The sequence below is a fragment of the Pseudopodoces humilis genome, chromosome 21, assembly GCF_049639895.1.
Source record: "Pseudopodoces humilis isolate 2021_Gansu_Grassland_sample_001 chromosome 21, ASM4963989v1, whole genome shotgun sequence".
NCBI classification, from domain to species: domain Eukaryota; kingdom Metazoa; phylum Chordata; class Aves; order Passeriformes; family Paridae; genus Pseudopodoces; species Pseudopodoces humilis.
Genome location: NC_142220.1, coordinates 11,435,599 through 11,578,941, shown reverse-complemented (window position 1 = coordinate 11,578,941; position 143,343 = coordinate 11,435,599). Strand labels below are relative to the sequence as shown.

The 143,343-nt window shown below is 42.7% G+C and overlaps 1 protein-coding gene across 3 annotated transcripts; it reads left to right on the top strand.

The window, feature by feature from the left end:
- The first annotated feature begins 25,776 nt into the window (after positions 1-25,776).
- On the top strand, positions 25,777-138,239 carry COX10 (cytochrome c oxidase assembly factor heme A:farnesyltransferase COX10). Of its 3 annotated transcripts, none has more exons than XM_014259691.2 (7): positions 25,777-25,897; positions 27,035-27,159; positions 28,697-28,943; positions 36,332-36,456; positions 96,009-96,079; positions 122,252-122,484; positions 135,958-138,239. In XM_014259691.2, the coding sequence occupies exons 1-7, from the start codon at positions 25,855-25,857 to the stop codon at positions 136,398-136,400; spliced, it is 1,287 nt and encodes a 428-aa protein (XP_014115166.1). In that variant the 5' UTR covers positions 25,777-25,854; the 3' UTR covers positions 136,401-138,239. The 3 variants fall into 3 exon arrangements, with proteins under 3 accessions (XP_014115166.1, XP_005531016.1, XP_087921608.1); XM_005530959.3 differs by having other exon boundaries at positions 28,619-28,943; XM_088065482.1 differs by lacking the exon at positions 25,777-25,897 and adding an exon at positions 26,069-26,206 and having other exon boundaries at positions 28,619-28,943.
- Positions 138,240-143,343: the final 5,104 nt, after the last annotated feature.

Genomic DNA, 143,343 nt, shown 5'->3' with positions numbered 1-143,343 from the left:
GAAGGAAGGAAGGAAGGAAGGAAGGAAGGAAGGAAGGAAGGAAGGAAGGAAGGAAGGAAGGAAGGAAGGAAGTAGCGGAAGGAAGTGGCGGAAGGAAGTGGCGGAAGGAAGTGGCGGAAGGAAGTGGCGGAAGGAAGTGGCGGAAGGAAGTGGCGGAAGGAAGGAAGGAAGGAAGGAAGGAAGGAAGGAAGGAAGGAAGTGGCGGAAGGAAGTGGCGGAAGGAAGTGGCGGAAGGAAGTGGCGGAAGGAAGTGGCGGAAGGAAGGAAGGAAGGAAGGAAGTGGCGGAAGGAAGGAAGGAAGGAAGGAAGGAAGGAAGGAAGGAAGGAAGGAAGGAAGGAAGGAAGGAAGGAAGGAAGGAAGGAAGGAAGGAAGGAAGTGGCGGAAGGAAGGAAGGAAGGAAGGAAGGAAGTGGCGGAAGGAAGGAAGGAAGGAAGGAAGGAAGTGGCGGAAGGAAGTGGCGGAAGGAAGGAAGGAAGGAAGGAAGGAAGGAAGGAAGGAAGGAAGTGGCGGAAGGAAGGAAGGAAGTGGCGGAAGGAAGGAAGGAAGGAAGGAAGGAAGTGGCGGAAGGAAGGAAGGAAGGAAGGAAGGAAGGAAGGAAGGAAGGAAGGAAGTGGCGGAAGGAAGTGGCGGAAGGAAGGAAGGAAGTGGCGGAAGGAAGTGGCGGAAGGAAGTGGCGGAAGGAAGTGGCGGAAGGAAGTGGCGGAAGGAAGGAAGGAAGGAAGTGGCGGAAGGAAGTGGCGGAAGGAAGTGGCGGAAGGAAGTGGCGGAAGGAAGTGGCGGAAGGAAGTGGCGGAAGGAAGGAAGGAAGGAAGTGGCGGAAGGAAGGAAGGAAGTGGCGGAAGGAAGGAAGGAAGGAAGGAAGGAAGGAAGGAAGGAAGGAAGGAAGGAAGGAAGGAAGGAAGGAAGTGGCGGAAGGAAGGAAGGAAGTGGCGGAAGGAAGGAAGGAAGGAAGGAAGGAAGGAAGGAAGGAAGGAAGGAAGGAAGGAAGGAAGGAAGGAAGGAAGGAAGGAAGGAAGGAAGGAAGGAAGGAAGGAAGGAAGGAAGGAAGGAAGGAAGGAAGGAAGGAAGTGGCGGAAGGAAGGAAGGAAGTGGCGGAAGGAAGGAAGGAAGGAAGGAAGGAAGTGGCGGAAGGAAGTGGCGGAAGGAAGGAAGGAAGGAAGGAAGGAAGGAAGTGGCGGAAGGAAGTGGCGGAAGGAAGGAAGGAAGTGGCGGAAGGAAGTGGCGGAAGGAAGTGGCGGAAGGAAGTGGCGGAAGGAAGTGGCGGAAGGAAGTGGCGGAAGGAAGGAAGGAAGGAAGTGGCGGAAGGAAGTGGCGGAAGGAAGTGGCGGAAGGAAGTGGCGGAAGGAAGTGGCGGAAGGAAGTGGCGGAAGGAAGGAAGGAAGGAAGTGGCGGAAGGAAGGAAGGAAGGAAGGAAGGAAGGAAGGAAGGAAGGAAGGAAGGAAGGAAGGAAGGAAGGAAGGAAGGAAGGAAGTGGCGGAAGGAAGGAAGGAAGGAAGGAAGGAAGGAAGGAAGGAAGGAAGGAAGGAAGGAAGGAAGGAAGGAAGGAAGGAAGGAAGGAAGGAAGGAAGGAAGGAAGGAAGGAAGGAAGGAAGGAAGGAAGGAAGGAAGGAAGGAAGTGGCGGAAGGAAGGAAGTGGCGGAAGGAAGTGGCGGAAGGAAGGAAGTGGCGGAAGGAAGTGGCGGAAGGAAGTGGCGGAAGGAAGTGGCGGAAGGAAGTGGCGGAAGGAAGGAAGGAAGTGGCGGAAGGAAGGAAGGAAGTGGCGGAAGGAAGTGGCGGAAGGAAGTGGCGGAAGGAAGTGGCGGAAGGAAGGAAGGAAGGAAGTGGCGGAAGGAAGGAAGGAAGGAAGGAAGGAAGGAAGTGGCGGAAGGAAGTGGCGGAAGGAAGTGGCGGAAGGAAGGAAGGAAGTGGCGGAAGGAAGGAAGGAAGGAAGGAAGGAAGTGGCGGAAGGAAGGAAGGAAGTGGCGGAAGGAAGGAAGTGGCGGAAGGAAGGAAGGAAGTGGCGGAAGGAAGGAAGTGGCGGAAGGAAGGAAGGAAGGAAGGAAGGAAGGAAGGAAGGAAGGAAGGAAGGAAGGAAGGAAGGAAGGAAGGAAGGAAGGAAGGAAGGAAGGAAGGAAGGAAGGAAGGAAGGAAGGAAGGAAGGAAGGAAGGAAGGAAGGAAGGAAGGAAGTGGCGGAAGTGGCGGAAGGAAGGAAGGAAGGAAGTGGCGGAAGGAAGGAAGGAAGGAAGGAAGTGGCGGAAGGAAGGAAGGAAGGAAGGAAGTGGCGGAAGGAAGGAAGTGGCGGAAGGAAGGAAGTGGCGGAAGGAAGGAAGGAAGTGGCGGAAGGAAGGAAGTGGCGGAAGGAAGGAAGTGGCGGAAGGAAGGAAGGAAGGAAGGAAGGAAGGAAGGAAGGAAGGAAGGAAGGAAGTGGCGGAAGGAAGGAAGGAAGGAAGGAAGGAAGGAAGGAAGGAAGGAAGGAAGGAAGGAAGGAAGGAAGGAAGGAAGGAAGGAAGGAAGTGGCGGAAGGAAGTGGCGGAAGGAAGGAAGGAAGTGGCGGAAGGAAGGAAGGAAGGAAGTGGCGGAAGGAAGGAAGTGGCGGAAGGAAGTGGCGGAAGGAAGGAAGGAAGGAAGGAAGGAAGGAAGGAAGGAAGGAAGGAAGGAAGGAAGGAAGGAAGGAAGGAAGGAAGGAAGGAAGGAAGGAAGTGGCGGAAGGAAGTGGCGGAAGGAAGTGGCGGAAGGAAGTGGCGGAAGGAAGTGGCGGAAGGAAGTGGCGGAAGGAAGGAAGGAAGTGGCGGAAGGAAGTGGCGGAAGGAAGGAAGTGGCGGAAGGAAGGAAGGAAGTGGCGGAAGGAAGGAAGGAAGGAAGGAAGGAAGGAAGGAAGGAAGGAAGGAAGGAAGTGGCGGAAGGAAGGAAGGAAGGAAGGAAGGAAGGAAGGAAGGAAGTGGCGGAAGGAAGTGGCGGAAGGAAGTGGCGGAAGGAAGGAAGGAAGTGGCGGAAGGAAGTGGCGGAAGGAAGGAAGTGGCGGAAGGAAGGAAGGAAGGAAGGAAGTGGCGGAAGGAAGGAAGGAAGTGGCGGAAGGAAGGAAGGAAGGAAGGAAGGAAGTGGCGGAAGGAAGGAAGGAAGGAAGGAAGGAAGGAAGGAAGGAAGTGGCGGAAGGAAGTGGCGGAAGTGGCGGAAGGAAGTGGCGGAAGGAAGTGGCGGAAGGAAGTGGCGGAAGGAAGTGGCGGAAGGAAGTGGCGGAAGGAAGTGGCGGAAGGAAGTGGCGGAAGGAAGGAAGGAAGGAAGTGGCGGAAGGAAGTGGCGGAAGGAAGTGGCGGAAGGAAGTGGCGGAAGGAAGTGGCGGAAGGAAGTGGCGGAAGGAAGGAAGGAAGGAAGGAAGGAAGGAAGGAAGGAAGGAAGGAAGGAAGGAAGGAAGGAAGGAAGGAAGGAAGGAAGGAAGGAAGGAAGGAAGGAAGGAAGTGGCGGAAGGAAGGAAGGAAGTGGCGGAAGGAAGGAAGGAAGGAAGGAAGGAAGGAAGGAAGGAAGGAAGGAAGGAAGGAAGGAAGGAAGGAAGGAAGGAAGGAAGGAAGGAAGGAAGGAAGGAAGGAAGGAAGGAAGGAAGTGGCGGAAGGTAGTGATGGAAGGAAGTGGCGGAAGGAAGGAAGTGGCGGAAGGAAGTGGCGGAAGGAAGTGGCGGAAGGAAGTGGCGGAAGGAAGTGGCGGAAGGAAGGAAGGAAGGAAGTGGCGGAAGGAAGGAAGGAAGTGGCGGAAGGAAGGAAGGAAGTGGCGGAAGGAAGTGGCGGAAGGAAGTGGCGGAAGGAAGGAAGGAAGGAAGGAAGGAAGGAAGGAAGGAAGGAAGGAAGGAAGTGGCGGAAGGAAGGAAGGAAGGAAGGAAGTGGCGGAAGGAAGTGGCGGAAGGAAGGAAGGAAGTGGCGGAAGGAAGGAAGGAAGGAAGGAAGGAAGTGGCGGAAGGAAGGAAGGAAGTGGCGGAAGGAAGGAAGTGGCGGAAGGAAGGAAGGAAGTGGCGGAAGGAAGGAAGGAAGTGGCGGAAGGAAGGAAGGAAGGAAGGAAGGAAGGAAGGAAGGAAGGAAGGAAGGAAGGAAGTGGCGGAAGGAAGGAAGGAAGGAAGGAAGGAAGGAAGGAAGGAAGGAAGTGGCGGAAGTGGCGGAAGGAAGGAAGGAAGGATGTGGCGGAAGGAAGGAAGGAAGGAAGGAAGTGGCGGAAGGAAGGAAGGAAGGAAGGAAGTGGCGGAAGGAAGGAAGTGGCGGAAGGAAGGAAGTGGCGGAAGGAAGGAAGGAAGTGGCGGAAGGAAGGAAGTGGCGGAAGGAAGGAAGTGGCGGAAGGAAGGAAGGAAGGAAGGAAGGAAGGAAGGAAGGAAGGAAGGAAGGAAGGAAGGAAGGAAGGAAGGAAGGAAGGAAGGAAGGAAGGAAGGAAGGAAGGAAGGAAGGAAGGAAGGAAGGAAGGAAGGAAGTGGCGGAAGGAAGGAAGGAAGGAAGGAAGGAAGGAAGGAAGGAAGGAAGTGGCGGAAGGAAGGAAGGAAGGAAGGAAGGAAGTGGCGGAAGGAAGGAAGTGGCGGAAGGAAGTGGCGGAAGGAAGTGGCGGAAGGAAGGAAGGAAGTGGCGGAAGGGAGGAAGGAAGGAAGTGGCGGAAGGAAGGAAGTGGCGGAAGGAAGGGAGGAAGGAAGGAAGGAAGGAAGGAAGGAAGGAAGGAAGGAAGGAAGGAAGGAAGGAAGGAAGGAAGGAAGGAAGGAAGGAAGGAAGGAAGGAAGGAAGGAAGGAAGTGGCGGAAGGAAGGAAGTGGCGGAAGGAAGGAAGGAAGGAAGGAAGGAAGTGGCGGAAGGAAGGAAGGAAGGAAGGAAGGAAGGAAGGAAGGAAGGAAGGAAGGAAGGAAGGAAGGAAGGAAGGAAGGAAGGAAGTGGCGGAAGGAAGGAAGGAAGTGGCGGAAGGAAGGAAGGAAGTGGCGGAAGGAAGGAAGGAAGTGGCGGAAGGAAGGAAGGAAGGAAGGAAGGAAGGAAGGAAGGAAGGAAGGAAGGAAGGAAGTGGCGGAAGGAAGGAAGTGGCGGAAGGAAGGAAGTGTCGGAAGGAAGGAAGGAAGGAAGGAAGGAAGGAAGGAAGGAAGGAAGGAAGGAAGGAAGGAAGGAAGGAAGGAAGGAAGGAAGGAAGTGGCGGAAGGAAGGAAGGAAGGAAGTGGCGGAAGGAAGGAAGGAAGGAAGTGGCGGAAGGAAGGAAGGAAGGAAGTGGCGGAAGGAAGGAAGGAAGGAAGGAAGTGGCGGAAGGAAGGAAGGAAGTGGCGGAAGGAAGTGGCGGAAGGAAGTGGCGGAAGGAAGGAAGTGGCGGAAGGAAGTGGCGGAAGGAAGTGGCGGAAGGAAGTGGCGGAAGGAAGGAAGGAAGTGGCGGAAGGAAGGAAGTGGCGGAAGGAAGGAAGTGGCGGAAGGAAGGAAGGAAGGAAGGAAGGAAGGAAGGAAGGAAGGAAGGAAGGAAGGAAGGAAGGAAGGAAGGAAGGAAGGAAGGAAGGAAGGAAGTGGCGGAAGGAAGGAAGGAAGGAAGGAAGGAAGGAAGTGGCGGAAGGAAGTGGCGGAAGGAAGGAAGGAAGTGGCGGAAGGAAGTGGCGGAAGGAAGTGGCGGAAGGAAGTGGCGGAAGGAAGTGGCGGAAGGAAGTGGCGGAAGGAAGGAAGGAAGGAAGTGGCGGAAGGAAGTGGCGGAAGGAAGTGGCGGAAGGAAGTGGCGGAAGGAAGTGGCGGAAGGAAGTGGCGGAAGGAAGGAAGGAAGGAAGGAAGTGGCGGAAGGAAGGAAGGAAGTGGCGGAAGGAAGGAAGGAAGTGGCGGAAGGAAGGAAGGAAGTGGCGGAAGGAAGGAAGGAAGTGGCGGAAGGAAGGAAGGAAGGAAGGAAGGAAGGAAGGAAGGAAGGAAGGAAGGAAGTGGCGGAAGGAAGGAAGTGGCGGAAGGAAGGAAGGAAGGAAGGAAGGAAGGAAGGAAGGAAGGAAGGAAGGAAGGAAGGAAGGAAGGAAGGAAGGAAGTGGCGGAAGGAAGTGGCGGAAGGAAGTGGCGGAAGGAAGGAAGGAAGGAAGGAAGTGGCGGAAGGAAGGAAGTGGCGGAAGGAAGGAAGTGGCGGAAGGAAGGAAGTGGCGGAAGGAAGTGGCGGAAGGAAGTGGCGGAAGGAAGTGGCGGAAGGAAGGAAGGAAGGAAGGAAGTGGCGGAAGGAAGGAAGTGGCGGAAGGAAGGAAGTGGCGGAAGGAAGGAAGTGGCGGAAGGAAGTGGCGGAAGGAAGTGGCGGAAGGAAGTGGCGGAAGGAAGGAAGGAAGTGGCGGAAGGAAGGAAGGAAGGAAGGAAGGAAGGAAGGAAGGAAGGAAGGAAGGAAGGAAGGAAGGAAGGAAGGAAGGAAGGAAGGAAGGAAGGAAGGAAGGAAGGAAGGAAGGAAGGAAGGAAGGAAGGAAGGAAGGAAGGAAGGAAGGAAGGAAGGAAGTGGCGGAAGGAAGGAAGGAAGGAAGGAAGGAAGGAAGGAAGTGGCGGAAGGAAGTGGCGGAAGGAAGTGGCGGAAGGAAGGAAGGAAGGAAGGAAGGAAGTGGCGGAAGGAAGGAAGTGGCGGAAGGAAGGAAGGAAGGAAGGAAGTGGCGGAAGGAAGGAAGTGGCGGAAGGAAGGAAGTGGCGGAAGGAAGGAAGTGGCGGAAGGAAGTGGCGGAAGGAAGTGGCGGAAGGAAGGAAGGAAGGAAGGAAGGAAGGAAGGAAGGAAGGAAGGAAGGAAGGAAGGAAGGAAGGAAGGAAGGAAGGAAGGAAGGAAGGAAGGAAGGAAGGAAGGAAGGAAGGAAGGAAGGAAGGAAGGAAGGAAGGAAGGAAGTGGCGGAAGGAAGTGGCGGAAGGAAGTGGCGGAAGGAAGTGGCGGAAGGAAGGAAGGAAGGAAGTGGCGGAAGGAAGTGGCGGAAGGAAGTGGCGGAAGGAAGTGGCGGAAGGAAGTGGCGGAAGGAAGGAAGGAAGGAAGGAAGTGGCGGAAGGAAGGAAGGAAGTGGCGGAAGGAAGGAAGGAAGTGGCGGAAGGAAGGAAGGAAGTGGCGGAAGGAAGGAAGGAAGGAAGGAAGGAAGGAAGGAAGGAAGGAAGGAAGTGGCGGAAGGAAGGAAGGAAGGAAGGAAGTGGCGGAAGGAAGGAAGTGGCGGAAGGAAGGAAGGAAGGAAGGAAGGAAGGAAGGAAGGAAGTGGCGGAAGGAAGTGGCGGAAGGAAGTGGCGGAAGGAAGGAAGGAAGGAAGGAAGTGGCGGAAGGAAGGAAGTGGCGGCAGGAAGGAAGTGGCGGAAGGAAGGAAGGAAGTGGCGGAAGGAAGTGGCGGAAGGAAGTGGCGGAAGGAAGGAAGGAAGTGGCGGAAGGAAGTGGCGGAAGGAAGTGGCGGAAGGAAGTGGCGGAAGGAAGGAAGGAAGGAAGGAAGGAAGGAAGGAAGGAAGGAAGGAAGGAAGGAAGGAAGGAAGGAAGGAAGGAAGGAAGGAAGGAAGGAAGGAAGGAAGGAAGGAAGGAAGGAAGTGGCGGAAGGAAGTGGCGGAAGGAAGGAAGGAAGGAAGGAAGGAAGGAAGGAAGGAAGGAAGGAAGGAAGGAAGGAAGGAAGGAAGGAAGGAAGGAAGGAAGGAAGGAAGGAAGGAAGGAAGTGGCGGAAGGAAGTGGCGGAAGGAAGGAAGGAAGTGGCGGAAGGAAGGAAGGAAGGAAGGAAGTGGCGGAAGGAAGGAAGGAAGTGGCGGAAGGAAGTGGCGGAAGGAAGGAAGGAAGTGGCGGAAGGAAGGAAGGAAGGAAGGAAGGAAGGAAGGAAGGAAGGAAGGAAGGAAGGAAGGAAGGAAGGAAGGAAGGAAGGAAGGAAGGAAGGAAGGAAGGAAGGAAGGAAGTGGCGGAAGGAAGTGGCGGAAGGAAGGAAGTGGCGGAAGGAAGGAAGGAAGGAAGGAAGGAAGGAAGGAAGGAAGGAAGGAAGGAAGGAAGGAAGGAAGGAAGGAAGGAAGGAAGGAAGGAAGGAAGGAAGGAAGGAAGGAAGGAAGTGGCGGAAGGAAGTGGCGGAAGGAAGTGGCGGAAGGAAGTGGCGGAAGGAAGGAAGTGGCGGAAGGAAGTGGCGGAAGGAAGTGGCGGAAGGAAGTGGCGGAAGGAAGTGGCGGAAGGAAGGAAGGAAGGAAGGAAGGAAGGAAGGAAGGAAGGAAGGAAGGAAGGAAGGAAGGAAGGAAGGAAGGAAGGAAGGAAGGAAGGAAGGAAGGAAGGAAGGAAGGAAGGAAGGAAGGAAGGAAGGAAGGAAGGAAGTGGCGGAAGGAAGGAAGGAAGTGGCGGAAGGAAGGAAGGAAGTGGCGGAAGGAAGGAAGGAAGGAAGGAAGGAAGGAAGGAAGGAAGGAAGGAAGGAAGGAAGGAAGGAAGGAAGGAAGGAAGGAAGGAAGGAAGGAAGTGGCGGAAGGAAGGAAGGAAGGAAGGAAGGAAGGAAGGAAGGAAGGAAGGAAGGAAGGAAGGAAGGAAGGAAGGAAGGAAGGAAGGAAGGAAGGAAGGAAGGAAGGAAGGAAGGAAGGAAGAAGTGGCGGAAGGAAGGAAGTGGCGGAACGAAGTGGCGGAAGGAAGGAAGTTGCGGAAGGAAGTGGCGGAAGGAAGTGGCGGAAGGAAGTGGCGGAAGGAAGTGGCGGAAGGAAGTGGCGGAAGGAAGTGGCGGAAGGAAGGAAGGAAGTGGCGGAAGGAAGGAAGGAAGTGGCGGAAGGAAGGAAGGAAGTGGCGGAAGGAAGTGGCGGAAGGAAGGAAGGAAGGAAGTGGCGGAAGGAAGGAAGGAAGTGGCGGAAGGAAGGAAGGAAGGAAGGAAGGAAGGAAGGAAGGAAGGAAGGAAGGAAGGAAGGAAGGAAGGAAGGAAGGAAGGAAGGAAGGAAAGAAGGAAGGAAGGAAGGAAGGAAGGAAGGAAGGAAGGAAGGAAGGAAGGAAGTGGCGGAAGGAAGGAAGGAAGTGGCGGAAGGAAGGAAGTGGCGGAAGGAAGGAAGGAAGGAAGGAAGGAAGGAAGGAAGGAAGGAAGGAAGGAAGGAAGGAAGGAAGGAAGTGGCGGAAGGAAGGAAGTGGCGGAAGGAAGGAAGGAAGGAAGGAAGGAAGGAAGGAAGGAAGGAAGGAAGGAAGTGGCGGAAGGAAGTGGCGGAAGGAAGTGGCGGAAGGAAGGAAGGAAGGAAGGAAGTGGCGGAAGGAAGGAAGTGGCGGAAGGAAGGAAGTGGCGGAAGGAAGGAAGTGGCGGAAGGAAGTGGCGGAAGGAAGTGGCGGAAGGAAGTGGCGGAAGGAAGGAAGGAAGGAAGGAAGGAAGTGGCGGAAGGAAGGAAGTGGCGGAAGGAAGGAAGTGGCGGAAGGAAGGAAGTGGCGGAAGGAAGTGGCGGAAGGAAGTGGCGGAAGGAAGTGGCGGAAGGAAGGAAGGAAGTGGCGGAAGGAAGGAAGGAAGGAAGGAAGGAAGGAAGGAAGGAAGGAAGGAAGGAAGGAAGGAAGGAAGGAAGGAAGGAAGGAAGGAAGGAAGGAAGGAAGGAAGGAAGGAAGGAAGGAAGGAAGGAAGGAAGGAAGGAAGGAAGGAAGGAAGGAAGTGGCGGAAGGAAGGAAGGAAGGAAGGAAGGAAGGAAGGAAGTGGCGGAAGGAAGTGGCGGAAGGAAGTGGCGGAAGGAAGGAAGTGGCGGAAGGAAGGAAGTGGCGGAAGGAAGGAAGTGGCGGAAGGAAGGAAGGAAGGAAGGAAGTGGCGGAAGGAAGTGGCGGAAGGAAGTGGCGGAAGGAAGTGGCGGAAGGAAGTGGCGGAAGGAAGGAAGGAAGGAAGGAAGGAAGGAAGGAAGGAAGGAAGGAAGGAAGGAAGGAAGGAAGGAAGGAAGGAAGGAAGGAAGGAAGGAAGGAAGGAAGGAAGGAAGGAAGGAAGGAAGGAAGGAAGGAAGGAAGGAAGTGGCGGAAGGAAGTGGCGGAAGGAAGTGGCGGAAGGAAGGAAGGAAGGAAGTGGCGGAAGGAAGTGGCGGAAGGAAGTGGCGGAAGGAAGTGGCGGAAGGAAGGAAGGAAGGAAGGAAGTGGCGGAAGGAAGGAAGGAAGTGGCGGAAGGAAGGAAGGAAGTGGCGGAAGGAAGGAAGGAAGGAAGGAAGGAAGGAAGGAAGGAAGGAAGTGGCGGAAGGAAGGAAGGAAGGAAGGAAGTGGCGGAAGGAAGGAAGTGGCGGAAGGAAGGAAGGAAGGAAGGAAGGAAGGAAGGAAGGAAGGAAGGAAGGAAGGAAGGAAGGAAGTGGCGGAAGGAAGTGGCGGAAGGAAGTGGCGGAAGGAAGGAAGGAAGGAAGGAAGTGGCGGAAGGAAGGAAGTGGCGGAAGGAAGGAAGTGGCGGAAGGAAGGAAGGAAGTGGCGGAAGGAAGTGGCGGAAGGAAGTGGCGGAAGGAAGGAAGGAAGTGGCGGAAGGAAGTGGCGGAAGGAAGTGGCGGAAGGAAGTGGCGGAAGGAAGTGGCGGAAGGAAGTGGCGGAAGGAAGGAAGGAAGGAAGGAAGGAAGGAAGGAAGGAAGGAAGGAAGGAAGGAAGGAAGGAAGGAAGGAAGGAAGGAAGTGGCGGAAGGAAGTGGCGGAAGGAAGGAAGGAAGGAAGGAAGGAAGGAAGGAAGGAAGGAAGGAAGGAAGGAAGGAAGGAAGGAAGGAAGGAAGGAAGGAAGGAAGGAAGGAAGGAAGGAAGGAAGGAAGGAAGGAAGGAAGGAAGGAAGGAAGGAAGGAAGGAAGGAAGGAAGGAAGGAAGGAAGGAAGGAAGGAAGGAAGGAAGGAAGTGGCGGAAGGAAGTGGCGGAAGGAAGGAAGGAAGTGGCGGAAGGAAGGAAGGAAGGAAGTGGCGGAAGGAAGGAAGGAAGTGGCGGAAGGAAGGAAGGAAGGAAGGAAGGAAGGAAGGAAGGAAGGAAGGAAGGAAGGAAGGAAGGAAGGAAGGAAGGAAGGAAGGAAGGAAGGAAGGAAGGAAGGAAGTGGCGGAAGGAAGTGGCGGAAGGAAGTGGCGGAAGGAAGGAAGTGGCGGAAGGAAGGAAGTGGCGGAAGGAAGTGGCGGAAGGAAGTGGCGGAAGGAAGTGGCGGAAGGAAGGAAGGAAGGAAGGAAGGAAGGAAGGAAGGAAGGAAGGAAGGAAGGAAGGAAGGAAGGAAGGAAGGAAGGAAGGAAGGAAGGAAGGAAGGAAGGAAGGAAGGAAGGAAGGAAGGAAGGAAGGAAGGAAGGAAGGAAGTGGCGGAAGGAAGGAAGGAAGTGGCGGAAGGAAGGAAGGAAGGAAGGAAGGAAGGAAGGAAGGAAGGAAGGAAGGAAGGAAGGAAGGAAGGAAGGAAGGAAGGAAGGAAGGAAGGAAGGAAGGAAGGAAGGAAGGAAGGAAGGAAGGAAGGAAGTGGCGGAAGGAAGGAAGGAAGGAAGGAAGGAAGGAAGTGGCGGAAGGAAGTGGCGGAAGGAAGTGGCGGAAGGAAGGAAGGAAGGAAGGAAGGAAGTGGCGGAAGGAAGGAAGTGGCGGAAGGAAGTGGCGGAAGGAAGGAAGTGGCGGAAGGAAGGAAGTGGCGGAAGGAAGGAAGTGGCGGAAGGAAGGAAGTGGCGGAAGGAAGTGGCGGAAGGAAGTGGCGGAAGGAAGGAAGGAAGGAAGGAAGGAAGGAAGGAAGGAAGGAAGGAAGGAAGGAAGGAAGGAAGGAAGGAAGGAAGGAAGGAAGGAAGGAAGGAAGTGGCGGAAGGAAGGAAGGAAGGAAGGAAGGAAGGAAGGAAGGAAGGAAGGAAGGAAGGAAGGAAGGAAGGAAGGAAGGAAGGAAGGAAGGAAGGAAGGAAGGAAGGAAGGAAGGAAGGAAGGGGGGGAAGGAAGGAAGGAAGTGGCGGAAGGAAGGAAGGAAGTGGCGGAAGGAAGGGGCGGAAGGAAGTGGCGGAAGGAAGTGGCGGAAGGAAGTGGCGGAAGGAAGTGGCGGAAGGAAGTGGCGGAAGGAAGGAAGGAAGTGGCGGAAGGAAGGAAGGAAGTGGCGGAAGGAAGGAAGGAAGTGGCGGAAGGAAGTGGCGGAAGGAAGGAAGGAAGGAAGTGGCGGAAGGAAGGAAGGAAGGAAGGAAGGAAGGAAGGAAGGAAGGAAGGAAGGAAGGAAGGAAGGAAGGAAGGAAGGAAGGAAGGAAGGAAGGAAGGAAGGAAGGAAGGAAGGAAGGAAGGAAGGAAGGAAGGAAGGAAGGAAGGAAGGAAGGAAGTGGCGGAAGGAAGGAAGGAAGTGGCGGAAGGAAGGAAGTGGCGGAAGGAAGGAAGGAAGGAAGGAAGGAAGGAAGGAAGGAAGGAAGGAAGGAAGGAAGGAAGGAAGGAAGGAAGGAAGTGGTGGAAGGAAGGAAGGAAGGAAGGAAGGAAGTGGCGGAAGGTAGGAAGGAAGGAAGGAAGGAAGGAAGGAAGGAAGGAAGGAAGGAAGGAAGGAAGGAAGGAAGGAAGGAAGGAAGGAAGGAAGGAAGGAAGGAAGGAAGGGAGGGAGCTAGGGAGGGAGGGAGGACAATACATTTGACCTACCTTCTGGGAGAGAAACTCCTGGTAGTCATTACAAGTGTACTGTGGAAGTACCAACACACTAATTTTAATGGATGTGTCTGAAACTAATTCTTTCCAGGAGCCAACATTCTTCTCTCCATCAACCCACACCTGAAGGAACAGAGAATGGAGGTTGTCTGCCACAGCAAAAGTCCTTTGTTTCCTTGGTTATCTGAGGAGAGAGGAGAGGCATAAGTGTAAAGTAATTTATCAGACCTGCAGGAAAACAAAGTTCATCAGGATTTCCTCCCAGTTGCAAAGACAGCAGCAATATATTCAAGCACAGTTAAATGATACAGTCATTTTGTCACTTAGGTCGTGGTTCTGGAAAACATCTTGGAAAAGTATTTCAGTATATGCTGATACTTAAACCTGGGTGTGAACCCCATGCGGAGTAGTGAAACTAAAGCATCTGCTTTACACATAAGCATGGATCCACTCAAGTGCTGTCCTTATTAGGGATGGTGTTTAAGTGGCTCCTTGAGCTAGAGCCTCCAGGTTTGAAAAGGCTCTCCTATTCTTTGTGTGCAATGCAGAGAGAGCAAAGTGAATACTCGCTTGTTATCTATAGCACTGACCAGAACCACCTCAAGTGCCAGGGCAGCAGACATACAAAGGAAAATTGACTCTGATCATCCCTGGGGTCATTTAATTAAAACACACATTTCAGTGGAGCCAAGTGTTCAGTGCAGCCAAGTGCTTTTCAACTCCCATGGTGTCAAAACAATTAGCAGATCACAGCAGCACTGATTCACTAGTGCTCCAAGAAAAGCATCTGGCTAACATATGGAAATTTAACACAAGAACCGAATAACCTCCTCCTCTCACCATCAGCTGCCTGCGGGAAAGCACAGTTCAGATGATTCACAGGACAGGTTATGCAATTCAACCTTCTGAAAAGACATCACTGCAGAATTCCAATTACATATTTATATCACAAACCTGCTTTCCATGCATTACTCCTGTTAGAATTCAGAGAATATAAAATAACCTGAGTTAGAAGGAACCCAAGAGGATCATCAAATCAAATTTATTTAGCAAGTTGGAGTTTTTGATTTAGATTAGATATTTGGAAAAAATTCTCCCCTGTGAGGGAGCCCTGGCACAGGTTTCCCAGAGAAGCAGGAAAGTGGTTCCCAGAGAAGTGGTTGCCCCATCCCCTGGAAGTGCTCAAGGCCAGGTTGGATGGGACTTGGACCAACCTGGAATAGTGGAATGTCCATGCCAGGGGTTGGAATGAGATGATTCTTAAGGTCTCTTCCAACCCAAGACATTGTGTGATATTTCTAAATCCAAGACCTTCTGTCCACTTGCTATTGGTTACATCCCTATCCCACTTTGACAATTCCAGAAAGTATAATTTGTTACTAAAGCAATCAGTACTCTTGCTGGCTAGTGAATGAGATCATGCCTGTCAGATTGGAAAAACACTATAACACAATGAGCCTGACCATTTAAAAGGCACAGGCCGGGAAGCAGTCTCTGTGTGGATGGCAGGTAGCTTTGAGATAGTTATGCATCTGGCATTGTCATATGGAAACAGAAAAAAATGGGAATGTGGATGGTGCTTAATGTTTTTTGAGGCTCTTTCATTAGGGAGGTCTACAACTCTGATGGTAGGATGGTCAGTGTGTTTCTAGTTAATGTGCTTGTCCCCTTCAATGGAACTGCCATGGGTTCAGCAAGGAGATCCAAGGACGTGAGTGCTATTACACATGGTAGTTACCACAGAGTTCCCTGTGTTTCCAGAAAAAGGTGTCAGATGGGGTAAACAGCAGCACCAAATACACACTGTATAGTTCCGCGAATACTATGAAAAGCAAAAGGTATTTAATCTACTTTGGTGTAGTGTATATTTCTTCTGATGCTCAAATTATGTTCTAGCATGGGTGGAGCAAACTGTGCACACCTTGCATCAACTGCTGGGTGACTTGCTATGTTCTTCCCACCTCTAAAGGGGATGAAAGGCTGCAAGTGACCTTCAGCATCTCCCAAAAAGGGACTTGAGAAGGCCAACCAGAGAGCAGATATTGTCAGATACATCCTAAAAAGCTGAGATGCTTGTCCATCAGGAATAGGACACAGATAGATTTTCAGCTGGTAATAAAAGTCCCATTCAGTCAGAAATGGATTTCATTACTCAAATGCATTTTTAACATAGCTTCAGACCTGGCTGAAAATGTTCCTTCTTATTTTATTATTGGCATATATTAACACAGATATTAGTTATGTTAATTCAACCTCAGTGGTATTTTCACTGACTCCTAACAGATAACTCTTGTGTGTACCACATAGCAAATATGACGAGAAGGAATTTGACACAAACGACCCTTCCTTTGGAATCAATGTGGGATCCAAAACAAACCTCTGGTGATCCCAGCATCACTGCCCAAGGAACCAGGCATCCTACAAATAAATACTGAATTGCAAGTCTGTGGCTAGTTGTGAATAAATCTGCTTCACTGGAAGTGGAAGAGAAAGCAGAATTCAAAGTTTCTACTGAATTGGTGGCCAAATGCCAATGCCATTCACTTTAGGGTAGTATAAAATCATTCATCTGACAGACTGACCCTCTAGGCTGGGAAAGTAAAGCCATATAACTCAAAGTCTTGCAACAGTGTTCTATGCCCTGTTAAATGGCAGCCATCTTTCTCCACAGGCTCTTCACTCATGCAGAGAGCACACAGGACCTCAGCAACACTTCCAGAATGCTGCTGCTATTCAGTGTTGTTGGTGGGTTGTATTTCCAAACCTCTTTTCTGTGTACTTCCTAGAGCTCCTCACTGATAGTCCTCAAGCTTTCTTGCGCACTTTCACCATTTACATATTTTGCTTCACTCAGATGCTTTTCAGACTGCTTTGGGTTTGGGTTTTTTGCTTCCTCCTCTCCCACACCATGCCCTGCCTCACAGCAGCATCATGTACCCATTAGCTGCAGCTCACCAACAGCAAATAAACTAGGTCATAAAACATACATGGGGAGGAAAGTCATTACAAGATCATAGGCCAAAACATTTCAGATCTGGATTTTTTTTTTTTTTTTTTAAAAGCCAGACATGCAAGCACTGCAGTTCTATCTTTGCATATAATTGCTATTTTGTCCCCTCCATTATCCCTGTGGTAGGACATCTGTTGTCTTACTACTAACTGTCTTCCTACGACTTTGGCATCTCCCAAGAGCATCCTGCATCATGCAGATATTGCTGTCTCTGGTATCCTCTGTGACCCTTTAGTGCTCCCTGAGTTTTGCACCAATCACTGGCACAAATCTGTCCTATTTCAAGACCTTTGTATGACTCATTCATCATCAGTGCAATAAAGTGATAACTTAGAGATGGTGCATGGTGTGCTGGAAAAAATATTGACATTGCAATTGGGACACTTACCTACATACGGGCACTGGCTCGGGTACACACAGTCTTGTAGGACCCAGGTGAATCATTTAATCTTTCCCTTCACATAAATTTGTTAGGATATGAACGCTACATGTGTTCCTGAAGAGTCACTGAAGGGAAAGTGAGCTTGGGTTTTGCCAGTGCTCGTCATCAGGCCCTTTGCTACTTAGGCCTTCCTCTCCAAACTCCAAATAAAAATACTTGCATTATTTTCTTTTGTCTAAATTGTCCATTTAACATCAACATGGATGGACTTTTCAAGCCTTGGTACAGTACCTTGCCCAAAGTGCCATGTAGGGCTATTGAGTCAACTTTGACATGAGCAACACTGTTTTCTTCCACATCAACTTCTGTGCAGCCACCTTACATATGTGTGAGGCATGAACTTGGGAGAAGAATTGATATTTCCATGTTAGAGATCAGAAAATTTGGGGTGCTGGAAGGGATTTCCCCTACATCAGCCATGAGGTGCCTGTGGCCATCGGAAATAGGACCAGAATCATTTATAAGATCACAAAATATTTCTTTACTGGGAGGGATGGTCAAACTCTGGAACAGACTTCCCAGACAGCTGGTTGATGTGCCAGGCCTGTGAATGTTTAAGAGGCATTTGGATAATGCCGTTAATAATACTCTTTAACTTTTGGCCAACTCTGAATGTTCAGGCAGTTGGATTTGATGAACACTGAATGTCTCTTCCAGCTGAAGCAGTTCAGTTCTGTTCTATTCTATTCTATTCTATTCTATTCTATTCTATTCTATTCTATTCTATTCTATTCTATTCTATTCTATTCTATTCTATTCTATTCTATCCACCCTTTTTTATTTCCTCATCTCCAAATCCTCCTTCCATCTTGTGCAGCTGTGCCAGACAGTCCCAGTGTTATGTTATCATGGCAGCAGAGTGTTGGTTTATCTCTCATAAACCCTTTCAACTGATTTTTAGTTTTCCCTCTGAGCTGCTTTCTTTGAGGTCTGCTCTTGCCTTATCAAATATTTAATTCCTACAGTGCTTTTCCCTCAAAATGTCTTGAACTGCTTCAGAGGGTACTCTAGGGTGACAAAGGAGCCAGGTCTGCTTTTTGGAGGAGCTGGTGCCCACAGGTGAGTGACAGCAGTACTGTGCAGTGTCCCAGTACTCCCACATTTGCAGCTCTGTGGTAGCACATTGTTGGTCCCTGCAAGACAGGCACAGGGATGGTTAGGCACAAATCTCTCCCGAGCCTCTTGGGATCTACACTTGAACAAGGATCCTATCTTCCTTCCATCCGTCTCCCATGCCAGGCCCTTCCGCCTTTGTTGATGTCCTGTCACATGCCTCACATGCCCAGAGAATCCATTTCTATGCAGATCTCTGGGCTTGCTGTTCTGATTTCTACCTTTACAGATGAAGGTTTTGCTGTAAATTTTTTGTGGGCACCAGGTCAGATGCATTCCTAACAGAAGGTGCCTGTTCCTGATCTGTCTTTAAGGCTCCTCTGTGCTCTGCCTGTATTTAGGTCTTTGCTGTTTTCCAGAAGTGCAAATGTTACTGTGTTGGATCAGAGTGGAATCTGTCTAACCCTAGAATCCTGTCTGTCACTGAAGGCTTTGGAGTTGTAAGAAACCCCCAAATCAATATTTATAGGCCAGCAACTCCCATCCCCCCAGTTTTGCCCACAATAAGAACACATTCAGTGGCTCTGTCCCACTGCACTGCTATTTTTGGTCTGCAGTTTTCACCGGCTCTAGTTCAATTTTAAATTCTGATCCTTGGATACTACAGATGCAGTACTTCTCTTTGAAAAGATTTACTACTAATCTCTCTGGTGTCTGTGACAAAGGACAGTTTCTCAGCATTGCCTCAAATGTTAAAATATTAATGAGGGAAGAGTTTAGTATCTGGCAACTGACGTCTGCTAGCACTGGAGATGGACTTAATGATCTCTGTGCTGTTGCTACTGCAAAATGAATATCTTGCATGGGAGAGATTGGACAGACCTGGCGCCTTTAGTAAAATATGGCCTCTATTTCTACAGATGTATTTAAAGTAATTTTAATCCTTTAATGTTTTATGAAATAGCAAAGCTATTTAGAAAGCTATTTAGAATGGTCTCTAAGCGCTGTGGTAGGGTTTTTCTTGACCCAGCTCCCATTTGTAATGTGCTCACTCTTTATATCATGTTTATATATATACATACGTAATTTTTTTCTACCCAGATGACTTTTTGAAATGAATGGCCGTAAAGGGTGCATGGTTGACAGCACAACACACCAAGAGTTTGGAAATGAGCTGCCTGCGGGAACCTTAAATCTCAACTTATGAGCTGAAACAAGCAGTCTGGTTTTCCTGTACTCTTGGCATCAGTGATCCCACCGAGCCCCATCTCTTCCAGGTGTCACCTTGTATCAGGACACAGCCACACTGGGCACAGACATCTTTGAAGAGAGACTGGCCACCACCAGACAGTGCTGGGTGACCACTCTGAGCTTAGTCAGTACCCAGAATTGTCCACAGGAGAGCCTAAGGCCTTGCATGAATATCTGTACTGGTTTCCCTGGTTAGGGATGAAGACAAAGCTGCTGTTATTGAAAATTCTGAACACTCCATCTATTTGTACCCAGCGCTCAAAAGGGGGAAGGCAAGGCAAGATAAACTCTAGGTTCCTTCTGTCATCTCCCTTCTGACCTTACAGTCAAGACATGCTTTTGGCAGCACTGGGCTTTCACTGATTCTGCTACAGTGTAATATGCCAATAAGGTGGGATCCTGCCCCTTGGGGAACACTAGTAACCTGTTCTTGAACAGAATATAAAGATTTCAGCCACTCACATAGAAAATTATGGCTCTGAAATGTCTCAACAAGCAAATATGGGTCTGGAGCAGAGAAGCTGCTGAAAGCAGGTGGCTGGTGAAAGCAACAGTGAAGCCTGCCTTGCCACAGGCATGATCAGCTCCAGATGAACCACCTCCTTATCCATAGATCTCCATCATCTTCAGGCTGTGGCAGGAGAGCAGAGAGAGTGCTGGTAAGAAGGATTCTTACCTAAGTTGTCTGAGCTTACTGCAGGGAGATCCTGGCTTTTTCATTCAAGGGTTTTCCTTGTCACAGCTGGGGTCTTGGTACAGTTTTCAACTGCAGAAGTGGAAAGTCCCATGCTTTCACTGGATGGGAATAGGATGGGAAGGCATTTCCCTAGCCTAGCAGGATTAAGGATAGGAGAGGTAAGAGTGAGATCCTGACCCAGGAGATGGTTTGACCTCTCCCTTGAGGAGGCAAGGGCTGTGTCGTCCCCACAGTGCAGTGTCCTTCATGGACACACTGGGCTCAGCTCCATGGGCTGGCCTCAGTGACAAAACAGACTGTGTAGTTCCACTGTGTATCACAAGGGGCTGCCTGTCCTCAGCCCTGAATTAAAACCCTCCTCATCCCTCTGCCCACGCAATACTGGGCCAGGTGGACATCTGTGAATAACTGATCTTTTAGTTAATGAGTAATTCTTAAAAAAGCCCTATGGAAGCTCTGTGGTTTCAGCTGTGTTCCCAGAATTCAAGCCTTTCTTCTTTGAAAAGAAATATAATGTGCCTGAAAACCTACGTGAAGGATGGGGAATCTCCCATTTCCCTGCAGCAGTTTGGGAATGTGGGAGATGAAGTTCAGTTCCCACAACTGCCTTGTTACAATTTCAGCTCTTTTCTTCCACAAAAGAACTCAAACAAACAGACCATTTATACATGTTCAGGCAAAGTCCATCCACCCAATCAGTGGTACCAGTTTCACTTAGTGCAAACTATTTACCTGGTCATTGAGACAAGGGCCAAAAGGAGGAGACTGACCCTGTGGGTCTCATGTTTTGGACTGCCCTGGGAGGCGGTTACACAGCATGTGTTTTCCCTGGCACACAGGACACATGAGCTAGGGCTGCTCACATCCCTTGTGATCAGTCGCAACCCCCAAGGTGCTGGTAAACCAATTCTCTTGTTTCCCACACTCCTTTGAAGCTGGATTTGCATTTCACTTGCTTTTGTTACAGTGCCTAAAATGGGCTTTTTTTTTTCCTACAGGAAGGTGAATGGATCATTGCACAGCCATGCATTTTTGATGGATTGGCTGAGAAGAGCAAACTATAAACTCAGGCTTTGGTTGCCTCCAGCCAGGCGCTTGGTTTTGAGTGCTGGGAGTTGGAGCTGTGCCTGCACGTAGTTGTACGGGCACATGGAGCACTGGGTTTCAGTCCTAGAAAGAAGCGAGGTTCTTTCGTGAATTGCACGTGAATTGATCAAATCTTCAGTCTTTTCCCCCAAAAGAAGCATAGAATCACAGAATAGCTTGGGTTGGAAGGGAAAATCTCATTCCAAACCCTCTGTCATGTACCGTCCACTAGCCCAGGTTGCTCCAAGCCCTATCTAACCTGGCCTTGGGACACTTTCAGGGATAGGGCAGTCACAGCCCCTCTGGGCAACCTGTGTCAGGACCTCACCACCCTCCCAGGGAAGAACTTCTTCCTAATATACATTTAAATTTATCCTCTCTTAGTTTAAAACTGTTCCACTTTGCCCTATCACTAAAGCACAAGTAACATACAATCTGCAAACACAGATGACTTTTTAAAAAGAGCAGCTCCCACCAGTATCACCACTCTTGTTTTTATAGCTTGTTGCAACATCTTAGGATAAGTATATATATATATTTATTTGCAGGTGAACTTATAGAGACCTGCTTTATGTAGGCACAGCCTCGGTCTTTCAGGCCAGTAGTGGCACAATCTGTGTGTTGCAAACACCATGGCAGTGGGTTAGCAGCTCTCCTCATAAAACAAGCTCAAAGTCTTTCCCTGTTGCTATGTTTTTACTTTCCCCATTCAGAAGGTAATGAAACCAAAGGTGACCTGCATGGGGAAACTTTTAATTAAACTACTAATATAGAGTCGAGTCATTTCTGCTGGAGGTTTAAGTAGTCTGTGGGAAAAGCGATGAGTTGTGGGAGAAGAAGTCAGCGTTTGTCTTCAGCCCTGGAATTTGTCCATTCATCAGTTGTTGCCTAGCAAGGCAGACACCCTGGTTCAGGAGCAGCACGGTGGCCAAGCTCAGGCCACTCGGTCCAAACCCGCACACAAGCATCAATGTGATGGATGGCAGAAATGGCGTTTATTGCTGGAGAATTTGACACTTTATAACCTAGGTTCACAGTGTTACTCCCATCTGCTTTCATCACAGCTAGGTGCTATTGGCTAATTACAGGGGTCATTACCATACACTGTAGAGGAGGGGGGTGACTATCTTTCCGTTACATCCCGATATCTTCCGAGCCACCGGGCCCTAGCTTCTACAATCAGTCATCCCAGGACTTGTAGATGATCCAATTGCATACAAACAACATTGGCCATTCCTCGCTAGAAATCAGTTGTAAAAAGTTCTTTAAAAGAACATTCATTCATCTTGTTTGTCCCCCCTCCAACCCTCCCTTTGCCATGGATTTTCATCACCCCTAGTGAGAATTTCAGGGGAAATTGTTTTGGAATGCCTATTTTCCAGGGGAGGCATTTTTTTTTTTTTTTTTTTTCTGTTAGAAATTCTGTTCAGTCTTTTTAAAAATGAGTATCTAAAGTCAGGCTCCCAAACTCACAGCCTAACTTGCAAGTTGAACAAGAATATCAAAGGACCTCAGGAAGTCCAAATATCACCCAGTTCCTGATGTGCATTGCCATGAAATCTGGAGTTCCCTGTTTTCATTACTCCGGCTTAGCCTCGATAATGCAATAAACCATTGATAAATGGCTCCAGCCAGATTTCCTGAATTTTCTTTGTCACATTGAATCCACTGCAGAGACAGTACATCAGGTTACCACCTGGGTTTGGTGCTGTTTTACTTTATCTTCCTTATGCGGGTATAAATGGATCCATCAACCCTAAGGAACTACAGGGTTTATTTGCAGAGAAATCTTTCACATACCTTCTCATCCCTGTGCAAAAAAGCCCTGTGATGGGCTTTTTACTGGTGGCTTTTCCCCATTGCAGCTCTACTGACCTCAGAAGAAGTGTCTTCTAATTTACATTATGGAGATCAGACCCAGCCTAAATTCACTGGCATTTTATGCCCCTATTCATCCGAGGAGACATGAATCCTCCTTGTACATGAGGACCTCAGAGAGCCAGATACTCCTCACATCAGGGGTTTGCATGTTCCTGGAGGTGCTGGCAAGGAGCACTTTCTGAGACTTCTGAATTCATATCTCTTTTATATTGGGCTGCAATGGAAGCTTTCCTAACACTTTGTATGTGTCCTGGGGTGACTTTATGATACCAGTATCCCAAATCGCCTGGTTTATGTTATATATTAAGTTCTGCATTTTTAAGACTGGATCTGAGAGTGAAGGGGGTGAAGAAGAAGCATGCAGTTTATGTTGAAAGAAAACATCACTTCCCCACATCCTGCTCCTGGACTGTGGTGTCTGCAGCACAGACAGACTGCAGGACAGAGCTTCTCTTTAGCTTTTAGTTAGTTTTAGCTAGCTGAGGCAGAGGAGTTCCCTGGACTTCTTTTCCCTTTTTTCTTGGATCTGTGCAAACCTGCTCTGGACTGAAAAACACCCAGACAAACCCTGGGAACTCACGCCTGTGGCCCACCGGGGCCTGGGCCTTGGCACTATCCAGCACCAGAGGGACTGATAAGAACTTGAGCAGGCTGAGGTACACCACATGAAAAGGACTTTTCTTCTGGGATTTGACATCCCATCGAACAGTGAGAGGTTTTACATTACAGTCCGCAACCTCGGGATCTCGTCCAGGGAAGCAGTAGGATTCTGGGGACCAGCATCAAACACCAACAAGACGGGCTCCCGGTTCATGAAACCATTTATTCAGCACGAGAACAAACTCAGGTCCAGAACAGAGAGAGCTCTGAACAGAGGCACAGCAGGGGTTTTTGAGGGACAGAACCCCCGAGGGTCTACACCTTTGAGGGTGGAGTTCAGGGTCAGGGACCAGTAGAAGCACACCAAGGGAGAGCCCCCCAGGGACTCAAACCCTATCAGAGCACCTGGGCCGTCCTTCACAAGGGGTTTGGGATGAGACAATGTAACTCTTTGCCTCCACTGAGGCCGCTGCCACAGTTTTATTGTTTTATATTATTCAATTTCTGTTAAATAAACAGTTTTTTCCACTTCTCTCCAAAGAAATCTTTTTTCCCGAACCAGTTGCGGGGAGGGATTGTTTGTATTTTGCTTTCCTGCGGGAACCCCATTTAGAGGTTCTCTCCCAAATTTGCCCTAAACCAGGACAGTATGGAAGTAGGAGCCATCTTCATCCCAGCCCACTCTACAGTGGGGAAACAGGGAGTGGTCCCTTTCTGCCACATAGCACAAGAGTTTTCCAGCCAGAAGGCAGGACTCTTTATCTTTCTCCCATAGAAGCATCACCATAAAAAATTCTCACTCACAGAGGCATGGAAGAAATCAAATGTCATACACAGTTACTGTCTCCCTGTGCTCCTGGCCATGGGCCTTCATGTGGGGATGTGCCGTGTGAGACTCTGAGCACTGCAGAGGCACTTACCTGTTGCTGGGAGGTACTGAACTGTTATTTACCATTCTTTGTTCCTGTTCATATTCAAAAACCTCACAGCATTATTTTGTTAAATGAGTAGTTGCTGCTCCTCAAAGAGAATATTTAATTTTCTATAGCAAGCGTGTGCTTCTAACACACCCAGCCCATCTGGTCACACACTCACATGCTTAAACCCATTTTAACTCAGCTAAGAAACAACATCCTATTTCTTCTGCAGAAGGTACTGATACTCTCTGGCTTTAGATTGCAACTTATCTTTGCACAGTAAAGAGAAATTCAGCAACTATCAATCTTCTACTGGGATTTCTGAGCAGTCACAGGACACCTTGGCCTAATAGAAGGTCATCATGCTAAAAGGCCACTTGATTAGGAAGGGACAAAACAATTCAACAGGATGAGAACTGGATCCAGAAGAGGAATCCAAAACTTCAGCAAGCTGAAACCTTCCTGGTATTTCAGAAATTCACAAAGCAGAAACAAAAGGCTGGGTCTGCCACCAGGGCTGGCAGAGGGGGAGCAGAGGCAGCTTGTGACCTGCGGTACCTGCACATGAGATGAAGGGCTCTGCAAGCCCCTCTGTGGCCTGGGCCAACTCACCTAAGGAGGATTAACAAAAGCAATGCCATGAACTCAGCTCTGCGTGGGAGGTCAGTCTTTAGTGATTATTTTGAACTCCCCCACAAACTTCTTGCTTTACCTTGGTATATTGGGAAAAAGGTATTTATCTTCTGGCTCATTTGTAGCTGTAAATACTTTGGGACAGGGAGACTTTGTCTCCTACTGTGTCTGATCCATGCACATCAGATCTGGGCCACCATGAGGTCTGTAAGGACTGAACTAAATTACAGGGTGGCTAATTAATACTAAATGACTGCAATGGTTACAGTTCTGTGGTAGAAGCATAGGAGAATTAAATTTTAGACAGGTGGTTTGGGGATTCTGGTGAACACTGTGTGCTGGGAAGGATAAACTTTTCAAAACAAAGCCGAGTCATGATCCAGAAGAAAGTAGGACAGATGCAGAGCTTGTTTAGTCCATGCAAAGATGCAAAGCCTTGCTAGTCCAAATCTTTGCAAGGGGAAGGGGCTACACTTGCAGTAGTCATTCCATTCCCATCCTTAGGGAAATTTTTTATGTGGAAATAGGAAAATACAATAGCTGAGGAGCAACAAAAAAAAAGAGATGGTGGGGAAGTTGGATACAGCACAGTTTTTTGGCAAGGAGAAGGAATGGATGCTGAAGCAAGCATGTGTCTTGCCAAGGAGGGGAGGTTTTCAAGAAGATGGCAAGGGCAATTGGATGAGTGACTGCTCCTTGAGGCATGAGGAAAGTTTTTAGAAATAGATCACTGTCCCCTGTTCCTGTACCCCAAAATGACACTTTGGTTCTTCTCTCAGGGTCACTGATTGGTTTGCTGAGCGCGAAACTGCTCTGGCACTTATTCTGTAGGAACAATCTTACCTGCATCTCCACCCAAGAACTGTTGTTCTTTGCCATAGCAACTTTTTATAATAAAAGTCCTTTAGTCCTAAGTTCAGTATTTTTAACTTTTTGTTTCATTGTTTCTCCATGGAAAAGGTGTGATGACCACATAGAGTGCATAAAGGTAATTTACATTTACGTCTCAGTGTTGATGATACATCTCATGTTTTGGTCTTACACAACTGATCTTGTTTTTACATCCAAATGTTCTGCCTCATTATGTGGAGTGCTGTACCCAGTCCTGGGCTCCTCAACAGAAAACAAACTACTGAGGAGGCCACAAAGATGATCTAGAGCATCTGTGTATGAGGAAAGAGTGTCAGAGCTGAGCCTCTTTAGTTTGTGAAAGAGTGAGGGGGGAATCTCATTGATGCATATAAATATCTCCAAGGATGCCAAGAGGATGGTGCTAGACTCCTCTCAGTGGTGCCTAGTGACAGGACAAGGAGCAACAGGCATGAACCAAAACGCATGAAATTCACCTCAACATGAGTAAGAACTTCCCATGGAGGGTGGCCAGAGCACTGGAGCAGCTGCCCAGGGAGGGTGTGGAGTCTCCCTCTCTGGAGACAATCCAATCCCACCTGGATGTGTTCCTGCTTCACCTGCTCTGGGTGATCCCTGCCTTGGCAGCTGGGGTTGGATCTGGTGATCTCCAGAGATCTCTTCCAACACAAACGATTCTGTGATTCTGTTATTTTAGGTCGTTTATTTTGTACTGGTAGAGAGGCGAACCTTTTGACTCTTTCCACGCTGCTTTTATATATTAGCCTGGGGAATTTCAAACTTCGGTATAAAAAACTTTCACTAGCTCAGAACACGGCCACCGCGGACAGGCCAGCAGCCCTGGCAGAGCTCCAGGGTGGAGTCAACACGACCGCCCCTCCCGTCGGGACAACCCCGTACCGGCCGCTCCGCCTCCGCGGTAGCGCCGACCCGGAAAGCGTTTGGAGGTCGCGCCGGGAAGATGGCGGCGCCCAGGCGATGAGAGGAGAGCGGCGCAGCAGCCGCGGCCATGAGCGCTGCCCGCCGCTGCTGCCCGCCGCGGGCGCTTGCAGGTACGGCGGAGCCGTAGGGCGAGAGGGCCGGTGTACTGGCAGAGCCGGGGCGGCCCGGCTCTGTGGAGCTGTCCCCGGAACCTGCACGGCCATGCGTGTGCGGGGCGTCCCCCTGTGCCACACTGCGAGGTGTGTCCTCCACACGTGTTTGACTTTGCTGTTGTCCTATGGCAGCTGCTTCCTCTCAGTGCTGCTTTGGCAAGATAATCTTGTCGATAGTATATATAGTAGTGAGATAATACTACATTCTACCATACTCCATCACCAAGGCTGCCTGAGCTCAAGCAGCGTTTGGACAATGCTTTCAAGGTTAGGGTGGTATTGTTGGGGTGTCCTGTGAAGGGCCGGGAATTTAATTCGATGATCCTTGCGGGTCTTCTCCCGCTCAAGATATTCTGTGTAAACGCGTCTTTCTGGAGCTCAGGAATTTGGAAGAAACACCCAAAATTCTTGAGACAGTTTTGGGTCCCTCGGGATAAGAAAGAAAAGGAGGGGTTGGAATGTGTACAGGGAAAGGAACGGAGCTGGGGAAGAGTCTGGAGCACCAGAAGCAGCTGAGGGAGCTGGAGGGCCTCACCCTGAAGAAAAGGAGGCTCAGAGGAACTTCCCGTTCTCCACAATTCCCTTACAGGAGGGTGCAGCCAGGTGGGGGTCAGGCTCTGCTCCCAGGGAACAAGGTTCAGGTTAAGAGGAAGTGGCCACAAGATGTGCCAGGGGAGGTTTATATTGGATGTAAGGCAAAATTTCTTCACTGAAGGGGTGGTCAGGCACTGTCACAAGCTGCCCAGGGCAGTGATAGAGTCACCATCCATGTAAGGGTTTAAAAAACAGTTGGATATAGTACTTAGGGACATGGTTCAGTGGTGGAGCTAGCAGTGCTTGGTTAATATTCAGAATTTATCTTAAAGGTATTTTCCATCTTTAATGATTCCATGATTGTACACTGTCAGGTCTCTCACCTGGCGCAGCAGACATTTTCCCTCACCTGACCCTGATTCCCATTTGTTGGGATCTGTTGTTGGGAGCTGTGTCACAGCTGACAACAGGCACTGTAGTCTTAAGTAGGAGTGAACTCGGTGGCAGAGAAGAAACTGGAATCTATTGCTATATTTTTTTCTTGTTTTCCTTTATAAACAGGATTCTTTGTTTGGCGTCTGAGGAACACTGGCATACCGCAGATAGCGTGCCGGTTTGTGCACCTTCATCATGTGGCCAATGACAGGTTGATTACCTTTCAGTACTTTAACTTTCTGAAACGAATGGTAAGTCAAGGAGTGAATTTATCCCGTGTTTCTTGTTCATCCCATATGATGAGTCAAAATGGAGGTTATAAAGGAGTTGATAAAAGTAATGCTTTTCTTATCAGTGAATCTCAGGTAAATCTAAGCATCTCCATTTCTCACTAAATCAGAGTTAAAGCACTTGGTATCATAAAACGTCTGAGGCTGGAGGAAGCTTTCTCCAGTGCCTTGTGCTGCAAAGTCTCCTTTGCTTGACAGGAGGCTTCTGTGCCCTTGAAATAGGCCACTCATCTCCTGTTGAGAGACATGACATAAAATTATTTTTAAGTCATTATTTATAAAAATGCTAATAAAGTCACAACTTGGCTAGCAGTTGTACAAGTGGTAGATGGAACTCACTTGTGAAGGTGGTGTATTCTGAGTTAATCAGTTTGAGTCAGAATTCCTCAGCTCATTAAGTTAATGGGTTACATTTACAGTGTGCTGTTAGTTTTAGGTATTAAAAGAACTGTTATTGGCATTCAAACCCTTGAAATTGCATCTTCTTCTTTGACCAGTTATATCATATGTAAGTGGATAGTAGTATTTTTTTTTAATTGTGCTGCTGATTTGAAATGTATTCACATTGCTTATTCAGAATTGCAGACCACCTTTCCTCATTGTAATTATTACTGTGTACTTGAAATCAGGATTGGTTGAAAGTTCTGTCTTTCTGTGCTTCTGGTGCTTGAAATATATAGAATATTTCAGGGAAGGATATATGAGGAAGACTCTAAATACTCTTTTTCTTATTCTGTGTTTATTATGTGAGATCTAGAAGAGAGCAAATAACTCTCCTAATTTGTTGTTCAATATATGTTCCTTTCAAATTTTTTGTCTAATTTGAAAAAAAAAGTTTGGCATAAATAATAATAGACTAATGTGGGAGATGATTTTATATCATAGGTGATAGATTGTATTTTTTGGCATATTTTTAATTTTTTTGTTTCTTAAATACGCATAAGTTTAGTACTTATATTTGGAAACTGAAGTTGTATGGGTATTTGTATATTCCTCTGTTTAAAGGTGATTTTTATTTGATCAAAGGTAGGACTCCGTGATCTTGGAGGCCATTCCAACCTTTATTATTCTGTGGAATGGATTAGTTGTAAGTCAAGTTGTATTACCTGGTGGTTTTGAATATGACCAGAGTTTGTTGTTGTAGCTATGGGGGAGGAAGTAAACTTACTCAAATGCAATTCTCCAAGCTTATGTAAACATTGTTGATTCAGCTGTGAATTGTAAAGCTGATTTTGTCATATCTAAGCCAACTTCAGAAACCTTTCTGTGTGTGAAATAAGTGTCTGAAATTCAAACTCAGGTGTGTCATGGAAGTAATTCTCCTAACAAGAATAAAATAGCAATAATATTGTTGGTGTTAATGAAGTGAAATGGACAAATATATTTATCTATTGGTTTTAACATTTCTCATTATATTTAGTATGTAACACAGTGCAACAAAGACCTCAGCCAGCGAGCCAAACCCAAGTCCGATTCAATTGTGTCTCCTTTTCATGAGCTTCAGCAATTGGATCAGGAAAAAAAGGTTGTGCACAAAATAAGCCCAGTTTCACCTGTTCATCAGTCATGGTCTGAGACATCAAGCAGAAATGAGTTGAGAGAAGTGAAATCAGCTGCAGAAACTGAAGACTCAGTCATACCAGTGGGAGGTGAATCCAAAGAAGACAGACGATGGAAAGAAATGAAGCTACGGCTGGATGATTTGCCAGGAATTTTGGCACGCTTGTCCAAAATCAAGCTTACAGGTATTACTGGTAATTTTTTCTCATTTCTCTGCATTCTGCTTGATAGCAGAATTCTTTGGGATCTTACTGGTATGGTTTAGGTTTGCATGTGATTATTCCTACTTTACTGATGCTAAATTGGATAAATTTCATCAAGTATGTGCTAGGAAAATTGTTTATAGCACTATTTAATAGTTTTCCCATTAAATTTGTTCAAAAACAATGAGAGGAGCTTGTATCCTGCTGTCAGCTAGTTTCTGGGAAATAAATAAGTGTTAGTAGACAGACTACAGTGAAACTGGGCAAGGAAGTGAATTTATGAATAATATGTTCAATATTTGAAGTTGTCTTGCTTAAGTTTACCAGTGTTCTGTCTTACATGCCTTTCAATGTAGTACTGCTGGTTGTGAATTTAGCACTGCAAGTCCCAACATAAGATAATCCAAATCGTTTCCTGTATTAGAAAAGAAAATGTTTGAGTCTGACCAATTAAATTTTACAAAAGAAGATCTGATTTACTTTTCAGTCAGTGATAGTGTCTCTTCAGCCCAGCAATTTGTTAAGCAACTGCCTTGCAGCCTTAACTATGTTTTGTCTTGTTCCATTAGTAATACTTAACAACTATAAATTACTCCTTCGCCTATAGGAACAGCTATTAATTACCCCTTTGCCAATAGGTAGTGCTATCTATACTTTTATTTCTGAGGAAGCTCTAATGATTTGGCCAAAGCCTTACATCTTGCCTATGATATTAAGTCCAAGAACAGAAATGTAATTTCCTAAGTCCTTGCCTGGGTGCTCTCCAGTGGGTCAAGTTGACTCCTGATAACAAGACTGTTCTTTGCCATAAAAATTTGTTACAATGAATTTCCTGAAAGCAGTTTACTTTAAAAAACTTTTTTGTCTTGCAGTATATAAGTTTTCATAATTTGTTTTTCTGTGGAAAAATCTTGCTGTATGTGTAGAGTGTATAATGGTAATTTACATTTTCATCTCAGTGTTGATGATACATCTTGTGTTTCGGATTTGGCACAATTGATCTTGTTTGCACATCCAAATATTCTTCCTCATTATTTTTAGAAAGCCTGAGGGCATTTACTTTGTTCCGGTAAAGAGTTTGATGAGATGGAAATATGTGTTTTGATATTATACTATGTCACTAATATATTAGACTTGGAAATTTCCAACTCAGGTTATATAAGGCTCTCATACCACATTCAGCAATTATCAGGATTATTTGCAGCAACTTTGTGGTACATACAGCTTCAATTATTACCTCATCTTTCTTTCTGCATTATACAGGTTTTGCCTTTTTCTCCCCCATGCTGTTCAGTTTTAGTAATGCTTTGCTTCTGTTGGGCTCACCATGGGTAACTTGAAAGTGCTGTGTTAACAATTAGCTCTTTTGGCATATTTTCATTGAGGTGATTTTATTGAAGTGTCTGTTATGTGAAATTGAATGCTGTGCTAGCTGTTGAAGTAGAACTAAATTAAAAAAATGCACTAGATCCAGAAATGAAAACTTACAATGCTATGATTAAGGGATCAGAGAGAGAGAAAATTGGCTATTGTTGAAAACACTTGAAATATCTTTTTTATGTATGCTGATGGGTAAGCTCAGTGCTCGTATCATATCTCAGTGCTACTGGTGCTCCTCAAAATGGGCGTTTCAACAACCTCAGCAAGATGTGAGACTGTCATTTGCAAGATGAACTATTTCATGTGATACTTTTTTATGTGGCCTCAGAGTTGCTGCAAAACTCTTCAACAGTTCCTGGAAACCTCTTTTAACTAGTCAAGCACCACTCTGGATTTAAAATAATGTATAGAAGGCAAACATTAAGGACTTTCATTCCCTTCAGGACTGTTGTTTTTTGAGAGTGACTTTTGAGGTGTAAGCTTAACTGTTAATTTCTGAACAGCAGTACAATTTTTAATCCACCTTGCAAGCCTGTAGGGAAAGGGACTGTGATTTTAGTTTGTCTCTGCTGTGCCTGGAAGAGTTCTTGATCCAAGGTAAGCGTGGTAAACTTTACCTATTGAGAAGGTATAGAGAGATGGAGAAAGAAACTTTACCTCTTTTCTTGCTGTGATCTTTGGTGTGTAGATTTTTTAGAAGTGGAAAGTGTAAAAGTAAGTTGGATGACGAGGACTTTGTAGGAGAGGAGTTCTATTGTTGGTCTTCATTTGTCATAGGATAGTGTAGGAGATAAGCAGGAATAATACTGTGTGCAATATGTGGAGCAAGGAAAAATTTTTCCAACTTGTGTAGTCATTTAGACAAATTATATATTCTGTGAAGACTGTGATGTTGTAGTTCTTTGATTTTATTTTTTTAAAGAAGAATAAATTCTCTGAGGTCAGTTTTTAAGTTGCAAATGTCATACAACTCCATTCCTTTCGCCCATGAAGTTCTGATAGATCTCATATCATGTGTGGGTTTTTTGGCAGACGCTTTGTTTATACTTTTAGAAATAACAAAAAAAGCAACTCTGCATGATGCTAAAATTGGACTTCCTTATGCACTGTTCTTTTCCTGCTGCTGCTGGAAAGAGATTTTTTGTTTGTAGTATGAACTGTACTTCACCTTGAAAAGGAAATGAGTTTTGCTATTTCCATACCCTCCTGCTTCATGTAAACTGCAGCTTTTGTGACTCTGCCATTAGAAGCTCTGTCTTAAATTAAAAAAAAATAAAAAATAATAGATTTTTGTTTATATTCTTTTGCCATAGAAAATAATTAGGGAACTTTTAATTAAATGTCACATAATCTACATTTTTGGGTTCAATTTCCATCCATTCCCATCTCTGTGGTGTTTTATGTTGGCTGCTCTCTGAACAGCTGTATCCTACCATCCAGGCACTTGGAAAGCTAAAACATCTTGTCTGATAGGTTGTCAGAATTATAAATGCATAGTTTTCAACTTGATCCTAAAGTTGATGTGTAACTGAAAATAGGAGAGAGACAAGGGAAAGTATGGGAATAGGACAAAATTCTAGTGATTTCTAATGTGCACACACATTAGGAATTTCAGGTTGTCTTGTCTTCATAAATTTATCTTCAAGTTTAGATTTAAGTAATGTTTTCTCCAGGGATTACTGATGAAAACTCAGATGAACTATATGTAAAATGACAGGAAAACCAAAATTCAATTTTTAGTTTGGGCAAACTGATGATAGTATGATATGAATAATGCTGAGTGTTCCCTTAGATAATGCTCTAGGGTTTGTGAACATTTCCTTGTTGTTGCTCCTGTAGCATGTTGGTCTTTCTGTGAGAACAAGCAGCTAAATTGGAACAGGCTGTCCCATCCCTGGAAGTGTTCAAGGCCAGGTTTGACAGGGCTTGGAGCAACCTGGGGTAGTGGAAGGTGTCCCTGCCCATGGCAGGGGGTTGGAAATGGATTATCTTCAATGTCCCTTGCAACCCAAACAGTTCAGTGATTCTGTGATTCTGTCATGTTCAGCACCCTGTGTCTTTAAGAAGAGACGGAGCATGGCACTCAGTGCTCTAGTCCAGTTGACAAGGTGGTGATCAGTTAAAGATTGGACTTGATGATATTGGAGGTCTTTTTCAACCTCCTTGAATCTGTGAGTGCATAGCACCTGTCTGAGAAGTGGATCAACGTGGTGGACAAATATGCTAATTTCTGAGCATTTTCAGCTTTGAAGACTAAACCAGATTTTTTTTTCATATGTCTTGTTATAAGAAAATAATTCTGTTGTGTGTACTAGGAAACAGCTGGAATTTGTTGGATGTATTGCTTCCATATAGATTTTTGTCTGGAATAATGATCCTCTAGCACATACGTGCTGAACTTGAAATCAGAAGCCTGAGATGCTTGTGAACATTCCTGCTTTATCTCTTGTCTGTTGTGTATTGGTGACATGAAGATGATGAAGATCCACTTTTTCATAATGACTCTTGACTCTTACCAAACTGCAACAATGACTAGATAAGGGGCCTATGTTGTGCTTATAGGCTGAAAATCTGGTAACAGCTGCCATAGTAAAAAAATGCATTTGCTTTAGTGGAGTTCCCATATGTTCCTGTTGATTCTGGAATAATAGCATTTATCCTTTAAAAGATAACTTAAATATAGCCAGAGACTTTGACAAAGATTTATTGGTTGTTATTGTTCTGATTATTGCTAGTCTACGTTTATTAACAGTTCTGAATATATTTCATGTACTTGTCAGAGTAGTTCTTCTTTTGTGATTATTAAACCAAGTAACTATTATCAAAGAAGCTAAAGCTGAATAGTGGTAGCTTTCTGGTATGTGGTTTTCCATGCTGCAAGAAAAATAATTGAAAGAAAAATTTTTTTAAATTTTTATCAAGGTATTTTAAAATTGATGGTAAGAAGAGGTTATCTGCTCTGTTTGTAATATTGCACTTGAATTTTGCGTGATTTGATGCAGACTTGTTTCAAATCATTGTCCCAAATTTAAGTTTGCTTCAGTAGCTTGGCCTTTATTAGTGTGCAGGTTATAATCTATATCACAACTTTGATCTGCCCGAACAAACTTGGGTTTACAAAGGACATGTTGGTCAGGTGAGTAGCACTAAATACTGCTGCTGCAGTTGGCTTTCCAGAAACCAAAGTGTGAAAACTCGGGAAGAAATAATTCTTCAGCTTTTGGAAAACTACTTGCCTTTAAGGGCTGTGTAAACTTTTGCAGTAAAACAGTGAAATCGTTTCTTGAAAGAAAGGTACAAATGCATTTGCTTTTCTCCTTCCTTATGTACTGATATATCACCAGTGCAGGGTCTAGAGCAGGACTGATTTGCTTTAGCTTTCTGTGCTTTTATTTTGGCTTGGCTACTTTTTAACAGTAGGTAAACAAAATATGGCATAGTGATTCACATGCTGTAAATACAAAGGATTTATAAAGGCAGAGCACATGGTGATGAAGTGGAAAAAGAATGTAAAGAACGCACTAAACTTTTGGACTGTATTTTTATTCCAGAAACATTATAATTCACTCTTTGTCACCAATCCATTAGCATTTTCTTTTTCATCTACATTGACGTGGGAGACAAATGTCCCCTGTTAATTCTTGTTAAAACAAAATTGTTTTTCAGTAAAAGACTGAAAATAAGACTTAGGCTGAGATCATAATTTTAAATCTTGGCTTCTTTTTGAAGAACGTGTATAATGCCAGCTCCCATCAACAAGTCTTAAAAGAATCAATTCCATCTATTATGCAATAAGGTGATGTTAATTTGGCCCCTAATGCACTAAACTAACAGGGATTAAAAAACAGAGTCAATGTCCTCATTCCCTTGATGTGATCTCAATTAAATACACTTTTCTCCATGAGGGAAGTTGAAGAGTAAATTATTGCTTCGACAGTAAAAGAAAATGAGCTTCCCAATCCAAAGGGAGCATTTTCCTATTTACTGCTAATGCGTTGTATTGGAATATGTGGGTGATGAGGGAAGCAGGGGGATGCCTGGTGTGCAAACCCTGCCCAAACAGGAAAAAATACCTGCTTTTGTGGGATATGAGGGAGAATGTACTGCAGCCTTTTTAAATGAGATCCTGATAAGTCATGCTGAAATGACTGGCTAAAATTAATCTAGAGAAATCAGTGGGAACTTTAATTAATGCTGTAACTGTGCATTGTTAGAATTTCTTTTGGGTCAGGGTAGTGGTAATGTTACACTGACCTAAACTGTTACTGGCACTGTTTGCCAATTCATTCCACCTTTCTTCTTCAGTAAATGAGTTGGTGTTTTCCCATAATAAATTGGTGTAAAGTGCTCTGTAAGATAAGTTTTAATTAAATTCTTGTCTAGAAAGTGAGCATGTGATTTATTATGAAAAAAAAAAAATGAATGTAATCACTCTTGGAAATGCAGATGCTGCTGTTCACTGTCATTTTCAGTGCACTTTTAAAACCTTCTCAGTTATGCAAATGCATTTCGTGTTTTCTTGTGCATTCCTAAGGAGAATTCAGGAGTTTGGAAACTAACACGGTGTTGTATTTGTATCATAAATAAGATCTGGTCTTTCAGAATGATCAGTACCTTCATGTTCATTTGTCTGGGGAGGCAGCAGAATCTGTGGTTCTTAAAGAGCTGCTCAGAAGGGTGACATTCTGTCATAGATTCACTGTATTGTAAAAGCAGCCTGTGAATCCGTAACAGGCTAAATAATTAATACCTATTGTAATATGCATGTTATTATAATATTATTCAGCCATCAATGGATCTTAATACATAGAGAAAAGTTTTGATGAGCAGCAAGTTTTCTCCATTGTGTTTTCAGGATTAAATCCTCAGATTCTTACGTAGGCACAGTTCTTGAATTGAGCACTTTGCATGTGCATCCTTACTGGCAGGTCTCTGGCATGATATTTTGTTTTTCATCTCAAGTAGTGCAGCTTAATAGATGATCCAGGTATTTTCAGTCAGCAAAGATTATTTATTTTCATTTAATTTCAAACCAAAAGGAGACTTTGTAGGAATCAGGAAGATAAGAACATTTTGATGCTTTGATTTAAGGGTGCGGAGGTCTGAAACATGTAACTACATCAGAATATAATTTAAATACTTACTGTTTAATAGCTAAAAATTTCAGATTGTAAGGCTCAGGGTCATGAGCAAGATGTTCTGTAAGTGTGATGATTTTTATAGTATAAGAAATTTGTCGTGTCATACCATTTCTTGCCAAAAGTGAGGTTTTTGAGATGGATTATTTGGCTAGTTATGATATTAGGATTGAAACTTGGGCAATTTTTATTTTAAGGATGTGATTTGCAGTACTGTACTAAAGTTACAATTTTGCATGACAAAACTAAAATGGATTTTTATAAACCCACTCAAATTTTGAGGCCATTAAATGTCATTGGGTCTCTGTGATGATGTGATTGTACTTTCAGCCCGAAATGGGCATGTCGAATAGGAGCAATGGGAAAAGAGATTCTGCAGTGAAATTACTGTAGCTACATGCCCCAGGTCTCTGACTCTGCACTACTTAAGTTCCTGCTAGAATTTGATATTTTTTCTTACTGTTCTTCTTCTGTGTTAGACTTTGCAATGATGTGTAAGTTACTGGAACAAATATTTGTCCTGTGTATGTTGTGTGGGACAGTTTGGTCCTGTAGCAAATCCATTTCAAAATGGGGAATACAGAGACCCAAGTTGTATCTTCACATCTTCTGCTAATGTGCTGCTGCTTTTGGGTTTCTTGTTTCATCTCTGTCAGTTCTCATTTTTGATTTCTTAATGTAGAGTGTTTGTATTAATTGTACCCAATGCCTGGAGCCACTGTGAAACATAAAAATAGCTGAAAGTTAATCTGCACAAGAGTTCTTTCAGGGTTTGAAAGCCATAACTCTAGTGTTATATACAAAAATGGTTTCTTGTTGATACTTTGAACTGTGCTTTCACATGTGTTGCAGCCCTGGTCGTCAGCACCGCATCCGCTGGCTTTGCCATGGCCCCGGTCCCTTTTGAGCTCACCTGCTTCCTGCTTGCCTCCCTTGGAACTGGCCTGGCATCCTGTGCTGCCAACTCCATCAATCAGGTCAGTCCAGCTCTTCATCTGTACAGCAAACTGGTGTTGTCCTGATGGCCTGGAGTGCCATGCCTTCAGCTGCTGCCTGAGCTCTGAGCTGCTAAAACTGACACCACGAAAGTAATGTATGCCTGAGAATTTAAGTGGAGTTGCTAGGCACACTGTATTTATATAGAATGGAGTTGATGAGGTTTTAAGCCTCCCAATAATAATGTTTATCTTGGTAACACCCAAGCCTGGGTCCCTGGAAATGACAGCAGGAACTGGGTAATTGGAGTGTAAGAATAGCCAGTGGGGCTCCAGCCTTATGGGCTGGATTCTTTGGTTGTGTTATTGTATGACCTTGTTGGATCTATCTTAAGAGTGTCTCAGATCCACTGTAACATCTTAAAATATCTGTAGTGGGACATCAGTGGGATTTTGTCTAGGCTGGGATTATGGTCATCTGCATATCTGCAGAATGTACTGAGAACCTCTATGATATGGAGGTTGTTTCCTGCCAGAGATGTTCCAGGTGCCTGAACTTGAGCTTCCCTGCATGTGTCAACATGCCTGTGGAGCTTGATGCTAATCTTGGCTCTCCTGCACTCAGTTGTTAAGTACAGTGGCTTGGCTTTTGGGCTCTCCCTACCTCCCAAAGGAAAACCTAACTAGTAGGTAATAACACTTGTAGATGCTGAATGGAGTTTCAAAGTGCAGTAGCCATGGTCACTTTCAGTTGTAAATGTGGCCTGGAAAAAGAAGGAGCAGCCCCAGTGCCACATTTGACAGCACTTTATGGTTTCAGCAATCACTTGTGAGTCCTGGGATTCCAATAGTGGAGGTTTCCTATGATCCACACCCTGGAGTCAACTTGGTTGAGTTGGGCTCTTTGATGTTTACACCTTGTAACACCTCAGTTGTAGGTACGTGATGTGTTTTTCGGGGTTACACGCATTTTTCTCAGCCTAAAGTCAGTCTTATTTACTGTTTTAGTGTTTATTTCACTGAGCTTAAAACTGGGCAGGCAGCTCTGTTTCCTCTGCAAAATGGGAAGGATGATGCATGATTTTTAATTGCTTGGAAATGTTTAGGTAGCCTGCCTAACTTGGAAACACACAGCCTTGAAAAATAATTTTAAATAAGTCACGCTATTTTCCGAAGAATACATTTAGTTATCATATACATATTTTTTACACAAAGGCTGAGTAGAAAGGCTGTCATAACTAAGGTGAAGTTTTGCTGGGTTTTGATATAATTTGAAATGCACTTTTTTCTTCCCTTTTTTCCATTACTACCTTTTTAATATTAAAAATTAAATTTATGGGTTATCTTTTGAAATATTTATTGTCATATGTACCTCCACTTTTGATGTAGATACTACTGGACTAAGATAATTAATGATTGCTTATTTAGAGACTCCTGTGCAACTTGTCTTGAGATTTTGCTAGATCTTCTGAGAGGTGACATTCACACACAAATAACTGGTTTTCTTTGTCTTCAGCTTCCATGTATTGCTCATTCTATTTTGTTCCTTTAAAAAGAGTTTAAAAAGTAGGCACTTTTTAAACTCTTGGAAGCCAGCTTTTAAACTCTTTAATTACTTAGGAGTCATTCTGTGCTGTAATTTGGAATTGGACACTTGGGATAGGAAAGGGGAGTTAGGAGGAGTGCAGGAACTTTGTGCTGGGGCTTGTAATTCACTCTTCACTCACTGCAAGTTACTCCAGCCTGATGGTGTGTCAAACTGTCTTCAGAATTTCAACTGAATACTTTAAATTTTTACACTCGCTCATGTTGAGCCACTTGCCTGTGTAGAGAGACCTTAAAAGGCAGATTACTCCTACCATAAAAAATAAAGGAGCAGAGTTGGTAAGGAAGGAAAAGAAAAGAGCTCTGGTTGGTGCAGAGATCTGTTGTTTATCAATGGATCCTTTCAGTCAATGAGTGTCCTTTTCCCAGTGTTACTGTCTGAATTGACTGGGAATTTAATTTTCCATAAATACTTAAAGCTTGGATAATCCATCTTGACCATTGGGAAGGAGCACATTTGACTTGGAACTTCCTTTATTGCTACTTTTCTCTGTCCATTGCTCCCCATATGCATCTACTTCTCTGGCAGCTCATGACTCATTTTTCCCCTGTTGCTCCTTGCTATCCCTTAAAGACATTTTTATATGATGACTGTCTTTCTGCTTCCCATATTGCTATAAATCTGTACATCTTTAAGGGCAACTCATCTTTCCCACTCCTCATTTCCCTGATAAATCTATGTGTACAATTTACAGCCCCCCTACATGTCATGGGAAGGTGAAGTGTGAATTCTGTAAGATTCTTCCGTATGATTTAGGACAGGATGTGAGGAGCCTGGTCCTGTGAAAATGTAATAAAGATTCTGTAAAATTCATGGAAGTATTGATAGAAACTTGTAACTGGTCATGTTCTGAGGTTTGAGGGGTTTTTCTGTCCTTTTTTTTTTTTTTTTTTTTCCTTCTCTCAACTACTTGATTTCAGCAATCTCATAGGAGCTGAGATGGTTTTACCCACAGTGTAATTAAATTGAATTAAACTGAATTAACTATTTAAGTTGACTTAAGTCCTGGGGCAGGAGCCAGGCTTGTCCTAAGTTGTACACAGACACCAAAACATTGTATTTTATTTCTTTATAAAGTTGGCCTAAAGCAATCTTCTTTTCAGATGGTTGTATGTCATACTTTAAACTTTTTTTTTCCTGGCTGCAAGAACCAGAAAGTTTCAAAAATGTGCTTTAATGGAGATTGTCATTGTGCTTTCACTGTTTCTAACGAGAAAGCAATAAAAAAACACCTGGTTCAAATTGATGACTTTGTATTTTTTCATTGTTTATAGAAATACAGTCTGGATGGGTATGTGTTTAGAAAAAAGTTTCACAATGCACAAATTCTAAATTCTAGCAGTGCTTTCCAAGGCAAATAGAACTCACTTTGATGGTGATTCTGTGACGTTGGACAATGATTTCTAAGGAACTTGTGACTTAACTGTTCTGTGACTTGAGAGTGAAAAAGTCATATTGGAAAATACAGACAAAAAATACAAAAGGGATATGTGGTGCCTGCAGTATGGCAAGGTCATTCTAGAAACATTTGTTTAGAAAGTGTCAAGAAAAGTATCTTGGAAGAATTTTTAGAGACAAAAGTTTTAGAGAAACAGACTTGGGCTGGTGGAAAATGTTACAAATTCTGGGGATCTGGATAAATATCAGAGGTCCTTGGGTTTTCCTGTGGAATGTGTTGGGTCTGTGGGCTGTGAGAGAGGAAACTCCTACTACGGGAAGGTGCCAGAGAACAGATAGTGTTTTATTTCTCTTGTCCTCCACCAGCGTTTCTGCCTCTGCCTCACTCCTTCCTATCACAATACTTCACAGAGTTGTACCTCACACTTAATCCAGCATTGCAGTGGCTCCCAGAGCCCTGGTTCTCTTCCACTTCACTTAACACCATGTTATATCCTCCGGCCCTTCGGAATTGTACTATAACATGTCACCACTCCTCAGTCCCACCTGCTAAAACAGCTTTTGGCTTTTTTCCCCCTCTTTCTAACAGCATTCTTTCTTTTTTCCATCATTGAAGTAACTTAAAATTATTTTGGACAGGTGTTCTTTATTGGTATTCTGTCTTTTGAAAAAAACATTATTTTACAGTGGGTTTTGAAGAAAAAAAATAAATCTCTTAATGCATTCACAAAGGACTGGATTAAGACACAGTGTGTCTGTAACATTACTAAGATAGCCAAAACCTCCAGAAATATCTCATAAGAAGGGATCAGTCTTGTTAGTTGCAGTTATGGTAAGGAAATGGGAACATATTTTGCGGTTTTGTCTTGTAAACACTGCATATTAATCTTGAATCAAACAAGTAAATGCTTTAGTGTTATTCCTTACAAGTTACAAATAAATTAAGTAAACCCTTGGTTTTTTCATTAGTGAAGGCTAGTTTCCTAACTTCTTTTTTTCCCATACTCCAGGTTCTCTATAGAAAAGGAGTGGGAGAAAATTATATTAAGTTAGTTAATAATTTTTTGCTTTTTCATAGCTCTGTTTTTTGATTATTTTTGAAAGCTCACTCAATCTTCAAGGAGTGGAGGCTTACATTTATATTAGAGAGAAAACATCTAATTTTTGAGATTTCGAAGATAGTTACCTCTGATTTATGGAGAAGGAGATAAAACCAGAAGAGATGTTTACAACACAATACATGGCATTAAAATGTTAGAGGAATCACATGCACATATTATATGTCGAGTACATTCTTCTGTAACTGCAGCATGGTTAAAAAAGTGGGAGAGAACTATAAAGATGAAAGCAGGATGTTTAAAGTGGTTTGAATTTAGTAACTGAGAGATTAAATTATGTGCTTGGGTTTGACTGATGGTACCCTGACAAGGAAGTACGCTGGGCCAAATGTCTTAGCTGAAGTTAGAGAGCTGAAAATGAGGAATACCGTAAATATGTTAAGCAGGATGAGAGAACAAATGTAAGTTAATATTTCTGTCCCTTGAGGGTCTAATCTGATGACTGTCTTTTGCTCTTAAAGTCTCATCTTCTCCTGACAGCGGTGATTCCTTAGAAGTGTAACTGTAAGGAGTGGGAGGGATGGGTTATTGTTAAAATAATGGTCTGAAATACAGGGTTTGAGTTCAGTTACCAGCCCAGAGAACCTGCATGTGATCTTTGGTGTAAGACAAACTATGAAGGTTATTTGGATACTGCATGAGGTTGAATAAAGTAAAAATAGAGAAGCCTTTCCTCCTGTTGTCAGTCTACTTACTGGATTATCCTCATTGAAAAAAGTCTGGTCTTTTATCTGGTCTAAATCTATTGTCTTTTGAGTTTTGAAACTATCGCCCCTTGTCCTGTCACAGCAGGCCTTGCTAAAATGTCTGTCTTCATTTTACAGGTCTTCTTTAAATATTGAAAAACTTAAATTAGCCTTCTCCAGGTGAGTGCCTCCACCTTTCCCAGCCTGTCTCCATAGCACAAGTGCTCCAGCCCTTGGTGCATCGCCATGGCCTCCTCTGGGCTCACTCAGGAGCTCCACATCCTTCTGTACTGGAACCCCAGAGCTGGAGACAGCTTGGCAGGTGGTATCTCACCTGAGCAGAGCAGAAGGGCAGAATCCCCCCCTTGACCTGCTGGGAAAAAAAAAAAAAAAAAAATTAAGAATTTTGTTACAGGGAAAAATCCCACCACCCCAATGATTAAAGTAATACACAGAAAGTGGTGGCTAGTGATAAATGCCTAGGCTATTGATGAAATGGAAAATTAAAATAGCATGATTCTGGTAGTCCCTCTGTCCCCTTTCTCTTAAATCCCAGTAAAGAAATTCAACACAAAGGAGAACAGCAATAGTTCTGTACCCCAAATCTAATCTAGCTGTGTTTTTGGTGTTATCTCCATACCAAACTTCTCCTACCAAAGAAATATTTTATTGAATGTCCATGGGGTGGGAACTTTCTATTCTGATGCTAATGTTATTAATAGGCGCTACTCCAAGTTGGAGGAGCTGACCTCTATCAGATCATGCAGCCCACTTCCACTCAGTACTGGAGGTTTTTGCTAAGTAAACTCCTCAAAGTTCTTTCTTGCCCACTTTTGAGATCTCTGAAATTTTGTTTTGCTCCTTTCCCTCACAGATAACTGCACTGTCATGTTGGAATGAGAGAACTCATTTCAAATGCCAATGAGGTTTGCTCCATACAGTGTATGTAAAAATGATATAGTTGAATGATTGAAGTGATTTAGAAATAGTTTAAAATTACTTTCCAAGGTTTTGGCTTTGCAGATCAGAATAATTCATGCCCAGCTAATAGCACTTTTCCCCTCCTACCTCTGGAATGATCCTACTGGCAGGTGCTTTCCCTTTTCCTGGGAATAGCAAGTGTCAATCAGCTCAGTCAGGCCACACTTCCATTTGCTTATTTGGGTCACACCTGATGTATCTCTGTCTCTCTCTGAAGTCCCTTTGTTTTGACTGAACTGATCGCCTTCAGCAGCTGCCTGGTCTTTCATCTGCCCCCCACCCCATTCCTGCCAGTGATCAAACAACTGGCAGGAGGGGCTACATTTGACCCACAACTGAAGCTTGATAAAGGGCCTCAGAAAAATAATAACAAATTAATGCATATCATTGTTGAAATAAATTCTCTTTGCTTACATGCGTATTGTGCGAGTATGGTAGGCAGAGTCGTAAACTGAATGGATTCACATAACCCTTAGGACTTATACCCCAGTCACCACTGTGATGTTCAGCAAAGACAATGAAAATGCGTATAATGACACCTTTGTTACTACTTTCCTGCCCTCTGTGGCTTTCACTATTAGCATAAAGCTTCAGATTTTAGGGGAGTTAGAGTTAAAATGTTTTGATTTGATTCTTACTCTTGTGTTGCATCTCATGTATATTAAAATCCAACAATGACATAACTGGTGGATAAAAAATGAATTTAATGTTGTGCCCCCCTTTTATGGATCATCCTGCTTCCTGATTTGATAAACACAGTTTTCTGCAGATGCACAAAGTAAACTTGTGCCATTATTAACAGGGCAGACTTGCTTTCTCTCCCTGGTTGCATTGTTGATGAGCAGCTGATCTCCTAAACAAACACCAGCAAGGTGGGAGGGTGGTAAAGGGGAATTTTTAGAAATGTCAGTGTGGAGACTGCAGTCCCCTTTGTCCTGCTGGAACAGAGCAAGGGAAACAGCCTTGTGGTCCTCTGTTTTCTTTCCATCTGAAACTAACTGTTCATCTGCACAGGCACTGGTGATAGACATGGGCTGGGAGTGAACAGATTCCTGTTATTATGCAGTACCAAAGTGATGGACAGGAGCTTTCGGGTGTCAACTTCAGAAGCCCCTTAACTTCTTTGCATACAGAGATCCTTGAGACAATGCATTTGGATGCATCAGGAAGTTTTGTCTCATCAGAACCACACTCACAGGTTCTGTGGAAATACTGGATGCGAGCAAGGTAGGGAGTAAAAAAGAAGTAATTTACCAAGTGATGAATTGTCAGGAATACTTCAATGATGTGGGGTTCCCTTTAGATCCAATGCCAGATTTCCCCTGGAACCCCTGATCACGGGCAGAACAAAGGAATTTCAAAGTGTTGAAATGAGGGAATGTGAAGAGAGGACTAGACAAAAGGGAAAACCAAATACTTAATAAGATTTATCTGGCCTTTTGATCCATAGGGGTATTGCCTTTCTAAGCTCAGAAGAGTGAAAATAATTATTGTTTTTGCCAGCCTTTAAGTACATGTTTTGATATTTCCAAATAGCTGAGAATTCCTTCAGCAGTGCAGGTATTAAATACTAACCTTATTAGATAAGTAATGAAATGTCACTTTCATTTTGTAATTTTAATGGTGCCATATTCAACCTGTTTTAGAAACAGCAATACAGGACCTAGTGTCCTGTGCTGTATGAAAAATTGCAACAATGTGGTGAAGTCCAACTCAGAAGGGTTAAGGAAAATTATTTCCTGGTTCCCTGAAATAGCCTACTGATAACATTTCCTTGGGAGTAGCTCATTGGAACACAAATCCAGAGAATTCTTTCAGTCCCTTTCCTTTTGATTTATTTTAGGGTTCTCTTCAAATTTCCATTGTTAAAAAATACTACATAAATGCCATGAGTTCAGATTCTTTGTCATCTTAGCATTGGAAAGGATTTGCAGTAAAACTTAGTGAAAGTTCCCTTGCTTTAGTTTTCCATGACTGTTGTCTCTGTTAAGATAAAGTTTCATTCTTCTTTGACTTTTAACTTTGTTCCACACTCTGGTTGTCAACTTCCTGTGAAGAGTTGACCTGACTAGGGGAGAGATGATCGAACTTTGCTTCAGGCCTGGACTGGAGCAAGCACTCAAATGTTCTTATTTGTACGGGCTGCAAGAGTTCCAGTTACCTTGTGCAGCTTTTGACTTATTTTTTCCAAAGCTGCAAGGCTTTACAGGAAGGTGTTGGTTTCTCTGACCTGATCTGCCATGGCCTGGGACAGGCAGGTGTCCCAAGGGAATCATTCCTTTCTCTGCTGTAGCTTGTAATAGAGAGAAGGAAGACAGGATATCTCTAGGATATGAGAAAAGGGAGAGGGAGGGTCTTGGCACACCTTCTCCTGGGAAAGAGTTAAAGAGCAAGGGGCAGTTGCTGGGACTGCTGGAACTGTGAGGTTAAAGAAATGAAACTCTTGTTTTCTAAGGATGTTTCATGTGAAGAAAATCAAAGTGACCATTTCAGTTTTCTGTAGGGGTCTGGTATATACATGGGTAAATGTCTCGGTAGCCTATGCAGTAATTACAGAATCACAGATTCATAGAATATCCTGAATTGGAAGGCACTTATCAGGATCATGGAGTCGTATATAGGTATGTTGGTTTCGCACAGCCTGGTTTTTGGTAGCTGGGGGGCCACAGAGGTGGCTTCAGTGAGAAGCTGCTGGAAGCTTCTACTGTGTCTGGCAGAGCCAATCCCTGATGGCTCTCAAGATGCCATGCTGCTGGCCAAGGCTGAGCCAATTAGGTATGGCGATAACTCCTCTGTGATAACATATTTGAGAAGAAAATCAAAACAAAGTAGGGCACAGATTTTTTTCTAACCAGAGAAGAGGAGGAGGAAGAGGAGGTGAGACCATGTGAGGGAAACAACATGGAGACACCAGGGTCAGTGGAGAAGGAGGGGGAGGAGGTGCTTTAGGCACTGGAGCTGAGATTCCTCTGCAGGGCATGCTGAAGACCATGGTAAAGCAGCTGTGCCCCTGGAGCCCATGGGGATCCATGGGGGATGCAGAGATCCACCCACAGCCCGTGGGGGAGGTGCCCTTGCTGGAGCATGTGGATGCTTGGAGAAGGCTGTGATCCAGTGGAAGACCCAGTGGAGAGGGGCCCCTGTTTCCAGGCTGGAGCAGCCTGCCCTTGGAGCACTGCACCCTGTGGAAGAGTGACCCACTCTGCAGCAGCTGTGGGACAGCTGTTGCCCATGGGGAAATTAATGTTGCAGCAGGTGTGTTAGGACTGCTGTTTGTGAGATTGGACCCACACTGGAGAAGTTCACGGGGAACTGTCTCTCCTGGGAGGGAAGACATGGCCTCACAGGGGAAGGACTCCTATCCCTGAGCAGCTGAAGAACTCGGGTGACCAAACTTTCCATGCCCTGTCTCCCTGTGCTGTCAGTGGGAAGGTGGGAGGAGTTAGGGGACAAAAAGGTGTTTTTAAGGGCTTATTTTACTTCTCATTATCCTCCTCTGACTTTGTTAGTAATAAATTAATTTTATAAATCTTAAGTTGAACCTGTTTTGCCCTTTGCCCTTCATTACATTTGTCTTTCCTCTACCCAGCTGTGGCAGGGGAGGGTGAGTGATTGACTCTTGTGGTTGCCTGGTGATTGGTCAGTGTCAAACTGCAACAACAGGACGCCTTAACAGTCCCATCACCTGAGAGCTTTGTCCAATTCCCCTTGAGCTCTGGCAGCCTTGAGGCTGTGACTATTCTCTGGGGAATCTGTTCAGTGCCTGACCACCCTTTGGAAGAAATACGTTTTCCAAATATCTAACCTAAACTTCCCCTGATTGAGAAAGTGTGACGACACTAGTATAAGGTACTTAATTATTTAAATTCTTCTTTCTTTTGTCACATTGATCCTTTTTTATCTTTGTATGAAATTGCACTGTACTTTAGCACAGATATCACAGTGTTATAATTATTTTGATTTTTCTTTCAAACTCCATAAATAGTTTATTGGAAAAGCCCTTCTAGGGTTGTCAGGGTGGCAGGTCATGGAGAGCCTGCTAAGGTGCTCTCTGACAGAAGGGATGCACCAGTGGGTGTGTTTCATTCCAGTTTGGAAAACTCCCTGTCATATGCAATACCAGTTGTCTGCTCCTGAACCAGTGCTCATTTAAACATTTTTGAAGGCACTGTAATAGGTCTTTGAAGCAGAGTGTGTGGGTTACAGCAGATACAGGTGACAGAAGCCTTCCCTTCATGACTGTGGTGGTAGCACTGAATTTTCTTATTTATTATCTGAATTTTAGTAGTGTCTTGAGAGTCTGATGGTTTTCCAGCATAAGAAGGTAATGATGTGTCCTGCAGGGTTTGCAGTGTGGGAAGTTATAGTGTGAAAGTATGTGGGTTTGCCTCTAAAAACCAAAGCACTTCTGCAAGTCACACACTTCAGTTTTTCAGGGGAGCATAGAGAGAATATTCAAAACTGAGTTGATTAGTCTGTAAAAGTCAAAGAAGGTAGTTATTGTTGTGAGAGATACAGACTTGAATGGAAACAAGCTGCTTTAAATAGGTAAAAACTCAAGGACCATCCATCTTTCTGGACATGACTTAACTAAACCTTGGAAGTGCTGCAGGAAGTATTAAGGTTTGTCAAAGGTTGTGAATGTTGGTATAGTTACTAACTAGTGCAGCTGAGAGTTGACTGAAAACCAGCACATGTCACATCCTACAAGAAGCAAGAAACTCAGAGAGTTGATTTATGCAGATTAATATTCCTACTCATAGAATGTTTTTAATTTTTTCCCTGTATTGCTGCTCATGGATTGGGTTGAATGTTGCTCTAGGTACTAGCAAGGTATGTTGAATCTTCAATTCATGCTTACGCAGTGCAAGAGCTTTCCAATATGTGATCTATATATAATTTATGGTAGGGGGAGTGCTCATGTCATGTGCAATATCCATGTTGCCAAATCTTGGGGCATTTATCAGTTGTCCTAAAAAGTTCTCTTGACCCATAGTTGCTAACAGCTGGATATATTTGGAGCTCCACATTTTCTTGGGTTTTGATGGGAAACAGCCATCCAAATTGTACAAAAAAGTACAGTAGTATCCCTGGTGGGATTATAACACTAGTATGATTTGAAAGCTGAAGTAAAACATTTTTAGAAAAAATTTATTTGTAGTGTTCAATAGCCATTTGCCACTAAGTGACTTTTTAAGAAGATTCTAAGCATAAGCTGTTTAATGAACAAGTAAACCACAGCTCTGAGCAGTAATCCATTTCTTCTGGCTTTTACAAGATCTGTATGGAAACTGAAGGAGGAGGTTAGTTTTCAATACCAAAATCATTAGGTACATCATCCAGATTAAAAAACAGAAGGCATGTTGGAAGTGTCATTAAACTAGGACAAGAAATAAAATGGGACACGTGGATGGAGATGTAAGACGGCAGCTTAATAGTATAAGCTTTGACTTTAAACCAGATGCGTGCAAACCTCGGAGGTTTGGTATTCTCAGGTCACTAAAGGCTAACTCTGCCTCGATCTGTATAGATTATGTAAATTTTTGAAGTAAACCAGACTTCTAGAAGATGAAAATCTCTCCCTCTAATTCTCCTTTTAAGACTTCTTATTGCAGTCAAGATTTATGTTGGTGCTCCCAACAGAGACATGACAATCCATTGTAACTTCAGCTAGTACTATAAAGATGCTGGCATTTGAGAGCAGGCTGGATAGTTCAGCCTCAAACTTATTTTTATGTTCTGAAATGAGATACTTTTAAAAATAATAACCTTTTACAAGCTACTTAAAGACTTGGAATGCCTTGTTTTTTTTAAAGGGCATTAAAACCAAAATATTATCTTTGAAGGGCATCCATTATAAAAATGTTTATCTGAAAGGCAGCAAGGGAGGAGAATTGGGAATACAAAATAAAGTTACAGTGAAGGGAGGTCTCTGCTGTGTTTCTCTTGTTGCTTGTGCTGGTTACAGCCTGATTCACAATTTTTACCATTATTCTTAGCCTCTTCCTGGCAGTGGGAGTGTGCAGCAGAGCCCGCCCTGCTTCAGGCAGGCTTCTTCTGCTCAGCTGAGTTTTCATCAATGAGGAAAGTTCCTGTTGGTGTGAAGGTAAGTAGCAGAGCTGTGTCTGGAAGGGACAAGTGGAGAATATCACCTGGCAGTGCTCCAAGTGTTGAGGGAGATGTTGAACTGTGATCTGTGTGTTGAGTTCACATTCTTCATCCCTGATTAAAGTCTTCAGGGCAACGACCACGCCTGGTGAAAATCATTCATGCCTCCTCTGTAAAATGATGGTTGACTTCAGCTCCCTACTGATCTGAATGTTTCTAAAGTTTCTTTTGAAGTGGGGCCAAGAGGTGATGCAGAGGCTTATGAGCAGTGCAAGTTTTGTAGGGAGACTTCAAGAATTTTATTAGAATTACTGCTAGAGTCAGAGAAACTGGATAACCTATAAAGCACAAACTTTATTCAAGTCGTCATACAAATGTGATTCCATAGCTCTGGTCATATCTGGGATTAACTTAGAGTAGAGTTAGAGTACAGTTGTTTCTGTGCCAGGATTGTGTAAGAAAAAATCAGTAGTACTATTACAATGTCATAATTAGTTTCCAGGTAGCATTAAGTAGTTGACAGTGAGGCGGAGTGTCATGAAGGGCTGTAAAAATACAACTGGCTGGGAGAAGATGTTTAGGAGATGGTTATTTAGTGTCATTTGAAAACAAGAATGAGAACATTTAGGAAAAGGCAAGTTAGAAATGAACAAACGAGTGTGGTTGGGCACTGAACATGCTTCCCAGAGAATGGTCACAGCCCTGAGACTGCCAGAGCTCCAGGAGTGTTTGGACAATGTCTCAGGCACGGAGAGGGATTGTTGGGGTGTTTGTGCAGGGCCAGGGCTCAATGATTCTTGTGGGACCCTTCAGACTCAGGATATTCTGTAACTGTGATTCTTCAGCCAGTGCAGTTACAGTGCAACTCCTTGCCCTGAGAGGTTTGGATGTCCAAGGTTTTGGTGATGGTGCTCATGTCTAATTTGGTGTCTTTGGGATTTGTTTTGTTTATTTTACAGTTTCAGTTTCGTTACTGGCCATGTGAACTACAGTGAGACATAAAAACTGAACACAAGATCTAGAAAAAAAATCCCAAACAACCAAAAACTGAAACCCCCAACAAATTCCACCCCTAACAAGCTGCTAGTGAAAATTAAAGCTAGTGGACAGCAAATTGCTTTTCTAGCCAAAAGTTCAGCATCCATATTCACTTGACTCTCAAAATCTTTGCTTCTGCGGCTGTCACCACTAACTTTTTGTTAGGTCCGCTTGGAAAGCTGTAGTCTTTCTTTTTAATCTGGATTTTGCTGCAAGTGCTTGGTGACTTTTACTGTTTCTCCTATTACAGGTTGTGCAACTTCTGTGGGGTTTTTTTGCAGTTAAAAAAGAGAGTTCGGAATGGCTGATTTAAAGTATTTTTCCCAAAGAGAGAAATAGAATAAAGAGCCAAGTGCTTAACTGCTTTGAAATTAAACACTTCCAAAGAAACTCCTCAAATAAGTTATCCCATGACCTATTAATTTTATAATTTTGCTGACTTCGGAGATGCAGCTCAAGTGCAGAAGACTTTTTCTTCTGTGTCTTCAGACACTGGAGATATACTGAACACATATCCTTGGATATGTTTTTTTAAATGCCTGTGAATTCTGTGTGAACATTCTTTCAGCAGGCGACAGTCATTGTATTTCAGAAAGTGGCATTAAATGTGATAATGTAGCATAGAGCTTCTCTTTGTGAAATTCCAGTCTTTTTAACATCACCACCTTCAAAGACAATAAAAATTCCAGTCTACATTTATCTATTCCCATGTGAGAGGTTACTGCAGTCTATATTGTATCATTCCATATGAAATTCTTCTGCTTAATAGTCTCATTTATACACAGTTGTCTGAGGTCAGTTTTCCATTTTGCAGTTGTCAAACAGCTGTCAAATTAAGAGACCAGATCCCAAAGTTCATTTACATTTTATGCCATTCTTTGGGTGCCTGTTTCACATCTTAATATAACTAATGATTTATCTACACTTGTTTTTCACAGATGTTCACATCCTCTCTTTCTTCAAGAGCAGCCCTTAAAATAAAACTTGTGTAACATTTCATTTGATGAAGCTTAGTTATACAGCGAAAGGAAGATGGTTATCTTCAATGCAAGCAATAAAAACAGTTTAAATTCTGCCTCGTATTAATGATAATTTGAATTTTGAATTGAGAAACAGAACAATAAAAAGTCTTGAAATGTGCTATTAGAAATTACAGAAGAGTTTCATTCATTTATTGTTGGTTTTGGCTAATAATTAGCCCAGCTGTTGATTCCCTCTTTTAACTTTAGATTTCTTGTTCTTCAGTAGGAAACCAAAATAAAAAGGGCTTTGTTCACAAATCATCTTTGTAGTAAAATGTATTAATTTTTCACCAATATCAAAGGCTATCATGTGAGTGAGAACACAGAGACTAAATTGAATACTCTTTGTGGTTTTGTGGCATCATGATTCTTACATTGGTGAGTTCCAAGCATAAATTTATATGGTGAAGATTTAGGGGTTGTTTTCTTACTTATTTTTATTGGTGTAATGATCAAAGGAGTATCTCTATACATGCCATTGATGTCTTACTACAAAGTACTTAAATAGCCCAAGGTAGCCATCTACTTTATAAAAATTCTTTAAAGACAGGTAGGACCCTTGGGCGTTAAACGTATACTTTTGAGCTTGTTGTGTTGTCAGGGGAGGAAGCCAAGAGAGGTTCTGTCACAGGCTTCATTAGTTCTCCATAGTGCTGAGATTTAAAGGGCTCTTTTAAAATGTTGCCTTAAATTATGGTCACTGGAGGAAGTTTGGGATATGCCAGGCTAGAGAATGTTCCTGTGCCATTTCAGCATCTTTCACTAACGTATTCAAGCAGTGTAACTTGATTAACTCTTTCCAGGTTTGAGGGGAAACATTCTGGTCTACACATATGCATTTGTAGCTGCTTAACATTCTGGAAAGAGATCATTTCGAGGCTGTCGATCCTTCTTTGTGCCAGTTGCCTGAAGATGCTGTGCTTTGCTGAGGAACGGGAAACAATATCCGCGCTGTTTGCTGCATTTCATAGGCAATTACTAGTCTTTTCAGTTGATGGGATCCACATTGGGTTTGTAATAAAACACAAGTCAATGTGAAATTGGATGCAGACAACGAGAGAAGATAAAATCAAGTGAAAATTAATGACAGATGTAAAAGTTGTTGGTAATAATATAGTCATCTTTTTACAATCTTTTTCCAAACTATATTTTTATTACAGCAGATGTCACTTGAAATCTTTGGAGTAAATAATCTCTTTGATTTTGATTATGATCTTCAAGACTGAAAGTAGCTTAATTATGATGGGTTCTGACTTATTTATTAACAGATCTTTACATTTAAGGGCAGTTGTTCTGTACGGCAGGATGCATAGTGTCCCAGTCCGTAAGTCTGTTTTAATGGCTCCAGGTACCACTAGTGTTAACTCCAGAGTCCACAGAACATCTTTGAAGCTGGGGATCTGTCATTGACACAGCTGGGACATGGGGAGTGGCAGGGCTGATTTGCCTAATGTTCACTAAGAAGGATTTGGGAAAGCTTGACTTTTTGGTACTTGTTCAGAGCTGAGAATAAGCAGCACTTCTACAGGTAACTGCAAAAACCCTTCCCCACTTGTTTTAAATTGTAAGCAAGCTTTGTTTTCTTAGTTTCTTACATAAGAAAGACCATCCCAAAGATGGTCAAGCCAAAGGCTGTCTAATGCAAGGATTCTATATTCAGCAGTATTCATGAATGACCCTCTGTCTCAGACCCATTGGGTCTTTTCATTAATCTCTTCCTGGCCCTGTTGCCTGTTGGCAGCACTGGTAGGAAGATGCTGGACTTCAGAGTTCTTAGGAGCTGAGACTTCTTGTCCTCCATGAAGCATAACTAGGCAGCTCCCACCCAGTGCCTGGGTGCCTGCAGGGATAGTGGGAATTCCTGGGGACTGAGGGCCTGGAAAAGACTGGTTGGTGTCTCCAGCTCTTCCCCAGTTCCGCACTGTTGACGTTCCTTCTCTTTTTCATTGTCCCTTGAGCTTACCCTGCAACACTTGTTTAGAGTAGAGATGGAAAAGGGTATTTTTCTTTAGAAGGTGAAATTCCATAACAAAATTGGGTAGTAGATACTTAAGATGTGTACAGACATGAGGGGTTAAGTCTCCAGAAGACTTTCCAGCAGATTTTTTGTCAAGAGACAATGATGGTGTCTGTATCTGTGCAGACTTCCCTCCATGGATTTGTCCAATTCCCCTTTGTAGCACCGGGAGAGGCAATAGCCACTCACTCCAGTTGGTTCTCCATGCCTTTTATGATTTTGTGGACATCTCTTGTATTTTTCCTCTCTTGTCCTTTTCCAGGCTGAGGAAAGCTGCTCGATCTTGGTTCTCCTACACAGAGCTGTTCTGTACCTGTGCTTGTCTTCATTGTTGCTTGGTTTATGATCTTCTCTTTGGGAAAGGTGGACTAAGAGGGTGGAGGCCCAGATACAGGACAGTGCAGGAGGGATTTATATAGTGGTTGTGTATGTGCAGGGCAGCATCCCCTCCTCAACACGCATATCAGTGTGTGTTCATGCACTGTTGAATGCAACTGAGAAGAGCAAATTTGATTAATCAAATCCTTAAGATAATTAAAATGTCATAAGATCTCTTGGGACAGCAGTCAATCACAGCAATCAACAGTCTCTGGTACTGTGCCTCTTGCTTTTGTTTCTCTTTTATTTTTAAAAATAATTCCTGAACAGTGACTGGCTCTTCTATAGACCCATCTATTCCTACCTTCTGGTGTCCTTCTCCAGGAAAAAAGTCAGAGTTGATTGGTTTCTTTTTCACAGGTGACAGAACATTGATATTTATGTCACTGATGGTGGAGACAGGAATGCGACATACACAGACCAAAGTTCATGCAGCAATAACCAACTCTTTATTGAAGCATGCCCTGTTTTATAATGGCTTTGAATTTTCCACGCTTACAGAGATGTTTGGACAAAGGTCTTAACTCCACCCAGTGCACTGGCCAAGAATATAGGTGCATTTGTGGTTCAAAGGGATTGGCTGGGGTCCCCTGGTTTGAGCTTGAATCCAGCCTATCATTTTAAAATCTGAGGACTTGTTTTACTCCTTGTTCTCTAATGAGCTGGGCTGGTTGAGTTGGTATCTGTTATGCCAAATTATCTGTACAGCTATAGACCAGCTATAGCTGTCACAATTTGTACCTACACACCAGTTTCTGCCTCTCAGTTGGTATCTAAGATACTACTAGAATTCTTCACTATCAGCTTCCACCCTTAAAGGTCTGGAATTTCTTATGGATCACAGAAGCATTTAGGAACATTGTTCAAACCTGTACTTAATGCATTAGGAAGCATGTGTTTTAAAATTAGGCATGAATTACATATCTAGACAGCCTGTGTTCTCAATGTGATCATGCCAGTAAAAGATCTGATTTACATGGGCTGAGCATGTGCAGTTTGTGCTGAACTTAAGCAGAGCCAGCTGGGAGGTGTGAGCCCAAGTCTGCTGCAGAAGATACAGATAACTTTGGGCAGCCTTATCCTGATGAGGGTGTTCCTTGCTTTTGCTGCTCAGAAGTGCCTGAGATGTTAGTTTTGACATGTGGGAACAACAATTTTATCTCTTTTTTAAAATCATTGTGAAGGTGTTCAATTGCTGGGGGAGGGAGGGAGGTTTCAGTGTAGTGACTTCAAGGCTAACCATCATCTAAGGGGTCCAAAATGTGCTCCATGTGGCTGGCTCAAAGAATGGCTTCACTGCAGTCTTCTGCTTGGTCCTTAGTGCCCATTACAGAATGTTTTTTATTTGGTGGAGGAAATGTGCTCTCATCCTGTCTTTTTCACACCTGTGTTGACTTCTCTCATGTGGCTCAAAGAGAAAATGTCTCTCTCCTCCCATGCCTAACTCAGCTGAACAGTTGCATCTGTTTCAGATTGTCTGTGTTTAGAAACTTGTCCCTTTTTTTCTTCTCCCTGGACTATATAATTTGTTCCAATAAAACATTTTTGATTTTTTTTCTGTCTACTGTTCTATAGTATCCTGGAGATACTAGAATTTGAGAAGAATTTGAGAAATTTGTCCTAGCTACCTTGTACCATTGTGCCTCTGTCATGGGGTGGCTTTACCTTTAAGGTGGTTTTGGGAGCTAAGGAAGTTGAAGCTGCTGGTGGCTGATGGGAGTCTTTCCTCCTGACAAATTATCGGTCATTTCTAAGAATTGACAGCAGTTTTGACCATTAAAAAGTGGAGTCAACTTGTGAACACCCCCTTAAGCTGTACAGTCAAAGCTCTCTTGTCCTCTTTGTGTTTCTGGCTTCTGGAAAGGTAACAAGGCTCTGTCTTGGCCTCCTCCCACCCCCCTCCAGGCCGGACAAGGCCGCGGGGGCGGGGAGGAAGAAACGGAGCCGGCCAGCTTGGTTTGGTTTTCAGTTTCTGCTGCTGGACTGAAACCTGACACCATGAACTCTTGCAGCTTTTCTAAGACTTTAATTCTTTTACTACCTGCATAAAATGTACAGATTACTCCTTTTTCCCAGAGAGACAGAGAGAGAGACAATCAACATGAAGAAGACATCATAAAACTACCAAAAACAGTGAGGAAAAGAGTTAAGTTTTAGATGGGGAGAGAATAAGGAGATGCTTTATAAGCTGAAAATATCTTTCTGTTAAAGCTATGGAGATGGACAATAGTAGTTTGAAAAGACTCCTTTAATTCATGACAGAGTATATTGGGAGGAATGGAGTGTTCAAAGTGTGGATTTTGAGCAAAAGAGAGAGTAATTGTGATACAGTGAGGTGCTGGAATAGAGTGAAGCAAATATTTGAGGCCTTGAGGGCAATGAGAAAACTGTTTCCAGAGAAGCTCACAGAGACAAATGAAGACTTTTGCCTTTGAATAACTCATCCTTAAAATGACATCCCTAGACTCATGGCCCATACACACCTCAGAGTGATGTGAAATGGGAGGAGAAAATCTGATGACAGATTTCCGGGCAGCTGGCATCAGAGAAATAGAAAACTATAACAGAAATAGCTTTCTCGTGAGAAAGTCCATAGATTAGCAGAAGAAAACTTCTGTTTCTCTACAAGGACTGATGAAAAGACTCTAGCAGGAATTGGGACTGTTTTAACCACCAAAGTTCCAAAGTTTTTTTTTTCTCTATGTTGTCACGTGTACAAGGGAATGGTCAGGTAGTAGGGGATAAAAGAGTATTCTGGAAGTTTATTCTGGTGTTTTTATTCTTGTAGTTTTGTTAATAAACTTTCTTTATTCCTTTTAAGTTTTAAGCCTGTTTTGCTCTTGTTCTAATCCATATCTCACAGCAAGAAATAAGTAATTTTTTAGTTACTGCTTTAAAACCACGACAGCCTCCAATACACAGTTTACCGTGTTTGTTTTCAATATATCCTTTTATCCCTTTATTTACCCCAAATGGACCCAAAACTGAAGCTGAATCACTGCCAGGATAGAGTGTGAACCAATGGACCTGTTGTCCAGGTGCCTAGACATGTTCTAGGCAGAAAAATAGCATATCCATTGGTGACCTTGCTGACAGAACAAAAAAACTGAAAGTGTCAAAAAAAAAAAAAGCTATGTTAGCCAGACTGCCTCTATTTGTTAAGGTTAATTACTGAAATTAAAGGTATTAGAAAGGCAGGAACATTTTTCTCTCATGATTTAGTTTGGCCCTGAAAATCCATACTGCAAACTGAATGCTGATAAATTATTTTTGCACAGATCATAAAATTAACAGTAAATTTATATTAAAATGTATAAATTAGAGTATTGAAATGTTATTTTTATGGCATATTAGGTGGAATTATTTTAATGTAAAAGGTTTATTTCAAGGAAACTGTGAAATTGATAAATAAATCTGCTCTGTTCCAGTGCTAAACATATGAAATGTAATCTTTCTGAGTCTTACATCCATAGGCCTACATCCTTGTGTTTGGGGTAGGATATAGGTGCTACTAATGTGTGTAACAGGTGCATGTAATTTAGCTGTGGAACTAGTCAAAATACCTTTAATCAGTTAATGTTAAGTCAAACCATATGTGTCCAGGCTGTTTTTCTTGTTCTCTCCAATCGGTGCTTTTGTGGCTCAGTGTGCTGCAGGATCCAGCACTAGGATGGAGGAGGGACCCAGTTGCTGAAATTTTAATCTTTGTGCCCCAAAGTAACAGCTGCAGGTACTGGAAGTGCACAGTGATCCGTTTCAACTTTTCTGCTTTTATGTAGGCATTAGTTTGGGAAACTGCAGTGAGTGATGCTGTGAAGAGCACAAAGACCAGTGTGTTCCTGGGACCGGGGAGCTGTTAAAGGTGCTTCAGCATCGGTCTGTGTGAGAAACATAGCTAAGAATTGAATGCAGAGAGAACAGGGTGTTCGTATGGTTAATCGCTTTCAACACCAAGTTTCTGGGATATTTTAAAGCTGATGTAGTGAAAGCAAAGCATAAATATCATGGAAGATGAGACCACTCACCAAACAGGCTTTTCCTGCAGTGGAAGTGAGTAGCAACCAGAAAAGAGCTTCACTGCTTATCCAAGGCAGGGATATGTTTTTATGCGTGTAAAAGGCAAGTTGCTTTCTCACTCTGGAATATTAGTTTTGCCAAAGACTATTAAAACTGGGACAGAAACAGATTTGCTGCTGAACTAGAGTAGTGTGAGTGTCCGACAGCACTGAGCAGTAAGTGGGTTTAGTTTGTCTTTTTGCAGTAGGTGAATTTCTGCTTGAAATTGTTTGCAAGAACTTAATTTTTCAGGCAGTGTATTTGGTGTGTATATTCCCTGTTAGCTGGTGCTACTGGCAGAGAAGTGTTCAACGGGATTGTCTTTCTGGGTGGTCCTTCCAAAGCCATAATCAATGTATGCATAGCAGGTCTTGTCAGCGTGGGGCTCAGCGCCACAGATTTTTCATGTAAGATAGCACTAGCCAGACCGTGTGGCCAACAAACTGTTCAAAGATCCTGTATACAATTAATAAAACTAACTTTTGAAGTGGCCTTTTTCTTTCATTTTATTAAAACAATTGGGAGCACCAAGTTTTCCCTTTGAAGTTTAATTTCATCAGCCTGTGCTAGTGGCCTTTATTTTTGCAGATCACAGATTCAGAAATATCAGATGATAAATTTACTCCTGAGATGTTTGTAGAATTTGTTTTCTGGGAAGCTAACCTTAACTAACATTTAGCTTCATCTTTAGAGTCTCCTCAATGATTAATTGCAAACAAATGCACACAAATAAAACATTCCTTTGACAGGTATTTAAAATAGTCGTTGGTAAGTACTGTATTAAACACAAAAATACCATAAAAATAATTTTAAAGGCCATTTTTATACTTTTTTATCCTTTTACTTACAATAAGTATTTCAAGTCATTAATTTAATGACTTTTTCTGCTAGTACAGTCTAAAAAAAGCAAATGTTGGTTATTATTATCAAACTATTTTTCAGAAAACTGACTTGGGAAGCTAGAGAAAATATATTAGACACTTAGGCAAGGTTGGAAAGACACAAAACTATAAAATAATTTTGATTTAAAAATTACAGGAAAATAGCTTTTTGTTGCTGATTATAGTAAAGACAAGCCAGCCCAGCAGAAAACAAGGCACATCTGTACTACAGGGAGTGTGTGCAAAAATACTGGCATTTCTTTTATATGCCTTGTGAAAAGATTTCATCTTTATTCTCTGCCCTCTGAGAAGACTTCAGCTCTAATGTTCTGGGTAGCAGAAGACATCTGCTCTACTTTCAGCTTTTAAAGCCCGGTCAGCACTTAAGTTGGGTAGACAGCAGCACTAATCATGTTAAGCACAGTCTCTGCAGGCCGGGTGAATGCAGAATTAATGCATTGTTTTAGGGTGTGGGGCTGTGGCGCAGGGCAGAGTGTGCAGCTCCCTGCCAGCATCGGCCCTGCTTGGAGCTCCCTAAATCTTGTTGGTTACACCTCGAGCAGGAGCCAAGCCGTCAAGGAGCCCCCATTCAAGTGCTTGACATTCTGGGCTCTGGGGTAGTAAATGCTAATTTGGTGTCAATTAGAAGAATGCCAGTGATGGGGTGCTGCAGTTAATCAGAGGTGCTTCTGTTGATTCCTGGCTAGGTGGGTTTATTCCCTCTCCCTATACTTTGTGACTCTCTCGCCACTTTGCTTTTTCAGTTTTGAGCCACTTCCGTGCATTTTGCTATTTAATCTCCACTGTAGATACTGCTCCAAGTTTACTTTAAGCAGTATGTCCTTTAGTCACCCAATGCAATAAATGGTTGTATGCCCTCTTTTTAACAATTAAATGGCAGCATAACCCTTGGATCTGAGCATTTATGGTTGTTTTGTAAAATCAAAATTTATTATTATGGGATGGAGTGTTAAAAATGTGTGGCAGACTGTGCTACCTACGTATAGGTACTTTGCTGATAAATTTATTCCAAAGTGAATCCTGGTTTAAACTTTCATTCCCCACCTTAACTTTCAAAAGATGGAAAATGTATGTTGCAGATAAGTGGTTGCAGTCTGGTGTTTTTGATTTTTCTTTTTTTTTTTTTAACTTTCCTGTGACAACATTGTTTCTCGAAGTTAGCCAAGTGTTAACTTCACAAACATTAGTTTTATGAGCAATATTACCCTCATAAAACAAAAATGAATGGATAATGCTTTAAAGTCTGCAGAGGAAAAGGAGTTTGAAATAACATTCTACTCTGGCTTTCTTGACTAATTTGAACTACTGTTATATTTTTGGTTAAAGGTTAATATTACTTTAATTGGCCTTTTAATTGGACATCTGTGTTTGGCTGGGGGTTGGAAATCACATGGAACAACATGCCCTTAGCATTCCCATTTCTCCCTAGAAATCTCGTGGGATTCTCCAGCCTTTCTGAAGTGTGCTATCAGAACTAATTGCCTCCATGCCTGGAACAGCTTTCTGCCAACAAATAGGATAATATTTTAGAAACTAGATAAATTCTAGCATTGACTTTTAAATCCTTTAAGTAGCACATGTCTGAGCTTTCAGGTGCTCTTTGGAATGATTTGGAGAGGGGGAATATAAAATAAACTACTTTTAATTAGCAAAATAAGATTTTAATTTAAAAAGTAAGCTATGTATTTGATTGTATCATGTGAAAAGTCTGAGAAAATGTTTTTTTTGATGTTTGAAGTTTATTTATGCCTTGTGTAGTGCTGTGCTATATTCTCTTGCACAGAGTAGTGTGTTCATTGCATTTGCTTTAGGCAAAGTCTGTTTGGGCAGTAAGCAGTGGTAGATTTATGCTGCATTTAACAGGCATAGGATTGATCCTACAGAGCTAAATATGAATATTTTTATGTACTGCTAAAAAACAGGAGGGCAGTGAACCTCAAAAGGAGATACGTCATAGTGAAAGCATATTTAATTCATCCACCCAATGGCATCTCTGAAAACATGGGAATGGCTTTGATTTTATAATTGGAGTAATAAAAAGTGCTAGGAGACAGTCAACTTAGTTTTTTTTTTTTTGATCACTGAATACTGATGTGCTTGGTATGTAGCCAGTTTTGGTTTCCTGTTGAGAAGTATGTACGGCATTTTTCATTTGATTCTGTAGGCCTTTCTTACATTAATAGGGGACAGAGAAGAGTTGGAAAAGAAATGAAACATGTTAGCAGGGAGTCTGTGTAATTTTGTAATGCCTGAAATAACTTTTAACTGACTTAATGCTATTTATCTGTTACAGAATAATAATCTCACTGTAGCATAAATCAAATGTGAATTAAATCATTGCTTGACCAAGAAGATGGGAAACTTGTGAAAACTGTGTGGTAATTGTTAGAAATAGAGCTTTTAGTTATAAAAAAGGCGTTTTGCATTGCCTGTATTTTTACATCTGGTAAACACCAAGCGCTTCTTGGTTTCGAAAACTTGAATGGTTCTGCTTTGTCTCAGATTTACAATTTGCATTATACCTATGCTCTGCATTTTTTATCAATATGTTTGACAATATATTTTTGTAATGAATATAGGGGCCTATAAAATGAACAGTTATCTTCAGTGCAATAAATAATAATTGGGAGAAAGGTGCAAATCAAAGACCTGGTCTAAAGATCTTACAATTTTCCTCAGTAACACAGACAAATACAGCTGTGCATTTGTGAGTGTTTATAACCACACTGAAAAATCTGCTTTGTACCTTTGGATGACTTGGGGCCATGATTTCATCCTGCATGTTTTTCCCGTCCTGACAGTGGCTGGAAGTCCTGCTCTGGGTTAGTTTATTACCAATCCACTACTGTCTAGTGTCTGATTTTTCACCAGTGCCAGAACACTCTCCAGGAAGCCACATAAGAGTTCGGTTCCCCTTCCCATGAGTGTTCTTAATTTATTCTGAAGTCACGTTTCTAGTAGTGGTCTAAAGCTATGATGCTGTGTGTGGTTTTGGAATTACAGCAGCAAACCACAAAGACAAAAAGCTCTCAATCCAGATCCTGTCATTCCTGAATGTAAAGCTGAGTGGCTTCCTTCATTTTCTTCAGTGGAGAGCTTTAAAAGGATTCTGTCAAAATAAGTTAGGATCACAGTCTAGGTTGTGGAGTGTGGTGGAGGAAGAAGTGATTTCCTGAATAGTTTGGAAAACTTGATTAAAAAACCATTGTAGGTCGCTGGGGTGTGTTGTCCACTATTACCTGCACTGTGTTCAAAGATTTGTGGAGGTGTGCACATACCATGCCAGCGCCTATTACTGTCTGGAGCTGGGGTGGGGGCACGTGTTGTGCTTGCACAAGCTGGATCCAGCCTAGATCTTGTTTCAAACGGTGAAGCTGCCCTGGATCCAAAATCCAGAATGAGAAAAGTCAGGGCTTCTAGCAGTATTTTCCCTATTTGTGTTAAAATACCCGAACACATTCTACACATGCTGCCAGAAATGCTCTGCTGAGTATTTAATGTCTGGGGTTTCTCAATATATTTTAAAGCTTAAGATACATTTCAAAATTACGTTTTTGAAATTAACACTTACTCCCTCAGGGAAAGCCTGTATCTACTGCTTAAAATTCATGCTGTGCTGCTGGAAAGCCTCCGGTTGCTGGAAAAGGTAGCATGATTTTATGGTTTCAACAGTAAGAAGTAGAACTTGTTACCTGAACAGGAGAACTTGGCATGTAGTAAACTACACATTAGAAAACTCTTATGAAGATTTATTTTTAAGTCTTTAATTGATTAATAAAAATAAATTTATTTTAGAAGTGCTTTTTTCCATGTATATGGTGGCTTCTTAAGAATAAGGCAGAGCTGTACTTAGCAGATAAACTTTGTTTTCTCTTGCCGTGGCACTGCTGTGATCCCCACGGAGCCCACACTGAAGGGGAAGCTGCAGTATACAGTCCTTGGAATTTGTCCTCTCTCTCCCATCCCAGGTATCTCTTTGCCAAGCTTGCAGCAGAGCAGACACCAGTGTCAGGATGGGATCAGAGATATTTTGCTCTTGCAATCTGAAATGTAGAATCCATTCCTGTGTATTTTGTTTTGCCAGCCCCTTCTCCTTTCTTGGTGACACTGACAACTGTGCAAACCAGCCTTTCTCAAGTGTACTTTGATACCAGTCACTGATTTAAATCTCTGAGTGAGCACTGGAGGATGAAAATCATGAGCTGGCTGGGTTAGAATACCAAAGCTGTTGTCTTGCAGGGTGATGATGCCTGTGTCCTACAGCTCCAGTGTTGGACCCGGGGGCCTGGGCACAGGGAAGGAGTACTAGGGAACGCCGGGCTGTGGGCGAGAGGGAACATGAGCAAGACATGCTGCTGTGGGCAATTATCCTGCTGTTGGGTGGTGTCAGCTTTTAATTCAAGTTAACAGGGTTCTTGCATGACAGTTGCAAAGTTATATTTAGACCACACTGGTGTATATTGCTTACAGGACTTTATTTTTCTATTTTCATTTACAGAAATGCTCATCTTCACATATGGAAACATTTTCTCATTTTCCAGTAATTAGCAGTTTTGACTGTTATACAGGATATTATGGATTATGTATCAGTCAGTACTTTTCATAAGAGCCAGGATTTCTGCACCGACTGACTATTTTGAATGGTTAATTTGAACAATCTTTGTGCGTGTTTTTGAGGCTGCTGGGAGGGACAGATTACAACAAACCCTTAAATCATAGGTAGCTCCATACAGAATGAAGTGCATGGCTTCAAATTAACCATGTTAATTATCAGCTTCAAAAGAGAAAGTTATTTCATCTGTGCTCTGACTTCTTTTATGAAGTTTATTTTCTGATGTGAGTGATAGCATTTTAATGCATAAAAGATGCACCAAAGTGTTTATCATTCAGGCTTCTGTGGTTTTGCTTCACTGGATGCTCGCTGAAACAGGAGTGTTTCAGATTCTCATCTGAATTTTAGATGAGAGCTGGGTACTCACCCAGATTTCTTTATGGCAGGCATGGAGTAGGATTAAAAACAGACCACGTTGTTTATATCCTTTATATCAGCTCAGTTTATTAAATCCTTATGAGTTTTAATTTACAAATATTTATGAATTCATTCATTTAATCACAGAGAAGGAAAGAAGAAACTCTGAAAATGATTTAAAAGGGATTTTAAGGGAGCAGGATGTGTCTGGGTAAATGCTTGGGTATGTGTTGGAGGTCCATATGTGTGGTATACAAGACTAGGTTTCCCTTTGGTTTCAGGTGAACACACCCGCCTGCTGAAGGACCAGAATGCTGATGACTGTTCATCCTCTTTCTTTCATACCAACTCTTCTAAGGGATTGTCTGGACCAGGAAACTGAATCCCATCTGGAAAACATTTTAGATTTTAGGGCTGCGCAGAGTCATTCATGACTATCTTGGAAGGACGGTGGCAGGAGCTGAGGTCCTTCAGCATGTGGAACCCGTCCCAACTTCTCATGTGTTGTGCCAACATGAACTTTACCCACCTATTTTACAAAGGGAGAATATTAAATAACTTGGTGTTCATTGCAAACTTTTTAAAACAACCTTGAAGTTTCATGGGTGTGGTTCAACACCAAAGTCCAGAATAGTCAGTGACAATTTTGAAAAAAATCCTTTAGAAAATGTTGTCATTTTAAGTAACTTCTACTGTATTTTTGGTTTTTCCCTTAACTCTCTTTCACACCCTGGCTTGATGTCTCTGGGTTGTGGACAATGAAAGCTCTATCTCTGCTTTGTGTAATTTCTAGTGAGAAAATGAATCTATTTATGGGAAAACTCTGCAGAGAGAATGTGTAATAATTGATGAAGTTAATGTTTATTTAGTTTGCATTTTAATAATTGCTTTAAGAATTTGCTTCAGATTTTAAAGAACTTCATAAACTAAGCTCTTACTGGCAAGGAGGCAATTATCTAGGTTGTGTTGCTCATCACAGAGTGTTCTTTTTTCCCTTGGTGATTTTTTTTTCCTCATTTGGAAAGAATTATTTATTAAGCACAAAATTACATTTATGCTGAGAAATGCTTTTTAGAATTAGCTTTAAAAATGTGTGAATATAAGTTAGTTTTTTTAAAAGGATTGCATTATAGCATTTTTAATTAATGTAAAAGATGCATCCTATAACTTAGAATGCCATATGGAGACTTCAAGTTCTGACATATGTAAAATATACAGAAAGGATATTTAATCAACCTCAACTCTATTCTGTATAAACATCTATCTGGAAAATGGGTTTTGTTCTACTGCAGCCATAGGCTGGGAGATGGTGTTTTTTGCAGCCTCCTGCTAAAGGTTTATAAGAAGTAAATTTGAACATGAGGGGTCTTTCTTAGAGCAGTCCTGTGGTGAACAACCACGGGTCTTGTATTTCGTCTTGATTAAGTAGTGTCAAGATCAGTTAAGCAGAACAACTGAATTTTTGGAGTGCTGACCTAGCATTGGATTCCCAACTTCCACACCTCCACCAGACAGGAACCTTTTTCCTACTCGGTCTGTATGTGGTCCATTGAAAACTGGGGATGGAAATCCTGCTGGGCTTCAGCGAGCTTGGAGAGCATCTCCTTTGTCATGCCACATCATGTGTGTGCAGACAAGTGTGAGCTGAAGGTTTCTGAGAGGGAGAGGTGTTGAAAAAGTGTTTCTTGGTTGCCCAGCAATGGAGATGAAAAGTCAATTCCTCTCCCAGACATGGTTTCTGAGCACAGTGGGGCTCTGCAGGGAGCCTGGGTTTGCTTTATGTGTGCCAGAGATGTGTTCAGCCCTGGAGAAGGAATGCTGCTCCACCCAGGACATCAAGCTTTTGGAACCTCTTGGTGCTGTACCTAGAGGTGGGTTTAAAAAACAAGCATAAAGCTCTGAAAACCAGCTCTGACTATAATCACCTGTGGCTTAAGCATGAAAAAGTATGCTCTCAGTGGCAATTTGATGGCTAAAGTAATTTTGCATTCCTGGGGTGTAAAATGTGCAGTGCTGAGGGATCTGAGCTGCTCTGCAGAGGAAAGAAGAGTGGCCTTTTTTATCATTCAGAAAGAAAAAGTATGTTGAAAATCCAGACAATCATGTTCATCAGCTACTAGCATTTCATAATTTAAAAGTTCAACCCTATAGCTGTGACCTGGGTAAAAGAGAAGAGTTTGAGTTGCAGAGCTGCTGTGGCAGCCCTGGTTTGTCAGCCCAGATGTGTTTGTCACACCTGGAGTAATGCATAGCCATGCCTGAGGCTCTCTGCAGTTTTTGGTACAAGTATTTTAATCACAGCTAATATGCTGTTGTGCTTCAATTACTCTCCTTGGAAGCTTCTGTTACTGCTCTGGAGTAATAGGGAATTTTTATCTCCAATTTTGAAGTAACACATTGATCACATTAAATGGAAGCATATGAATAATTCAGCTATTCAACAACATTTTTTAATCACTGAAATCTCAATTTTTGCAATCAATCCTTTTATCCTTGCTTTTTGTTGGATTGATGTAGCTGTTACCTTGGGTAATGGAAGCAGAGGAGTTATCTTTTGTGTAAAGAAGTGATTGATTTTAGGCGTTAGACACTCACTGCAATGTAATAAATATTTACCTTTTCCTACTTCTAATTCGAAGTGACCTAGAGGCTTTCCAAAACAGGTTAGTTTTCTCAAAAAACTACTAAAAACATCTTTATACTTTCTTTGCCATAATATTTTAAAAACAGGGTGGCTGGGCAGTTGGCTGTGTGGAGTAGCCTTTCCTCTTCACCATATGTGCCTAACTCTCACTATACTCATAGGGGAACTACATGTGAATTGAGAAGAAAAATAGGTCCCGAGTGTCAGAGTTGTCAGGAATTTTTTCTTCCACTACATTGCTTTGCTTTCTACCTACCTACAGGAACTTTTCAGCTTTTGCACCTTGTTATCTGCTGCCTGTCAAATGTCATGTTTTCTATTTCCTTATTCTGAGCTGCTATGGTGCTCTGAAGGTTTTGGGAGGATTTCTCAGGCATGTGTGTGTTGCTCTGAAAATCCTGCACCACAACACAGCTGTAATAGGAGAGAGAGAAGTCAGGAACATAGCAAATACAACATTATAGTTTGGTCTTTCCTATTCTGATCTGGCACACCTTTCTGATGACTGCCTGACACAAAATATGAACATCAGAGCTTCACTCCCTTCTCACCTTTGTTTAAAAACGTGACACATAAGAATCTAAGCTATAAATAAAAAACACCTCTCCTAGAATGTTTTAAGAGCTATTTTAAACATTCATATCAATAAAAACCAATCTGGTGTTTATTCAGCATCTTTGCCCTCATAAGATCATTGGGGTCTTTTTAGAGAATTAGGTGTTTGTGGAGGCAAGGAGAGATAAGTTTCAGAAAAATATTTGGCTTAGTGAGGATCGAGATTCAGTAGTAAAAAAAGGGAACTTGACAGAAGTGGAGAAATATGTTTCTGTGAGTGGAGGTTCAGTAAGAGCATTTTGTTATGCACAAAGTTTTAATTTTTTTTTTTACGATTAGTGTGGATTAGTTTTCTAAAAGAAATGTGAATTGTGGAAATCAGAGCTTTCCTTCTGTTGTCAGTTTGCTCCATTCCGCTTCAAAATTTTGTTAATATGTCTGACACAGCTTTCATATTTTTCTCTCTGGCTTTCTTTGTTTCCTCTTGCTTTACTTTGAGAAAGGTAAAATAGGATTGGTTAAGAAAATGCATAATATTGATAACTGTTTGCATTGCTTGGGAGAGTTCAATAACTTTGGTTGTGCTGTTTGCTCTGGTGACCTTGTTAGACAAAAATGTAGTGGTTACTTTTAAAATTTCTTTATCTGGTTTTGCTGATCTGACTTTTTGGGACCTAGGTGACAGACATGCAAGATTTTTCTTTCTTTCACCCGTAGATGTGATTGCCTGTGAAATCACCATATTTTCAGTTAAATCCACTATGTGGCTTATAAAATAATTACTCTCATTTGGAATGGGAGATACTAGGAAAAAAAAAATCAGTTCTTAATAGTGTTATCCAGGGCTTGGACTCAATTAGGGATCAGGCATAGGCAGTTGTTTATTAAATGCCTACTGAGTTTTAAGCTCTGCATTAGTATGGCTTAATCCTGCCTTTTGTGTCTGTTTTAACATTAAGCTTTTACACTGGCTGCTGAGCTTCAAAATCAGTTCTAAAATGTGGCTGTAATTTTACTGTGGGAAGCAGTGAAGGTCCTGCTTTCGATGGCGAGATTGTCTAGACCTGTCCATGTGTGTGCTGCTGGCAGTGGTGGTGCCCATTTCTAGCAATAAACACCTAAATAAACAGCATAAATTTAACTTCTGGATTTATGCAAGGAATTGATGGCAGCACAGCTTTGTGTTGTATAAACAAGTATTCCTGGAGAAGCTGAGGTTCCTTGGGTAAGGAGCACCATTCTGGACGGTGAGATGGCTGCAGGCAATCAAGCTAACAGGAAAATCAATACAATTTCTGGCCCTTTATGGTTTGTGAAGATGAGAGGTGCACCCCTGTGTGATAGTGCTAATTGCTGCTGAGAGGCTGCATTAACCTTTTGCAAGTAAGCTGTATTGAGAGGGGAGTAAATCTAATAGGAGGTTTTATGGAAACGCAGCAATTTCATACATACAAAATGTTTGGGTTTTTTGTGTACAGTAGTGTTGTAAGACCATCTTTTCAGTGCTGAGGGCTTGCCAGCCAGGTCACAACACAGGTAACCCTGCCTGCAGAAAACAGCTCTGCTTGCTCATCCCTGAGTGCTTGCACAGCACCACAAAGAGCTCCACAAAGTTAATGTCTTTAAGCCACTGTTAGATTCCACCAAGTTCTGATGGTTTTATTTAGAAGTTAATGATGTGTGTTGCTCATGCATGCTCTTATATGTGAGATTTCCTTTAGGTTTTATTACCCATCATTTATTCTGATGTTTTACGAACACCTAGAAAACACAAATACATCTTTTCATGTTTGATTCCCAAAAATTTGCATAAGAAACTAGATAATGAATAAAATGGCTTAAACTACCTTTGTGGTCTGGCTAATATGAGATTATTTGTATTGGTTTTCACTAATACAAAACTTGATAATTATAGGTTTTATATCTCAGAGCAAAAAAGCCAATAGTGTAACTTCAACAGCACTTTTCCTGTCATCTGTTTTTTTACTTCTCCCTTTTCTATCAAGGCATGGCTTAAGAAATTCCAGGAAGAAAGCATGGATGTGAAGGGGCATAAACATGTTTGCTACATCAGTGATATCTGTAAAATGTATAATCTTGAAAAATCAATGCAATTCAACCCAGAAATATTATCAGATTACAAGCTAAATGGTTTTACTGAGGGGAAGATTACTACTGCTGTGCTGTGTCTTCCAGGCAGTGATTGAAAACTGTGAGCAAAGTTTAATTTTAAGGTTTGAGTTCTTAGAGTGTACAAAGCTCTTGAAATCAAGAGTTTTTGTTGCCTACAGTTGACATCTGTCATGCAGATTTAGATTAATTAAATCAACAGCTAAAATCCTGTATTGCAATATAATTTAATAAGAATTGTAAATAATTTGGTCAAAATTATAATTCATTATCAGCTCATTAGTGTATGTGCTTGTGTGAAAAATGTCTGTAACTGAAGTTTTTTCAAGTAAACCAAACCCCTTCTGTTGAGCAAGAGCTCTGGGAATTTCATTAGCTCACAGGAGAATTTTTTTTCTGTATCTTCTCTGTCAGCAACTAGCAGTGTTTCTCAAAAATATGTGAAAATCTACTGTTCCTGTTAACATCTGCCACTTAATGTTTCACATTTTCTGCTGTGTTATAAATAATTTATTATAGCTGTATATTTTTATTTCTCTGTAATGATTGTATGCAGGGGATTATATTGTGAAGATGCTATGTGGTGCAGTATGGAGGGGTTTCGGGTTTCTAGGATTTGTAATAGTGTTGTAAAGCATAAATCCCAATCCAAGTGGAGTCCAGAGTGATCTTTTAATTTACTTTTGAACTGATATTTTAATTGCCTCCTGTTAGCGTTGAATTCTTTTATAAAACATCATATGTTATTGATAACTCTTTATTCTACATCATTTCATTGGCAGTCTGGAACTTTTTTCAGTAGACTAGAAGAAGGAATTGCTTACTTTGTAGGCTGCTGTAGTTCTCCCACATTATTTCTTCCAATGACCAGTTTATTCTTTGGGGTGTGCCTCTATTGACGTGCAAAACACTCGCTCGCGGTGAGAGACTTCTCCAGGGTCAAGCTGTTCAGGTATAAGCAATTTATTACATGGGTAAAGAGAGGGGAGACCTGTGTCCACCACCAGCCTCGGCGTCCACGTGGTCCGGGGGAGGGGAGAGAGTGCAGGGAGAACAGGAGAGAAGAGGTTAAATAAGGGGAGGGAGGGAGGGAACAAGAGAGCATGAGAGAGATTGGGGAGAACCAGGGAGGTTTAGGAGAGAGGAAGAGGACAAGAGAGGGGTAAGAGGGGGAAAAACCAAGAGGGTAAGAGCAAGAGAGGGAGAGAGGGGAAAAACAAGAGGGAGAGAGCAGGGAAAAACAAGAGGGTAAGGGAGGGAAAAACTAAGAGGGTAAGAGTAGGGAAAACAAGAGAGACCGAAGTTCTTGTTACAATACAATATATCTTTTCCTATAGTGAATATTCTAATTCCCAGTAACCAATCACTACGAGATACACCCACTAAAAAATTTACATACAGCCTATAAGAATTACTACATTAACATACTGTGTTGCATTTCAAACTCTAAAAGCTTTACAGATTCTTCCCTTGCTTTTTGACCTTTAGACTTTGTATCTGCAGAAGGACATTGTTTCATCAACCAGGGATTCTCCTTTAGCTGGCTAGGCTATTGTTCTTTGGTCATACAGTAACTAGTACTCAGCATCATGACTCAAAGCAGGCTTTCATTTCTACTCAATTCTAGGCTTCATATTTTCAGAATCTTCTGCCAAACAATCACATTCATAAGGTTTCCCTGTTTCATCCTCCCCAACATGCCCCCTGTTTAACATAATTCCTTTTTTGCTTGAAACCAAGGTTTAAAACCATTGCAGTTCCTACAACTCAAAAATTTCTTTCATCCTTTTTCCTTGCCCCATAAAACTATTTCAGAAACCCTAGGGACTTGGCCAAGAACTTTAAAATTATATAATTCATTGCAAGATTAGTGAATTTATGCAGAACTATGTGTTTATTTTTCATGCTCCTAAATTAGATCAGTCCTCTTGTATTTACAAAGAGAAATCTCCTTCCTAGCCAAAGAATCTGTCTGTAAATCACTTGCTATGCATCTGGCCAGCACCTGATCGCACATGCCATCACCAGGAAGGTTTCAGCACTGTTCTCCATTATTTAATGATTGAAATACTTTTTTTACCTGCTTCCAAGGGCCAGAAGATTTATAACCCTTTGGGGACCTCTGGAGATAGAATATTTCCTTTCACAGTTGCTCCTACTCTGATTGCAAATGATACTTGCAGGGTAACTAATATTATTTCCTCCTCCTCCACTTCCCTTTTCCTGAAGCCATCAGATTTGTTCATTTACTCTTATGTTCATTTATTCTTGCAAGGCACTCTTAAGGCTCTGGTTTCTTGACTGAGCAGATTTCATGTGCTTCCAGTTTGGGGGAAATGCCAGTAGGGATTGAGTTTAGAGAGGGTGCTCCCTCTTTTTCCTAAAATCTTTGTTTCCTGTGCCTTCTTCTATTGCAAAGGATGTCTAGGAAATAGCTGTCCAAAGTATCCTTGGAAAATGTCATGGAGTAAAATAAAAATCATTAACAAATTTTCCTTATATATGAGCTCTTTTAGTATCTTGTATGTGATACTGGAAATTTTATGAGTCTTTCTTCACTGCAGTTGAAAATTTGGAATTTGATGAGCACAATAATTTTATTTTATTATTGTCTTAAAGCTCTATAGAGCTTTGCATTACGTAATCTTCAGCACTTGAATCAAATAATAGTGCTTTTCACTCACTACTCACTACCTGCAAATAATATATTAAAAGTATTTGTAGCAGCTTCTGGACACAGTCATCAAATATTTTAGAAGTCCTCTAAGGATTCCTGTTCCTTAGCATCCTGTGCTCTTTGGGTTTTTCTAAAGTGTTTCAAAATGAGAACAAGAAAAAAAGAAAATGGAGAAAATGTGAAGAAAAGTAAAATAAAGTATTATGTTCAACTTGGAGCTTATCTCTGGGAGTGAAGCATCACTTCTTGGAAAACATAATGAGATTAATGAAATTATGCAGAGTTGAACATCTTAGGTGAGGCGTTTTTGGAAAATGGGTGCCAAAGAAGTCTTTGTTTTGGCTCAACAACAGATGAGATGTCCTTTAAAATATCTTTAATCATCATCTCAATGGTTGAACACCAAAATACGTTATCCGTAAGCTGAGATTGTTTTGAATACACAGGAGTGGATTTAAGATTGTGTGGTACTTCGTTTCAGGATATGGGGAATTGTGTGTCTGTAATAAGGAAAAAAATTCAACATCATATTTTGTATATTATAAACATATCATGTTTTCTTGAAGGAATGAGCTTTCACAAAAAGTCATTGTGAATTCAATCAGTTTTCCCTTCTGCATCATCAAGAAACATTATTGTTAGAATCCTGAATCTCGTATATTTGTCTGGTGCTGTTTTACTCTTCTTTTTAGTTCACTTTTCCAACGTGAGTGGTAGTGCACATAAACTTATGTTTAGTATTTTATCACTCTCAAAATCTGTTCTGTTCTCCTTCCTTCAGCATCAGTGACACTGATCCAACCTAAACCTCGCTCTTGAGGGTTTTTTTGTTTGATTTCGATTTGAAAAACTGGAATCCTAAATATTGTTTTGGGTAACTGGATGACATAAAAAACATAACTTATTAAGCATTTCCCTTCCTTACTTTGTTGCACTAGTATATAGGATTTAATGTGTTTTCTCCTGTGTATTTTTTTCCACTGCTTATAAATTTAAGCATTAGTATGTGGTACAGACTCCATTTCCTCATAACTTTTATGGATTTAATTACATTTGGGCTTAATTTGTTTTAAAAACCCCTGGTTTCCTCACTTGTGGAAAGAGAGGATAATCAATTTTTCGCAGTTTCTGTTCCTTGTCCAAACTACCGTGGTACACAAAGAGGCTTACTAAAATGCCACTGAACCTTTAACCTGGTGCTTTTGACTGCCTTCATTGTAGTAGAGGATAGGGGCAGAGACGTGGCAGCAATGTAAACAGCACAAGACACATGTGGCTGAGAGCAGCTTTTCCAGTTCCAGCAGAATTGTTTGAATCAAATATTTGGAATCTTTAATGGGAAAACTGGTCCCCAAATTTTTTAGATTGTGATTTGCTTTATTTGGGAATGGCAGGGAAAGGGCTGTTGCAACTTGGTGAGGCTGTTGGATTGGGAAGTGCAAATGCTGGTACTCCCCTTGAAAAGTTGAATTCAGTTTTATTTGTTTGATTTGTTTTTTTACTTAAGTTCTTTTCCAATCCATTATGAGAATCTGAAAAGCTTTATATTGTTCTGTTGGTGTTGCTCAGATCCTGAACTGTCTATAAAAACTCATGGATCTTGAAGTTGCTTTGAATATTGGATTTCAGTCAGTAAGCTGCTGGCTGCTGCTGCTAATTCTGTTGGTTGTTTTAGGCAGTGTTTGTACTTTAACTCTTGTACATGGTATTAAATAAAAAGTGGTTATGTCTTATTTTGTGGCACTAAAAAGCTCAGCATGTGACCCCAAGATGTGATCCATGTCAGTGGCACCAGAACTGGTGCATCCCTTCCTTGGCAGATGCCACTGCAAATGGAACAACCTTTCCCTGCCCTCCCTCTTCTTTTCCCATCATGCTGGAATATGGCAATGCTCTTTCAAAACACAAGAAGCTATTCTGATACCACGTCACAGAATTTCACAGGGATTTTTTTTTTCTTCTTCCTTATTTGAGAAGCAGGCATCGAGTAGTACACAGGCCAACTGAAATACTGGGAAAATACTCAGCATCCTATCCATTCTGCATGGCAAGTGTCCTTCATGCTGTGGGACACATCAGCAATTTCAGACCTTTCAGCAGCTCCTCCTGTGGTCCCAGTCCTGCCCGTCTGTCACGCATTCTGCCAAGGTTGCCCCATCTCTCTATCATTTGATATGGGCTGAGAATGACAGGCAGGGGAGTGAGGGCAGCCACAGGCGAGCGGTGGGACTCTGAGTACAGCTGCTGAAAGCTGTCAGGATCTTGCCAGCTCATCCCCTAAATGAACATCTTCCATTATGATCTTCCTCTGTGGCTAGAGACTTTTCCAAATCCACTGCATGCTCTTCCAGAAGCCCTGATCGGAAGTTGCTGTTTGTAGGGATAGAAAGCATGCCAGAGATTTTCCCTTTTGTGCCTTTGGCATTTGCAGGCGTCTTAGCCCTGTCTCTTCCCCAAGCCCCCTGACATTGTTCAAAGCCATCTTTGTGTGTCCCTTTACATCATGTTACCATTGTTTGCTTTCCCATTGTTTATTTCATGCCATCTCCTATGTTCTGGAAAGCTTCCCCAGTGTTATTGGACAACCACACTCTGTCTCTTTTTCCCCATGTCCCCTGATCTCCCCAGACTCCCTTTTCTGAAAGTACAATTTGAAGTGAGCTATAACATTCCCCCATATCCTGCTCCCATTTTTACTTACCCTGTTTTGCCTGATAGGGCAAAGCACTCCTCCTCCTTTTTAATAACAAGCAGAATGCTTTCAATTACAAACCTTTCCATCTTGCCACAGGATTAGTTTATAAACCACTCTGTCAAAAAATAAAAATTTTTAAAAGCAGTTTTTGTTGATGTAGCACTAGAAATATATATTTTATTTTTTTTTTTACATCGTATTTTTTTTTTACTTCGTAATCCAGGGCAGTAGTAGCTGGCTCCCAGTGTGCAATTTCCTTCTAAGTTTATGATCTAGGCACAGGACTTTTCAGTTGAAAAAACAAAGAAAAAAAACAAAGAAAGCCCCCCAAAATACCCAGCGTACATGGTGTGCTGGGACTGTTAGTGGGGCACCCCATAACAGCCTGGCAGGATGAACTCAGACCTCACATACCCATAGAAGGAGTTACCTTGTCCCAAGACATTTATTCATTAAACTGTGTTTATCCTGCCTCCCCTTACTCACCCTGCAGACTAAGCTACTACACAAGTAGTCCTATTTTTAATAGGAGCATTCATAAATAAATTAGCCTCAGGGGAGGCTGGGAAGAGGTTACATCTGTGGTTATAGATGAAACAGCTCCACACGGCCAGGATGATATTATTTACTGCTTGGTTCTGTATTTCTGCTTACTGCTTTGAAAAGCGCAGAAGACACACCAACTTCAGTGTTGAGGATGGCTTGTTTTGCAGCTGGAAATCCTGATTTAAATTAGTCTCAGTACACAATTCTGCATTTTGTTGGAAAATGGGCACTTAGTTGAGCCTTTTTCTTCCCTGGGTGCCCCGAGGAGGTAATGCATGTGCGGATGATAAACCCAACAGGTGCCAGGGTTGGTGGGTACTGGAGCCAGTTGGCTTTGTGCCGGCAGCGCACAGTAGCTATATTGTGTCTCTAGGTTTTTGTGTGCTTCCATGTCCTTGTGAGGGATGGTATAATCCAGTTGAAATACATACTTAAACTCCTGAGGGATTAAGTGTGTTTCCTTTGCTTTACAGTTCAGAATTTTACAGTTTCTTTGTTTGGGGGTTCTCAGATTGCTTAATGATTTTTTTTCCTCCCTGTTTTGCCCAGATGTGTATAATAGCAGTATTTGAACCTTACTAGGTTTGCCAATTTTATTACTCAACATATGGTATATCCTTTTATTTTTGTCTAGTATATATTTCTTCTGCTGAGAAATCCCTTGGTACAGACTTCTTCCTTACCATTCTTCAATGGTTTGGTTTGTAACTTGTTTGTACTCCAAACTTCAGCTTTTTGGTCGTTATCTGAGGGGACAAAATGTCAGATGTTTTGCTTCTGACTGAAAAGTATTGTTTAAGCTGTCACTTACTGGAAGTCCCACAGTCAATTATTGTTAAAAGAGCCCCCTTTCGCACCTCCCTGGGAAGCTGTTGCTCTCTGACATAGGAGAAGCACGAGAAGGCCTGAGATGATGTGGGTGCTGCATCAGCCCAGGAGCATGGGCATCCCAAGCCCACGAGTGGCTCCTCTGTGGGTCTGCCATTAGCTGTGCTGGAGAGCCCAAACTTCCTAGTGAGGAGGATGAGCCCACATGGGTCTGCTCAGCCAAGGCTGGTGGTGTTGAGGAGCACCTTCAGCCCCAGCCTGGATTCTTGCAGAGGTTTGGGAAATTAGTGTTTATTTCCACTTCTAAAGCATTCCAAAACCCAGACTCTTATCTGCTCTTCTCTTTGTCGTATGGGGAAGTTAGAAATGAGACCCACATGGGCAAGTTGGTTTCCCATGATACAAAGATACATTCATTGCTCCAAGCATTATGTAGTCCCTCTAAATCCCTGCATCTGTGGCTCATCCTTGCATATTTATTCTGTATTTATAGTGACCAGCATTTGCAGAGAATGTGGGCAGGGATTGTTTTCCTGGTAGGCTTGGGAGCGGATTCTTTTGTGGTTTACATCTCTATAACTCAATTAAATTGCATTAGGATAGACTTACATCAGCGAAGTTCTCTGCCTGGAGTCAAAGTATAATTCTTAATAATGATGGTTTTACAAGTGATTTTTCTTTATAAAATTTCATTACTGTTTTCTTCTGAGTGGTTTCTTAAGCTTTTCCTCCTTTGTAGCAAAGTCTGTAAGAGACTTCAGACTAAGAATATTTTGTTTGAGAGTCAGAGACTCAGAATGATTTGTAGTCTACTGAAACTATCCCAAATGTCCTATTTGCATAACTCTTGTATAAGCTTCCCATTTCAATTGTAAAGGCACAGATAACTTGAATTCTGTCATTTGTTTCCCAAGCAATGGGAATAACACATGGCTTTCTCTTGGCAAATTGTTAATGTTTGTATCTGAGTTTGGAAATTATAAATTGCTGTCTGGTGCTAATTGCTAATAATTGTAACAATAGTGTAATCTTCCAGATAATGAGAAAAAATATTATTTCCTTAAACCGTTCCTGATATTCACAGTGGTTATCTTGTTAGATGCCTTGAAAAAGGAATACAATTCTGAAGCTACCAAATATGTCAGTCATGTATCAGACAGAAGACCTAGTTAGAAAAATCCTTTTTATTTTCTTTAAATAACAGGCAGAACATTACATGATGTATTTTTCAAAACACTAATAATATCTGGCCCTCCCTTGTCTGGAACTCAACTGTTGACTTCCCAACAAGTCCAGTTACTTGGAAGCTGATGCCCAAATCACTGAGCTGTCATTCCAGTGTTAATTAATTCCTAACCTTTTACTATGATTAGGCTGGCTGAGCTTTTGGTTGCTGTACTGGGATTATCCCATTGGTGATACCTGTTGAGATATCTGTTGGCTCCTTCTGCAGTTATTCCCATAGCAGACACTTGAGGTTAGGTTTTTTGCCAGACTTAGTAACTGTGAATGAGGGTGAGTACTAAAGATGAGATAAGCCGTACGGACAAGTGGTGGGGAGCTGGACAGCTCTTTTTTTATCCATATTTCAGGGCAATGTGTTGTTGAGGCAGACAACTGGAGTCCAGAGTGTATTTTAAAATCAAATAGTCCTTTGACAAAGGCACCAAACTTGGGCAGTGTAACAGTATGACTGAAATATAGGGTTTGCAGGACTGGTAAGTAAGAAGGACCAGGATCAGCTGTTTCCTTCATTAGAACCTCACATTGAAATTTCTCCTTAAGCTTCTTTCTCAACATTCCCGTCATCCTGAGAAGTTCTACTTTGCCATGAGAAAGACACCCAGCATGTGTTTCAGTTGTATTAGGAACTGTGCCATTGGAGCTGAGCAGAGCTGCTGGCACCTCATGCTGCTCCCACCAGGAATTCCTTGGCATCTCTGGCGTACCTGGGCTAAGGATGGGATTGAACCCACTGTTACAGCTGAAGTAGCATGGCATGAATGGCACACAGGATACATTTTTGCTCCAATAATAAGATTAAAAAATATTTTAGTATGTATTCAGTTTTTAATGTGTCCTTTGGAAGTCCTGCCCAGTCCTTCTGCCTTCTGTCCCTGTAAGTGGGGAGGGTTTTTCCAGCTCAGATTCTTGGGAAGGCTTATCTTCAGGTGCTAGTGCAAGGGTCTGCAAAACCTTGGGTAATCCCACAGCTCCTTGCTCACTATTACCACTCAACTTGTGTTTTAAATGACTTAAAACAAAAAAAAAACCCAAAAAACCCTCGAAGTATTAGCTCTTAAAACTTTATCAATTCAGAAGTGTTTCTATTTAGTATAATTATACATCCATACTATTGGGTTTTTAATTAACAGTATTAGAGGCTGCATTTGGTGGAGACATATTTTGGGTTTCAGTTGTCTGAATTCTGGAGGGTTTCTGTGTATGCCTAAATTACAACCTGTATGAGCGAAGGTAGTGCTGCTAGAAGGCATTAAATTCCCATCTGGATATTGGTTGGTAGGATGTAATTTGTCTATGATAAGCTGCTCAAGGGCAGGTTGGATGGAGCTCTAGGCAACCTAGTCTAGTGGAATGTGTCCCTGACATAGCAGGGGTTGGCATGAGATGATTTTTAAGTTTCCTTCTAATCCAAACCATGCTGGGATTCTGCAATTGCTAACAATGCTTATATCTCCTGTGCCCCTATGGCAAGTCCAGAAGGATTGGTTTCTTCTCTTCAATATCCCTTTGGATGAGGCCTTTTTCTAGTGCTGAGGATTTTTTTCACTTTTCATGTGTTTCCTTGTGATGACTGACTGTGACTGTTAACTTAAATAATTTGTAAAAACTTCTGAAGAATATCCAAGAAGATCACCCTTTCTTCACAATTCCATTTTTATGATGGGACAGCATGCTGGGAGCCTGGAGTAATCCTGACCAGCGCTGTCCCCATCTCTTCTGGTTTTTTTTGCAGACATTGCAAAGTGCTTAGTGGATTTATGTCTCCCCAAATCCAGTTTGTCTTCTGTTTTTCAGTAAATCTCACAGCCAGTGCAGTCCCCCAAAGGTTGCTCAGTAATGGACATTTATGGGAACATTCTCAAAAATAACAGAAAACTTGCAAGGTCCTGGAAATGCCTTTGGATTTTGCCATAATTCAGTAAGCCATTAGCAGCTCGCTTTTTGTTTACTAATACTACCCCATTTACATATACTTGTGTGGCTGCGCATTAAAATACATGTCTTTCCAAACAATGACAAACCATGAAAATAATTCAGAGCTAGATTGTTTCATGAAACTTTTGAGTTCGGGAGACATGAAGATTTTTTCCAGCCACAGGGAGAATTGTTTTAAGGTACTGGGGTAATTTAGATTAAGAGGTGATGCTTGGCCTTAATGAGTTCTGGATTTAAATAGTGTGGGAATGGAAAAATAAGAACATGAAATGACTTCTTCAGGATCACTCTTTGGGCTATTAACATCTGACCTGGGTTGAAAACCAGGTTTCTGCTTTTTGGTTCAGAGTTTTATCTACACTTGGATCAATCCTGGACCTTTCTCAGGCAGAAGGAACAGAAAAGGCAAATAAATCTCCTTTCTTAGGGCATGACTGTGCACTAGTGCAAAAAAGGCAAATTAAATCTTGATTCAAGCAAGGCATTTCCATGGAGGCTGGGAACCATTAATGCCATTAGCAGATAGTCATCTGCAAAACTGCACTATTCTGGTCTCCCATATGCAAGAAAAATTAATTCAAATGGGAACAGGTGCTGAAAAGAACTTGCTGGGATGTGGGAGGGAGCAAGGAGGCAGACTTACAAGGGGTGGCTGGAAGAGCTTGGCTTGTGTGGCTTGGCAGGACAAAAGCTAGTGTGGATCTGATTGCTCCATAAATATATCCAGGGGTAAGTACCAGGAGGAAAAGGACCTTGCTGTGGCTGGAGAGCAGTGTTGGCAAAAGAATTAGTGGGCAGAAATTAGCTGTATGTAAATTTAAGCTGGAAATGGGATGAAGGTTTCCCGTTATCATAAACTTCTTAGTGATTTATGAACCAGTGATCCCTTGTGTATCACATAGCTCCCTGTGCTCCAGGGGCAGCACAGCCCCATCCCTTTATTTAGCACTTTATTCACCCTCTCTTTCAGCCTCCACAGGAAGGTTGAGTAACCTGCTGAAGTTTTACATCCAGCTGTTTAAAACAAAAAACTCCCATAAAAGCCTAGCTTTTTGTCTTGTCTTTGGATGAAATTACCAAAAAAGTATGAATGTTGTTTAATAGATCCATTATTTGCCTTTTTATTCCTCTAATAAGGACTCATTCTATTTGGAAATCTAGTTTTTCGGGATTTTTTTCCCTATGAGTGTCCCTGGACTGAATTTAAAATGTGATATATTTTCATCATGCAGAACAATACCTATTCCAAACAGCTAAAACCTGTCATGTTTCTTCAGTCCAAAGAGCTGATGCACGTGCCTGGACCAAGAATTAAGTAGATAAAAACTGTGAGCTTGGCGAAGCTTTCAGGTCATTACAACTACTGTGTCTGAGGAGCTCTGCTCCCTGGCAGAGCTCAGAGCTACTGTCTTGTTCATTCCCAGGGTATCCCTGCTGCCTCCTCCGCAGGCGCCGTGGCTGCTGCTTGCAGAGACCGGAGTGATTGATGATGCTACCTAATTTTAAATTGCAATTGAAGGTTTGTTAATCTGTGATCTCTAATCAGAATGCAAGTTGGTTTTTTGTTGGCTTTTATTACTCATTCCACTTTGTCCATATTAGTTAAAGGCATAATGTGATTGCTGCTCTAGTTTTCCCAATACATGGTATTCCCAAGGGATCCCCTTCACTAAAATCTAGATTTCTCTTTACAGCTTGACAGATTGCTGTAACAGCCATAGAATGCTTTCTAATACTTTACAGTTCTCAATGCAAAGAAACTTCATGTTGCTTTCATAGGTGAGAGTGACATAAATGTTAAAATGCCTCCTGTTACTTGATATTTAATTATGAAAGCATCCACTGGAAAAATAGTATGAGCCTGGTGTAATCGGCACTGGGGCAGACCTGCTAATCTTTTCATTTGGTCTAGACATCAATGATGCTTTGTACTAGTCTGGCTGTAGCCTGATAATCTAAGACCTTCAGGACTAAAAGTTTCAGGACTCTTTATGAAAGGAAAAACTCCTCCATAAAACCCCTTAGGTTTGGTAATTCCTCAGGCTGATTAAATGCCTGTTTGATTAGTTCATGGAAAGGGTATTTGGATGAACCTGACCATGGAAGCAGCTTGGCTCTATGTTAGTGCCTTGATGTCTGAGAGAGCAGGAGCCCCTGGGTGTCATGACAAGGGTGCTGTTCCTGTTTCTCATGGCTCTTTGAACTCAGATAATTCTGATTTAATAGCATTTTCATGTTACTTAGAAAGTATTTTTGTAATTAGTTATGTTCCTAAAGAGATCTACAGTTCCTGTCAATTGTTTGGAAGTGACAAATGGGTTTCCTTGCTCTTTTCTCTCTTTCTGTTGTTAAGTAGCAACAATTCTTGTTACCTATTTTAAAACAATTTAAAGATTCTAAATAAACACCAGAAACAATTGTCAACAGTCTGTTTTCCAAAACCTATCCACATACTTCTCGTGTATCACAGTCCAGTCTGTAACATTGTTTATGTCAGACCTCTGCATCTTTAATTAAGGAGCAGGTGGGAGTGCAGCAGCTGGAACCCCCTTCACCTGTAAGATGCATTGGGAAAGTCATTCAGGGTCAAAACAAAGAAATTCTGACTCAACAGTGGCCAAAACTGAAGTGGCCTGAGGAGGAGTATCAGAACATAAATGAGGTCTTGTGGTTTTGATGAGTATTTTAGTTCTTTGCATGGAAAAAATTAGATTTTATCTAGACTGGAAGAATTCCAGTGCTGTCTAAAGAAAACTTGCTGTCTGAATAAAACCACTGTCTTGTCTGGCACAGCGCTGGGAAGCGCTGCTGCAGCTCCTCCTTGGGGAAGTGGTGATGACGTGAGTGCTGGGATGGGTGAAGCACGAACTTGCCTGAACTTGCCTTTGCTGGACCAGGAGCAGCTCCCAGGGTGCCTGTGCCAGTTGCACTGACCTGCCCCAGCCAGTTCGTGTTGAGATAAAACCCAAGTCCCCTGTAATCTGATGTTACCCTAGAAATTGATAACTGTGACATTAAGGAAATACAAGCTGGGAATGCACAGTGGAATTACTTTTTGTCCTCTGGATAAGAAGGCAAAGCTTGGCTGTGGCATTTCTGCAAATCTGTCACCATGGACTGTGTGCCCAGTGTGGAAATCCAGACGTGGAAAGAGTTGGAACCCCACAGGGGTGATGTTGCAGTCAGCAACCTCAGGATCTCGTCCAGGGAAGCAGTAGGATTCTGGGGACCAGCATGGAACACCAACGAGACGGGCCTTTGTTCATGAAACCATTTATTCAGCACGAGAACAAACTCAGATCCAGAACAAAGAGCCCCGAACAGAGGTACAGCAGGGGTTTTTGAGGGACGGAACTCCTGACGGTCTCCACCTTTGAGGGTGGAGTTCAGGGTCAGGGACCACTAGAAACACAGCAAGGGAGAACCCCCCAGGGACTCAAACCCAATCAGAAGCTCTGGGCCGTCCTTCACAAGGGGTTTGGGGTGGGACAATGTAACTTTTTGTCTTCCTCGAGGCACGTCGCCACAGGGTGAGGTGGAGCTGCATTGCCAGCTTTGCTGGTTCATGCTGGGTTTGATTTGGTGCTGCTTTCCTGTAGTACCATGGCTTGATGATGGTGGAAATACTAGCCTTGTGTGTTCAGAGAGTTCTGTGTTCGTTGTTCTGTGTTCAGAGAGTTTCAGGAAAGGTGCAGATACACATCTCCTGCACTTCCAGTCCCACTTGCCTTTTTTCCTTTCCCAAAAGAGTATCTTCTGTAAAATGCAGATCATAATTTACTTATTTGTGGGGAGGAAAGACAAGAGGATACAGCAAAATTAAATAATGGTGGTTTTTTTGTCTTTCTCTTATTTCGAGTAGTCAAGCAGGAGAAACAGCCCTTCTGAAATATATTTATATAGAGATGGTGAGGCACTGGCACACATTTCCCAGGAAGGCTGTGGACTCCCCAGCCCTGGAAGTGTCCAAGGCAAGGTTGATTGAGGCCTGTAGCAAGCTTGTCTACAGGCAGGTGTCCCTGCCCGTGGTGGGGTGTTGGAATAAGATGAGCTTTAAGGTTCTTTCCAAACCATGCTATGATTCTACAATTCTGTATCTGTAAATATTTTTGCAGTCTATAACTTCTTGGAGAAACATCTTTCCTTCGTTTAATCAAAGGCTGTGTTTGCTAAGAACTGAGTGCTGGGTAATGAGATGGTTGACTAAGATGAGGTTTGACTGAAGTACTCTGGAATGAGAGGAGAAACAGCTCAAGGCAAGGCTTGGGGCTTAACTAGGACTTTCTGTGGCATCTCAGTATTTGCAGGTCATCGTGCCCCCCTTCCCTGTTATTTCCCTGCCAGCTTTTAGAAGCTCGGCTTAGTTGTCAGCAGCTTGTCTGCTAATAGGCACAACTGTTCTCTATCAAGGCTGTTTGAGCAAAGCATCTGGAAATGTGGAAATTCGAAAGAAATATCACTGGTGAAACCCAACAGAGAAAACCTGTGGAGGTTGGGAGAGGGAGCTGCCAGACTGTAAATATTTATATACTAAATGCATATGCTGGTGTGTAAATGAAGTGCTTGTAAATCCTGTGAGCAATCTTCCAAACCTGCCTTGGGTATGGTTTAGTTTAGAAAATATATTTTAAACCTTTATTTGTATGAGCATATGTTTAGAGGGACACTGCCAAGGAGCATGACAGGGGTGGGTGCCCACTGTTCTGCTAGGACAAGGCGTGTGATGCAAAGTTCCTTTTTCTTCATGGCACTTCTTTTATTTTTCTAGTTGCTGGTCCTGGGACCATAACTGGATCTATTTGTCTAATTTCTGATTGTTTTTCAAAACTGGAATTTTTTCACATAGTTTACCTCAACTTTTTAGACAAGCACCTAAGGGTAGAGCTAATAAAAAGAAATCGTATTTACTAAATCACACAATTCTGTTTTTTTTTTTTTCATGATTTGTTCAGTGTTTAAATGACTTGTAAAATGCACTTAGATTTCTTATTTATTTTAATACTTAAATAAGTAGATGGGCTATGCATTACCTTTTGCAGCAGTTTTGGTAATACAAATATCTGATCCCAGATATTTATAATTTTCAATGATTATTTTAATTTTTTTCCAAGTATAACATACAGATATAGTAACTGTGTGCTTTGATCGTTTTATTACATGCTTCCTCTATAAATCTTAGTTCATAAGGAGAATTACTGAACATTGCAATTAATTTCACCACTTCATATTTAATGATTATCATGTAAGAGCATCTTGGGACTTGTCTACACAGGAACTACAATGTAGTTAAATGGAGGGATACATTTAAGAACTTTCTTACATGGGGAAATTAATTCGAATTTTAACATGATGTGAATTTTTCAGCCTATTTTTTTTTTTTCTTGGGATGTATTTTATAGGTATTTTTGTTTTGGAGTAAGAACCTGTTACAGTTTGTTTTGCAAAATTAGTGTTTCTCAGGTATCTGCACACACTTTCATCACTGATGAACTGAAATCTGGTCAAATGTAGGTGTTTCACCATATGTTTTTGGTTGTAGAAATATGGCAATATTTATTTTGAGTTTCAGTTTGCAATGTTGGTTTTTTTTTTTAATTTCAAGAATTTCCATTAGAGTAAGTGATTTGATTTTTCAATTATTTTTTCAGAGGACCTAATAGCCTTTTATATTTTGATTTTTGTATGATTTTCCTTTTCCATAGGTGCATATATGTGTTGGGTGGCACCACATATGGATCTGGGCTCAGGGATAAGCAAATGAAATTCTTTGTTTTATCCTCTACTTGCCAGCAATGATCAGTCCTTGATGCTGGACTTCCAGTCCTTTGTTTTCTTTTCTTACACAGAATCCCAGGATGGTTTGGTTTGGAATGGACCATAAAGTTCATCCAGTTCTTCTACCCCCTGTCATGGCATGGACACCTTCCACTATTCCAGGTTTCTCCAAGCCCGTCCAACCTGGTCTAGGACACTTACAGGGATTCAGGGGCAGCCACAGCTTCTCCGGGCACCTTATGCCAGGGTCTCCTTACCCTCACAGGGAAGAATTTTTTCCTAAAATCCCAGGCAAGCCTCCCCTCTGGCAGCGGGAAGCCATTTCCCCTTGTCCTGACACTCCATGTTCTTGGAAGAAGTCTCTGTCTTTCTTGATGTATGTATTCTTCCTTGCCTATCCTTTTGATCCAGGATGAGATACTATAATGCACTTCCATTACCAGAAAAAGACTTTCCATGATTCTGGGTTTAGTTTCATGGAAAGCGAACACAATATCCAAAGCACTTGTGGTGCAGTCTGGCTTTAATGAAGCCTTTCGTGAAGTGCCTCAGTCAAGTGTCCTGCTAAATCCAGATGATTTTTTCCTTTTTTTTTTTTTTTTTGTGGTTGAACAAAGCACCAGTCACAACCATCTAGCTCTAGCAAGACCCGTGTAGTCAAAGCTTCCACTTCCCTATGGTGGCACTGACAGGAAGGAGCTGGAAATAGTCCCCCCAGAAGCTCTCAGATGGATGGATACTGGCACCCGGGGGAAATCAGGCCACTGAGGTGCAAAGTTGGTTATTTTTTTCCCAGTAGATGCTCAGAAAATTTCATATTGGACTAACACTTAGCAAACAAAGGTGACATTTGAGCCACCTGGAAGACAAACCTGACAAGAATGGCATTTCCATATCCATATTAAAAACCACTCGGAGTTCACTGCTCTGGTAATATCCATTTCACTGAGCTGCAAAAGCTTGAGCCCTTTGGCTGGACAGGGAGTTCCTGGTTTAATAACCCTTTTCTTGTGTGCAGTTTTGGACATGTGTTTTGATGTGGAGCAGTGCTGCTGTAACAGCACTCATGAGCAAGAAGCTGCAGTGGAGTTGAAGGGAACAAAAGCTACCCCAGGTTTCATGTGGAAAGCACCAATTCATTCCAACATACTGATGCTCATGCAGTGCTTACAACAAGTCTTGCTTATATGTCATTATGTTCCTTATTATGCTTATATTTTAAGAATAGCCTTCTAAGAGAGAGAATTATCTTATTTTGTCCATATCTTTTCCTTTTGGCAAAAATCTTTCTGTTGCCAGAACTCAGATTAAAATTAATGTTGTATAAGCTTCTAAGGCTTTTGAAAGGATCACTGGCACAAAATAAATAAATTTACACAAGTAAATAGGTCATTATACCTTAAAAAGAGGGGAGGTAATTTGATTTGGTGTCTTAACTGGTTTCCAAGGTAAAATTAATAGTGTGTGGAATCCCTCTTAGTAACATGACTTGGAACTATTTATTTTTCAACTCCTCTTTTGAGATTGATGGGTGTGTTATCTCAGCATTTGGGAGATGCAAGCAGTACTGGAATGACAAACATTTCTCATCAGCTTTAGAAAGATGGATGGTGTGATCACTGGAACGGGTTTGGGTGTTTGTGCTTTCCAATGGATCATCATGAGACTCTTGCTTCACTTTCATTCTTAGTGAAGGGGAAGGAGAGGTGAGACCTAATTATGGGTTTGAGATGTCTTTTGTAATGTGACTTCTCAGTGTACAGATTTGTCATCCAGCTCTCAACAGAAGAGCATAGTGATGGTCCTCCCCAGTTCATGGTCCCAATTGGTGCATTTTGCTTTTAGAAAAGAAGATGGTTACTGGATTTTACTGCAAAGCTGGTGCTAAGTGATGAGCTACACCTCGGATATTTGTTATTGTATTATTATTGTGTTGTTACTTTATTTGGCAGTTCTACACATTCTGTATAAAATTATGTTTTAAAGAAGAAAAATCCCTTACCAAAACTAACCTACTATGGGCAAAATCCTTAGGCTTGACCAGAATCTTTATATAATATATAGATACTTGTGAGCATTTCTTACATGTCTTTTGATCTGCAGAGTTGTGATAGCCTTAGGAGGAGAGAATACTTTGAAAATACCACACGTGTTGCCTGCCACGTCAAGTATCTGTGAAATTAATTAGAGAAAAAATATGTGATTAATATATTGATAGCTTTCTGGTAAGTTCTATACAGATGGAAGAGAGTGATTTCTTTTAATTTACTTTATTGCCAAGATTTAAAACTAAGTAAAACCATTGTCATGAAATGAAGTTACAACATTGCACTCACCAATTTGCCTGTGATATTCTTCCCTAACAATTAAAACTCTTCAGTATATTAGGAACTGGGCTCCTTTTGGCTCTGGGAGCACACACTGGAGGGAAGCAGTGAGACTGTTCTGCCAGTGCAGTGTAAATCCTGAAATTCCCCTTAGGGTTCCCGTGCTCTCTTTTTAGACGTTGGAACAACAGGAGAAAGTTTGGTTTAAATTTTGTTGTAAACTCTCTCCTACAGATTTGACTGATTCCCCAAGTGTACTGTATATAAAATGTGACTTGAAGTTCTCCTTGATCACATCTCCTAATATTTAAAAGTAGTAATTCCTAAGGAATGATTTTATTAGGACGTTTGAGCTGTGGGTAAGTGGAGCAAGTCAGTTCTGTGACATTTGAACATTGTTAGCATGCTGCATTGCTGAGGCATGTCAGTAAAGGCATATGCCAGTTCACACCCTGGTTCACATTTAAACTTTTTTACTGATTCTGTTACAGCATTCCTGCATTTCATCCATTGTGGGTTCTGGGGCTTTGAGGTTTTTAATATTTTGGCCAGAAGGAGCTGTAGATTTTCATTTTGCCAAATATGGCCAGACCAAAGCAAATTCTCTTTCATAGATGCCAGGAACTTCAAGTATAAAAATTAATTTATTTCTGAAAATAAAAGATATTTTGAACAAGCAGTTTATATGTTTGCACCTACTGAAATTACCTCTGCCTCCCCAAAAGCAGGCAAACCTGCAGCTGTATGTACAATGCTACTTTTGTCTGTCTTGGAAGAAGAAAAGACTCACTAATAGGATGTGTCAGCCATGAGCAGTTAAAACCAGCACATCTCCATGTGATATAAGAGAACAGTTTATGGATTAATATTCAGGTTCCTGGCAGGAAGCACATTGCAGTGGATTAGTATTCTTACCGTTTGAGTGACAATTTATAAAAGGCTGATTAAAATGACCTGGATCTGGGACACATGGGTTGGAGCCAGGAGATGTGTGGAAGTGATTTAAACCTTACCTTCCTACTTCCCCTGCTCTAATCTCCTGGGCAAGAGCAGAGCACAGTGAGGCTGCTTGATTTTATAGCTCTCTAATAGCCACAGGGGACTGAAAGCAGCTGATACTAATGGTCTGGAGGCCGCTTGAGTGACCTGCTCCTTCTACAGCCGCCTGGGCTAAATCCAGGACCTCAGGATCCTGCTGTACTTACTAGGGAGATAAATAATAAATAATAAAATTTTCACAGTTCCTGCCTCTGTTCTCACTCCTCTGGAGGAGATTTGTGTCTCCTGGTTGAATCGGGATCTCCTGCTTGACTCGAGTGCTGCATTGAGCAGCAGAAATAGTTCCCCAAGAGTTCCTGAGTAACAGCTTTATTCCACCACAGGAATTTGTCTAAGCCATCTTCAGTATCGGATTTTATCTTCAGTATTGCTCAAAGCAGCTGCACTGTGTCCAGAGGACCTGGCCTGGTGTATTTTAGGACATATTGTAACTTGAACCAGATACTGATCTTGTGCAATAGGTGAAGAGATTTTATTTGAAGTTTTGTTTGTTTTTTAAATTATACATTGCACTCATAGCATGGTGGCATTGTGACAAATACAATTTAATGCAAAGGAATCTCTTGAATAAAATGTCTTTGCAAAGTGATTCAGGGGATATTTTGGTAAGGCATAAAGGTGGCATTTTTCTTCAACCTTAATAATGGTTCCTAAAATACATAGTAATAACATAGTTCCTGAAGAAACTATGTTACACATATCAGATGCTTCTGACATCTATTTAATGATGATAATTCATCGTTAAAAACTTGCAGGGCTATGGAACAGATGTGGAGTGATCAGAGCTCAGTTGTGGAAGTGTGTGTGGAGTGGTGAAGTTTTCTTATTCCAGGGCAGTACAACACAGATGAAAGTTTCTTCATTGCCTTGTCTCCATGACCCTGGAAAGAAAGAACACTTTAACCCCTCAGTGGGAGATAGACCATTGAGTTTGCTGCTTCTCTCCTGGCTTACATGATGCATAAGCACAGCAGTGGAAACAGTGTAACAGCTTTAGCCTTTCCCTCTCCTTCTTTTGTGTCCAGGGTGACCTGTCCCAGTGACACAGATCAAAAAATGGAAAGATCCTGAGGGAAATTAGCTGATTTTTGGCCAGATCGGGTTGTTCTGTGGGTGCAGTTGGTTGGGTGAGCACAAGGGAAGGGTATGAGTTGTTTATCTAACTGAAACACATTTTTTAGCAGTTTTCATTTTAAGTTGAAAAAGAAGAGCCTGACAGCAACAAAATCCAGAATGATGGGAAGATATTCAGTGCAGCGTGTCCTGCACTTGGAAATTGCCTCCTTTGATCAAAGAGCCCAAAAGCATTGATGGGCAAGTGTACTCCTGAAAGAGGGGCTCAAGAAAGGCTTGGAGTAAGGAGCTTTGTTTGTGGATGCATTAATTGTGTGCTAGATAGAAAGGACTTGGTGGTGGTAAATGTATAAAATTATTAGTCTTTGGCAGCTGGCCAGAAAGCAGTATTCCTTTCCATGGAGGTTATTTTTCCAATGTGGATAACATGAGGTGAAGCCTGTCTATGGTATCCAGCTTTCATTTCCCGTGAAGCCATGGCTGACCTCCATGAGGTCTTGGGAATACACTAGCTAGGTGGATCACAAAATCAGTAGTTTTCAAGATGGAACAGCTTATAAGGGCCTGCTTTTTTTTAATTTTTATGTCATTTTTGTTATGTTCTCTTCTTAGCAAAATACGATTTTAATGGGAAGAGACAGACTCATTGGCGGTCACCTGCTCTGTTTCTCATTTACTGAACTAGTAGATTCATGTCTTTTTTCCTACTTCAAGCTTTGGACATCAGGTGCAATTAAAAAAATGAGGTTAAATGAGCTAGTTTTTCATGAATTGGTACTAGAAAACTTGAATCCAGATGAAGACAGGAAAAATGTTTTATGTGAAGTGAAGTAGATAATGAATTTTGGTACAAATGCCATGTTATTTAACTTGTAAAGTTGAACATACAATGAAAACAACATGTACTCCTTAATTATTATTAATTCCTTCTTGTGGCAGGCTTGGACACAGCAAGCCCAGGGTCTTTCCTTCCACTCTCACTGCTCTTCCTCAAGTGTGTGCTACAAGCACATCCACCTGCAGAGCCAGTGGTTTATCCAGCTGGGCTTCCCCAGTTACCAGCAGTGTATTTCAGGGTATGTCCATCGTCCTCTCCTCTATCCTGACCCCTCATCACTGTGACAAACCCCACATGCAGCAGCAGCAGCATTAGGAACGTTATATGTCGCGTTATGTGACACTCCATGTTATCACAGCCGTGAGCTTTTCAAGCTCCTTGTAATGGCACTTATGGTATCAAGGATGTTGTTTGGCCAGAGTACTGAGGAAGAGGCCCAAGCTACAAGAGCGTAATGACCACTTGTTTTGTTGGTCAGAGCAATTAAAAATATTTGGATGAGCTGAAAACAATCATGGAGCACTGTGCCAGGCGTGCTGGCGGCTCCAGCTGCTGCTGCCAGTTAAGGATACTGAAATACTAAATGCCATTTAAAGCCTAAGAAACTGCCCCATTCTGGGGAAAGTGTCTCTGGGAATCCTTGGAAAGGCACACTTGTGAGTGGTTAAGAGAATAACAGCATCACCTCTCGAGCACTTAAAAGCAGAGCTGGCACAACAGGTTGTTAGTCCAACGGGACAGATGTGTGCCTACCAGAGTCTGCCTTCTCCATCCTGAAAATCTCCATCCTGAAAATGACTCTAAAGTCACAAGTATCTACATTTTCTTAGCAATTTCGTCCTGTTGTATTCCCTGTATAGAGCAACAGGTTTTTAAATGCTGGCTAATAATAGGAATGTGTCTTTTGTGGGAAAAAAGAAAATAGTGTCAGATCCTTTATGTGGCAGACCATTCCAGTTTTGTGGGACATGACAGTCTGAGGTTTAGCTGCCCTCCTCTGTCTATAAGTGACATTGTTCAGGCTTGCATCAATCTCGTTTTTAATTAGAATCCTCTTTGAGATGGAAAGTATCAGAGTAGATCTGTAGTAAGACTGGGAACTTCACGGCCAGAGGGTTTTCAGATACTGCCTTTAAAAAGAAAAAAAGAAAAAAAGAAAAAAAGAAAAAAAGAAAAAGCTATTTCTAATCATTAAAATATTTGCCTTGCTTTATTTTCATATCTTGAAGACAAACAGGTGCTGTGTGCCCTTTATGATTCTCAAATATACAATCTCCAAGCCAGCAGTCTCCAAAGCCTTCTCTTGTTTGCACAATTAGGGTAGGATTTTCAGAATCACTCAGTGTTGGTCTGTCTCTGCTCTCATTGAAGTCAAACTGCCGTTGACTTCAGTGAGAATCGTGTTAGATCAGTACACGAGTGCTTTTGAAAATCCTTCCCTCCACTTTTTTTTTAGTCACATCTGTGTACAATTGAGTAAAAAGACTTTTGTAATATGCTTTAGTTATTCTTTGTTGTTTTCATATAAAAGTGATTGAAAGGAAACCAGAAGAAAATCTGTAATAATCTTGACTTCGATCTTATTTACCATTAATTATATGTTGTTTTTCTTCTCCATTTATGTAATTATGTATTACTTTATGACAGTGTAAGATAAATCACTGAAAACATGAGGAATAGAAATAATTAGGCAATACGGAGAGGAAGAACAGTCTCAAAGGAAAGTATTTGATGCTTTGTGGTCTGGTGGGTTTCCAGTGTTGCTTAAAGCAACTTTTGGCTGTGTGTGAAAAGCGGGAGACTTCATGTGAAAGGCTAATGCTGAAACCTGATGAATTTGGAGGCTGCATGGCCAGCTGTGAGGAATGGCTTTCTGGATGTCACCTTCCTGGGAAACTGCAGGTTATTGCCCAGATATCCACAGTCTGCTCTGCCACTGTGCTTTCCACACAGTTTTGGTCCACCTGTTCCTCCTTGGTTCATGCACCTTTTTGGTTTCCAGCATGCGTTTCAGTGGTGTTTCTGGTTAACTGTTTGCTCTTGGGCAATACCAAAGAAAACCAAAGAGAATCAGGGCTTTTTGTAGTTCGGGAGAATTGGGAGAACCCCAGAAACACCTAATTCAACAAGATCAGTATTTGCAAGACTTGCCCCCAATACAGCCCAACTTCACCTCTGGCTGTAGATATTCATTGAAGTGCTTTAGTGGGGCATCCAGCTGTAGTGTTCTTTATTTGTATCATATTAATGTTTGCTTGGGTTTGTAGCAAGAGATTTTAGCTGAGGAGGAGCTTTGGCCATCACCTATTGCTCATCTCCACCTCCCATTGTGGTACAAAGCAGGGGGGATTTTGGAGCCCAGCAGGAGGAGGTCACTGCTTCACTCATTAGTGCCAAAAATTTACCTGAACTGCGCTTCTGGGGGGCTTTGAAGAGAAATATGTAGATCCATAGGGCAATTCTTATATGGCAAAGAACACATGGAAGCCTGCTTGAAGTCAGGGGTGGTTTTGCAATGGGAGGACCTCAGAGTGACCTTGAATTAAATTGTCTTTTAATGGCAAGGTTCCATTCCATCTTTAGTCTCCTGGGATTATCGGTTCTGCTATAAATATGTGTGTTAAGCATTAGAGTAAAATGTTATGTCACTGCATGGCACACTGGTTGACTGTTTCAGCTGCTGCTGTTTCCACCGTGTGTCACCGATTAGAGCTGGGCCAGCAGCCAGGCTGGTCCTTGATACACTTGAAATCCAAAGTGGTCTATGAAAGATGTTTATTAGATGAAGTGTGGCAGATCTGTTTGGTAAACTCTATGGCATATTGTTCCTCTCTGTGACCTCGATGTTTTCATGTGAACAAGAGTAAAAAGTGTTGGACTGCTGTAATTCAGTAGATGCAATCTCTCCTTCATGACAGATGGATACCATGCATGAGATACCTGCATGAGAGAGATGGCAATTACATGGATGGCAAATACAGCATATACTCAAGGCTCCACTGGCCTAATTAACTGAAAATTGTAAGGCTGCTGTCTTGGGAAACTTAATAGGCGGTCTTGGTGTTCAACATCCAGAGGGTGCCAGGGCACTGAACAGGCTCCCCATGGAATGGTCACAGCCCGAGGCTGCTGTAGCTCAGGGAGTGTTATTGCAATGCTCTCAGGCACAGAGGGATTCTTGGGATGTCTGTGCAGAGGCTGCAGTTGGACTTGATAATCATTGTGTGTCCCTTCCCACTCAGGAGGTTCTGTGATTCTGTGAACTGATGGAAGAAGCAGAAGTCACCTGCAGAGGCACTGGACACGCTGTCCTCTTCCCCTATCAGTAGTCCTGAAAGTGCCGGCATAGTGCAATCTGCATCTGCAAGTTGTTGATACAGAAATCCTGCTATAGTCTTAATAAAATTATTCATCTGTGAGCCCCCTGGAAGGTCTGAGTGCTCAACCACCCTCTGCAGGCACTGCTGGTTCCAATAGGTAGCTTTAAATTAAATGTTCAACATTTCACTTATAAACAAAATGGAAACCAATGTGAAGAAGCTGAAGGACAGAAAGCCCATGAGTGTAAACAGCAAACGGCTCTGAGCAGTAATGTGACAGCTATGGTAGAAATTGTGAGATGTTTAAGATATAATTTCTGTATATTAATGAGATGAGATCTGCACAAAAAGCATGATGAGCCTGGCAGAGAAATAAACCACAGAGTACTGGCTGGTCTTTTTTTTTTTTTTTTTGGATATCATCATGTTTTAAATGTTCATGCATACTAATTAAAATTTAGGTTAGGTTCTTGACAGCTGTTGCCAAGTTTTGTCACTCAGCGCTTTTTAGATGCTGTAGATTTAACCCTTCTGGAGGCCAGTTTCCCAGATAACTGAGGGCAGATAATATTCTGCCATGTTCAGCTGAACTGATGCATTCAGACTTCCTGAGGAAAAAGCCTCTTGAGTGCTTCTAAAATATTTATTTATCTAAGCTTCATCTTACTGAATTTACTGTTCGCTGAAACAGGCAGGACTCTCTTGTCCTGGCATGAGATAATATGTTTGACTTCACTCTTTCATTCCTATGGAATGATATTTGAGATGCATGACTTTTTTCATTTTTTCTAGAATATCAGGGGAAAATAATTTCAAAGGGAGAGAGAATTTTGCTTAACATCTGGGAGCAAAATGGAGAAAGTTTGATAAATGACATTTTGCTGACATGGAATAGCATCTAGCTCAGTGGAGGAATCTAGGGCATTGCCAGTAAAAGGATTTTTAAAAGTTTAGCTCAGTTGGAAGTACAGTGCTGTGCTGTATACATATGCTTGACTGTGACAGATTATTCCAATTGTCAGATTTAAAAAAGCGAAAAAATTCAGTCTCAAGTCATGCAGTAGTCTTAATTTCAGGAGCAGCCGTGTCTGTATACAATAGACACAGACATTTTTTGACTACTTAAGTCAGCAGAGGAGATTCTTGTTCAAAATTTATATTCTGTTCAGAGGCTGATTACTGTGTTAAGTATATGGAAATATTTGATACACTAAGCATGGCATCATCAGCTTATATTAATAACCCAACTGCATAAATTTAAATTCTTTCAGGTGTTGACTATTCAACTGCTCTTCATTTTAGCCATTTTGTGTCTGAGATACATTGAGTTTAAAATTTGCACATTATTTTGATTTTATCCATTGCACATAGATCCTTTATGCATAAGCTTAAATACTGTCAAATAAGCAAAAATCGCATCATGTGTACAAGTTTAAACTGGAAGTAACTCAAAGCAGTCAGACCTTTGCAAACAGAAATAAAACCTGTGACTTACAAGAAAAAAAAAATCATAGCCCAAATATTTCCTGGAGAACAGGCTTTAGCCCTATAGTTTCTTCCCTGTCTGATGAAAAATGTCATTTTTTTTCTTCATTTACCATAATTGCCTCTGAAATATAACAATGAAACCATTAACAAAACACTGAACTGACAAGCAATCACTGGTTTCAGATCAAAACAGGGTGCTTTCCTTGCTCTGAAGAAACTTGTGTCTATATCCTATAGAGGTTCTTTGTGAAACATCCAACACTTACAGGTTAGTGTTATAGTTGAGATCTGATCTGTCCCTCCAGCATGAACTGGAGGGCAAGGACCCCTCCGTGCTTTTCTTTCAAACCAGGGTCTTCACCAGTTCTGGTCGTTAGGAATGACCCTGACCACTGCACATCAGCCATAACAATTAGTGGGTGAGAAATTTTCTGCCAGCTGCATTAAAATCACTGTAGAAGCTGCCCAGTGCTGTGCCACAGAGTCCAAGCAAAGCTGAAGATGTATGAACAGCCTCCCTCCCTCCCACTTCCTTCAGGAGTATCTCTAATAAAATTGGAAGTCAGAGATTTCCAGTTCTATAGGCATTATGTCAAGGTGATAGATGAGAACAGTAGTTCCTGGAAACTCCATATGCCTGGAAATGGAGCATATTTCCCTTGATGTACATCTGGAGGGTTCTGACAGGTTCCTGCTGCTCCCACGGTCACTGTCCACTGGCTTTCCCATAGAAGTGCTCAGAAAGTTGCAGGACCAGTAACATGGACTGTCAAAATGAAAGTGTTTGTTAATTGAGTATTTTGTAGCATAAAATGTTAAATCAACTTGCTGGAATAAATTTTACCATGTAGTCCTTTATTGTATGATCACCTAAAATCTGTCTCCAGTTTGGCTACACTGAACTGAGAGTCTGACTGTTTGGAATTATGATTTGTTACAGTACTTCTCCTGCATATCCCTATAGTTGGGATCCTACCTCAAAACCTCAGATGTAATATCAGTAAAAAATATTTTTTCTGTAAATACATTCTACTCTCTGTAAATAAATCTCTGCTTAGTACTTGTATTATTGTTTTGCGCACATAAAACTGAATGGCTTTAGATTTGCCTGGATGGCGAAGTGCATTTAGCTTTTCCAGTAATATTCTTAAAAAAACAGATCCTGCAGAAGCCTGAAGGAATTCTGAGTGGGCATGTAGTGATGTCTGAATTTTCCCATAGGTCATGTTTGAAGTCAAATTAGGTTGTGACATTAAATAACACCATATAGTGTGTTCACTCCCTCCTGCTCCAACCAGAGGCTCAGAGCAGTTCCATTAGTGTTTTACAAGAGTTAGGTTGATTTTGGGGTGGGTTATAGGTTCTGGCAAGGTAGGTGATCTTGGAAAAAACCTCAGCGTTTGTCTTTTAAAGACCAGAAGTGCAACATTTGCGGGGATAATTTGTATGAATATAAAACTGAGGTCAGGGATCTGGGTGGGCTCAGCCTGGAGAAAAGGAGGCTCAGGGGGGACCTTCTGGCTCTGCACAACTCCCTGACAGGAGGGGACAGCCAGGAGGGCTCAGACTCTGCTCCCAGGAAACAGAGATGGGAGGAGGGGGAACAGCCTCAGCTGGTACTGGGGGAGGTTTTGGTTGGGTATTAGGGAAAATGTCTTCATTGAAAGGCTTGTCAGGCATTGGAAGGGGCTGCCCAGGGAAGGTGGTAGAGTCACCATACCTGGAAGTGTTCAGGAAACCTGTGGATGTGACACTTGAGAATGTGGTTTAATGGTGACCACAGTGGTGGTGCTGATTGGACTGGATGATCCTAAAGATCTTTTCCAGCCATAATGATGCCATAATTTCCATGTGTGTGTGCAAATGTAATTGAGTATGTCTAAAAGATGTGTCAGACCTGTTGGAAAAAGAACTTGGAATCAAACTGTACTTCAAACAATAAACTTTTGGGGTCTTGTGGAAACTGTTTTTGTCCTCTGGGTGATTTTCTTTCTAAGGGGATGCCAAAAGCATTAATTCAGATTATCAAAGCTCCATAAAACCCATTTACCATTTTTGTTGTATCCCTGAACCTTCAAAAACAGAGATTAAAGCACCGGCAGATGCAGACAGGACAGTCTATGCATGGCACATTTTCCAGTATCCTTTCATTCTGATTCTTCCTTTTTTTTAATTACAGTTCTTTGAGGTTCCATTTGACTCAAATATGAACAGGACTAAAAACAGACCACTGGTGCGAGGACAAATCAGGTAAGGCAATGCACACCTGCTCTGGCTAAGGAGGAATAAACCTTTTATCTATTTCCAAGTTTCCCTCCTTCTTTAGATGACGAAAAGTAGCACTTTGAGACAAAACACTAAAAGAAATGCAACTCTTTGTTCCTTGCTATTTCTTCATGTTTATAACTTTCAGGTGAGGAGTTTGGGCACTCACAGCTATAAAATACTGAATTTCTCAATAGAGTAGAATTTCTCTTCATATTACATATTTCTTCATATGTGATGACTCTGTGCATGGTGTGGCAGCATGCAGTTATGTTCCACTGAACTTTTGTTTTGTAATAATAAATCTTAAAAATTTCCCATCTAAGGAAACAATGTGTGTTGCTTTTACATATCTAGCTCACAATTGTTGCGTCTTAGGAAATTAATTTTAAAAATTGTCATCATAAAGTGTGTCATAATCTAGAACTAAATTCCTCTCTGCAAAAAAAGTTCTACATTAGCACAGGAATTTCCTTTAAAAAAAGTCTTCCATTCCTTCTCTTTTCTTGATTATGTATCAGTTCAGTTTCTCAAGGGCTGTTTTGCAACTAAAAAAGCACAGTGAAAAGAACATCAATAAAAATCCGCCAGCTTACTTGCAAACTGAAACTGAAGGCCCAATTCATAAATGATTAAACAAACAATTTTAGTATTGCATTTCCATGATTTGTGCCAAAGAGTATTTATAACAAAATTATGTTTTCCCTTAGGCTTCTGTGAACAGTTGGTCCTATTTATTTCTGTGTTTTATCTATCACCTTTGGAGGACTGAAAAAAAACATGACAGATGAAATTACAAGAAAATTGAGACAAAATAGTCAACTGAACCTTGGGGGTAAATTCACTCTTGTGGTAAATACTTAGAGCACTTCAATAAACTTGTTCTGATTTGTTCTTGAAGGTGGTGCTAATTGCAGATTCCCAAGTTAATTATACTTAAAAACATATTTTAGGGACCACTGCAGTGAGGATATCATCTGATATACAGTAAGTCAGGCTTAATCGTGTGGTTCAGGGGACCTGAACTTCTGCCTTCCTTGCATGTTGTCCTGGCCCTGGGAGAAGAAACACTTACTAGGAAGAAAAATGGTGGGGACATTTTCTTTTTATTATTATTATTTTATTTTTATCGTAGGCTGCTAGTGTGGTTTGCAGTGCTTCTGGAGTCAAAAATATAACTAGGAAATTTTCTGTCAACTTTTAATTCAGAGAAAGCAATTTATTTTAGGTTTCTAGTGTCCTTAAATTAACTTCACTGTCATCTGAATGCACCACAGATTGGCAAAACCATATTTCATGGATTTTCTTACTTCCCCCTTTTCATATTTGCTTTCACCACAAAATGGTAATGTTGGGGACATTGGGCAATCACTCATCAATCTATCTGCCTGCCTGTCAACAGCTAATTTAAAGTTCCTTAAATTGTCACTTCCCTTGAATAATGCTGCTCTCGCTCCCTGCAGACCATGGAGTATTCAGGCCTTGAGTTGGGGTTATTTCTTCTGCAGTGTGCCAGAGGAGAATAATCCAGTGCAAGTGATCTAACCTTGAATTTTGCCACATACTTCCTGATGTTCCTTGAACTCTTTCCTTCCTGGCTGATTAAATATAACCTGTAAATGGTTATGCTAAAACCAGTCAAAAGCATACAAGACAGGGCTGGATAAATAGTACATAAGACGCTGGTGTCTTGGCTCTGGGAAAGAATCTGGAAAGTTTGGGGAGTTCTTGCCCAAAATTTGTCTGACATTTGAGTTTTGAATTTTCTTCTCTTTAGCTGCTTCATGTAATGAAACATTTTTAGTTCTGCTGTGTTACAACATCTGTGCTATCCAGTGCAAATGAGATATCATTTTCTAATCCATCTTCATTTGCACTGTTTGTAAATATATTCTCATTTTTATCTTGCTGTCCTTGCTTTTTATTTATCTGTCATAGTTGTTGTTAGAGAGCTGGACAATATGGGTAGCAGTTTCTGTCCTGAGCTTGAGATTCTTTTTGAAGAGAGAAGGTTGTTAACTCTCCATCATGTTGGCTCTGGACCTCCTTGGAAAGGCTTTCAGTGGTGGCTTTGATGTGACTCCTGCCCACTAAAAACTGCACTGAGGCCAGTGAGAGACTTTTAGAGGTTGTGCCATCACAAATAGAATTCTTACGTGCTTTGAATGTAGGGCCAGAATCAAACTGGTAACCTCAGTGAGAGGATCTTGGAGTTAGTGAGTCATGCAGTCCCTAGATGAGGTGGTGTCTCCATTTTAAGCAAGATAATTCACAGAGGTGGCTTGTTAGGACATGTTAAGCTTTTGTAGAGAAACTATTCCTCTGTGTTTTGCTTTGTGGCCTCTGTTTGCAGCTTCAGCCCCTAGTTTGTTTAGGGTTAAGATCAGCTGTCTATTCTGAGTGATCTTGCTTCCAACAGTGTTTCTCCCCTGAACAATGTTTCTGCCTGAAACCTTCACTTTGAGAAAACACCACAAATCTGTCTCAGGGGCTTGTTTCCCTGCATACACATTCATGTGGTTCCCAAGCCCCTACATGTCACCATTTTCTCTGAGCTGCTGAGGACTTGCAGTTTTCTTTTGGCATTGATGAGGAACCTCAGTAACTTTCAAAAAAAGCTCTGTGGCCAGGGCTGTACTTTGAGGTGTGGAGGTCTGGCTGGAGACAGTATTGTTCTCTTACTGGTGACATTGAAGAGGTCTCAGCTGAGCAACTTTGGCCCGTCCATCATTCCCTGTGAGCCAGGAGCCAGTTCTGCAAAGATCTCTGGAAGGATGGAATTTGGAAAAGTAATTTTGCTCCCTCCTTTGTGAAGTCTCTCCATCGCATCATCTTGATAGCTGAAACAATTACTTAGTGGCTCAGTGTCCCCCTGCTTTATATTTTACATATTTGGGCTGGACAGTCCATAAAGGCAATGACACAGACAGGTTCTGCAGAGCTCGGGCTGCTGAATGTAGGGACAAGAGCACATTTACCTTATTTGCCAGTCTCTAAACCCACCTCTCGTGCCCCCAAGGAATCTTCTGACACTGTTGGGAGATTTGTGACAGACAACACCAGATAGTTCATTGACTGCTTGCTTTACAATGTTCAATTTAATTTGTAATGCTCTGAAAAAATGTTCTCTTTGAGCAATGGGATGTAACCATCCTTAATCTCTATTCAGAGAATAATCAGAAACATCCTGTTGCAAAAACAACAGGAGTAGACCCGAGCACAGCATACCACTGAGTGCCATCCATCATCCTGACTGCCCATGTGTCTTCCTCCTCTGACCCCTCAAGTCTTGTTTGGAAATACAAACAGCTCAAGATGTTCTTTATACTTCGGCTGCAGTGTTAAACTCATTGAGCATATTTGTGTTCTGCCTTAAAATAACAGCTGATACTGTTTCCTTCTTTTCCTTCGGTGAATTTGTTTTGTGTCACTGACGAGGAAAAATTTCATGTGCTCACACAATCTTAGATTCGTCTAAAGTGGCAGCAGTTTTTCCTGATTTCCTGTTGGGTGTGATTTATTCCCTTGGTTTTTAAGGTAATGGATTTAATTTTCCTGCAGATTAATTTTAATAAATCTCTACTATGAGCTGCAGTAGCTGAGTGAGATCAACCCCAAGGGTGACAAGTGCCCTGCTCTGCTATGTTGTGCAAAGTGACAGATTTGATCACCCTTTACCTGCACACACTCCTAAAAAGTGGCAGTTATACAAACTTAAGGTACTGCTGGATCCGCTCTGCTAATCACTAATAAAATTTTTCATAGTTGTATAAGAATTGCTTTTCATCTGAAAAGAAAAAAAGACCTTAAACAGTATGTTCTAAATAACAAATTCATGGCAGTGTAGATATTGTTCAGTTCTGCTCCTGTACTATTTTGCAACTTACAGCTGTTGTCTGTACCCAGTCCTTTGGTTTGGCCTCAGCAGTGGCTGCCTGGATGTGGGCTGATGGCTTCTTCCTTGCTTGCCTGGACCATGAAGCATTGTACAGGTAGCTTCAGAGGGTGGGCTGGAAGGGGCCTCAGGAGAGATGAAGACCCATCTCCGGCTCACAGCAGTCTTAGCGCTGAGACCTGGTTGCTCCAGATCTTGTCTCCAAACTCTTCAATATAATGGCTTCAAACTGCAAAAGAGTAGATTCAGATTAGATCTTTGGAAGAAGTTCTTCCCTGTGAGGGTGGGGAGGCCCAGGCCCAAATTACCCAGAGAAGCTGTGGCTGCCCCAACCCTGGCCATGTCCAAGGCCAGATTAGACGGGGCTTGGAGCACCCTGGGATAGTAGAAGGTGTCCCTGCCCATGGCAAGGGTGTGGAAAGAGATGAGCTTTATGGTCCCTTCCAATCCAAACCATTCTGGGATTCTGTGATAAAACTAACATGCTATGGAATTTATTGATATTCTTCTTACACAGATTATTTGTACTCAAGCTACTTTTCTATACCCATTTAAGAAGTTTAAGTCTATTAAAATAGCAGAAGGCGGCACAACACTGCTTATGCCTTGAATGCTTTAACAGAAGTAAATCTTTGTGTTGTTAGATGAATATTTTTTCCAAGAATCCCATTACCCTTTTCCCTTAGCAATGCCCAAGGAGCTGTGTTCTGTCTGTGAGCTTTCCACTTCTCATGTTCACAGTTGATGGTTACTGCACTTAATGGAGGCAGTAACACTTCTACTGATTGATATTTCTGAGTGGAGCATTGTCTTGGCTCAGTTTAAACTATAAGCTGAACTCTTGAAGAATCAGACCAAAAAGGGCTCTTATGCTATTACTATTTCTCACCAATGGGTTATATTTGTGAATAGTAGTCACAATTGCAGATATGGAAGTTGGGTTTTCATGAATTAATAGAAAACTGCAACATGTGAAATCTTATTTATTGAGATGCACATTGTGACTCTAGACTTATTCTATGTAAAGCTGAGTTTTTCAACTCTGCTGCCTGTAGCAGACCTACTATTACAAGCGTAACAAAACCAGTTCACGCTGAAAAAATGTGTGCATTTTAAAACAAAGTTTCTCCCATAATCACTGTGGATAACTCAGGGTAATTAGCTTGTTCCTTTGCTTAACACTAATGTAAATCAGGAATGTTCCTACTGACATTAGTGGAGCTGCATGGATGTAAGTGAAGGAAAATCCATGTCCTGGGCTTACACTGAGACCTGCATTAAGTGTTTTGCTAGCTCTGGTTAAGCCAGAGATCTAAAACCTCCCCAAGGGTCTTGGTACAACTTTGGGTCCCCTTTAGGGCTCAGCCGCTGCTTAGCTGGTGGCTCTGCTCCCTTGGGTGGTCATTTCAGACAGGTTTCATTCTACTTAAGTTAAAACAAATAAAACAAAAACTCCATAAATCTAAAGTTCTTCAAGAATGATCATTTTTAAGAGATCAGATGCTCATTCCCTGCAGGGGAACATTCTGATGCTTTGTTTAGAAAATACCTCATTTTAAAGGGTCTGCCCTGAGATCTTTTTGAATGATAAAAATGTTTCTTTTTTCAGTGGGAGGCTTTCCTCTTGTTTAAACAGGGCACAATTCAAAGCAGGCACCATCACAGCAGCCTTTTCAAGAATTTCTTATCCTGCTTGTATTCAGGCTTTACTATTAAAAACAAGTAAATGCATTCCTTCTCCACCACCACCCTCCTACCTTAATTTGTTTTTCTACCCTGTGTTTTCCAGGAGCTGTTATTGGCTGTGTTTGGTAAACAAGAAATTTAAAAAGCAGCTTTATATTTTTGACGTGTACAATTGCTTGTAAAAATGTACTTCTTGCCTTTTGAACAGTGGGGTATTTTACATTTTTTTTTCTGGCATGGTCATGTCACAGAGAGGTGTGTGGGGAGAAACCTTGGGGCTAAAACATAGTTTAATGAGAATAAAACCCACATCTAAAGAGGGTCTAACGTAATGATACAATGCTTACTGTGTCTCTTTCCCAAAGGGGATATGGTTGACAGTATTTATATTTCAATTATTTATTCATTGCCTGCATGGGATGTTGATTAAATGGTTCTAAGGTATTAGAGGCCTTTTGTAAAATACACAGAAAAGCGGTGATACTGCACATTATCCTCAGATCAAAATGTGTGTTAGGAGGAAATTATATGGCTCTAACTACATATGTATTTTGTTTCTTAGGGCAATAAAGAGGGTTGTTTTATTAACTCCACATTTAAATTTGTTTCAGTTGAAATGAAGCAATTGCTGATTCTCCAGCTCACTCCTGCCCAGGCCTCATTCGGCCACAGCTCAATACAGACATTCCTTTGCAGGCAGCTCTGTTTGGTAAATATAAATCCTGCAGAAACACTTGACCCCTCATGCCTTGCTGCTTTTCAGCTCAGCCTATGGGTCTTTACCCCCAAATTATTTATCTGAATCTTTAATTATATGTGGGACAGTTGATAAATCAGAGTGTGCCTTGCCCCACATTAGGAAACATCCCACGTGCTCATGTATAAAGCTGAGTCACAGTACATTTGGCTAAATAGCAGCTTCTTCTGCTTGTGGAGAACATTGCAAAGAAGTGATACAGGTTCCTAATGGAGTTGTCTTATCCTCTCATGTCTGCTCCTCACCGGGGCGGGGATGGTGGGGGGGCTGTGGATAGGGCCAAGGGAGCTGGAGGGAACCGAGCCATTGTGCACTAATCCTGCCATCTTTGTGTCTAATCTGAATGGGCCTCTTGGACATTGATTGCAGCCATTGCCTCCTTTCTTCTTTAATTGACTAGTGATGAGTCATTTTCTCCAAAGGTGTTGTTAAAGTGAGTTTTTACAAACAAACAATATTTAAGCTCGAAGCCCAAGATCCTTTCCCCATCTTGGGGGCAGTGTTCCCCTGATGGCTCTTCTTCCCATGTCTGTGAAACATTTCAGGTTTGTATTTGTAAATTCTGGCTTAATGCAGTCAAAACCTCAACACTTTGTTCCCTGTATTAGTATTGAACCTTATCTGGTTTAACCACAACAGTGTCATCATTCACCCTGTGCCAAGTGGTGTAGGAAATGTCACTGCTCAACAAGTCCATTATGGAGCTGCCTTTGATTAGGAGCTGCTATACCCTGAGATCTGTTTACAGTGAGTCATTGTCGTGGTTTTAAACCAATAACTAAGAAAATTACTTATTTCTTGCTGTGAGATATGGATTAGAACAAGAGCAAAACAGGCATAAAACTTAAAAGGAAAAAAAAGAAAGTTTATTGACAAACTACAATAATAAGAACACCAGAATAAACTTCCAGAAAAACCTTTTCATCCCCTGTCTACCTACTATTCCCTTGTTCACATGACAAAAGAGACAAAAACTTTGGAACTTTGATGGTTAAAACAGTCCCAATTCTTGCTACAGTCTTTTCACCAGTCTTTGTAGAGAAACAGAAGTTTCTTCCTGTTAATTTATGGAGTTTTTCACAAGAAAAACTATTTTTGTTATCGTTTTCTATTGCCCTAATGTTAGCTGCCCAGAGCTGCTATTATTAGAGCCCACTCCTCCCATTTTCACATCACTCTGAAGTGTGTATGGGCCATGAGTCTAGGGATGGTATTTTTAAGGATAAGTTATTCAAAGGCAAAAAAAGTCTTCTTCATCTGTTTCCGTGAGCTTCACCAGAAAACAGTTTTCCCATTGCCTCTCAAGGCTTCAAATCTTCCAGCACTTCACTGTACCATAATTACTCTACTTTTTACTCAAAATTTACACTTTGAACACTCTATTCCTCCCTATATACTGTCATGAATTAAAGGAGTGTTTTCAAGACCTTATTGTCCATTTCCATAGTTTTAACAGAAAGATATTTCAGCTTAATTAAAGCATCTTCTTAATTCTCTACCTTTTCTGAAGCTTCTTTTCTTTCCTGTCACTGGTAGTTTATAAAGTCTCTTTTCATGTTGATCACTCTCTTTTTCTCTCTCTGGATAAAAAGATTAATCCGCAAGTCTCATCTGAGTAATGAAAGAGTTAAAATCTTGCCCAAGCTGTTGTAGGTAGTTCTGTGGCCCCGGCCGGTGCAGGAGCTGGAGCCATCTGCGATGGAAAGTTCTTCATGGCTGCTCTGGAGAGTGTAGTCGCCACGCCCAGCCTGCTGCAGGTCTAGAGCCTCTCTCTTTCTTCACTCAGCAGTTTCTAGTGAATTTAGTTACAGCAAAAAACCTGCAGCCGAGCCAGAGATCGGCTCGGCCCGGCCCAGCCAGAGCCCGGAGAAAACCTTCCACAGGGCCCGCATCCCCCGGCCGGGAGACGCTGGGCCCAGCCCAGTCCCCGCCCGGCCGCATGGCCGGGGCAGGGAACGGGAGGCCTGGAGCTCTGCCGCCCTTCCCAGCCAGGAAACAAAGAGAACCGAGAGAGCTCTGGTTTTACACTTTAAGGTAGGGTTCACAAGTTGATCCCACTTTTCAATGGCCTAAACTGCTGTCAGTTCTCAGCAATGACCGATAATTGGTCAGGAGAAAAGACTCCAGGCAGTTCCCAGCAACTTAAACTTTCTTAAAGGTAAAGTAACTCCATGACAGTCATGTTAGAAGTGAATTTCTCTCTGTGAAGGACAGAGTTTGTCATGTCTCATACAAGTTATAACTTACATGTTATCAGCTTCGCAAGTCAGATATAAAAGAGGTTTTTCTTGTAGTTTAATTAGCTGTGCAAACACAGATGCTTGCTCTCTGGTATCTATTACTAGAAAAGTTGCATTCCTGAGGTTGAGATATGTGGAGAACTGCTTTGATATGTTTTATTTAGTTATTTTTTTATGAATAAATTTATATTTATATTATTTATATATATTTATATATATATATATTTATTATTTATATTTATAAAATTATAAATCATGCTGGAAAGGAGCCACAGTGACTCCTATTGCTGCCTATGTGACAATAATTATGTTCTATTCATGCATTTTGATGGTATATGAAAGGCTTTTCGTTTTGTTCCACTCAAAAACCTCATAATTCCAGATGGTAACTGTAGATAATCTACCTAGATAATAGTGTAGAAATCCCAAAATACAGCCATCCTCATCCTCTTCACTTCTGAGATAAGACTTTGCAGCTAAGAGTTCTCTCACCCAAGCTCTGGATGTCAAAGGCATGTTTGCAGTGGTGCAAGATGGGCAGAAAGGATCTGGCTGAACTTGAAATTTTTTCAGGCTCAATCTGCTCCATTTCTCTTCCACGGACTGGTGTCTAGAAACTGTTCCTCTTCCCATGGCAGACCTTTGTTTCTTGTCCTGCTCTCTTTTGCTATAGTGAATAACTTAATTTCTTCATTTTTATTGCTCCTGGAAATGTATTTAGAAGCAGTGTTCCCATGGTGGGATGACCGGACTATCTTCTCTCTTTTGTTTTTTTGAAGAGCGGGTTAATAAATATCCTAGAATGTCAGTTTTCTCTGAATGGGATTGAGATCTGGCCTGAGAATGTTCTTTACCCACTGCTTTCCAAATGTTATCTGAGGGCTCAGCAGAAGCATATGTAATATTTAATCATTCTAAATCAGAAAAGTGTTTCTGGAGAGACCAAATTATCCATTCTGTTTGTCAGGTGTTGTCTGGCTCTTAAACAAAGAGAGAACTTAGATTTTGAAGTAGAATGAATAGATCATTTAATTGCCACTTTCTAAGGTTAGATTAAAGAGGAGGATTTAGTTTAAATATTATGGGGGACATTTTTCAGATTTACTGTAGGTTTGTCCTGTAAGCACTTAAAAAAAATATTTACATTTTCATGACTGTGGGGAAGCTGTGAATATTATTAGTCACCCTTTCACTCCTACCTAACGAAGACACATACCACAAATGTGTTGACGCTCCACAGGGTTGCTCAGGGTTGTTATGATTAACATTCTGGTGTAGATATCAAGTGTAATAAGAGCATAAACATTGTAAGTATAGGTCCTTTTCATTTGTAATTCTTTATTTCCAAGTGAAGTGATGAAGCCCAATTGGAGTGTCTGCTTAATAACAAAGAGCAGCATTAAAGCTTTATTTTTACCTGAACTGCAAGTCTCCCCATGGTACACTGAGATACCTCATCCCAGACCTGGGCTCAGACCTCAGGACAGGCTCACAAAAACATTAAAAAAATAGATATTGGTATTGTTTGCAGGGAGTTAGATGAAAAAATAAAATTTTTTTGAAAAAATGAGTGCAGGAGATGTGTAGGAGAAAGCTCAATGCTGAGGGTGGGACTCTTGATCTCTCCTTCTTTGTTTGAGTTGAGATTCATGTATCACCTTAGTGAAACCTTCATCAAAATCAGTCAAGCCAATTTTGATTTACTGAACCATAAAAAAGAGAGATTGTCCCTTTCAGGATGAAATGATTGTTTTAAATCAGCCATGTTTGTTTATGATAGTTTTAAAGCACCTCAATCCTAGCAGGAGATACAGAACATCTGCAGCTTGGGTTCTTGAGGAGTGAAGGGAAAAAATTGCCCCACTTTGCGTAAAATACGGTGTTGATTATACTTTTATACAATGATACACACCCATGGCAGGGTGACCTGGGCTACATGCTTGGTCTGTTTCTTCTTTGGGAGAGAAATTATTTGACACAAACAAGCAGTGTTTTATCCTAGCCTGTGTTTATTTACACTGAATACACTTTTGAGCAAGTATATTTGATGGCAAAGCCAGAGCTGGTGGTGATTTAGAGGCAAAACTCAAAAAGGCAACTCCATGATGAGACTTAGCCAGTGATACGTGTTTATCCATCACTGAACTCCCTTTATGTCAAATTCTCCCTGTATGACATTCCTTGGGAGATTATGACATCACTCACTGAATCCTTCCCTGTTTCCCTGTGGATGGTCCAGCTGTCATTCAAAATCACATCCAGGTTGGTGCTGATGGGCCTGGCTGGGCCCTATGGACAAAGGAAAGTTACTAGGGGTGATTTCTTTCAGAGAGATTTGAATTTTAAAGAGGTTTACTTGAGGATTGAGTCTGTAAACTCTTTTTCTGCAGGCACAGTTGTTGTGGTGTTTAAATGTGCTTAAATACTACCTGTTAAACCAGCTCCTTAGATTTTTGGGGAGCACCTACCACTCTCATACTTCCTCTTAACTTTGAATTCTTCCTCAGCTCAGGTTTTATGTTACAAGTTAGGTTTAGAACTTTTCCATTATTTTCCTTGGGGTTTTTGTTTGTTTGTTTGTTTGGAGTTTTTTGGGTTGTTTTTTTGTTTTTTTTTTGTTTTCCCACATTTCAGGAAAAGTACTGTCCAGTCTGAGGTTAGCAACATCTTTATCATAGTCATTACCAGAAGTCAAATCACAAAAAAGATACAAAAACACAAGTAGGCAGAATTGCAACAAGTGTGTTCTGGCAGTCTTATAAATCATGGTACACCCAGTTAAAGGGGATTTGATACAAAAGTCAGTAATTGTAGTACATGTAGAGTCTGATCTGCCACAGCAGCACATTTTTGGGGATGAAATGCCAGATACTGACAGAATGTGGATACTACTTCTTAACCTGTGAAGACAAAATTAAATAATTCATGAAGAAAAAAAATAAGTACTTGAAAAAGCGCCCCATTTGTTTGTCTTCAGCACTAAATGGTAGACAAGCTGTATTCTGATATTTACAGTTGATAGAGAAAAAATTGCATTCCCAATTAAAAGTGTAGTTTAGTCTCACATTTTAGTTTTAAATCCTTCATCCTTTGTCATGACTCATGAACTTTCATGCGTGACTGAAAGAGAATAAATGAGTATCTATTAAGATCTTTCTCAACATTTTCTCCTTTAAAATAGTACCATTTTAACTCATTGATACATAATATTAAGTTTCATATAATTCTGGTGCTTTGCAAGTTTAAGCTTCAATCAGCAGCTTCTTGGGCTTTTCATAATATTCAGCCACAATGTACCTGTAAAAGACAATATCAAATTGAGAGCATGAATTGCTTGTGTTAAGTAAAGTTTCTGACACTGAATCAGAAATACATGAAAGAAATAGAGGTCTGGCAGTACGTCCATTCTGCCAGTGTTACAGCTATTTTTTTTCCCTTTTAATTTGAAGGAGATCTTTCCATGGCAGTAATCCAATCTATAATTGGCAGTTGTAGTTGAATGTAAAAATATTTTGCTTTGAGTCCTTATAAACCTCAGCCTCAAAACTGTACTAATTAGGGGTCATGATGTATTACAGAATCCCAGAATGGTTTGTGTTGGGAGGGACCTGAAAGACCATGTAATTCCAACCTCTCTGCCATGGACAGGGATGCCACCCACTAGATCAGGTCATCATGTAACCACTTTGATTCAGAATCTCATGTCTGAATGTAGATGTTTTTTCTGTTGAGCACATCCTCTGTAGAGTTATTTGGGAGCTTTATCTAATTTTTTTGTAAAAAGAATGTAGAATAATTTTAGTAAAGTCATCAGCAATGAAGCTACTGATCCACGCAGTGTTGTTCCAGTTCCCATTAGTAGTGTTATTACAGTGGAACTTTTACAGCTGACAGTGGTCATGGATATGGTTTTTATTACTAAATATAGAAATACACAGTCTGAAAGAATTTGTGTGGAAAATTAAAATTTAATTTCAGATTTGGTAGATTGCCATAATTCAGCATTCTGCCGTGATTACTGATTTATTTTGAATGCTCTGGGCCTTACCTCAAACATAGAAACTGTGTGAAGGGATTTTTTTAACCCTCCATCAAAAATAATTTCAGGGATGCTACTGTTGCTGTTTGGGGCAAAATGTGCCTTTTCCAGCCTTCTGGCTCATTTCTTGCAGTCAGCTGAGTTGGCGGCACTTGTGCCAGCAGGCGACTCCATTGCCAGTTCCAGGCATGCATCCATCAGGGGAAGCAGGGCTAGAAATGACACAAATGCTGTCCAGATGTGTGCTTGAAGGAGATAGGCCTGCATCCCTGTTACCTCAGCTGTGGGAGCAGGAAGGCTTCTGATAGTCTTCATAACACTCTGTGCTCCTTCTGTCTTCTCCAAATGGGACGGGATTGCCTGCTCTAGCTCCTGGGGTTCATTGATGGCCTTCCCTGATTTTTCTGGTGGATCTCTAAAAGCTGCTGAGCAGAGTTCAGCAGTTCTTAAAGAAAATAAATATAAGTTTAAAAAAATACTTTTGGCTGGTGCTCCTCCCACTGAGGGAGGTGATCAAGCCATAGCCCAGTACTGTAGGACAGTCATGCTGACCAAAGGCACAGCTCCTCCCCTGGGACTTGTTTTCAGCAACTCTTAGTGTTGCCTGGCTGCAGGATTGAGAAGATGCCAGGAGATGAGCAAAACTAAATCAGCAGTTAAGGACGAGTATGGTTTTCTGCATGAGTGTAGGTAGACATCTCCATGGATGTCCTTTTTCGTTCATGGCTGTGGGCTTCTGCAGCCACAGAAACCATCAAAGGGATGGTCCTTGAACTTCTGTTTGTGTAACCTCTCATTGCTGTTGGAAAAAGGTGAAGCATTCAGACTGATGCTTTTGTCTGAATTTGTAAGTGGCTTCAGAAGCCTTAAGACCATACTACTGACCTGGAAAAAATTAGGGAAAAGAGGAAGGGGCTTCCTCCAGTAGCTTTGTACTGATGAGTAGTCTGAGGACATTTTTAGTACCTAGAGAGTCCAGAAACAATAAGCAACTTAAGATGCTTCCTCCTGAAATCTGATTTTAATTATGGTTTTGGAACAGCACTGGACTCGTATCTCAGCTTGTGATGGTGAAATGTAGTTGCAGATGAGAATCACACTTGTGTTCTTTGTCTGCCAAAATACCTTCTCTTGAGCTCCTGCTATTTTCAACCCATCTGTGCAGGAACCTGGTTCAGGCTGTCCCTCTTATTACAACAAATTGTTTTGACACTATATGCAGGTAGAATTTGGACCCAGAGTAACAATATTGAAGTTAATCTGAGCCATCAGTCTCACCTCTATTGTCTCAGCATTGTTTACCTGCCACCATGGAATATGCTGGTCAGGGATAATTTAGTACCATTTCTGTGGGTGAACAAGGGGAAGAAGTACAGTGGTCTTGTTGAACCTGTGTCTTGGATGACACAGAAAACTAACCAAAACCTAAATGCAATTTTTGTCTCATCAAAAAGTAGGTAAATTGCAGTTTAATTAAAGGGCAGAATTTGTGCAGAATATTTGCTTTTACTAAAATCCCACACAGAGGAACAGAAGGGTACGTATTTGACTTCATTTGGATATAGAAATTACTCTAAATAAAGTTTCTTCTCTTTCCACCCTTGTGACACAAGCCCATGCCTGGATTCTTCCTTCACCATCCCTGCTCTGCTTATTTTAGAGCATCACATGCATTTGGCAGAACGGATCCATGGTCTTATGGCCTGAGGGGCAGTTGTCAATACTAATGAGATCTAATACAGAATAACTAACTGGGAATTTAAATGTTCCAAATACATTAAGGTACTCCAGACATGCTGCAGCTAAACAAAAAAGCATTGTTGTTTAGGGTTTTTTTAGTTTAATTTTTTAGAAGTGTGTGACATGTCTATGAAGGGATTTTGACAGTCAGGGAGAAGATAGGATTTATTACCTTTTGTATTAGGCTTTGAATCTAATTTTCAGATATATGTACTTATACCTCACCTGCTTTTATGTAAGGATGTTTGGTGTGCCCAGTTTCCCATTAACACATGGTCACAAATTAAGTTTCTTATGTATTTGCTTAATGTCTGAACAGGAATTGCATAGAACTGCTGATTGAATCAATGTACCTATTCAGGATTCATATGTGCTTTGTGTCTGCACTTGAATGGGAGTGTCAGTATATTCACAGGAATAGGTTAAAGCATTAGATACTGATACAGGAATTTTCCGTATTTTCAGGTATTCATAGGTTTTAAGAGGCATTTATGTCTTGCTCTTTTCTAGGTTTTGTTTTGTTTTTTTTTAATTCTCTAAACTTTTGCTCCATTTTTAACGCTGTTAAAATTGTTTTTTAGATTGTAGTTCAAACTACTTTGACAATTTTCTTCACAAAATGTTTGGGCAAAGCCAGCACAGAAAAGCATGTGCAAGTAGTCCCGCTGTTGATCATTATAGACATGAAGCTTGCTCTACTGATGCTGTGAAATAGGTAAAATACTACATTAATTTTATAGACAGGCAAATGCTTTAATTTGTTTTTGCCTCTTAGTTTTTCCAAGTAAGGCTGTGAGTCAGGAAGTACTATTATCCATAGTTCTGGAGCCTGTTAAATAAATTTATTTCCTGCACATGTGTGAAAGCTTATTATTTACATATAACCAGGACATCTGTAAGTGGTGACTGGTTTAGAGGTTATGTTATTGCACAGGAATTAAAATATGCTGGTGCATCGTCCAAAGCCTCCCCACTCCTCTGGATGAGGGTCCACATGGATGCCTCGTGGTCATGTGTGTAGGAGATACCTGAATAGCACCCATGTGGAATTCCTCCTGCCTGTTCCCATTCCCCCCAGCACCTCTGGGGCGTCCTTGAGCAATCCTTCCCAACCCAACCAGCAGGATCTCACCACAGCTGAATGAGGTGAACGTGGGCCTCATCTTCCTCCTGCTTCTCGTTCTCCTCTTGGATTCTCTCAGTGGAGTGTGACTGGAGTGGGGCCATCTTGGGTGAACTCCCTGGGAAAGTAATGACAACACATTTTCTTTGCATCAGGAGAAGTCTGATTATTTGCTAGTCAAGCTGAAATTCTCAAAAGATTTTAGTTGAAGGTGGATGTCTTTTAGCACTTTTATTAGGTAGATTTTGGCCTATTTGTTGTCAGTAGAGGAGAGAAGAGGGACAAGGCAGAACAACTAAGCTTTGGTTTGCCTTTAGGAGGTGCCCTGTGTGGTGACATACTGGGTATTTTTAGAGTCGAAATTCCAAGAGAACTCATTTGGCACTTGTAGTATTTTTCCAAAGTCTGATTTTAATCAGCCAAATAACTGAAACCAACTCCTCCCAAGAACCCATCATAAAACCTAGTTTCTTACTCAAGATGTTTGCTTTCTGAGCTAGCTTCCTGGCCAGTTTTCCAATGGAAGATTGTCTATTTTTCCCATGGGAGCGATTCCCTCAGCAAACATGAATGCCCAAGTGCAGTGAGGCGTATGTACCTGCATCAGTCACCAGCCTGCACTTACTGCATGGTGTGGTTTAAGGATGAAGGAAATCGTCAGAGATGCCTCAGCCACTTTTGAGCATCATGTGAGAATTCCCTGGCATTGGGTTGCATGGATGCCAAGGCTGACATGGGCTGCGTGGTGGCATGAGGCTGTAGTGGGAGGAACTGTGTGAGGATAAGATGGTGGGGTAAATTCAGTGACAGCTCAGTATCTCAGCCTTTCCCCTGCTCCAGGATGAGATGCTGGTCTCCTGTAGTCCCTTGATGAGATGTGGGCAGCCTAGCAATGGAGAGTGCATCAAACTAGCAAACATCGCCCCATATACCTGAGTACTGACAAGCAATGTGAGCATGGACATGCACACTGGTCCCTAGAAGACATTACCTAGTAGAAATCAGAATACCCTTTAAACTGCTGTGATTTAAACCTAGGCTCAGTCTTGTCTCGAAATCTGCAGCATCACTGAAGCAGAAAGAGCATCACCAGTGACTGAAATCTCTCTACATTTTCCTCAAATATTTTATTTTTTACAGTGAGGAGTTGCTTATACTTGTCCTAAACCTTATAAGCATGACAAATTTACATGAGAGTGAGTTGATTTCTCTTCTACCTCGGGTCTCACCATGAAGGAAATTTTCTGATTTCTGATTGCAGTGTCTATGTGATGCCAAATAGTATTTTAAAAGGAAGTTATAACAAAGCTGAGTCATCAGATCACAGTTTTACTTCCTAATCTCAGCTGGAGTTCCAGGAACAGGCCTTTGTAAGTCAGACAATTACTATTCTTTGTTGAGGAAACACTAGAGAGAAGTAGAAAATATGATGCTTTCAGGATGTCTGAAAGTAAAGTAGTTCATCTGCTTAAGAAGAACCACCCATTGACTTTATGCCCTCCCCTGAGACCATTAGGACAATTATAAGCACTGATCAAACTGCCTCAAATTGACCAGAGAAGTTGTGGCTGCCCCACCCGTGGAAGTGTTCAAGGCCAGGTTTGTTGGGTCTTGAAGCAACATGGTTTAGTGGAAGGTGTCCTGGCCTTTCAGAGAGGGGTTGTAACAAGGTTGTATTTAATGTCACTCTCAACACAAACCATTCTGTAATTCTGTGGTTACATACTGTGCCTCCAGGAACTTCGCTTGAAGAGGCAAAAAGGAAGAAACAAAAATGTGTTCTCTTCCACCAAGATTACAGCAAATCTTTTCAAAGTCTCAGCCACATAACTTCATCCCTCCCTTTTGATAAAGCCTTATTTTTTAAAGGTATTTTTCTGATCCATTGGTTGGAAATGAAGGCAGCAGACACCTGGGATCAGGGCTGGCACCAAGGACTGTTGGTGCTGCAGGGAGGCAATGTGGGAGAGGCAAAACAGGGTTCATCCATGGAAGAAGGCTTTCACTCCCACCCTTTGCCTTCCTGTCTGAGACATGAAGGGCTAGTGCCTGCTCATGGTGGGTAGTGTTTGTTTGAATTGGAGACAAGTAGATAAGTCTTCACTCCTGATTAGTGAGAAGAGTGCTTGTTGCATTAGATCAAACTGTGCTCTCATTTATGCTCATTTATGAGCCCTGCAGGGCGGATGTGGGCAGCCCAGCCTAGTAGTGTCACATTGAATCCTCGAGAGTGAGTATTGTGTGAATCTGGTGTTTACTGTCAGGAATCTATCAAGACAGATTTGTTTAATCAAGCCCAGTCAGGCTTTCGCTGTAGAGGGGCAACATCTACAAAGTACTCCAGCATGTGTGGTCAGCATTGAGACCACTGGCAGTACAGATTGTATTTTGCTGCCTTTCTGCAAAGGAGCACCACAGGCTGCAGAACCAGAGGGCACAACTCCTTTCCTGAGAACAGCCTCAAATTTTATACATCTCATTGTCAGTGAAAGGCGATGATGTACCCTCCCTCGACTCCTGCTGTATTGGTAACACCAGGGCTGATAAAGCTGAGCAGAAATGTGCTCTGTGCACACTGTGTTACCTAAAATCTGTTAATGGTTAGGAAAAGCTGTGTAAAATTACTTACCCAATTTAAATTGAAGGCATATCTTTAGAGTAAGATTTGCTCATTTTTGTTCTTCCAGGTATTTAGGATGTCTGTACTGTATTGGTCTAACAAACATCTTAAATATCAAAATTTGACTGGCAGGATTTTTTGCTGATAAAACTCTCATAAAATTCATCCCCACCAGCAAATTTTTCTTATTTTCTTCTGACTGTTGGAGCAGTGCTTGCAACACGTATTTTAGGGTTAAGGATTTGACCAGAGGGCAGAGTGGATTGTAGAACACAAAGGCTACATGGTTTTCAATTAGACAAAAGAGGTAAAGCTGAACTCTTTTTAGAGACCTTCATTGCAGGCACACATATTTTCTGCTTTTACGTGGGTGACTATGAGTGTGTATTTAGCCACAAGGGTTATTGAGTACAACTGATGTAATGGCATTTTCCAGAGGTTGCCCACACCACATTATTTCTTAGAGGCTTTTAGTTCTCTCTGTGTCTTAGTTTAGGGCAAATTAGGAAGGAAAACTCCAAATGGGGATTTCCCCAGGGAAATGCCCCTCCCCACTAACTGGTCAGGGAAAAGAAAAAAAATTCCTTAGAGAGAAGTGGAAAAAGCTGTTTATTTAACAGAAATTGAGTAATATTAAATAATAAAACCTCTTGCTGTTCGATGGGATGGCAAGTCTAGGAAGAAAAGTCCTTTTCATGTGGTGTAGCTCGGCTCGCTCAGGTTCTTATCAGTCCCTCCGGCGCTGGAAAGTGCCGAGGCCCAGGCTCCGGTGGGCCCCAGGCGTGAGCTCCCGGGGTTTGGCTGGGTGTTCAGTCCAGAGCAGGCTTGCACAGATCCAAGAAAATTGGGAAAAAAACAAACAAAGGTCTAGGGAACTCCTCTGCCTCAGCTAGCTAAAACTAACTAAAATCCAGAGAGAAGCTCTGTCCCGCTGTCTGTCCGTGCTGCAGACACCGCAGTCCAGGAGCGGGATGTGTGGGAGTGATGTTTTTCCTTAACACAAACTGTGCGCTTCTTCTTCCCCCTCTCTTGCTCTCAAAGCCAGTCTTAAAGGTGCAGAACTTAATATATAACATAAACCAGACGATTGGGGATACCAGTATCATAAAGTCACCCCAGGACATTCCACCCCTTATCCCCATATCGTCAACTTATTATCAAAATTAATATATATATATTTTAACCCTACAACACATACATTATATACAGACAAGGGCATTTATTCATGATTTTCACCTAACCATCAGATCTCCCTGAGGTACACATTGCGTTGTTCCATCTTTCCGCATTATCCACCATGTGCAACCCGGTCCTTGAGCAAAAACAACTCCACGAATGGGTTTGTCTGTACTTGAAGTAGAATTGATCCAAACTGTCTTTCCTAACAAACCTCTGAGATGTACTGCTGGGACTTTGTCTCCGTCTACTTTATGCAGGGGCTCGGATTGGGCTGGGCCTGCTCGATTGGTGGAACCTCGGGTATTAACTATCCAGGTGGCCTTTGCTAGATGTTGCTCCCAATTTTTGAAAGATCCCCCACCCAACGCTTTCAAGGTAGTCTTTAACAGTCCATTGTACCTCTCCACTTTTCCCGCAGCAGGTGCATGGTAGGGGATATGGTACACCCACTCAATGCCATGTTCCCTAGCCCAGCTGTTTATAAGGTTATTCTTGAAATGAGTCCCATTGTCTGACTCAATCCTCTCAGGGGTGCCATGCCTCCAAAGGACCTGCTTTTCAAGTCCCAGGATGGTGTTCCGGGCAGTGGCATGAGGCACAGGGTAGGTTTCCAACCATCCAGTGGTGGCTTCTACCATTGTGAGCACGTAGCGCTTGCCTTGGCGGGTTTGGGGCAGTGTGATGTAGTCAATCTGCCAGGCTTCCCCATATCTATATTTGGACCACCGCCCACCGTACCATAGTGGCTTCAACCTCTTGGCCTGCTTGATCGTGGCACACGTCTCACAGTCATGGATAACCTGGGAAATACTGTCCATGGTTAGATCCACCCCTCGGTCTCGTGCCCACTTATAGGTGGCATCTCTACCCTGATGGCCTGAGGCATTATGGGCCCATTGAGCTAGGAACAACTCTCCCTTGTGTTGCCAATCTAAGTCTATCTTTGACACCTCTATCTTTGCAGCCTCATCCACCTGCTCATTGTTTCGGTGCTCTTCATTAGCCCTACTCTTGGGGACATGGGCATCTACATGACGGACCCTCACAGACAGTTTCTCTACCCTGGTGGCGATGTCCTTCCACTCATCAGCAGCCCAGATTGGCTTTCCTCTGCGTTGCCAGTTGGCCCTTTTCCACCTTTCCAGCCATCCCCACAGAGCATTGGCTACCATCCATGAATCAGTGTAGAGGTAGAGTTTTGGCCACTTCTCTCTTTCAGCAATGTCCAGGGCCAGTTGAACAGCTTTGAGTTCAGCAAGTTGGCTTGATCCACCTTCTCCTTCAGTGGCCTCTGCGACCTGTCGTGTGGGGCTCCATACGGCTGCTTTCCACTTCCGGTTCATCCCTACGACGCGACAGGAACCATCAGTGAACAGAGCATAGCGTGTTTCTTCTGCTGGCAGTTGGTTGTACGGTGGAGCTTCTTCAGCTCGTGTCACTTGTTCCTGCTCCTCTTCATCAATGAGACCAAAGTTTTCACCTTCCGGCCAGTTTGTAATTATCTCCAAAATCCCAGGGCGATTTGGGTTTCCTATACGGGCGCGCTGCGTGATGAGGGCGATCCACTTGCTCCATGTAGCGTCGGTGGCGTGGTGGGTAGAGGGAACCTTTGCTTTGAACATCCACCCCAGCACTGGCAGTCGGGGTGCCAGGAGGAGTTGTGCTTCTGTGCCAATCACTTCTGAGGCGGCTTGAACTCCTTCATAGGCAGCTAAGATTTCCTTCTCTGTGGGAGTGTAATTGGCTTCGGACCCTCTGTAGCTTCGGCTCCAGAATCCCAGTGGTCGGCCTCGAGTCTCCCCAGGCACTTTCTGCCAAAGGCTCCAGGACAGACCGTGGCTCCCGGCTGCAGAGTAGAGCACGTTCTTCACGTCTGGTCCTGTTCTGACTGGGCCAAGGGCTACTGCATGGGCGATCTCCTGTTTGATCTGAGCAAAGGCTTGTTGTTGTTCAGGGCCCCACTGGAAAGTGTTCTTTTTGCGGGTGACCAGGTAAAGAGGGCTCACAATCTGGCTGTACTCAGGAATGTGCATCCTCCAAAAACCTATGGCACCTAGGAAAGCTTGCGTTTCCTTCTTGTTGGCTGGTGGAGACATTGCTGTGATCTTGTTGATGACATCAGTAGGAATCTGACGCCGTCCATCTTGCCACTTTACCCCCAGGAACTGAATTTCACGAGCTGGTCCCTTAACTTTGCTCTTCTTGATGGCAAAACCGGCTTTCAGGAGAACCTGGATGATTTTCTCTCCTTTCTCAAAGACCTCTTCAGCCGTCTTTCCCCAGACAATGATGTCATCAATGTACTGCAGATGTTCTGGAGCCTCACCCTTTTCCAGGGCAGCCTGGATCAGTCCATGGCAGATGGTGGGGCTGTGCTTCCACCCCTGGGGCAGTCGGTTCCAGGTGTACTGCACTCCCCTCCACGTGAAGGCAAACTGAGGCCTGCATTCTGCTGCCAGAGGAATGGAGAAAAATGCATTGGCAATGTCAATAGTGGCGTACCACTTCGCTGCCTTGGACTCCAGCTCGTACTGGAGCTCCAGCATGTCCGGCACGGCAGCGCTCAGCGGTGGAGTCACTTCATTTAATGCACGATAGTCCACAGTCAATCTCCATTCTCCTTCAGATTTACGCACAGGCCAGATGGGGCTGTTGAAGGGTGAGTGGGTTTTGCTGACCACCCCTTGGCTCTCCAGCTCTCGGATCATCTTGTGGACGGGAATCACAGCATCTCGAGTTGTTCTATATTGTCGGCGGTGCACCGTTGAGGTGGCAATTGGTACTCGCTGTTCTTCCACCTTTAGGAGTCCTACTGCAGATGGGTTCTCTGACAGTCCAGGCAAAGTGTTCAATTGCTTGATGCCCTCTGTCTCTACAGCTGCTATCCCAAATGCCCACCTAAGCCCCTTTGGGTCCTTAAAATACCCACTTCGGAGGTAGTCTATGACCAAAATGCATGGGGCCTCTGGGCCAGTCACAATGGGGTGTTTCTTCCACTCATTCCCAGTCAGGCTCACATCAGCTTCCACTAAAGTAAAGTCCTGTGATCCCCCTGTCACACCAGCAATAGAAACAGATTCTGCCCCTACATATCTTGATGGGATTAGGGTGCACTGTGCACCAGTGTCAACCAAGGCCTCATATTTTCGTGGTTCTGATGTGCCAGGCCAACGAATCCACACAGTCCAAAAGACACGGTTTTCCCTAGCCTCTACCTGGCTAGAGGCAGGGCCCCTCTAAGCCTGATTATCCTTCTTTTCTTGGGTATATGTCTTGGAGGTTCCTTCAAGGGAGTCAGACATGTCATCATCATACTTGTCAGTTTGACTACAGGTTACTGGAGCGGCTTTCTTTTTGGTAGAGTATCCCCCCTGAGTCTTGCTGTCTTCCAATTCAAGCATCCGTTTTGCCAGAGCAGCAGTATTTTCCATCCCATCTTTTCATGTTTTCTCCACAGTCACGTAGGAAAAACCACAGCTCAGCTCGTAGCTTTTTCTCTCTATCTGGGGAACTTCTGCGTTGAGTACCAGGGCTCCTGGTCTGTACTGCCGAGACTGGAAGAAGGTCCTCCCTGAGTTTCTTGAGATTCTCCTCTATTTTGTTTTGGAAGTTTTGCATATCTGTTCTCACAGTTGCAATTGTTGCCTGCATGGGGCCATGCACGGTATCTGCATATGCTCGAAGCTTCTTCGCCATATCCAGCACAGTCTCCTCCCGGTCATCCCGCTTCATTGTTGCTAAAGCAGAAGCGTATTCTTGTGGCCCAAGTCGAACAAGTTTTCGCCACATCACAGATGTACATGGCACCAAGTCTGGGTTTCTAGTACCTAAGTCACCCACAAAGACAATCTCTACTATTGCCATTTCTCTCAAACGCTGAATGCCTTGTTCTATGGTTTTCCAACGAGTTTGCTGTATATAGAGATCGTCTGCACACAGATATCTTTGTGCCACGCTTCTTAGGACCCGTTCCCAGAGACTATAAGGGTCAGCCCCCCTCATCATCTCCTGGTCAATAACCGGATCGTGTGACAGGGACCCCAGATGCCTCGCTTCAGTGCCATCCAGAACTGTAGCCTCACCTGCAGCATCCCACAGACGGACTAACCAACTAATTATAGATTCATCAGCTCGTCGAGTGTAATCTTTTCTCAGGCCACGAAGGTCCTTCAGGGAGAAAGGTTCACCAGTGCCTTCGGATTTTTGATCAGTTGCTGGTCTTGAGGGTCCTTCCCCCGCATCACCATTATCATCATCTACTGGCCGATCGGTTTTGGTTTTGAATTTCATGCCTCTCGTGGCAGGAGCAACAGACACTGGCTTAGGCTCACTGTCTGGTTTGACTGCTGGCTTGGCTGCAGCCTGAGTGACTGGGGTAGCTGCTGATTTATCTGCCTGCCCTACAGTATCTAGCAGCGTGCGATAAGCATACGCTAGGGCCCAGCTTATTGCAATGATATTTTTCTTCTTAGAATCATCACAGCAATTCTCTTCCAGATATTTCCCTACTTCATCTGGGTTCTGAATTTGTTCACGTGAAAATTCCCAGGCTGGGGGATCAGAAAATTCCTTCAGAGTCCGGCCCATTCTCTCCCATTCTATACACCACTCAGGATTTCCCACACCTGAGTCTACTTCTGGGGCAGGGGTCTCGTTGGCTCCTCTGGATATCTCAGCCCTCACTCTAGAGAAGTTGCAGACCATATAGAGGAAGCTCAACAGCTGAACTACCAGGAAAGTGACCAGGAATGTGGTATCCTTAACACTCAGGGGAAACTGGATATTCTCAAAGAGGGACATAACAGATTCAAAGGAGAAGAAGGAAAGAAAAGGCTGAAAAGCCTCATCCCCTGGTCTTCCTCTAACAAACTGGGTGCTATTACTAATAAACTCCCAAAATGTGCTACTGGGACTGGGAGGCAGGGTTGGGCGAAGAAACCATAAACCAAACATACCTGACAGAAACTTCAGTAGTTCTATAAACTTCCTATAAATCATTATCACCGAGCCCAGCACAATAACCATTCTAATCCGTGCCCCTCTACTGTGAAAGAGGGCAAAGACAGGTATTAAAACCTCAAAAACTTTTAGGGACCAGGTCCACATGAAGGCCTCCACCCCAAGAGACATTATGTATCCAAACAACATGGCTACTGACTGCTTTATCCCAATACAGAATAAATACAACCAACACTCAGTACAGGTTTTTCCACTTTCTCTTGCCCCTGTTCAGGCGCCAAAAAACTGTATTTGTCTTAGTTTAGGGCAAATTAGGAAGGAAAACTCCAAATGGGGATTTCCCCAGGGAAATGCCCCTCCCCACTAACTGGTCCGGGAAAAGAAAAAAATTCCTTAGAGAGAAGTGGAAAAAGCTGTTTATTTAACAGAAATTGAGTAATATTAAATAATAAAACCTCTTGCTGTTCGATGGGATGGCAAGTCTAGGAAGAAAAGTCCTTTTCATGTGGTGTAGCTCGGCTCGCTCAGGTTCTTATCAGTCCCTCCGGCGCTGGAAAGTGCCGAGGCCCAGGCCCCGGTGGGCCCCAGGCGTGAGCTCCCGGGGTTTGGCTGGGTGTTCAGTCCAGAGCAGGCTTGCACAGATCCAAGAAAATTGGGAAAAAAACAAACAAAGGTCTAGGGAACTCCTCTGCCTCAGCTAGCTAAAACTAACTAAAATCCAGAGAGAAGCTCTGTCCCGCTGTCTGTCCGTGCTGCAGACACCGCAGTCCAGGAGCGGGATGTGTGGGAGTGATGTTTTTCCTTAACACAAACTGCGCACTTCTTCTTCCCCCTCTCTTGCTCTCAAAGCCAGTCTTAAAGGTGCAGAACTTAATATATAACATAAACCAGACGATTGGGGATACCAGTATCATAAAGTCACCCCAGGACACTCTATTATACCAAACACCTCAAGCAAGCACACGGGAGGAGATCCACACCAGCAGCAAACATGTTGGTCTGGCACAAGGAACCTCAACTGAAGTTTCCTTAGATTTGTGGCATCATGCTGCCTGTCAAGTGTGGTTCTGGTAGCCAAACAAAAAATCCTTGTTCATGCTATCTGGATGTTTATTGTGGAATTTATTAGCAGAAGTTTACATAGCTCTAGCCACTTTCTGACAGATTTTAATAAGAGTTTCCAATCTTCCCTAAGCTCTCAGCTGATCCGCAGTAGAAATGCACAGAAATAATTTGCGTCTCTGTTGTTTGCTGATTTCAACCAAACCTAAAATATCTTCAGATAATTTCAGTTGTGCTAACAAGATAACCAGTTTTGATTCTGCTGCCAGCATTGTTTTGGCTCCCTCTGCTTAGTACAGTGCATCAGATAAATGGGGGTCTAGAACATTCAGACTTTTTTCAGTAAAGTCAAAGAATGCTTTATTCCTGTTGATGTAATTTCAAAATGATTGAATGTATTTTTTTTTTTCATAAATGCTTCCTAATTTTGTGTCTAACCCTGTTCATTGCATAACTGCAATCAGTTAAAACTCTGACAAACTGCACCCATTTTAATTTACTCTAAACTTTTTTCCAGAGGTTTAAATTTACTAAAATTAAAATGAAGGAGGAAGATCTGCTGAAAGCAGCATAAGGGAGAACAGTTCTCTCATTACCTGCAGAGCTTGAAATTATTTGGTGAACACAGCAATCACAAGATTAAGAATCACCTCCATTGCAGAGCTGTAGCAAGATTGTCTTAGCATTTTGGAAAGGCTTTTGTTGGGATGGGGGCTTACACAGGAAAATTTAGGATGGCTGAGTAAAACAATAACAAAAATTCAGTCTTAGTTTTGGCGGGGAGATCACAGGAAAGGGACAACAGCCATTCTCTGAGGCCAGCTCCTGCTCAGCATGTGCCACATGTCTCCCCACAGCCCCCTGCTCGCTGTCTGCTTTGCTGCCTCCTGCGGAATCCCGGGAATTGCCCTGCTCACACTGGGAGTGAACTCTCTCACCGGGGCCCTGGGAGCCTTCAACATCTTCCTCTACACGTGCTGCTACACACCCCTGAAGAGAATGAGCATTGCCAACACGTGGGTGGGAGCTGTTGTTGGGGCCATTCCCCCCATCATGGGCTGGACTGCAGCTACCGGGAGTCTGGATGCTGGTGAGTATAAAACCCTTTCATCAGGGCAAATGGTTGTCAGAGTAACTAAAAAACCTACTCAAAAGGCAGTAAACTTTGTTCTTTTTGCTTGTTGACTTACCAGCAGGTTGGACACAGCTTGAAGCAGCCAGGTTTAATTGAAGGTGCCCCTGCCCGTGGCAGAGGGTGGAAAGATATGATCTTTAAGGTCCCTTCCAACCCAAACCGTTCTGTAATCCTGTTGTAAGGCTTTGAAAGCAGCTAATTTTGGTAACATTCTCCTTACGTGGATATTTCAGGGCAAACCTGTGCTGATAAAGCAGCATGTCCTATTGAATATATGTTTTGACCATTTAAAAAAAAAATCCAGAAAGAAAATAGCATCTTTGGTATTCACATAGGAGAAAATGTTACATAATTTCAGGATTCAAACCATGTTCAAAATTAAAACCGTATCCAGTAAGATCTAACTTGCAAGGAACTTTCAGCTGAAAAATTCCCAGATGTGTTTTAATGTCTTTCCACAAGCCAGAAAATATCCTGGGAAGATTAATTTGTTGGTCTATTTCTTAATTACCCATTTCTAAACTCTGAGTTATAAATGCTTCTTCCCCCTTCTTGAAAAGCAAACGAAGATTTCTATTTTAGTAACTGTGAACCATTTTTACATCCCTTGTAAAACACTGATCTCTTCAGCAGCTCAACTCTGACACAATCAGGCCTTGTTTTTCCTGCCAGCTAGAAACTTAAGAATCAAAGTGTCTCCACAAACTTATAGTCTGAAGCAACTAATGAAGTGCAATTAATAGGTCGGTTAAGAATTGGTTTAGTGCACACTTGTCCCACAGGGGGGCATATTTAAGGCTTGAATGATACTTTCAAAAACAGGGTTTTTAACCAGAAATTATCAGAATTTGTGCAAAATCCTTTATGCACTTCCTAGTATAAGTCAGTCTGGGCTGGCTTTGTGTCCACATGTTCCCATACAGATCGAAACCAGAGCAAGGATGAAAGGTATTGTGGGGTTTTTTTTCCATTGTGTGCTGCTTCTATACAAATATTTGCTTCTCTGAAAGTTACTTAGACCTAGAAATTATATGTAAGAGTGTGTATAGTTTCTTGTGTTAAAGACTGCATAACAGACATTGTTAGCAGCTCTGTACTTTAGAAGTGGGAACATGACAAAAAAGGTGTTGAGGGGCTGGAGCGTATCCAGGGAAGGGAAAGGAGCTGGGACAGGGGTTGAGCAGTGGAGGGATCTGGGAAGGGGGATCAGCCTGGAGAAAAGGAGACTCAGGACCTTCTGAGCTCTGCACAACTCCCTGCCAGGACAGGACAGCCAGATGGGGGTCAGGCTCTCCTCCCAGGGAGCAAGGGACAGGATGAGAGGAAACAGCCTTGAGTTGTGCTGGGAGAATTTGGACTGGATATTAGGAAAAGCCTTCTCCACAGAAAGGGTGGTCAGGGATTGGAACAGACTGCCCAGGGTAGTGATGGAATTGCCATTCCTGGAAGTATTCCAAAAACATGTGGATGTCTTAGTTGAGGACATGGTTTAATGGTGAAGGTGGTGGTGCTGCTGAGGTGATGGATGGACTTGATCTGAAATGAGGTTTCCAACCTTAATGATTCTGTGATTCTATAGAAGTAATTTAAAACCAAATGTATATTTTAAAGACCTTTATCATTCTAGCTGCAGATACTTAGACCTTGACTCCAACATTGTTTGGGGATTTCTGTGTTGGTTTTGCCGCTATATTGCAGGGTTGGTGTCCAAGAATGACTCATGTTCCTGTGCTTCACCTGCACAGTTCAGCCTGGAGGAGCTGGAGTGCAGAGCTGCATGTCTCCAAAAACTCTTGCTGTAGAGGCCAGTGAAAGGCCAGCATGTTAAACTGGTACTGATTGTCATTAATTTGTCAACTTGCTCTTTGAGACCTATTTTTCAAAGAGCAAAGCTGTACCTGTATAGAAGCAGCAGGGAGGCCCGCTGGTGCCCAAGTAAGCTCTTCTCTCTAATTTGCAGCTAAAATGTGGTTATGTGTCCCTGTGCCAGCTCTGCTGTGGAGGGAATTATCCTGTCCCTGTGACAGCTCTGCTTTGGGAATGATCCCTGGCAAGATGATAACTTTAAACCACCCAAGCAGGCTTTGTCAGAACATGTGAATCTGGTGCATAATTAGTATGTTCTGTCTAGCTAAAACTTGTTAAACCCAGTCTGCATCAGGGAGGCCAGGCAGCTTATTGAATAGAGAAAGAAATGTTACTGAGCTGGTACTGGTGTTTGTAATGAAGCACACCTGGGAAGAGTCCTGAAAATGGGGACTGGAATGTAATATTTTAGTGCATTTCATTATTAAATGAAAATAAGGAAAAACCCCAACACAAACCCTATGAACACTTTTACAGAGAAAAGAAATAACTAGAAGAAAAGGGTAAATAATTTAAACTATGATTTTCAGTGTTAAACATTCTACTTTTGCAAATAAGAGAGTCCAGCCCCTCAGCAGCATCATATCCATGTCTAATACAGGCATGCATCCATATACAACATGCAGATCTGTGCCCCTTCCTTAACCATCCTGGTCTTAGTTGTTGAGCTCATTAATAATGTGTAATTAGTGTGGAGACTTAACCTAGTTTTAGGTAGAGGTGTGAAAATGCTTTTGCACCTCATTTTAAAAAAAATCATTCTACACTGTAACAAAGCGTAATGTGAAGGAAGGTAACTAATGAGAAGGAAAGTTCTCACTGCTAAAGTGGTGGGATTTTGAGTTTACATTTTCCTGTGGATTTTCTCTCCTTGTAATCTTCTCACAGCAGCCACATTGTTAATGTTGCTAGTTACAGGGACAACATTATTTAAGTGTAGCCCTTTCATTACCATTTTTGCGGGGAACTAAGCATTAAACTGTTGTGTGTAACAGTTAGGACAGCCATATCTTATGCTCCCTTCAGAATTTCCATGACATATCTCCACAGCTGTGAGATATCTTGTCCTTTGGGAGAGTTGGAGATTGTTCCTTGTTTCCAGTTCCAGAGCTAATAAAAAAAGTATTCCAGAGTGGAGCAGCCTTGTTTTAATTTGTCCTCATTTTGATTATGACTTTTAAAGATGAATGTCTTGGCATACAAGAAACAAGTACTGTATATTTAAAGATAGAAATCTGTGACCCTCATATTTCCAGTGATGCAAACACTTGCTATAATTCATAGAACAATCACAGAATCATAGAATGACTTGGGTTCATAAGGAACCTTAAGGACCATCCTGTTCCAACCCCCTGCCATGGGCAGAGACACTTTCCACTAGATCAGGTTGCTCCAAGACTCATCCAACGTGGCCTTGGGTCCTTCTAGTGATGGGGTAGCCACAGCTGCTCTGGGCAGCCTCTGCCAGGGTCTCACTACCCTCTGAGCAATTTCTTACACTATATTGTGGTACTTCCCAGGAATGTTTGGTTCCATTTCTGCCCAGATAGGTAACTTTATTTATATGCTCTTAAGCCTGATTGAACATTCAGCCCCCAACCCTGGATTTTGTGCCAATGTAATTTAGGGAAAACCTCCCATTTCAAAATCAAAAGATAAGGTTATCTCTGGGTAGATGTGGAGTTCCTTGTTGTGGGTTTGGGGGGAGGGTTGTGTTTTTTTAATGGCAGCTGTTTGAAACTGATGAAAGATGGGGAATGTTAACATTTCCTTGCTGGGGGAGTGAGTGCAGGTGAGATGGTCAGAAGTGCATGATAAATATAATTTATCACATGGATATCAGTGCCACACATCTGGGATTTTTATGCAGAACTTAACTGCCAGCCTGTGATTTGCAGTAACACGTTTGCTTCCTTGAAAGCAGATTTCATTGCTCCTTCATGGGACTGTTTGTTTCTGAAGAGATTTGTTTTTCTAGTAAATCAAGATACTTTCAAATTATTTTACAAGGGAAAGACTAGCAGGAAAATAATGACATTCACTTAAAACCTTAAGTGATAGCAGGGAGACAGGAAGATAGGTCAAACTTGGCAGTGTCCCCTGTTCTGTGCCAGATCCCCCTCCTGTATGGAATCTACAATCAGAAGTACTCCTGGCTGTGCCAAAATGCTGCTGAGCTTGTGCACAGGGATCCTTAGAAAGAAACAGAGTTATTTGTAAAGAGCTGTTTATTTGTACACAAAACAAAATTTGTATTTTATTTGTGTGTAAGAGGCACATAGTGCCTACATGCTTTAAATTACCCTTGTGCTGCTGTTCTTTCTCCTCAGACTAATGCCCATTTAAACTTCTAGTTAACAGAAAACTGAATCTGGAGTAAATGTCTCCAAATGCCACAGCCCACTTTTTGCCTTGTACGTTTTCATATAATCATAGAATGGTTTGGATTGGAAGGGACTTTATAGATTATCTCATTCCAACCCCCGCCATGGGCAGGGGCACCTTCCATTAGATCAGGTTGCTCCAAACCCCATCCAAGCTGGCCTTGGACACTTTTAGGGATGGGGCAGCCCCAGCTTCTCTGAGCACCCCGTGCCAGGGCCTCCCCACCCTCACAGCCAAGAATTTCTTCCTAATATCAAATCAAAATTTCCCCTCTCTCAGTTTGAACCCATTCCCCCTTATCCTGTCACTACATTTCATGATGCAGAGTTGTTTTCAGGATTCCTTGTAGGCCCTTCAGATCCTGGAAAGTGCTGTGAGGTCTCTGTACAACCTTCTCTTCTCCAGGGTGAACAGCCCCAATTATCTCAGCCTGTCCCCTTAGGGAAGATGCTTCAGTCTCCTTATCAACTTTGTGAGCTCCTTTGGGCTTGCTCCAACAGTCCCATGTCCTTCTAACACCCAAGAACTTTTGTGCTTCTTCCACTGACTCTGCTCTGCTCAGGTGCCAAAGGCTGGATCCCACTGGTGAGCAGGATTGGTGTCATGGAGCGGCGCAATTTGGTGTCATGGAGTTCATACAAACCATCCAGTGAGATGGAAGTGACAAGCAGGGCTCCTCAACCTAATGTGCTTATCAGCTAAAGGGATTTATTCTGAGTAGGTGGTGGCAGAGCAGATAAGGGTCCTGACAGTGTGTCAGACATTGCAGAGTCTCGGCCCAGGTGCCATAGGTATTACTGCACCAAGGAATGTTTATCTCAAGAGACCATTTAGTTTATCAGATGCTCCACTCCTGGTCTTGTTTCCCTGAAAGACATCTTGTACTGATTTTCATTCATTTCAGAAATTTAAATAATTCCTCAGGGTATGGAATTTATAGACTCAGTATCAATTGTAATCATGTGGAGGTTGATTTTTAAATTGCCTTTACTTTGTAATTCAAATTGTGTTATATGGTAGACATTAATTATGTCAGCCAGCATCTATTTACAAAAGGGGATTTAAAAACAGGCAGTTCTTATCAGCTAGTGACATTTGGCAGATGGATGGTTTCGGTAACAAAAAAAGAAGAGTAGGAAGGAGGGGGCCCTGTGCCCAACCTGCCAAAGGCTGGAGTCACTCATACTTCCCTGGTGTAGCACTTGTCTGCCAGTAGGAGGGAGAGAAAAACAGCTTAATTGCATGCAATTGTGTCCCTTCCAGTTAAGCACTTGAAGCTTTCAAAGCCCCTTGATGTGGGAGCAGGTCTGGGAGCCAGCCGCCAGAGCAGGGTGACTCCAGCGTCCTGCTGCCGGAGGAGATGAGGCTCCAGCTATAAACTCCCACTGGTAAACTCAGCTTTTCAGGGTTTCACTTCCCAGATGAAAGAGCAGAATTTGTGGTCTGTTCCAGAGGAAACAGAGATATTCATGTCACTGACATATGAGACTTGGAGCTGGGGGCCCAGGAGTATGCTTTGTGGGGGTAAAAACTGTAAAAAATGAGGCAGAGGGACAATACTAGTGAGCAGCTGGTCCGAATTTAGGACAAAAGCCAGGGGACTATTTTTTTCTTCTTTTCCATCTTCATAAGAGACAAAAGAAATGGCAGTTCCACTGCTGGGGCACCTGGGGACTGACCCCACAAGTTCACAGGCAGCATGCCCTTTGCCCAGTTCTCTATCCCGTGTGTGTCTGATGGGGCAGCCCCGCACCCCTGGGTGTGAAACACAACAACGACAGAGAAATTAGGGTGGGGGGATCTGCAGGAGGGACTCCCACCCTTGGGCTAGTGGCAGCCCTGACAGAGCCTGAAAGAGGCGGCTGATGGGGAGCCTCGGCATGGCTCTGCAGGTTTGCAATCCTCTGCAGAGTCTGGTTCTTTGGTAAATGCTTCCTAAACATATTTGCAGAAGACTGTATTTTCATCTTACCCAACAGGCTTTTCTTTTATGGCATCTCTTGCTGGGGTTAGCTAAGGTGAGTTATATATAGTGTTGTTGTTTTCTCAGCCTTGCCTGTGTAATGAAAGGTGTTTCCCTGTGAGGCTTTTGGCTGCAGTAACTTGTTGTGTGTCACACAAGAAGTGTGCATGCCTCTGTGTATCCATACACACAGAGCTTTTTTCCATGTGGTGAGCGTACCTGAGGACATCTGGCTTCCTTCTGTTAAAAAGCCAGGAACACTCTCTCGAGGTGAAAAATCCCACAGCTAACTTCATTTCCTATCCCTGGTGGATGCTGAGGATCCTTTCGTTTTGCGGACAAGCCAAACACACGGCTAACATCCCCTTCTCTTTCAGTGCTGCTGCAGAGGAGTCTATTGCAGCCCCTAGATGCTCCTGCTTCACGGGCCTTTTGTGCCATCCTTCAAAAGAAACATCTATTGAAACCCCTGACCATGAAGCTTTTGAGTTTTCCAGTGTTTTCCTCTTTGCCCTTGGTTTCCATGACAGTGTAACCTTGGAGGGGCACAATGCGGGCCAGACCATGCATCCTACACTGACAGCCAGGACCATTGTCCCAGCCCAGGGACTTTGTGTGGAGCTTTAGAAGTGATACTTTCCCCTTTTCCTCTCAAGGCTGTTCTGCCACTCTCGTGCCATCCAGCACAAGCAAGTAGCATCTGCTTTTGCTTTCCAGTGGAAGCAGAAGTGCTGATTGTTGTCTTGCTATGGTGCTGATGTGGACAAAGTAGAGGGGAATTGCATCAGTTTGGTTAATGTTAGTGTCTAGGTAATTCCTAAATGTCTTTGTGAGAAGGCCTCTTAATTGCAAATTAGGATGTAAATTTTGATGAGCTAATCCTGTTCCTAATTCTAAAGACAGTGGGAAGAACTAAGTAACTGGTAACATTTCTCTCCAGGACAGATGGTATCAGGGCAGTATCTTGAACAGTTGTAACTGGAGGTCAGTTGATTTAACAATCATTTTCATCACCAAAACAGGCTGAGGCACAGACAATAATGATTGTACCTTCCAGCTCTCCTTCACAAACAGAAAATGCAACCAAGAGCTGAACAAACCAGTCCTTATGGATCAGGACATCACAGTGTGTTCCGGCGATGACTCTCCAAACCATTGTGAATCTTTATACCAATACCCCCAAATTATCCTGTAAGATTGCGTTGTACCTGAAGTGGGCAACTAGGCTTTAACAAGATTTTAAAATCTTTCTTTCTTTACCCCCAGAATTGCTCGTAGTTAGAAATGTCCAGGGAAGACTACTGTTAAACTTGTGAATGAACACAAAAGAAAAAACAGAATATAATGGTTTTGGATGTGTATTCTCTACATTTCTTGTGAATGTAACATCCTGTGAAACTTACATAGGACTGTGATGAAGAGTTTGGGACTGGTTATGTTTAAATTTCTTGTAGAAAAGGTGGAAAAGGCAGCCTGAGACAGCAGGGGTGCTCACAAGCAGGTGGATACAGCTGCACCAAGTCAGATCTCTGAGCTCTAATCTACCTTGTCTGGATTAAAGAGGAGTAATTTGTTCAACATCTTTTAAGGGAAGAGAGCCAGTTGTGTGCTGTCAAGTAAAATGGTGTGTGGTTGTTTCCTGACTATGATCCATTAAGAGTCTGAGCTTACACTACCAAAGCCTTCCCCTCCCTACAGCAGCCAAACTCATTCCCATTTCCTAGAGACAAAAGGCTGGTGCTTTCCTCTCTAAAGTCACAGCTACCAATGTCTGGAAATAATTTTAAAATTCCTTCACACTATTCAAGGCAGAAGAATTACTGAAATTGTGCTTTAAGCAAAACAGCATTCTTAGGTTGCCAAGCAGTAAACACCAGCTTTGGGAAATGCAGTTAAGATTTCAGCATCTGTTTTGGAGCTGATATTTAACTATTCCATGTTTATTTTAATGCCTGGTTGGCCACTTCCCAGTTACACATATGTAGCACCAAAGCAAGGAGAGGGAGCGAGTCTGTTCTTGAACTGATGCTGCAGGTTAGCTTCCATTCCATTTTTTACTTTTTGTTATATTAAGTGAGTAGGTGTTTGTCCTGTCTGCAGCCTGAATGTGATCTGAGAGGTTTGCAGAACCCTGTGCAGTGGGAAAGCACAGTGTGTTCTTTACAGAGCAATAAGAAGGGCGAGAAGAGAGCACATGTTGTTCCTCTGCAGTGTGTTTTCATGAACACAGTGTTGATACAGCAGTCCCTATAGATAATCTGGGGTGTTTGTCCTGACTTGTGTGGACAGTCCCATGTTCAGCCATGCCCAGGCTGGTTGGACTCTAGCTGACCCTGCTTCCGAGGCTGGAGCTTCTACCAACACACCCTGTGCTCCTTCTGTAGCTCAAGTACTTTTCTTTGCTGGAGAAACCTGTCTTCAGAAATTTTTTGAGTTTCATTTGGACCATCCCAAACTGTTGTGCCTCATTTAAGCTGAAATAATTCATCTGTGGGTGAAACCATCACTGTGGCTCCGTGTGCCAACTGAACAGGTATAAAGCTCTTTGATGATGAAAGGTATTACCAGCATGAAAGAGTCATATTTCAAATCATTACTTAAGAGTAGCGGCATCCTCGGCGTGAGACAGGCAGAATTAAAACATTATTTCTGCCTTTCAGTGGTTAAGAAAGGCAGGTTTGCAGTCCTCAGGTGGCTCAGTTTGCTCAGAAGGAGTTACGTTGGCACTTATAATTCAGCAGCTGCATGTGCTTACTCTTTCTTGAATAGATGTTGTACGGACTTGAACACTCTCTATCCTTTATGGGACGTGAGAAGTTTGGGCAATTGGAACTTTTACTCGCTGTATTACTGATGTTAGTGGGGAGGAGAAGGAGCTGTTGCTGCCTGAATCTCATCTTCTCCTTCTCCTTCTCCTTCTCCTTCTCCTTCTCCTCCTCCTTCTCCTTCTCCTTCTCCTTCTCCTTCTCCTTCTCCTTCTCCTTCTCCTTCTCCTTCTCCTTCTCCTTCTCCTTCTCCTTCTCCTTCTCCTTCTCCTTCTCCTTCTCCTTCTCCTTCTCCTTCTCCTTCTCCTTCTCCTTCTCCTTCTCCTTCTCCTTCTCCTTCTCCTTCTCCTCCTTCTCTTCTCCTTCTCCTTCTCCCTTCTCCTCCCTTCTCCCCCCCCTTCTTCAATGCCAGTTTACATTTTTACTTATCTTAGATATTCAAATAAAACAAAAATCTCAGCTTGTTCTTGTTTATTAAAAAGGAGGTCTATTACTGTTTAAATGAATCACAAAGAAAAATTTAAGAAAGAAAGAATAGCTTAACCTTAAAATTCATGAGGAAAAATAAAACCTGTTATTTATCTTGAGCTCTGTGGACACTTTAGGACCTACCTGGTTCTCTGTGATCCTGGAACTTTTGAGATGATTTGAGACAGTGAAAAGAGATGAAAGAATAGGAACTCAGGAAGAAAATATTTTATTCCTATTTTGCACACAAGAGTGAAAGAGTTCCGGAGACCTGGGCCTTGTTTTCTTTAGGTGACTTCATTTTTTTCCAGAATCAAACAGCACTGATCTGACAAGTTATTGGGATTTTTAAGTGTCTGCTGCGTCTGTCCCAGGTTCTCACAGCTGGAGAGAAGAATTGGTCATAAATGGGCTCAATTGCAGCAATTAAAAATTTGGCCAAAAAGACTAAGGAGTTTGGGATATCCACAAGCCAGGCAGGTACTTGTGGTCCTGTAATTTATGAGCTGTTGCAGAAAAGCAGAGAGATTTGAGTTGCTGTCAGTCTGCCTATTCTCAGATTTCCACAAGCTGTGAAGGAGCCAAGAGACCCAAAGGTGCTGCATGTCCCTGGGTGTCCCTGGGTGCTGGCTGTCTCCTGCTGCCCAAGCAATGACTCTGTTCTGACAACCAGCTTTGGTTTTGTGAGCCCTGTGCCAGGTCCATGTATTCCAGTTGGGAGCAACCTTTTCTGATGTTCACTTAATTATAAACTCTGTAGAGAAAAGGGAGATTTGCAATGATTAAGTCGAGTTCCCAAACTGTTGGGAATGGTGCAGAGGCTGTAGAGTAGACTCCGCTCAGTTTGGAACCAGATTAGTCTCCAGAGTTCATCTTGCTGTAATATTCCTTAAAAACACTGCTGACTTAATTATGACATAGTTAACATTCATCTAGTAATTAATGAGTATTACAGTGTCTGCTGTGGGCTTGACAGGATTCCTACTGTGAGCTCATTTGATGCTGAATTGTACTGTACCATGTGCCATGCTTTGCAAGTCATCAGTCTTAAATGACACTTAAAAATCTCTGACAACCCGACAATCTCCACCTAGGCCAAGGAAATTACAGGATGTCCCAGCACATGGGAAGTGAACAAAAAGGTTGAGTCAGTTAAAGTCCTCATAATGGGCTATTAAATTGTTTCACTGTTCAGCTTCTCTGTAAAATATCAATTATCTCAATGGTTGTAATGTAATCAAAGTAATTAAGTTCCAAAGGCTTGCATGTGAAAACCAGAGCTTTGTAAATGGGAATCCAGCCTCAAGTATTTTAGTTGGTCTGTTTGTGCTTAAAAGTTTCTCCAGATGACTTTTTTTAATGGTGTCATTGTTAGGGAACTGTTATAGGGCTTTGTGTGTTTGAGGTTTAGGTTGTGTTTTAAGCTTGGCTGCACACAACATTTGAACTACTGAAAAAGCAAAACCTGCGTTAGAGCCAAAACACAGGGACGCAGAGACAGGTCTGGAGCTGTGGAAAGCAGGGACAGCTTCTGCTCCATGTCTTAGGCCCTGGCTTCATGTACTTAAGAGTCTTCAGCTGATGGGTAATTGTAGCTTACCTTTACCTAAGTTGTGAACAATGACAAGCTAGTATTTCTAAAGCACTTCAGATGTGGTACTTGAAAAATACTGCTCTCTTAGGTGTAGCACATTCAGGATCCTGCTTTCATTAATGTGTTTTACAAGAGTAGGAAAAAGCTAAAGAGTGACTTATGACAAGAACATTTTCCCTGTTCTTTCTCCTGATGTAGGGAGAACTGTTCCTTTAGTAAGTTTAATTTTGCTTTATTTCAGGAGAGCTGCTCCCTGGGGTTTCAGCAGAACTGAATCAAACACTGTTCTGTTAGGGCCAAATTGACTTTTCTGGCTATGATATTCTGAAATTATTGGTAATTTTGGGGTACATTGTTTTCAACTGTCTTAAAAGGTTCCAACTGAGAAAAGGTGCTAACATCCATATCCAAAAAGTTGACTTAAGAGGGATTGAGTAGCTGGATTTGAGCTATTTTAGGCCATAGATAAGGAAATGGAGTGACCTAATTGTGGCCTTCCAGTACCAGCAGGGGCCTGAAAGAAACATGGAGAGAGACTATTTACATGGGTCTGGAGTCACAAAGGGGAAATGGCTTCACACCGACAGAGAGTATGTTACATTAGATGTGAGGAAGTTCTTCCCTGTAAGGGTGGTGAGGCCCTGGCCCAGGTTGCTCAGAGAAGCTGTGACTGTCTCATCCCTGGAAATGTCCAAGGCCAGGATGGACAGGGCTTGAAGCAACCTGGCCGTGGTGGAAGGTGTCCCTGCCCATGGCAGGGAGTGGAATGAGATGATCTTTAAGGTCCCTTCCAAACCATCCTGTGATTCCCATGAAATCACCTGGAATTTGTGGTAGACATTGTTGTTCTGAAAGCTGCACACCCAAGGTATGTGTGTCCATCTGTGTGCTTCATGTAATGAACTTTGAGAGGTACATACTCACCTCAAGGAGTATTTGTTACTCGTTCAAAAAAGCAGTGAGATGGGTCTTTTACACTACTACTGGATTTATAAGCTACTGGAAACATGCATGAAGCCTAATGGAGAGTTCCTTCACTTGTGATAAGGTAGGGGGAAAAAAGGCAATTTCACAAACTCAGATTATTATTATTTGCATGACAGCACCAGGGCAAATTGTGCTGTTAGAGACAAGAACTAGGCATGCACAGCTCCAAGGAATAGATGGAGAGGAGATCTGAACCATGAAGCTGTTCAGAAGACACAGTGACTTGAGCTTTGTCAGAGTTGCTGAACAACTTTAGAAATAGAAAACTTTAAATAACCTGTTTGCAGATAAGTGTTGCTTCTTCTCTCAGGTCATTAAGAAAATGCTGGATGCATGGCTCCATTTGGAGAAGTTTCCACAGAGAATGAGCTCATGGAGGCAGGGAGATATAGAGAAAGCATTTTAATGCAAGAGCAGAGGGTTTGGGAGCTGGGGAAACAAAAGTAAAACCCAGGAATGCCCATAACATTGCAACAGCCTTGGGGAACTTTTTGTCTTCAGATAAAACTAGTGAAGGGAGTTTGGTCTGAGAGCCTCCTGGAGGCTCTCTGAAATTAGCACATGAACTGCTTCTGCTTCAGTAAACCCTGTACTGTGTCCCTGGAAGAGCTATGGAAATGTGATGCTTCCATACCTCCTTTTTAAATGTAAAAGTAGTTAATTGGTGTGAATAAAGTTACTTGATCAGACTGATTAGAAATTTCTGCAATTGGTTTGAAGAAATAAGTTCTCCATATCCTGTTAGTTCATTAACAGCTTCTGCCAGTTCTGTCCCCTGCCCAGGTCCATGATGGAGCTTGTCCTGTGCCAGGAGCAGTTCCCTCCCTCATGCAGTGGGCAGAGGTCTTGGCCTTGCTCCAGCCTGCCATAACAGGGTGTGATGTTTCCCCAGGTCTCAGGAGCAGTGGCTTGTCCTCTTTCTCCTCTCACTGAGCCAGGCTCCCTGTGTCTGGTCAATGCAACCACTGCTCTGCCCACTGGCTTTTTTCCTTCTCTTGACACACCAACTCAGGAACCTGAGAGTAGAATCTAGAGGCTCCCAGGAATACAGTCTCTTTCCCAATTTCTCTTCATTCCCACCAGTCTTCCCTCAGGTAGAGACAGTTGGTGCAGGAACCAATTAGCAGTTCTTTAGAAGGAAGTGCTGAAATGCTTTTCAAATTAAGTGCTCCAAAACCAGACAAACCACCGTGCTTCAACCCTGTGTGAATGCCATGAAAACCAGAGGTTCCTTATCTCATGGGGCTGCCCTGTCCCTGTACAGAGCAGTGCCACCCGTGTGCAGTGTCACTGGTGTCACAGGTGGGTAGCTCTGCTCTCCTGCAAACAGGGTGTGACAGCTGAGGTCTGTGTGTGGCACTTCCTGCAGGGACCCTCTAACACTCTCTCTCCCACCACAGGTGCATTACTGTTAGGAGGGATCCTCTACTCCTGGCAGTTCCCTCACTTCAATGCCCTGAGCTGGGGTCTGCGGGAAGATTACTCCCGAGGAGGATACTGTATGATGTCTGTCACTCACCCAGGGCTGTGCAGGCGGGTGGCTCTGCATCACTGCTTCGCCTTAATTGGACTCTCAACAGTGGCTCCTGTCCTCGATATCACCACGTGGACTTTCCCCATCATTTCACTCCCCATCAACCTCTACATCTCCTACCTTGGCTTTCGGTTCTACAGAGATGCCGACCGCAGCAGCTCCAGGAAGCTCTTCTTCTGCAGTCTGTGGCACTTGCCAATGCTGCTGCTTGTCATGTTCACCTGCAAGAAATCAGTCCTGGAGAAGGAAGACAAAGGCAATCTACATGGAGGAAGTCATGAGACGGCTATGGAAATTAGATTGCCTTAAATGTCAATACCTGTCGTTCTCATGACACGTCAGGTAGTATATTTTAGTAATTGCAAGGGGGAATCCTGTGGGAATCTTTTTGAAGAAGAATCATTTGTGCCTAGCAACCACTTCATGTGATAATTTTCTGTTTTCTTTTGAAAGGGAATAGTCAGGAGAGCTTAAAGCATTCAGGGCCTTGGGCCCCTTAATTCATCACAGGTTATGATTTAGCCTATGCCAGAAGCACATCACTATGGAATGGCCTTCCAAAGTCCCTGTGAGTCAAGGTCTCTGTCCTCATGGGTGGGTGAGATACCTAAGTTAGGAAGTCACATGTGCACATCTGCCACTGTCAGCACTAGCAGCCTTGGTGAGGCCATCAGGAAGTGACCAATGAATGATTTCTCACCCTTCTCCCCAAGCACCCTTTCCTTTAATTTAAGCTTTGAGGCACATGAGAGGGTGAACTCTTCTCTGAATCTGTGCCATTCCTACACTGGTATTGCACCAAAGCCCTCCGTTTTGGGGCCATTTTTCAATCAGCTGCTCTTCCCAAGGTTCCCATTCACCTCAGTAGATTTTTAGCTCTCATACACCTGGCACAGTGCTAAAGGAGTGAAAAGAACTGTCTTTCAGCACAAAACACACAGGCATTTTAACAGCTCTCCTGTAGCATATCCCTTGGACACACTGAGCCATTCTACTGTATTTCCATGACAGGGAACTTCTGACTCCCATGTGGTTTTACGTCATTAGCGTTTGAGCCCTGTGTGTCAGATCTTCAGCTTGTAAAAATCACCATTACTGTTTCTGACAGAGAGGCTGTGAATTGTGGAGGAGGTGAGCAGCATATCCCAGAGACCAGGGGTTGTAAGGCTTTTCCATGTTAATGTGTCTTATGCCAGCCCATTGAGTCTCTGCATCCTTAGACAAGCTCTGGGCTGGCATCAAGGCCTTGAACTGTGTTTAATGTCACAGTGTGGGTGGTGGCTCAGAAAGGCTTCACTTTGGGGATGATTAATAGGTACGGAAACAAATTTTACAGAAAAAAGGCTGGCGATTTTAATCTAACAGAATGTTCACTTGCTGATGTAGCCACTGTATCTCCAAAGCAATGATGCAGATGGTCACCCAAGAAATATGCATTATCCCTGTTAATTGATACGCTGAAGAACATTTCTGATCACAGTTTAACTTGTCGTCCTGCTTGTCGTCCTGCTGCTCTTTCCTTTCCTGGAGCTGTCTGTGACCTCCTGGTGTGCTCCCAAACACAGCAGCGTCGTGGGCAGACAGAGACATTGATAGTTTATTGCGGTAGTGCCTGTTATGACTTGATGTGTTTTCAAGACAAGATTTCTTTCCTGTATGGAGAGGGACTGGGCAGCAGGATGAGCACTGATCCAAAGATACAGCAATACCTGAAAAGGAAGACACTGTCTCAAGCTTGATCTCAAATAAAGCCCCTCAGGAAATGTCACAAATCTGCCACCACAAGTGTATCACACTGACATAAAACCTTCCCTGGCTGCTCTCATGATCCAAGCCTGGCTCCTGGTCTCAGTTATGCTGATGTAAATCAGGAGTGACACAGTTTAACCTCTGTTTTCTGGCAAAGGTGCTTGCAGGAACAGGGCCACCTGTTTCCATGGTTCTTAAATAACTGCCTGCAAGATTTGGTGACTTGAGTGATTGCAGATGACAAGATGGAGCTCCCTCACTGTCTGACAGACTCCTCTGTGCTCAGGTTACTGTGGGTGACACTTTGTGGAACTGTCTGGAAACTGCGCAACTCCTGAATTTGTTTTAAGAATGCATCCAGTCTTCTCTGCAATAAAGTGCATATTGTCCAAAAGGAAATGAGTGCTCGAAATCTGTTTTAAACTATTCACTTCTTGTTGAAACTCTGGTTGGGTTCAGCTAATTGCAAAAGTATTTGGTAGTTTTGGGTCACTTCTCACAGTAACAATGTTTTTGACCACTGCAAGAGTAAGAACAGCTTGTGAAATACTGATCTATTGTGCAAGCAGCACACTGAAAATAAATCACGTGAGTGGAAAGGGTTTGATGCGAAACCAAAGAATTTGGTCAACCTTTAGATGGGAGATGAACCTTCAAAGAGCAGATGGCTCACAAAAAAACACAGATTTTCCTCCCAGAGGCAGAAAGTGGTGCTGAGGCAGGAGGGTTGTGGGTTTCTCTTAAGTCATTATAGAGACAGGCTTCAGATGGCCTTTCATTTCTCAGCAATTCCCGGGTGCTGCTGAGGAATTCCATTCTGATTAAAGGTCTCAAGGACATGCCTGTGGTTGTGTTCTGAAGAGAGTCATCATCATTTCTTGGGGCAAAATGTGTAACATTCACAGGGTTTAGGGCTGGACAGGAGCTTTGTAATCATCACTGAGTGTCTGCAAAATGCAGGTCACTGGGTTGCACCAGCATCTCCTTGAGGGAAAGCATGGCTTTAGAATCAGTGGATCTGGGATTTAAATATAAGATTATACCTTATTTAAATTTCTTACTTAAAAAGAAACACTTTACCTAGAAAGTGTTCTCAGCTCTGCTGCACATTGGCCATGTGTCAAGTGTGGATGAAACCATATGCTGGCATTTTACTGCCTTTAGGAAATTTTGCTGTTACATGTGATTTGCAAATAGACACCTTGCTAAACTGAAGACTTAGCAAGAGATGGATATTGCAGTAGGTGCTCTCAGGTCTCTTTTTCAATATTGCTGGTGTCACTACAGAAAATGAAAAATCCTGCTGTCTGCTGTCACCCAAGGATGTTTGTGGTCACTGTGACCCTCCAGGGAGGACTAATGCCAGCCACCTTCCCCTCCAGCACTGCTGATATTGCTGCCCAAATCCTGCAGGGAAAGAGGCAGGTGAGGTGCATGAGGTGCCTTGCTGTGCTTTGCACAGGAGATAAACCTGGGCTTTCTGGACCTCAATGCTGGGCTGCGTGAACGTCAGGCTTTGAGGGCTCCTTGAAACTGGAACAGCAGTTCCTGCATGGAAATGCAATGTTGTTTTTCCCTTATCCCATTTGGAGAATATGGTTGGTTGTCACTCTTTATCCTGGTTACTCAGGAGCTCTCCATGAACTGGTTCTGCAGAATCAAAGAATGGTTTGGTTTGAAAGGAGCCTTAAAAACCATCTTGTTCCAACCCCCAGCCATGGAATACCTGTTCTTTATGTGGTAGTGAAAAAAATAGTGGTGTACTGTGTCCCTCCTAGCCCTGGGTCTGCTGGTAGCTGAGAGGGTCCCATCTCAGTGTTGCTGTCACAGGAGGCAGCTCTGAACCACCAGAAACCTGCACTGAAGCTCATGGAGGAATCTGAACCAGTGACTCAAGAGGATGAAGCTGGGTTTTGTCTATTTGGACTTTAAATCTTTTGTGTGGTTTTGTGGATAAAACAGTAACCCTGAGGCTCAGGAGATCTTCATTCTTTCCAGATCTCTGTAGAAGAAATGCACTCCAGCTGTAAAATAGGGATGGAAGTACTTCTTGTTGGTGGAGGGAACAGCTCATGTCTCTGTCAGCCCATGCCTGTTCTGAACAGCCCTGCAAGGTGAGCGCTGCGTAAAGCTTTGAGGAGTTGCAGGGAGACTGGGTCCCTCCTCTCTCCTTTGCTCTGACATTAAGCAGATCACAGAGCACAGCACTGGCCTGGCAGGGTGGTGTGGGAAGCTGAGCTATGTGACTGGGAGTTGCCCTGAGCTGTCAGGTTCACAAGGAGCCTCAGGCCTTGCATGAGCTGCACGTGGTACCCCAGCAGAGGAGACATCCTGGTACCCCTGCCAGGGAGGCATCCCAGCGCAACAGGCATCCCAGCACGGTAGGCAGCTGGTGGAACAAAACGCTCTGCTCTTTGTTCCAGCATGAGTGAAGAAACCCAATCCCTGTGCTCACAGCACTTTCCTTCTCATTTCCCCCACTGGGGTTTTTTTTTCCTCACTTCCTGTATCAATCTCCGATATAATCTGCCCCAACAGAGTCACACATTCACACTTTCCTGGCTCCAGCAGCAGTTCCCACTCAGCCAGGCCATGGCATTTCAAGGCTTACACAAAATGCACATCCTTTTCACTTCTGACAGTCCCAGGAGAGTAGGAATGGAAACAGTGATACTGTTAGGAAACATCATTAGAGATAGAAAGCATGTTGTCCTGGTTGCTCTCCAGAGGTGATTAGATATTCCCACTTCCTTGGAAATGCAGGGTGTCTACAGAACACTTTGCTATTAAAACAGACATATCAGCAATGTTTCCTACAAGCAGCTCTGCTGGAGGTGGTAATTCTATATGGTTCATTGCAGGCTGTCCCCAGTGGCATTTTGAGTCATGGAATTTCTCAACCAGGCGAAGAGCCAGTCCTGGTGAGGGCTCATGGGATGCAGGATGCCACTTGTGCTGCCCATGGGACCTTGAGTCAGTTATTTGCCTCTTGGTGCTGCAATTCCTTCTTCCCATCATGGCAAGGTCAGTGCTGCAGGGTAGGGTTTGTCCCCCAGGGGTATGTGTCCAGCTCTTGGCCTCACCCAAGACAAGTCAGTCTGCTTCCAATGTTCATCATCTCTGTAACAGCGTGGGATTAGTTTGGAGTCAAAGGTTGCAACTATGTTGCGAGTTCAGAGGTGTCATCAGTGACACCCCCCTTCCCTGAGATCTGTCCCCCAGACTGTGTCCTTCTGGGTGATTCCCTTGATGTTTTTTAGTCCCCTCTAAAATAAAAGTACTACAGGCTTCTACAGCTCCAACAGGAGGTCTAGTGAGCTTCAGAGCTGCCTTCTGAACCCTTCTGTTTACAGAATCCCAGAATAGCTGGGGTTGGAAGGGACCTCTGGAGCTCATCTCATCCAATGATCTGCCAAGGCAGGGTCATCCAGAGCAGGTGACAAACATGTTCAGGTGGGATTGGAATGTCTCCAGAGAGGGAGACTCCACACCCTCCCTGGGAATTCCAATGCTCTGCCACCCTCAGTGGAAATAAGTTCTTTCTCGTATTGAAGTGGAACTTCCTGTGTTTTAGTTTGTCGCCACTTCTCCTTGTGCTGTCACTGGGCTCCACAGAAGAGTCTGGCACCATCGTTTGGCACCGTTGTCTGGCACTTCTGCTTTTCTGCTTCCAGACTTTACCTGTTTGCGCTGAAGATTTTCTAGCCTGGGTCAGCACCCCAGGCTACTTTCCAGTATTTCAAAAAAGGACAGTTCATCTGTTTCACAGAACAGGGTTGGCAAAACAAGCTGTTTTCCCACAATGTGGAGATGGTTTTCCTACCACTCCTAACCAGTTCTGGTGTCCCCAGGCCTTGGAGCGAGAACTGACAATTTGGCAGCGGGCTCAGGTTGGTGCATTAAACCATTTTGGGAAGGTGCTGGGTATTTCTCCCAGTGCCTGAAAGGTCGTGGCTCCCAAATGCCTGTTTAAGCATTGCTGACCCTTCCTAAGAGATGCTTTGCATGGGGTGGGCATGGACTGTACTGGGGAGCTGGTGAGGAGTTGCTGCAATGGCCCTTTTGCTTTGGGAGAGCACAAGGACTCAGAAAAAGGTGCTAGAAAGGAGGGTGCCTGATCCTCACCGCTGGTGCTGAAGCAGCTTTGAATTCATGCCTGTGTTCCCATTTTTGTAGGACACCTGACTCAGTCTTGCCCACTGAGTGAGTGGGGTACCCAAAGGGAGGTTTCCATCTGTCTCCAGAGTGTGGACACACTGGAGGACTGGGGCTGTTGGTGGCTGAGGTTTTTTCCCCTGGTTTTGATGTCCCAGATGCATTCTGTGGTCCTTTCTACCCCCTGCTCCCCTTTTAACACTTTCTATTGTAATTACAGATTCCCTTTAATACATTTTTTTGCATGGAATGTGTGCTGTAACACACATTGCCTGTGCCTCTCAAAACTGTGGTTGTAGCCAGACTCTGGTCTTCAAGGGAAACACAGAATTTGGGGAATTGCCTTGGGTGATTGGAAACAGCAGGGATCTGATCTCCTTCACTGACCAAACTGTCCCTAACTGGGACAACTGGAGACATCTTGCCTATCTTCCTGACCCATAAAGCAAGTAGGGAGAAGAAGGAAAAACTCATACCTGCGGGTAGGGTGCACAGAGACCAGGCTATGCTGCCAGGGGATCTCCCAGCCTGGCAGGACAGGCTTCAGTACTGAACTTCTACTTCTGGTGCAGGATTGAACACACAGCACTCAAAACTCATTTGCAAAGAAGTGTCTGGCTCAGAGACTCATCTTTTGTTTTTTTACTCAAGGAGAAAGATCAAGATTTTTTCTGCTGGGAAAGGCTGGAAGATACTTGGGATTTTTGTTTGTTGTTTTTTTATTTTGGTTTGGGTTTATTTGTTTGTTGTTGGATTGTTTGGGGTTTTTTGTTTGATTGGGGTTTTTTGTTTGTTTTGTTTTGTTGGGGTTTTTTTGGTTATTTTTGCCATGGAGAGGAAACACTGCATCAAATTAAAGTTGAAACAGAGATGCAAATAAAGTAATTAAGGCATTTCCTCAGTGCTTCCAGGGGAGCTGCTGGACTGCATCCAGACTGGGGAAAGGAACAGCCTGAGTTTATCAGCTGAATTCCAAGGTTTGGATGGATATTTGTGCTGCAGAGCTGCCAAGGCCATCCCCACACTGAAGCACTCCCAGCAGCACTGAAGGGAAATTCAGGCATGCTAAGGTGAAGCAGGATGGCTGGGGACACGTAGTCACCCAGCAGCAGAAAGGAGTATTATTTAGTTCCCTTCTCCCTCATCTGATTGCTCTGGCCTGGTTCTTACATTGTGCTTGGCTTTCAGTGGGAGCAAGGACTGGCAGGAGCTTTCAGTATGTTGGGATTGAGGCTGATTAACCCTCCTCATCTCAAAAATGAGCATTGGGAAGAGTGTAGTGGAAGCATCTGCAGGCAGATGTTCCCATGCCATCTCTTCCCTGTGCAACTCAGAGCCCTGCACAGGG

What these genes read in the sequence shown, in the direction of transcription:
- COX10 (XM_005530959.3), top strand. Translation starts at nt 25,855, where the DNA reads ATGAGCGCTGCCCGCCGCTGCTGCCCGCCGCGGGCGCTTGCAG. An exon ending in TTAACTTTCTGAAACGAATG is followed by an intron (nt 27,160 to 28,618) that starts GTAAGTCAAGGA and finishes CATTATATTTAG; the next exon opens with TATGTAACACAGTGCAACAA. An exon ending in GTCCAAAATCAAGCTTACAG is followed by an intron (nt 28,944 to 36,331) that starts GTATTACTGGTA and finishes CATGTGTTGCAG; the next exon opens with CCCTGGTCGTCAGCACCGCA.